Source organism: Anas platyrhynchos, chromosome Z (genome assembly GCF_047663525.1).
Source record: "Anas platyrhynchos isolate ZD024472 breed Pekin duck chromosome Z, IASCAAS_PekinDuck_T2T, whole genome shotgun sequence".
Classification (NCBI taxonomy): Eukaryota; Metazoa; Chordata; class Aves; order Anseriformes; family Anatidae; genus Anas; species Anas platyrhynchos.
The window spans coordinates 14844751-14962415 of record NC_092621.1 but is presented as its reverse complement, the minus strand read 5'-3'; the positions used below and the strand labels follow the sequence as shown (position 1 = coordinate 14962415).

The 117665-nt window shown below is 42.4% G+C and overlaps 1 protein-coding gene across 1 annotated transcript; it reads left to right on the top strand.

Moving 5' to 3' along the window:
• The first annotated feature begins 257 nt into the window (after positions 1-257).
• PLCXD3 (phosphatidylinositol specific phospholipase C X domain containing 3) lies at positions 258-92147 on the top strand. The gene is made up of 3 exons (XM_027446534.3): positions 258-455; positions 54207-54915; positions 85510-92147. The coding sequence occupies exons 1-3, from the start codon at positions 353-355 to the stop codon at positions 85664-85666; spliced, it is 969 nt and encodes a 322-aa protein (XP_027302335.1). The 5' UTR covers positions 258-352; the 3' UTR covers positions 85667-92147.
• The last annotated feature ends 25518 nt before the right edge of the window (positions 92148-117665 follow it).

Genomic DNA, 117665 nt, shown 5'->3' with positions numbered 1-117665 from the left:
GGCTGTCACCGACCCCACTGCTCGCCCTGAGGCAGAGGAGGCAGCCGATCTCCCCCGGAGCCCCCTCCCAGGAGCAGGCCGAGCTCGCAGCGCCCGGGTGGCCCCGGCGGGAAACGGCGGAGCCCGGCAGCCCCTCCGGGGGGCGGCGGCAGCGGGGGGCGAGCGGAGCCCGGCGGGGGGTGAGAGGGCGGCGGCCCCGCGGGGGAGAGGCGGCGAGGAGCGGGGCGGTGCCGGGCGGGCGGAGCCGAGCCGGGCCGGGCCGGGCTGGGCTTGGGCTTGGGCTGGGCTGGGCTGAAACGAGCGAGCGAGCGAGCGGCTGGCGGTGGGAGAGCGGCAGGGGCACGGCGGCGGCATGGCTTCGTCGCAAGGCAAGAACGAGCTGCGTTTCGCCGACTGGATGGCAGCCCTGCCCGACAGCATCCACGGCACGCCGCTCACCAACCTGGCCATCCCAGGTAAGGGCCGCCCCGAGGGTCCCCTGCCCCTCAGCCGCTCCCCGGGCTGGTGGGGCAGATGGATGAGAGACGCGGTGGCCCGCAGGCGGCTGGCCCCTCGCCCGGGACATCGCGGGGTCTGGGCCTCGGAGCCCTGCTAGAGCCGAAAACATCAGGGAAAAAAAAAATTTAAAAAAAGAAAAAAAAAAAAAAAGCATGCGATGTTGCTGTCCGGGCTCCATCCCGGCCGCAGTTCCAGCGGCACCGCGGCGTGCCGGCTGTGAACTCTGTCTCTCTGTCTCTCTCTTTCCCTCCTGGACTTTCGCATCCTTTCCCTGAGGAAGATGAGAGCCGCGGCTGCACCCAGGCAGAGCAATCGTCGCAGTCCAGAGCGCCACGGGGCTGGGGGGCCTGGTGAGGGGCACCCCACCTGCCAAACCTCTTCTCCAGCACCCTGTCCCCTCCACGATCCCCTCAGGAACAGGGCTGCGGGGGTGCTGAGGTGTCTCATAACAACCCCCTTAGGAGAAATGCCCACTTCTTGCAAGTTTTGTGTAGCAGCTGCTTGCGTTTTGTAACGCTGGTCAAAGAGGGTCTTAGTATTTGAAGTCCGTAAAATTGTAGCAGCATTTTTACTAGAGCGTGTCCTCAGTAGTTGCTCTGTTCAAATGCAGGTGTGCTGTTTTAAAACACTTCATGTACCTCGTAGTCCCTCACAGTTTATGCAGGCTATGGGTAGCATTTTTACTTCTACAAGATTTTATTTATTTATTTATTGCTTGATTGTATGTTGAATGTATGGTGTAAAAACCTGCTCCTCCTCAGCATAGGAAACCAGCATCTGTAACTGTAACTTGACATATGTCAAGCCCTGCTGGAGCTATAAAAACCCTTTGGTGTTAATAACTCTTCCACAACCCATAGGCTGTAGGATATTCTTACAGATTACTGGCTGTGATGAGGGGTGAGATGGTTTGCATTCGTTGAGTCTTTACAACTTAAGTATATTGTTTTAGTCTTTTTCTTGGTTTTGAGATCACGATCAAACTTACTTGTGTGAAATTGCTTTAGAAGTGCATCAACTTTAACTGGTTTCCTTCACTGAGACTTTACTGGGGCATCTCTCACCAAGTGCTCGCAGTTACTTTTTCATAGCCTTTTTGCAAAATACAAGGCAGGTTTTCACAGTAGACCTATCTCAGAGCTTTGGTGCAGCTTAGGCAGTAAATTATACAGGCTTTCAGACGTTTTATTAACATGTCTGAAGTGTTTCTTAAAAAATAACCTCCTGCAGACTCTAAGTGCCAGTTAATGCCAGCACACCATTAAGCAGTGGGCAGGTTCTGCATCCTTTAAGTGCAGACAGTGACCCCTCATATTGACAGAAGGGTTTTCTTGTAACAGTGATGTGTGCAATCTTGTCTTTTGTGAAATCAGCTTCAAAACTTCTATTACTTATGTGGCATATGGTGAAGACCTTTGAAGTTTGCCCTTCTGTTGACAGAAATTGACATAAACCTCATTTGTTTGTCCATTTCGCTTTTAAAATGCTATCTTTGGAAAAAAAGAGCTGTCTGGGGAGTGGAGAAGTACAGCTCACAAATTTGTCGGTATCAGAGCATGCAACACAGGCTCTGTGGGTATCAGTGCAGTTGAAGTAGTAGTATCTTCTGAAAGTAGATTTACTACCATGTTCAACATATGATGCATGGAAATACGCAATGTTAGTGCAAAGGCAAACCTGGCATTGATTTAATCAGTCAAGAACAAATAATACTGTAGACATTAATCATGTTTGTTTGCAAGTTTTTTCCCATATGACCTCAGCTGAACATTAATGCTATATGTGTGTTATAGCTACTAACAAAAGTACTGCTACGCAAGTAGGTAATGTAAGGAGTGTGCAGAAGCAGAAATCTATTATGCCAGGTTTATAGTTTTAACATGAATTTTTAACTATTTTTGGAAACTAATTCTTTCAACTTTCCAATTACTGTCTTAACGCAGTCATTAAATTATTGCTATGTCTTGTAAATAGCATTTTCTCTGCATTTATTTTTATTTTCTTTTCCATACTCAAAGAAGTAAGCAGTAATTTTTTTGTTGTTGTTGTTTGTGTTTTTTTTTTTTGAGTAGGATATAAGTTTTACTTGCAGTAGAAGGAATACTGACTTTGAACTTAATCCAGCCAGATAAAATTCAGTTCAGGAGCCTGAGTAACAGTCCAACGCTAATGTCAAGAAAGCCAAGTATTAGCTTGAAAATATTAGAATGAATTTTCCAAATGGATGTATGGATTCCAAATGGATCCAATACGGATGATGTCCCGGTATATTAGGGAAAAATGTTGTTTTATTAAAAGTCATTGGTATATTTCTTATTATTTAGAGGGACTACCTGGAATTGAAGTGATACACTGTGTTTGCACTAGCATGCGTGCTGTTGCAGAAGTGAAACACCAAAAATGTAGCATTTTCTCATGATAGTATTTGAACAATTCTGTTGAAGGTAGTGCTCATATTATGTTTAAAAACATGATAGATAACACATAATCTGTTGTTGTTGTTGTTTTTTTTTAACGGTCAGTTAAGCTTATGCAGGCATAAATATATACTGTTTATCAACACTTAGGCTTATAGTGTTGGATTTTGTCAGTATCCCAGTAAATCCATTCACTCATTTCACTCTCTGCAACTCAGGCCAAGATTTTTTTGTGAGATGAAGAGTCTGATAGAGTATGCAGAGATCCCTAACACCAGCTTTATCTGTCAAACTTTTCCATTTGAGTGAGGATGGTTCCATGTACCATAGTGTTTCCTCTGGTTCTGCTGGCTGTATCTGTGCTCTCTTGTACTGCAAATGGCAGATTTTTCTCAAATGAAGGATACCAGTAACAACTAATGGTATGCGCTATGTAGAAACAACAAAATCTCTTAGCTACCAGGAAATAATACCATGCATATTTAATCTTCTATTGCTATGACAATTAGAACAATGAAGGGATATATTCAGCCTTAGGTGTGTGTCTCCTAGTGCTTGTAAACTCCCTCGTATGTTAAAAGATCTGCTTGGCTGAAGACTAACAGTGTGATTAAGGAAAAGGTGGAGGATTGTGGGTTGCTGCTTGGTTGGCTGCGGGGGTGTTTTATGGTCGTCAGTAAGGTGTAGCATTGTTGAATGCCTGTGTCTATTTGACCAGGGTAAGAAATAGCTTTCTGTAGATAATGCAGGTTTATAGAACTGAAATCTTTAGGCCCCCAAACTGAGGTTAAAAGGCAAAGTATAGAGTCTGCTCTGCTGTAGTAATGCTCACTTCTTAATCCAGGTTGAGGACATGAGCTATGTGCAATGCAGTAAAATAGACGTCAGTAGGCAGCATTTCCTTATGAATTGACCCACTTACTGATCAATTAACTTTATCTTATTGACTGTCTGGAAATATGTATGTAGTTTTATGAATCTGAAGTTTTTATACAAATCATTTCTAATATGTTACCTTTTCCCCTAGTGCTGGTATTCCAAGCTTCCGAGAAAGTCTTTAAGAATAATTTACAGTGGAAAAAAGTGTTTTCCTTCCCCAAGTAGCTATTCCTTCCACCAAAATTGGTGCTTGCCTAAGATCAGCTTTATGAGCAATTCTGATGTGTGCTAGGGATGTGTCTATTGTTCATGTAGTGCAGATAAAATCTTCTGAATGAATTTAAGGTCCAAAATACCTCTTGAGTGCCTCATTTTGAGAGCTGGGACTCTTCAAGCATTTTGTTTCTTATGTTTTTTTTGTGGTGTCTTTGAGTAGATGAAACCTTTGGCCTCAGCATGTGCTCTTTTTGCCTCAGGATTCTCTGTGAGCAATGAAATTCTCAGTGAAAATTATTTTCACAGTGATACCAGCTTGGCAGCAGCATTTTCTCAATGTTACTTCCTTAGGAGGAATGCACAGGATCTGAAGAGCATCTTTTGTTTCTTAGATGGGATTTTTTTTCTATTTTGACCTATAAAGTTCTTTGTTCATCGGCCAGAAAGCAATTACTAGACACAGTAGAGCTAAAATTGGCTCATTTTAAATGAGAAGGAGCTTTTGGCAGGTGGATTTTTTTTTCATGCTACCCAAATTTAGAAAGAGGCTCAGAAACTTGAAATTTGTATTCCCTACGCTCCTACCATCATCATGCTTTGAAAACAAAAAGCGAGACCTTTTTGACAAAGGTCTCAAATATGACAAAGAATCATATTATAAGAAGGGACGATGTCTGTCAGTGTTGAAGATTTTTAGTAAGTGTATTAAGGTATGGGAGATAGTGCCAGGAGACCTGGGAAAAGCATGTATGTTATAACTGCAATATTTTAGCCATTTGTGAATGACAGCACTGCTGAAGTAATATAGCAGCTCTTTTCCTAATGATACTTTAAATTCCTGTCTTTCATTGTAATATCTTGCAGATGTTTGAGTGATTACTTCTTGGGCGGACAATTCTCATTTTCAGCCCCATGGGGAACTTCTTTCATCTTTAAAAGGGCTAAAAATACTTCCTTGTCGGTTACATACATACGCGACATTTTCACTTTTTAAGTGTTACTAGGGAGCTCTGTAATTTTGAGCCCAAAGAGCCAATACATTGGATTACCTTGGAGTCAAGAGTGATGTATTTGGGAAGTATCTGGGACCTGTTTCATCCTTATCTGTCCACTAGTGGTCAACAGAGTACCTATTCTTCGCTTTCCAGGGTCTGTACAAAATTACTTCTGCTTAGAACTGGGAACTAATAATGCAGGTAACCTTCTAAATAAGTTTATAATGCAAGTTGCTCACTTAGCTTTTGGCCTAGACATCAAAGTCTAGAAGAACTCTTTCCAGTGCACCCTCTGTTCTTTTTCAGTGTTCTTCTACCTGAAATAAGTAATTCACACTTTATTTTCTGGTCTGAAAATGAAGATCATCGTAACTGACATTCCTGACTTTTTTCTTTCCCTTTGGTAGCTATTTTCTTGATAATGAGCTTTTTTTCATCACTTACTGTATGATGAAAACCTCTCACTGGCCTTGCACATGCTAATAGGTTATTACCAGTCTGTTCAGAAATATTTCTGTGACACAGTTTCTTGTAGAATTCACCATTAATTCACTCTGCAATGATGTGTTTCTAGTATGCAGAGAATGAGGCTGTATGGTTCCTCTTACTGCCACAGAAAATGGGCAATTCAGGCCCTTAAGTTACCTGCCCATCTAATACAAGAAGTAGTTTGAAACTGCTTTTTCTCAGTTTCCCAGCAGGAGTTTCTTATTTAATAAAGCAGTCTCCTCTGCCTTAGTTCCTGCAGAGCTGGCTTCTTCTCTGACCCTCCTAGCATCCCACTATGTTGGCAGGTGCAGCAGAGGAAAAGGCTGCATTGCCATCTGGAATTATTCCTTTCTTTCCACCTCACTGAATTTCTGTTTCATTTCATCTCTTGGCTGAAAACTTCCTTCCTCTTCTGTCTGTGTATCAGAACTGCACTTCTAAAAAATTTTTAACTCTGCAAATGTTTTATATTTGGTAATTTCTGCATTTCTTACTGCATTACAACTTGTTCTGTATCTTTCATATGAGACGATACGGCTTTGCATATGCTCAGACATACTCAAACATGCAAATAATTAAAAACGTAGGTGCAAAGCAGACCAAGTAATGATAATGTAACTTTAAGTAGAGGGTTTAGCCCCTCTAGTGGGCTTATTGTATTTAAAGAAAAACTGTAATGTCTTCTACTGCTCTGCAGATAGAGATTAACTACGTTACTAAATCCAAAAAGTATTTATTAAAGATCAATATCTATTTCTAATATATCTATAATCAATATCTAACTAAAATGTTAGCAAATAACAGAACTGTTAAACAGCAGACTCTTCAAAGATCAGAACGGGGAGAATAGGGTTTTTACCCATACATACCTATTCAACAAAGCTTTCAGTACTGTAAAGAATCCTTCTGGAGCACATTTCCAGCATACAGATAGACAAATGCATAATGTGATGGGCAAGTGATTAGCTGTTGGGTTGAGCTCACAGGGTTCCAGTAAATGGGGTTACATCAGGCTGGTGGACAGTCATCAGTGGGGTTCCACAGGGCTCCATTTTGGGTCCAGTTCTCTTCAGTGTTTTTATGACTGACTTGGATGCAGGACTTGAAAGTATGCTGAGTGAGTTTGCAGATGATAGTAAATTGGGAGGAGCTGTTGACTCCCTTGAGGGTGCAGAGGCCTTTCAGAGAGATCATGACAAATGAGAGGACTGGGCGATCACCAACAATGTGCAGTTTAACAAGAGCAAGTGCCCGATTCTGCACCTGGAATGTGGCAACCCTGGCTATGTGTACAGAGCGAGGGATGAGAGGCTGGAGAGAAACCCCACAGAAAGGGATCTGATTTTGGTTGATAGCTGAATGTGAACCAGTATTGTGCCCTGGCAGCCAGGAGGGCCAGCCATACCCTGGGGTGATTAAACACAGCACTGCTAGCCAGTCAGTGGAGGCGATTGTCCTTTTGTGCTGGTGCGGCCTCGCCTCCAGCCTCACTGTGTGCAGTTTGGGGCACCACAATATAAGAAGGGCATAAAACTAGTAGTGTCCAGAGGAGGGCTACAAAGATGGTGAAGGGTTGAGAGGGCAAGATGTAGGGGGGAAAGCTGAGGTCCTTTGGTTTGTTCATACCAGAGCAGAGCAGGCTGAGGGGAGGCCTCATGGCGGCCTGCAGCTCCCTCACGAGGGGAGCGGAGGGGCAGGCGCTGAGCTCTGCTCTCTGGGGACAGCGACAGGACCCGAGGGAATGGCATGGAGCTGGGACAGGGGAGGGTCAGGCTGGGGGTTAGGGAAAGGGTCTGCACCCAGAGGGTGGTTGGGCACTGGGACAGGCTCCCCAGGGCAGTGGTCGTTACAGCACCGAGCTGTCGGAGTTCAAGAAGCATTTGGACAATGCTCTCAGATGTATGGTTTTGGTTTTGGTGGTCCTGTGTGTAGCCAGAAGTTGGACTTGGTGATCCTTGTGGGTCCCTTTCCAACTCAGGCTATTCTGTGATTTTTATTTATCTTGTTCCTTCAAAGTAGGTGTAAGTTATAGGTGCTTAGTTTGTGAGCATATCCGCTTGTGTAGTCCTTACAGTCCATGGGACATTGCAAATAATATAGTTTGGGAGAAAGAAGATTCAAAATCTGAAAGTTTGGTTTTTAATTTAAACTTTTACAACTTCAGATTTTTTTTGTTTGACCTACGGTAGCATATGTTGGTTTAATCTTTTTCCATTATTCTCAACAGCTATATATTATCAACTGATAACTGTATGGAAGTACTGAAATGCTAGGGTAGGGATAAATCAATGTAAACAAATGCATTATTTTCCCTTTTCAAGTAGCCTGCCAGAAATTGGAATCACTAGTGGCTTCCTCTAGGGGGATTTCAGTGATGAATAGTTTGTGTGCTTATTTTCATGTATATATGCTTGTGATGGAAAACTGTGCTGCTTATGTTTGCATGGCTAGACCGACTGAGGTCATATTTCACACCTTTGTAGTAAGGGTTCGGTTTCTTTATTCAGTATAGGTAGGTAGCAAAGAGATAGTTTGTGCTGAAAGTGGTTGGGTAATCTGGAGCTCTGAAACAGTGTTATGTGGTTGTGTTTTTTTCTACTCTTGACTGTAAAAATACAGAATTGCAGTTTATAACAATAGTAGCCCCTCCCTAAATTGTCATATATCCAAAATGTATGAAGCAAAGCTGAGGATCTTTTTTCCCTAGGAGATGGATGCCTAGTAGATACCCTGCTGAAAGGTGCTGAGTGCTGCCAGCTCCAATGGGAGCTGAGGGTGCTTGGTCTTTCATCAGCTCAAGCCCAAGTGTTCTGAAAGGATCTTTTTTGTAGTGTTCCTAACGTACCAGAATGTCATATCAACTTAAAAGGTGTTTCTCTTGGGGTGAAATGTAATATATTCTGTTCTCTTCTTTTGGAAGTACAGATTCTGTTTTTTCCTGTCTAGAATAAAACTGTGTCATGGTTTCCACCATGATCTAAAACAAATCACCAAAATGTTTTTCAAATGCTTCACTGCCTTTTAAAATGTCCCTGTTCCTATTAAATAATGTTTGATCTTTTCTTCATCTATTCTTTCATCTGTTTAGCTTGCATACCCAGTGATTAAATGCTTCATCTTAGTGTTTCAACTATGAAACAAAGTATTCCAGAATACCTGGAATAAGAGAAAGGGAGGGAAGGAAACAACAGATGCCCTTAGCTATGGTTCCAGACTTGGCTCCCCTCTGTCTGTGGGACAACACTCGGGTTGTCTCAGCTGATTGGGGATGTATGATGAACTACTGCTACAAAGGTGAAAACCTATCCAGGAAGTTTACTGGATTATAAATTTTGCTAGTGATTTGAAAAAGCCGGGATAAAGGGCATTGAGCTAACCTGACCTTTAAATAACTTCTACAGCTGCTTTTTTTTTTTAACAAAACGAAGCACAGTGAGATGAGTAGTGTACTTTCTGCTTTTCTTTGTTGTGGTGCTATCATCCACAATGTATTAGTGTTTTTTGTTTTCTTTTTTTTTTCCCCTTTAAATCTTATTAAGCATTTGCAACTACTTATAGTTTTGCAGCCATGCAACTTGCTTTTTTAACTACAAAAGGTTATGTTGTGGCTTAACCTGACAGGCAGCTCAGTACCGCAAGGCTACTTACTCACTCTACCTGGGTGCAATTGAAGAGGTAAAAGTGTGAGAACTCATGGGTCAAAACAAGGACAGCTTACCAGGTAAAGCAGAGCAAACCAAGGAACCCACTCGTTGCTTGCCATCAGCAGGAGGTGTTCAGCCCTTCCAGGACAGCAGGGCTCATCATCTGTAATGGTTTCTTGGGCAGACAAATGCCATCACTCCAAATGTCCTCCCTTCCTCCTTCGTTACCCCAGCTGTTATTGCTGAGCTTGGCACCACACGGTGTGGGACATCCCTTTGGGCAGCCCAGGCCACCTGTCCTGGTTCTGTCCCCTCCCAGCTCCTGGTGCACCCCCAGCCCCTCGCTGGCAGGGCAACAAGAGGAGCTGAAACGCCCTAGGCTCTATGCAAACACTGTCAATAACTAACACATCAGTGTGTTAGCACCAGGGTTTTCATGCTAAATCCAAAACATAGCATCATGCAAGCCTCTGTGAAGCAAATTAACTCTATCCCAGCCAAAATCATGACAGATTGCTAAACTGGGACTGAAGTGAGAGCATTTAATATGTGAGTAGTGTAGAGCATTATGCAATCAGGCTGTTGGTTTACTGCCTCAGAATGTTTTAGTTTGTGTTTACTAAGTACTTCTGGAATATACATGTTGAGGAATATTCCTCAATTCATTCCTCAGAAATGAATTGCGAATGTGTATGCATGGTCATGCCGAAGCCAAATGACCTGTTCAGAAGATGTGCTAACCAGAGAATGACTGGAATTGTCTTCTGATGTTTCCCTCTGGTGTCTGCCATTAGAATGTAAAGAAGATATGGAGAAGTTTTAGCTTTTATTATCTGTGAAGGTGCTGTATGATCTTACAAAATCTGTCAAAAATCTCTGCTCTCTTCCAGTGTAGACTAGAGCTATTAATCTCAGGAAGACTACTCATGTTATGCTCCATGGGATGTGGAACAATACACTCCCTCCTAAACAGTTTTATAGGAGAAGGTGGTTGTGTGGTTTTTTTTGTTTTTTTGTTTTTTTGTTTTGTGAATCATTAGTCAGTGTACTGGGGTGAGCTGGGGTTGGATGAGGCTATTCATGATCAGAAATTCCTGTTATCCACAAAAAGGGGGAGGAGGGTGCTGACTGCAAGTTCTCCTGGAGACGAAGATCTGACTTGGACGTTAAATAGCAGATGTGGCATGCATTCATCTCTGTATCCAGCTGCACTGAACAGTGTGTTTGGGGGTTGCATCATTGGATCCCCAAAACCTCCTATCCACAGACGTGCACTGGAGGTGGCTTTGCTCACTGCCTGTGTGTAACAGGCCTCTGAGTACAATGCAGGAGTCAGCAGCATATTTCTCGGTCAAATGAGCGTGCACTTAAATATTATTTAGGCGCCATTTAAGTATGTGAATACAAATCCAGAATTTTCCATTTCAGGAAGTGTTTTCTGGTGTTTTTTTTTTTTTTTTTGTTTGTTTGTTTTTTGTTTTGTTTTTCTTTGTAATAATACAACTTTTTCTCCTATTTGCCTCATCATTTCTAGAGCTGAAATGGAGGCTTTTGCAGTGCCATGGAGATGCTTAGTTTTGATTAACTTTAATCTGTAAAGTATAGCCCAATTGGAGTTCTGGCTTACCCTACTTATGATGCAAAATTGACAGCCTTTACCCTTTCCAGTAGGAGAGGTTGTCTCAAATGAGTCCTGTCTGTGCTGGGAAGAAGAAGTGCATGTATTTTGACCTTCCAGCCCATGCTTCAGAGCTTATCTAATAGTGCAGGCTTTTGCTGCAAGAGGGAGTTGGACTCGTGCCGTCAGCTAAGTGTTATTTAGGACATGTGCCTAGTGAGTGTTTTGAAAAACATATTTTATAAGTTGACAGTAAATAAGTAGAAATCAAGCCAACCTCAGTACTTTTTGGATGTAGCTGTCTTACAGGGGAAACAAGCCAAGGGACACTGTGAAGGACATGAACAGTGCATGTGCAATTGAATGCTGTTGTTTCTAGTGTGTAAGAAGCAGGAAACACTTTGGCAATCACAGTGTATAATATGGAGAATGCTGGGTATTTTTCTAAGGTCAGTTTTAATGAAGCGGCTGTTAGTGATGCAGCCTCTTCTGGATGGAAATAGCATGAGTATGAACTGATAAAAACAGACACTGAACTGTTTGAGAGCTGAGGACGGTGTGGTAGTGGTAATGAGGAGACGTGGTTTGCTTTTGACCCATTCTATATTTGGTCTGGTTGGGTCCCCCTGCTTTGCAGTGACTGGAACAAGTCACTAAAAGACTCGTCTGGTTCGTCCTACGATTGAAGTCCCTAGCTGTTGGGAAGTGTACTGTCTACACCTCGGAATTACTCGTTTGCGTTGAGACTGCATCCTTTACAGAACCAGGAATGATCTCTGGATTTGGAAAGTGTCTTCCAAAGTGTGGCAGGAGTGCCCTGTTGTTATACAGACAAATAGATTTAAGGAGGATTAAACTGAGCTGGGTTTATGTGGCCGTGTGTAAGACAAGGCTAAGAACTGCTCTGCTGAATGAGATCAAATGTGTGGTTGGCTTAGGGTACTGACTTTGCTATCTTCTGTGGCCTGTGTTCATTGCTCTTCTGGCCTGAGCATTTCTTGGAGCAAAAGGTGTCATCCAGATTATTATGTTTTGTAATCCTTGATGGATTTTTTTTTTCCCAAATAGCTTTCAAGGGATTGCCTTATCCATTAGACCATGAGTAAGGTTCAGTCAGTCTTTCCCTATTCCCCTTGGCCATTGGAGAATGCAGGGTTTGCAAGATCATGAGGAGAGGACACAAGGCGTTGTGACACTGCGGATCAGTGATGGGAGAGCTTAGCTAGGACAAGAGGGGATGGAGAGAAGTTTGGTTCCTTGCCTCTGCAATTGCTCAGGTTTTTGACAGTAAATAGATGCTGGAAATAGCAACAGAAGGTGTCCTGGGAGCAGCAGCTACAACCTGAGCTCCTCCTTCACAGCTGAGTGTGGCTGTGTGACAGTGATGGAGGTCTTGTTCGTGGTCTCCTGGAGCCTGTGAACCTCTGACTGCTGCAGACTTGGAGGGGGGAGTCTGGAAATTGTCCTCATCGTTCCACCAATGCTCAGCAGCTTCTGGCTGCTTACAACATTCCCCAGCTTTGGAGGAGGAAAGCATGTTTCTGAATCTCATGCATTGTGCCGCTTACCCTAGAGGGGCTAACATTTGTGGTGGCATTTGTCCAGTCTAGCCTGCTTCTCAAGTCTGCAGGCAACAATAGGCCACCACTGCAATGTTTGGATCTGGATTTTATCTTTCTTTGGCATTGCTTCCCCAGATGTGCCAAGAGATAAGGTTTCTTAATCTTCAAAACACCTTTGTCAGTGTGAAATAGCTTGAATTTTATCAGAGAGAGGTGGTGGTGGTGTTTTGTTGTCATTTTAAGCTTTTAATAATAAGTGCTTTCATATTTTGAATAGCACTCAGAAGTGCTGATAAACAAACAAACTTAGTGCATTGAAAGCAACTTCTGAGTCAAGTGGGAGATAATGCCCTTTCCTTTCAAAATTACTGTTGTCTACAAAAGTATCTGTTCTTGGAACACAGAAGCAGGGAAGGTAAATGCAAACTGTTTTGCATTGAGCTTTCTTTCATCTATTATTTTATTAAGTGTGCGGTATGAACCGAAGCTAACAAACTGATGCTTTGTTAGAGGATATGTAAAGCAAGTGGAAGTATGGAGGCACATATTTCTAATACATAATCCTTTAAAAATAATTGGGGGGGGGGGGGTATCCAGCAATCACGTCTCTCAAACTTGAATAATAAATCGTGAACACTGTGTTAATCTAGGAAGCAAATTAATGCATTTTCAAAGCTTCCACCAATGTATGAGTAAACCAGGAAAGGCTGTCTGGAGGGAGGGAAGCAAATCTTATACTAAGTAAGATTATTGCTGGAGTTCAACCTATTTCATAGGCAAGTTTGTTTTGGTATTGGATATTTGATTGGATAATAGAATTTACCAGCTGCTAGGACAAATTTTGAAATCACTCTGCTGCTGCTGGGCCTGGTTTCCCACTGCCATGCACCATGTGTCGTAAGTTCAGAACTGTCCAAAATGTCACTAAATCAGAGCAATTACTCTGTATTTTTACCTTGCGTGGTATATTTAGCTATGTGGTAGGGAACAGAGTCTCTTTTGGTTAGCTCTTGATGAGCTCTAAGCGGCTTAAGAAAGCAATGCTGATTAGGTGATGGACTTCAATACGACCCTGTTAAAATACCCAATGCAACTTATTTGTCAGAGGGATGAGTACCAGCTTACGTTGCTTCCAGTCTCCAACTGAACCATTATTAAATAGCTACATGAAAGGAAAAATAATCTGTCTTCAAAGTGCTGGAGAATTTCAAAAGCTTTACCACTTAGCCTTATCCCGAAATTCATTGTCTTTCATTATGACCTAAATATAAATTAAGGAAAGACTAGAACAGAAAAGCAGGATTTGGGATCTTACCTACTGCACTGTTAAAGTCAACTGGCAGATGCCCTGCAATGACTAATGGTGCTGGATCAGGCCTTTGGTTTGTTGTTGTAGTGGGTTAAGGAACGTACAGAAGAGAAGGAAGTCACAGGTAATGTAATCCTTGTTTGAGACAATGTGTTGCTGAAATATCACTAACTATGCTTTGGATTTGGTCTGCAACATGAAGTGAAGCCAATTGGCCTTTCACAGACTTGCCCTGTTTTACTGTAAGAAAATACATGAGGCTTTCAAATGCTTCAATGTTTTCTTATAATAACATGTTAACATTTAGGCAGCAGTATTTCAAAACAAGCTAGCTTATTTTCAAAGCCTTCTCAGAGCTTTTCAGGTGTTCATTTATCTAAGTCCAGAGAACTCTTGGGACAGGTCGAGGTTATAACTTCTGGTTTTGTCTCCAGTCCAAATGTAGTGAGTACAGAGGGGTTGAGATACACACAGAAACAGAAAATGTTTTCCAAGAAAGGGCTTTAAAATGTCCTTGGTGTATCTGAGGCAGTATATGGTTGTTTCATGATAGCAGTATCGGTCTGTTTTCTGAAGCCCTGAAACACCAGGATGTTTATTTTTTCTTTTGAACACCTTCCTCCAGAAAATCAATCCTTTTGTTTTGATCTCTGTTTGATCTCTGATCTTGATGGGATTGTTGTGTGATAGCACTTGGTGTGGGATAATTTGAAACTAAGTAGTTTAAATATTTAAGTTTTGGGGTGCAAGGGGAGAAGAACAGCTGTCAGAAACAGCATGTGGATTTGTGTATCGAAGCTAAGGATTTTTAGAATTTGATGTCTAGGCTGGTGCTGAGAAGAGCAGTGGAGATCCTTCAAATGTCACAGTGCAAATTACTGGGCTGGATGGCTTTGATATTAGCACAACCGAAGTGTGCAGCAGACTAAGGCAACATCTCTCTATCAGTGTATAAAAACACAGATACTTGGTGTGGCTCAGCAAGGACCGGTGTCTCACTGCTTGCTTTTACTGATGCTTCCAGAGCAAGGTGTGAGATCAGATTTGGTTAATGGGACTTATGGTCTGACATGTACTTAAAACTTGTCTAAAAGAAACAGAACTTGAACGGTGTGTCTGTCACTTACCCATCTCTGTAGCCTCAGTACTGTAGACAGATTGTGAAGGGTTCATATCCTGTGTTACGGCAGGACTTTTTCTATGCTTCACGGAGACAGAAAGTTAAACGGGTTGTTTAAAGTGGGGAGCTGAAGCAAGATGGGAAGCGAACCCAAATTTCACAGAACTTGATGTAGTGATTTAGCCTTTGAGCTATGCTGTTTCCTGAAGAGTAGTGTAATTCAGAATGGATGTATTCTGCTCTGACAATGAATTACAGAGGACAAAGGGGTATCCAAAGCTTCTCATTACAGACATCACATTAGAAGTTGATGTCTTGTACATGAGACTCGGATGGTTTGTGCTTCATGGAATCGTTAAAGTTGGAGAAGCCCTCCAAGACCATCTGGTCCAACCATTCCCCTACCACCACTGTCACCCACTAAACCATGTCCCTAAGCACCACATCCAACCTTTTCTTGAACACCCCCAGGGACGGTGACTCCACCACTGCGCTGGGCAACCTGTTCCAGTGCCTAACTTCTCTTTCTGAGAAGAAATGTCTCCTATTTCCAACCTGGTGCAACTTGAGGCCATTCCCTCTAGTCCTATCACTAGTTATCTGCGAGAAGAGGCCGACCCCCAGCTCCCCACACCTTCCTTTCAGGCAGTTGTAGAGAGCAATAAGGTGTCTCCTGAGACCTTCATTACATTAGAGAGGAAAGGAAGTGTTTCTTGCAGGAGAGTGTCTCAAGTTCACTGATCATCAAAGGGCATGATGGCACACCGAGCAATAGTTGCACAGCCTTGGGGGTCTCTGAAGAGGAAGAGCAGTCCAAGGCAAGCAATCATAGGGAGGCTAGAAGGGGAACCAACAAAGCCAAGGTTCCTCACCTCGTCTGAAAACCAAAGAAAGCATTACAGTAATGTCAGCTAAATAGCAGGTTTGCGAGGTCTGGAGAGAAGGAGCTGGCCAGTCAGCCATGGTCGTGCCTATTGTCCGTGGGAGTGATGCACCCCCACTACCTGTTCTGCTGAGTGTTTCACAGGGCCATCCAGCAGCACTTCTTTCCTTCTCCCCAGCTGAATCATAACTGGTTTGTTTTATCCACAGTCCTCAGTCCCTCATGCAAAGCTTCTGAGTGTGGGGTTTGTTTTCTGAAATGGAAATAGTTGAGGAAATTGTGCATCACTATAGTCTTTGGTACATGCTATTGCTGAGGAGTGGGAGCACTCAGAAGCCTCCTCTTGCGCTGTCTGAAAGCTTGGAGGAGGCACGAGTAGTTTCACCTGTTCATCCAAAACCATGCAAGAGACAGAAGACAATATAGTAAGTTGAAAGGGGAATAAATATCCTGTGGGCTGGATGGATGAGTACAAGCAATTTAGGTTATTTCAAAATAATGTTTTTGTTACCCCTCAGTCAGCAGAGATGCATCTGGGTGACTTCTTGAGCACTGCAGAAGATGGAATAACCGAGGGAGGTCATTTGCACTCTCCTTGTCCGTCTCACTGATGCTGCGTATGTGGTTGTGTAAGACAACTGTAAATACCTGTTACCATCTCTTACAGATTCACAAAGAGAAGGGGATTATAACAGAGAGAAGGTAGGCTGCTGCTGTGTTCACTTGTTAAATTTGTTGTATCAGCCTAGGGTATCGTCATGCTCTTTCACTGAAGCATGATAAAGAAACTGAATTTCTGAGAATGCTGAGTCCCAATCTGCTCCTAAACCCAGGGGCTTCCACACAGATTAGAAAGTGAATGCTGCCAGATTCATCTCCATCTTTTCAAAGCATTGTTTCAGAAAGCATCTGGAGTGCAACCCAAGAGTAGTTTGCTAACTGATTTTGCTTCTAATACTTGAGCAAAAGCAAAGGAAAACATACCCTCAGAAAGAGGGGGCACAGGCATTACAGTGTTATTAGGAAAATAAGCAAAACTTGCAATAACCAAAATGATACTTTACTGCTAAACAAAGAGGATATACCAGCCACTTCAGCAGATGCTGAGATCATATGTGGGCTCTGAGAAGAATGATTTATTTCTGTCATTCTTAAGTATGTTCTGAAAATACATATTGTTGTGATATCCCTATCCTTTAAATTTTACCCTCAGGATCTCTATTTGGAAAGAACTTCCTGTATACCGTTGCAGCACAGATCCTTCTTGCAAAAATAAATAAATAAAGCAACAATGCTTGCTGTAGAGAAGTTAAAGTAAAATGAGTGTTAAAACATACAGAAATGTGTGCTCCTAGCAGGATGAGGCTCTATTCTGAAGACTTGGCACAGAGACTGAGTTATTCTGCAGTATTCAAATATTCCTTGAGTGCCAAGCTAGGATATTTAAAGTGAAAGATATCGAGGGAAGATGTCTTTATAGCTGCCAAGTTTAAATCAGTATATGGAACTGGTGAGGGCCAAAAATGATGTTTGCCAGTAGGGCTGGTTTTGTTGCCATGTGCATCTTGACAGTGAATTTGTGTTGATTTCAGAGTAAGTTTGAAGTATATTTTGAGGGTGGAACTGTTTGATGGCTTTAGGGGGAAAGAAAACCACCCATAGGTTAAAACCTTTTTACTGTTGTGTTCTGTATCTGTATAGCTTGGTAGCAGTGCTTGTATCCAGTCAGTTTGAAAGGCATTCAGATGAAGACAGCACTAACTTGGTGACATTGAGTTCTGGGCAGGGCTGTTTTTTCACTACTAAAATGGCTGGATCTTGTTTCATTTAATGTTTTTCATTAATGAGCTAGATGAGAACAGGCTCATTACTGAAATACAGGGCTAATAACAGTTGAAAGAGGAAAACATTACCCCATACTGCACCACAGTGAAATGAACTTCACTTGGATAAAAATAAACTAATAGGTTGGAGCTGGACTACAGAATTATTTTAAAGTTACTGGGCAGAAGAGGGACTTATGTAGTAATTCTGGAAGAGATCTGTAGGGGAATGATGGCTGTGATTTTAACACATGAGGCAACAGGGAAGAAATTGCCATTGCAGGTCTCAGCTGCGTACTCTGAAGCGTTGTGTTTATGATGGAGATGCCTGTATGATGCTGCTGCAAATGCAGTATTGTGTTTGTCGTTACTAAAAATAAATGCAGAAATAGAAGCTGAAAGTAAAGTGACAAAACCCTTAACCGTGCCTGAGTGCAAGGAGAGGGAGTGAAGTAACATTGTAAGGATAGTACCCAGATACAACTCTGAAAATAGCACTGAGATGAGTAAGAGGTAATAATGACAGGAAAATACGTTGTTGGTGGATTAACATACTACATTATTCAGAAAAAAAGAAATGAGGTATGATCCCCCTGAACTCCTTTAAACTTGGCTCACAAAGTCTTCCCTGCTATTACACAGGAATTTGCATACTACCAGGTAGGTGCCCTGCCTGACACCAGAAACAGACTTTTCCCATCCTTTACTCATCTTCAGAAAACATGAGTTAAAATATGGTGTTTGCAAACCAAACTCGGTTGAAGTAATGAGCTGTAAATCACAATAATCCATATATAAAAACTAGAGGGCTTCTGCAGTATCAAGCTTACACAATCTTGTTGTGGCTGCAGCTTGGTATGACTTCACCATCACCTCTAGCTATCTTCGTATCTCAGTTCTCTTCCAATAGCTTTGGCTTTCAGGCTTCTTAGAAAAGCTACGCTGCATGGGGGTAATGTCAGATGGACTGCAGCGAGCACTGGGCATCAGCAACACAGTAAGTCTCATTGATTTCTTCCAAACTGAGATCACCTTCTGGCAATATATATATATATATTTTCTGTAAAAGTAATTTAAAGAATAGCAATTTATATTGTTTATTGTTGTTCATCAGGGACAAGACTGGAAGGGGTACTCTACATTCAGAGGGTTACTAGTGCAAACTGCGGGGGAGTTGCTCTAACTGATGCTGTATAAAAATTAATGCTGCTAGTGCCTTGGGAAGGTGTTCTTGCCATGCTGTATAAAAAGCCTGGGTGTGTATTGGAAGATTGAATTCTCTTACATGGCTTGACCTGCTCTCTGAGCTCTGCTCTGCAGGGGGCATCAGACTCTGTCAAAGTGATGCACCTTTTCAGTGAAGTTTTGTGCTGAGTAGTTCTGTCTGGTAAAGAGCCAAGATCTGTGACCTTGGAGCCTCTCTCTAGACGTTTTTGTGTATGGCAGAGCCTAGCCAATTGAATTACAACCTAATAATTATGGAGAAATCACTCCTCATCAAGAAGCAAATTTTGAACTCTTTTGCCACTGAGTTGTGTGTGTGTGTGTTTTTTTTTTTCTTTCTCGTTGTTGTTTGGTTTTTCTTTTTGCTTGAATAAGCTCTCCAGTAGGATGAGAACCATGGAGGATGGAGAACCACAGTTGAGCCTTAACTAGCCATTGCCCATTGCTATAATTCACATGAGAATTAAATCCTTAATGTTCTGCAGGAACCAAGGTGTAGTCTGTCTTAGCAGAATTGAAAACTAGGCAGATGCAAGGAGATGCACCAACAATTAAATGCAGTGCTTCTTTACAAGGTGTAGTAGTACTTGTAGGTTAGCTGTCCCTAAGCCATGAGGAACACCTTACCAAACACTGTACCAGAGTTAATTCCTGACTGTCATACTGCCTGTAGATTGCTTCTCATCATTCTTAACCTAGGCAGTCCAAGGCATTGTTTTTGGCTACTGCCTACACTGCCCTTTACTGCTGTGCCAGCGCTTAAGCCCTAATCACATGGAGAACCCTCTGAGAGATCCAATCCAGGCAGGGAGAAAATGTGATCCCTCCGTGTATGGTTCCAGGGTGCTAGTCATGTTCTGTGATGCAGAATCACTTCCATTAGGTGAAGGCAAACTAGAGGTTAGATGATGTTGGAAGAAACAAGTGGTGTCTTCCTGTCTGAAGTTCGCTTCATATATTAAATCTAACAGGAATTATTTTTAAGTGTGTATGTATAGAGGTGTGTGTGTGTGTGTAGATATATACAAACAGACACTATTTTTTTTTGTTTATTCTTACAGTTCCTAAGTGAGTATATTATAATGGTGTGATGCCTATGATATCAAATTACCCTGTTCTTTTCTGGAGAATGGTACTCATTTCCTGACCAGGTCCTGAATCCTGAATCTCCAAAGAAAAGAAAGAAAGAAACCAAACCCCAGGAGATTACCACTGTATCTCTTCATCTGTCCATACTATCTAAACAGCTCTTCCATCCCTAAATAGTCCCCTTTTTACCTGTGTAAAGACATTATGCTTTTCAAAAAGTAGTTGAGGTTCACATGTGTGGCAGTGCCATTCTCTATGAATAAATGCGTTTCTTACTGTGCTTTGCTTCATAACACAGTGCTGTGGTTGCTTAAGCTGTGTGTCGCTATGTAATCTCTTGCAGTGGAGTTTCAAAGCCTCAAGAAGAGCAAGTGGTGAGGAATTGCTCAGCCACAGGGAGGAGGGAGAAGCTGGTGGTGGAGGAGAGGACCAAATCCTTGCTGCTTCCTTGCATTTCAGCCCTGGTATCCTGAGGGTTCAGTTGAAAATGATGTCCTGTAAATTATTGCATGAGCTGCCCCTTTACAGCTTTTAATGACGTTTTATTATGATATTAGAAATGATGAATTCCAGAGGAGGCCATTTGCTGCATCAAGACCATGAAAAAGATTAGTGTTAGAGACCCTGTGAGATTCATATTTTTGATGGAACTACCTCTTCCTACAGAGTATGAAAATGTTTCTGGGTCTGATTAAAGAATATGAGCAATGTTTTTGCAGGATGGCTCTCCTGTAGGAACATAACTATCACAGCATGCTCTGGGGGTAGTCAAGAAGTGAAATATAAATGTCATTTCTACTCCACATATATTCAGCTTGGAATTAAACAGTGTTCTTTTACCAATGAGGCTGCTAGCACAACTGATGGATTGAGAAATGAAATCTGTTAAAGCAAGATTAGAGTTCTTTCCAGAAAAAAAAAAAAAGTAAGAAAAAAAAAAAAAAGAAAAAAAAAACCTTGAAGTTTCAGGGTTGCTGTAGAGTCTATCAAATGCAATAATTCTGTGTCCTGAACTGATTTCTTGTGTGCTACGTAACAGTGCAACCTGAGTAATCATTATCTATCATGGCCTTAGAAGTCTGTAGAGACCCTGATCTGAAATCCCTGAAGACAAGTTTCATGTTGTCGGGGAAAAAAAAAAAAACAACTTGGGAAGTAAGATACCTTTCTTCATTAACAGTTTATCAGTTGAAAAAAGACAAGAGAAAAGGAATGCTTTATTTAGGGTGGAAAAATATTTATTCTCTGATTTAAAATAAGTTATAGTACAGTTATGAACCAGCTTAACTGCATGAACTCAGTAATGGCCAGATACATCAAACATAAAGAAATATTTCAAACCAAGACATTGTTTACAGCACCATGTAGATGGATGTACTAGCATCTCCTTCTTACCTTGCTGTCCATCAGTGACTGTTTGCAGACTCCTAGGGAAGGGCAAGAACAGAGGCAAGAAGATCTGCTACTTCCCGTGTATATTCTTGCAACTTACAGCTACTTAAAGTAGCACAAGCTTACTTTTATTTCACGGAAATGCTTGTGCATCTTCTAAATCTTGTGGTGGTGCTAGGTCAAGAGGCATGTTTTTTCAAGATAATGAAAAAGTTCAACTAGTTCTGTTCAGAACACCTCTGAGGTTGAAATAACTCTTTATACTGTGACTTTCTCTGGATTCAAGTGTTTTCGAACTTCTGGGTTGCTTTACAAATAGGACATTTCTTATAAAGGACTAATTTGCAGGGAGCTGAATGCCCCTGTACAGAGTACAGTACTCCACTGAAACACTCCAGATTAACCTCCTATTTTAAAGGTGTTTGAAAATGGAACAAATTTTTAGTTGAAAGCTTCCTTTTCTGTGACATATGCAATCAAGATTTAAAAAACAGCGACAACAAAAAACACACTTGTCACACATAGTAGTCTTCTGTGAGTGTGGACCTGGATCAGAATCAGGACTTGCAGAATGGAAACTCTTGAGAGTGCCAAGAGGAGCTGTATGTACCTGAGAACTACATACATTTCTACCACCAGTGTTTTCAGTCCACTTCTCTTCTGTAGCTAGTTGTTGACGGCTGTCTTTGTTGAATAACCTATATTGAATTCTGTTTGGATTTTCTGTGAATCCGCGATTGTGGTCTGTTAATTCCCTCGGATGTTTGTTTTGTGAACCAACTGTGTAAGACTGCTTTCCTCCAAAATAATATACTGTAGGCATTCTTGAACAGTAAGATATGTAAGCTTAGATCAATGGAATCACACACTTAAATCAGAATTACTTACTTATTTTTAAGTAACAGGAAATATTTTATGAAGTGGACAACACATCTCCTTAGTTTAGGATCAGTGATGTTAAAAAATATTCCTTTTTCTGTTATCTTCAAGATATGAAAGTGAGCTAATACCACCACTTGCAGAGAATTATGAGATATCTGTCAGAAACCAAACCATTATCACTTACTGTTATTTATTTATTTATTTTAAAAGCAAAAACAAACAAAAAAGCCTGCAAAAGGCAGAGGATGCTCCTGACAAGTTAATGAAAGAACGTTTCACTGTAATACCACTTCTGCTGTTTCCCCCAGTAGGAATTGTATTCAGTAGGAATTGTACCTGAATGACTAATGAAATGATTTACTTGTATGTGCCCTGAAGAACTGAGTCGTCTTGAGTCTTTAAGGAGAAAAAGTTTGTTTTCTTTTTTTAGAAGCCAGAAACAGGCAGCGATTTCTGAAAATACTCTTCTGAACACTGTGCAGAGAATATGTGGGCTGATGCAGTTTTTTGCTCTCCAGATTGAACAAGGAGTGAGAGTTGTAGCACAGTTAATCAGGGGAGTTTAATCATGGATTCAACATTTTATTACAAACAGATTTTTTCTCACTTTATTGCTTCCTTCATACCCGTTAGACTTACTCAATTGACTCACACAATAGACAGTTAATCCCATTGATTTATAGATTTTTTTTTAATCTTATTGTTTTTCAACATTATTTATGAAAATTTTATCCTCAATCTTTTAAAAATCAAACTAGTATTCTGTGGTGTTTTGGTTAGGTAGTTGCTTTTCTTTTCCTCCTTTTTTTGGGCAGGAAAAAATGTTTGGTAGGGATTTTTCTTTGGATTTATTTTTTTTCCTGCAGTAATTAAGATCTCAAATATGGATAGTTTAGAATTAATTCGTAAACATAGACTGTTTTGGGGTATATTGTGGCTGGATATTTTGGGGCAGACCTAAAAACAATGTGTTTTCCATTGCTTTAACTTACATTTTTAGTTTTTCTGGGTGAAGAATAATCCATCTGGTATCACAGTTGCTTGGGTAGGGCTCTTGCTCTCAAGATGTTTTATAATGCTCAGATTCTAGAAGCTTACTCCTGTGCTCAAAAGACAGAAGGTCAGAATGTGAATAGGGTACAATGTGGCTGTGGTCTTGGTTCAGCAAGATGAAAAAAGATTGGTATATGCTGAATTAAAAATATGAGAAGGTATATCTTGAATGAAGTGACCCAGTGAACTTTCCTGAGCACTCATCTAGCTATTTTTATGAAAAGCAATTATGTGTGTGAAAGTAATATGAAGGAGTTTACTCACCACTGTGTGCTCTAAGGACTGTTCACAGGAGAGCAGATTGATGAATCTGACTGATAAATAGGCTGCAAAATGCAGACAGTATTATTAGTCACAGCCAAATTCACTCTTTCAAAGTAGAATGTGGACTAAGCTACATAATAGGGAGAGTAAGTTAAACTTCTAGGTCTGTTAAGTGTAAGGACTGGAAACATAAGCAGCTGAGCTGCAGAAGGTTGTTAGATGTGCCACACAAAGGCAGTGGACCTTTTTGGCAGGTGATCAGCAAAAAGTGAAGGTAGTATGGATAAAAACATTTTTAATTCCTTGTTTATGACGTGAGTACCAGACTCCCAGGAAACAGATGATACCTGTTTTCAGGCTTCCAGGTGCTTAATGTCAGGTGGTGATTTATAGAAGGCAATATTTTTTTCAGTACGTAACAGTGACAAGTGCATACCTGCCAAACTGGGATTTATTTTTTTTTCCTGACTCTTGCTGAAATATGGTGTATGAGTTCACTTTCATGGGAATTGGTAAAAGCTTAAATAAGGATTTTCAGGTGCACCTGGAATTCACCAAATGTTGCTCTCAAGAAGCTGGACTTAGTCCAGTGATGAGGTGCACGTACATCTTGCCCTAGGCTGACCCATTCAAACCTCTAGCAAACCCATCAGCTCCCTCGAGGGCAGCAAGCATTTCATTTTCTCAAGGCATTTTAAAAGCAGCATCATAGTGTGTCCAAGTTCATGATGCTTGCCCCTTCCCTACTCCAGGCTAGGTTGCTTGTGTGCCTCTGTCTGGGCATCCAGATTTGACCACAAATTCTTCCATTGCTGGAGAGGAATGGGATTAGTATGTAACAACAGCTGCTCGTGAGGATCCATCATGGCCTTGTAAAGGTTGTTCTACGAGTTGCAGGGTAGCTCTTTAGACTGCCATTCAAAAAGTCCTGCACACTTTTGCATATATACATAATTCATGCATCAGTGTTTTTTTCATTCACCTGCTTAGACAGGATTTCAGCTGTGGTGGTCTTCTCAGTTGGTTACCGTCTGTGTCTAGTTCATCAGGGTAAAGATGTAAAAATACAGTACGACTTTTCTACTCAAAAGATCATTGCTACTTGATTTGTACATTGGAGCTGGCAATATTTAGTATCCGTAGCTCTGTGTGGGACACCAGCTGTGCAAGGGATTTGAAAGGTAGTTATTAAAAAAACCCAAAAGACCGAATTCTCCTGATCAGATATTGTAACCAGCTGAACACAGGGCTTTGTAACAAACCTATGGCCTCGAACCTGAGTGAGAGCAGTAGTATCACTCTATCAGCACTTCAAGGCTGCTGGCTGTCCTTTCCTCCAGAGGCACTTTAGCAACCCATGTTCCTTTCTTAAATTCTGGAAATTTGTTCTTTGAAACCCATTGTTAGAAATGGCCTCCCAGGGCAGGTAGGTCCAACGTTTTCCTCTCCCTGCTGTGAATGCTCAAAGGATGGGAAGATTAAAGAGAGCCTGGCCTTGCTCTGCACCGTGCTTGGGCACAGACCTCACATGCTGCAGCGAGGAGTTCAGAGAAACATTATTTTGGAGGCTTGTTGGATTTGTGCGGTTGCATGATGAAAGGCGTACTGGAAGGCAGCACAGTGCTGCTTCTGAGACCCAGAGGCTTGTTAGAACAGCCCTACAGGTAGGGGACATGCGGGTGGCCCTGGAGTAGCTGTGCTTCTCTTTATGCACTGGGAATAACTATGCAAAACCAACATGAGCATGGAAAAGGACTGGAAAAGTGAATTTTCTCCCTGATCATGGTTTCCACCAGTAGTGCTATGCAATGTTGTCCTTTTCCTCCTTTAAGCTCTTTTGTTTGCCCATCTTTTGTCCCTGTTTTAGGTTGTATGATGTCCTGGGCAGAGACTGCGCATGGCTTAGCATCTTTAAGATCTGCACAGGTGATGCATGATGATGTTGCATGGTAAGCTCCTAAATTCTTCAGAAAAAAAGAACAGGGTCGAGGATCACACTTGGTGTTCCCTGGCTCTTTTGATGGGTGATTTGAGAGCCGAGGTGTCCAGAACTGAAAAGCTGTCTTGAGCCAAATCCAGATGGATCTGAAGTCACAGCAAAACTTTTCCTTTTCAGGAAACTATGTTCCCCTTTCAAAGGTTGAAGAACTAGGTTTCAGGTGATGCTAGAAAAATCAGTTGGTTAATGGATACTTTGTATTTGGACATACATTAATCACTGCATTGACTCCAACTAGATACATGGGTACACCTGTTTTTATGCGTGCGCATATATTTTTCTCTTTGGTCATTCAGGGGACAGCTGCCTGTTAAATGTTTTATAAGAGATGAAATTAGAATTTATTTTGCCAGCTTTACAAAGTATGGGATGAATTGAATGATAGAAGAGATGAATGAGCTAGGAGAACCCTTAGGAGAGTCTGTTCTTACAATTTCGCTCAGCTCTTGAGCATTTGCTACTAACGATCCTGTTTTCAGAGGAAATATTGCAACCTTCCCTGATTCTCTGTTCCCGTTTTCCATGTGTTGCACTGTTGAGCACATGGGTGGTGCAGAAGCAGCTGAGCAGCAACACCCATCTTGCTCAGACAAGAACCTGTCTGGAAACTCTCAGAGAAGAACCCATTTAAGTTGCTTCATAGTAATGATTGCTGTGCTGTTTGATGAAGAAAAAAAGTGTATTTGCCAAAACAAGTTGTTTTATCTGCTATGAAGTTCATACCTTCACTGCTTGTAAATGAAGGTACCCAGGAGAAGTTAAGTTCAATTACCAGAGCTTTGCACAGACGTGCTACTGTAATGTCTGGGCATCTCACAGGTATTTATGATATAAATGATAATTATTTCCTTTATCTCAGTTTATTTTTTTCTCTCACATTTGTATATGATCTAGCTGATTTGTCTGGAAGAAAATGCTGGAAGAAAGCAAACTGCAAGTGTGATTTGTGTTTTGGTGCAGGGTGGTTTAATGCCAGAGCTCCCCTTCGTGTGAATGCTGCCGTTCACCCTTTTGTTGCAGGGCAATTGCAGCAGACCCATACTTGGATCTTGTGTCTTTGTAAGATCACTATGGAGCCCAGTAACCCTGTCCTGAGAGCACGTTTCCTGCAGATAACTCTGTGCTGGTACATCCTCTTAGGTTCTGAAATTCAAGGACTTAGGGACATAGGTCAAGTGCCATCTGTCTACCCCAGAGCCTACCTAACTTACGCCTTTCCACAGCTCTGTCTGTGTGTGGACAGCAGCATGGAGTCTCCTCCTTTGAGGCTTACTATTAAGAGCAACTTCGCAAAGCCTCCCTGGAACACACACATTTTGCCTATAGACTAAGCCATGGGTAATCTTGAAGCAAAACAACAAATTCCTAAACCTCCTCTACATTTCTTTGGCTCTGCTGAAAATCTCCTGCACTGCAGGCAAGGTTATTATGACTGTTTCTATTTCTGTCATCTACCACAGCCTTTTCTTCTGTTCTTGTCTGGTCTCTTCTGGTATAGATGATCTGTTTTACTGCATTGTCTCATCCTGCTTGTTTGTTTTTGTTTTTGTTTTTTTCATTTTCTCTTTGAGCTGTGATTTTTGATATTTTCTCTCTGCCCTCCTTTTCCCCCTGCACTCTCTGGCTGCTCAATATTTGTGTTTGATACAGCAGTTAAGAACCATTAGCAAGACAGTCATTTTTGGCCAGGAGTCGTCATTGCCAAGGATCAGTAATGACTTTCTCTGGACAGACAGATTTTTCATCTCCCTTCTCAAGAAGAAGAGTCGTAGTGAGAGTCTGGAGTAAAAGTTAAAAGCAATTCAGAGAGCTGCTGCAATGAGATTGGAATTTGAAGCTGATGTGGTCAGATTAACCACATTACTCAATGCCACAGTTAGTATCCAGTTATAACGTTGTTCTGATGACTTTGAAAGGCTTCAGAAACAGTGATAGCTGTGGAGACAGCAGTCACCAGTCCAGAGGCAATATTATGAAAAATGTGAACTAAGTTATAAGTCCAAAAATGGTAAATTGATTGTGTTTTTCCCTTGCAAGAGCAAGCAGAAATCAGTGTTATCTCTGTAAATGCACATACTGTCAGCTGGACCGAAGGAGAAGTCTTAAAGTTCAATGTGATGCCGCTTTTGAAATAAAGGTTTTAAATCTCTAGGCAGAACAAAATGGTCATGGGGACCTTGTTTGCCAGAGTTCAATAGAAGTAAGAAAACTTTCCGAATTGTGGAATACAAGATGTAGAATTAAACTTGTGGCAGTGAAATGTGCTCTGGCTTTGGAACAGTGTGAGAAAAAGGCTTGAGGTAAACTCTGTCCTTCTACCTTCACCTATAAATGTGTGTCATCCTCCCCAGATCCACTGTGATTGCTCTGTAGGACACTCTTGGATGCATGCTAAGGACGTTCTCTACTGAATGCAACCTGATAGTGCTTTGAAATATTGATGAATAAAAGGTTAATTTTTAATTCCCCATCAATCTGAACTAATTAGAACTCAATGTGTTTTTCTCCCAGAGACTTTCCTACGTTATACGACTTGATACAGCTACCCATTTAAATAGACACAGAGCTACAGAATAGTACTGTACCAGGGGCCAAGATGTTAGGTTTAATAGAAGAAAATGGGTTTGCCTGCTTCTATTTGTGGTGATGCCAGCGGACCAAATTCTGCTTCTACAATTCTTTGACTATCATCATGTGATGCCACTTGCATTAAGCTAATCTTGCCACGAGGTCTTCAAGAACTCATGCAGCAGATCAAATATGAATAAATTAATATTGAGACCATCTGAATAATAATATTCCACATGCATAGACCTAAGTCTTGTTGATGCGTATATATGAGTTGCTTCCTTGTATTGATCACCGACCCACCTTGGCATCAGTCTTGAATGCCTGCATTTGTGCTTATGGCTGGGAAGGCCTGAGCCAGCTAGGGTGATGTTTATCTCGCTTCTGTCCTCATTCATATTTTGATTGTCTGTCTGTTTCACCTAATTGAAATTCATATATTCCTGTTGTATGTCCATATTTAAAAATATAGAAAAGCGGTCACAAGTCCTGATTCTTCATTAATGGGATGGAATTTATTGAAGTATAGTGGAAAAGAAATTTTAATCCCTCTGTGTCTTAGCCAAATGTTGCTTCATTTGAAACAGATTAAATATGAACACCTGATAGCCTCTTTATGCTACCAGAATAAAGGAGCTAATCTCACTCTGAGCAATAGTAGCAAAGAACTGAAGAAGATGAGGAAATATACTTCTGCCCCAGGAAAATGCATTATTCAGTGACTGCCGCTGTGATATGTGCATGACTGAGCCAAAACCTGAAGTAGTTGGTGGTCATATTGTTTCCTTTTGAGTGGGCTGTGTTTGCATAAACAATAGACATGCAGTAGGTACAGCCCCAAGGAGAAATTCCTAATGGTAGGTCATTGAAATACCTATTTAGTTGGTGGTTAGCCAAAAGTTCAGTGCTGTTTGTGTATTTGCTGTTGAAACATTCATGCGAGGCTATCTCTGGCATCAGGAGTTTAGCTGCTCCACTGCCAAAGATAAACTTGGACCCTTTTGCTTTTGCCTTCTTAATGTTTTTTTTTTTGTTGTTGTTTTTTGTTTTTTTCCTGCAAAACTGGGGAAGTGATTGCTGGTGTATGCACAGTAATAAAGCTTGTCAGACACAGCCAGCCAGAATTCTTCTGAATTCACATTTAATTTATTCACAGCACAGCATGCAGTAGAGCTGATGGCTGCAAGTTAATGTGCTGCACTTTAATGAGATAACCATTTACCTCCCAGGTTTTGAGGCGCATGGTAGTTTTATTTGTCAACCTGGCCAAAGCTAGACTTATAAGAAATCTCTACACAGGAGTATTTTATTTACTTAGATGCTTTCGCCGGGAAAGAAATCAGTGAAGTAATTAAGCAGTGCTTCTTCTATTTTAGCACAGGATATTTATTTATTTGTTTATTTAAGTTATTTATTTATGGAGCCTCCAGTTTGCAATATGTCCTTGTCTGTATTCTGGCTCACAAGTGTTAGCTAGATAAAAATGTTCTATTCACAATTTCTTTGTACTTGTGGAATTAAATTTCCACCAGTGTCTGAAAACAGATCGTCTCCTTTCCTTTAGATGCATGTATTTCTGGGGAGGACAGTCAGCGGGAAAAATGCAGGAACGCTGCAGCATGAGATGCAGATACAGAAGTGTCAGTGTGACAGAGCTGCACAGTCTGTCCTTAAACAGTAAACTGTATGGTTCCACTCAGGTCTTGAAATCCAGTTGATGCCCACAGAGTCACAGAGTGGTTTGGGTTGGAAGGGACCTGAAAGATCACCCAGTTCCCACCCCCCTGCTCATGGGCAGGGACACCTCCCACCGGAACAGGTTGCCCAAAGCTCCATCCAGCCTGGCCTTAAACACCTCCAGGGATGGGTGCTGTGATGGACAGCTCAGCACCACACAGCCATTTGCTCACCAGTGAGATGGGGGAGAGAATTGTAGAAAATGGTAAAAGCTCATGGTTTGAGATAAAGATGGTTTAACAGAACAGAAAAGGAAAAAAAAATAACAATGATGATAGTAATGATAATGATATGTACAAAGCAAGCAATACACACCACCCCGTGCCCAACCTGTCCCCAGGCAGCAGTGTCCCCCCCCCCCCCCCCCCACTCCTCCCTGCCAGCCACCTCATATAATTGCTGAGCACAGCACCTCATGGTGTGGGACATCCCTTTGGGCAGCCCAGGCCAGCTGTCTTGCCCCTCCAGCTCTTGGTGCACCCCCAGCCCCTCATTACTGGCAGGGCAGCACGAGGGGCTGAAATGTCCTGGGCTCTTTGTGAGCATTGCTCAACAGCTAACGTGTCGGTGTGCTATCAGCATTGTTCTCATCATAAATACAAACCACAGCACCATGCCAGATACTAGGAAGAAAATTATATCTCTATTCTATCCAAAGCCAGGGCAATGGGGTGTCTGCAGCTTCTCTAGACAACTTTTCCATTGCCTCACCACCCTTGTAAGTGAAGAATTTCCTTTTAACATCTAATTTAAATCTCCCCTCTTTTAGATAAAACCATTCCCACTTCTCCTATCACTATTTGCTTAAGCAAAAACTTGTTCTTCATCTTTTTTATTAACCCCCTTTAAGTATTGAAATGCCACAATGAGGTCTCCCCAGAGCCTTCTCTTCTCCAGTCTGAACACTCCCAGCTCTCTCAGCTTGTCCTCGTAGGAGAGGTGTTCCAGGCTTCTGGTCATTTTCGTGACCTTCCTCTGGACCCTCTCCAACAGCCCCACATCCTTCTTGTGCTGGGGGCCCCCAGCCCAGGATGCAGCACTCCAGGTGGGGCCTCACAAGGCAGAGCAGAGGGGCACAATCCCCTCCCTCCACCTGCTGCCCACCCCTCTGTTGGTGCAGCCCAGGACGCAGTTGGCCTTCTGGGCTGCAGGCACACACTGGTGGCTCGTGTCGAGCTTTTTGTCCACCAGAGCCCCCAAGTCCTTCTCTGCAGGGCTGCTCTCACTGGGTTCTTCTCCCAGTCTGTGCTCATGTCTGGGATTGCCCTGACCCAGGAGCAGCACCTTGCACTTGGACTTGTTGAACCTCATTAGTTTCACGTGGGCCCAATTCTCCAGCTTGTCCAGGTCCCTCTGGGTGCTTTCCCTTTCTGCTGGTGTATCAACTGCACCACTCAGCTTGGTGTTATTGCAAACTTGCTGAGGGTTCACTCAATCCCACTGCGTATGTTATTGATAAGGATATCAACAACAGTTGTTGATAAACAGTACCCGTCCTGAGACCCATCTAGTCCTTGAGTACAACTCAGTCTTTTAACAGTGACAGTTCCTCCTCATAAACAATCATGGCATCCATAACAAAAAGATGACCCTTCCTCAAGAAAAACAAGGCCTTGGTGCACCCCCAGGGAGACCATTCCTGCCAGCCTGTGGGAACTGAGGCCACCCATTCCCTAAGGTGGCTGTCATGAGCCCCTCGTGGTGCTGCTGTCCTGGCTGGAGCCCCTGCTGGGATGGGATGGGATGGGATGGGATGGGATGGGATGGGATGGGATGGGATGGGATGGGATGGGATGGGATGGGATGGACTGTCGCAGGCTCTGCCATGCCACGGTTGGTTTCTAGCCTGATCCAGGAGCACAGCACATGGACACTATGTTCCTCTTTAAAGCTGGCTTCCATCAGACTTGCCGTCTAAGCTGCTGAAATCAATGTGACCATCCTCAGAGAGGCCTGCATTGATTTATCTGAAGCCAGCTAAAATATCATTTTAAGTCTCACTTGTACCCATGCAGAAACATTGTTTCTGTACACAAAAGAGTGTTTGAAAAGGAGTCTTGAAGACAGAGCTAAGGTCTTTTGTGTGTGTTAACCTTTAATGTTTAAAACCTGTCAAAGTGAAGGTCAGATTGACCTTTCACTTCAGCCATTGTACTCTAGCGGTATGTTTTCTGCAAAAACAAAGCCTGTTGGACGTCCCACCATGTGCAGTGGGAGTACAGGCATGCTAAGAAACCGTGTTGTTCTCTGTCAGTTTTGTGCACCATTTGTGACACGAGCTATTGTCCGTTCAAATAAAAATGCACAAATAAGCCATTATTAGGAAATAACTGATAGATTTGTGGGAGAAATGTTATAATAGCCTTCAGCTGACATGTGCCTGGCATTGGTTATAGCCTCCTGTTTTCTTGTTTCTTTGCTGTTAACAGACATTTAGGAGAGGCAGAAGGGGTAGGAAGCACATGTGTAAGAGGGAACGTGCCACTGAGCATAACTGGGGTTGCGAACAGGGAACCCTGTTTGTGTCCAGCCCTTTGCTGACAGACTTCAAAAAAACAAAAGACGTGCAGGCACTATACTTGAAAACATTAAACTACGTTTGACAATAGTCAGGCGATGTAGCCTGCAGAAAGCACCAGATTGAGCCAACCTTTCTTTTATTTATTCAACAAAATTAAAAAAAAAAAAAAATCTTGGTTTCAAGCACCATGCAGGTGGAAAGAAGCACGTAGGCAAAATACAGGCACATTTGCCTGTGCCTAATCCTTTTTGTGTATAAGCATCCTACCTCTCTCTTGGACGATAAGCTGCCTGTTATGTGTGTGTTTTCCCCAGATACGTATAGCACATCAAAAGGAGAAATCAGGAGTCTGGCTTTGCCTTTGTGCAAGTGCCACTTCTATGGCAAGATGGTTAACACAGCTTCTGGGGTGTCTTTATGCTCTTAATGACAGAGCTTTAGATATTGGAACAGTCTGAGGTTAATAGTTATGTACTTGGCTGACGAAAAGGTAAATTACAGCCATGGATTGCCAAATGCAGTTTCCTGTACCATTAGGAGCTGGCAGCCGAGTTTGTTACCTGTTGATCAGAAGTTAATGGGATTAGCTTAATGAAGAGATTTAAGGTTCAGAAAATTATTAAAAAGTTTAAGAGGTCTGAGTTTTTATTAGCCTCCTGCCGTGCAAGAAATAAAGTCCTATTAAGCATTTTGCTACAAATTTGTGTCCAAGGTTGTCCAACCTGATGTTACTGTTATTTTTCTTGATGTTTTCACAGGGTTCCCAGGTCAATTTGTAGCTGGCAGTGGGTGTTTTCATCACGTTAATGAGATTTCATATTTTTCTTGTTTTGTCTGTTACCAAATTATTTTGGCAGCATTTTAGGGTTTGCTCTATGGTGCTTGTTGTTTTTTTGTTTGTTTGTTTGTTTGTTTCTGGGGTGTTTTCTTTTAGTCTGTTGGAATGCATTTCTTGTTTTGGTTGTTTCCTGGTGAGTTGAATAGCTGAGTGCACGAGATGGTTTCTCAGTGCCGTTGCAGTTCTCTACCTAGTTGCACAGTATAGCATAGTAACTAAAAATGAGGAATACTTAAAGGAGTGAGGGTAGTTTTCTTCTAAGGACGGTGTGTTTCTGTGTAAATTTGAGAACTAAATGATAATGTGGCTTCATTCTTCTTCATCTTAAGCAATCTCCATTCAGACGACAAATTCAGCGTCTCCCTATATTTCAGCAGTTTCCTTATGGCTGTGATAGCCTACGAATATCAAGACCTAGGCATGTAGCAAGAGTTATATCTTTTGAGGACCAGTGGCTATAATGAAAAAGATTGCATAAAGTTTCAGGTATAGAAGCCTTTCTCCAAGCCTGGAATGGAAGCAATGGACTTCAATTTAAGTACAAAAATATATCCTGACACTAATCTAATGCTAGTGCCGCCTAAGAATAAACACAGCCCCAGTAGCTCAACCTGTGAAGCATGAAACTGGCACTGCCTGGATATTCAGCAGAGTCTGGCCAGGGTTGGGCTGGGCTGGGACTACCCCAGAGGCTGCTTTTCCTTGGCACTCCAGCAGTTGGTTGTCTGGGCACTGTCCTTATGTAGCAGGCTGGGGGAGAATAACAAGAGTTTTGCTGTTGTAATTGTGACTTTGTCCTGCATGACGGCAGCAGAGGTATGGAGGATACGGAGGAACAATGCTTTAAAAAAATCTGGTGGTTTTGATACTGTGGGAAGGAAGAGAATTGTCAAAAACATTACTTTTCTGTTCAAATGATGGGGTACAGTGCAGGTAGGAAATACCAGAAAGAGGTCAGGAGAATCAAACCTTCAAAATCAGCAAATACTTGAATTAAGGTTGCTCGTGTAGTTTTTTAGTTTGTCTCCACTTTGTGTGACACACTTCGTGTTAGACGCAGAGTATTATGAGATGGTATGCTGTTTCTCACTGCAGGATTCCTGTCCCATAGCTTCTGGTGAGTGCTCTGGTAAGCATCTATTTTGGTTCTCTTTGGGCCGCATAAAGCTTCATACCTTACTGCTTTCATGCACAGACAGAGCAGTTCAATTTCCCACAGATGTTTCTGCAGGAGTAATCTTGCAGGCTCTCCTTTCTCTTGTCTTGTCCAGACCCCCTTGCCTGTCGTATCAAACACAGAGTGCTCATCCTTGGCTTCAGAGTCCCAGCTCGCCTCACCAGACCTGAGTCCTGGCTGCTGTGGAAGGCTGATTGTTGCCATTTTCAGTAGCAGTGGTCCCTTCTCTTGAATGACAGTCAGTGTTTCCCACAAACACCATCACCTTTTCTTTTAGACTTCTCTGTATTTCTGGGATGGGGCGGGACATACTGTTCCAGAATGGGAGTCTAACTCCCATCATTTCCTAAAATTAAGCTCCACCATGATGCAAAATTATCAAGCACTTGGAAAACAATTGATGAGCTGTGACCTTTTTATATGCTGTTCATAATTAGTGATTCTTTCAGCTCTCCTCTTTGGATTGTTATTTTCTAATTCATGCATTTCTTTTTATTCTTAGAGGGTTAGATCCTTGCAGAGATGCAGGCTGCCTGTGAAGTCTCTGAAAAAGTGTCTGTAACAGGTAGCTATAGCAAGGCAGCCATGCCCAGGCATGATGAGGACTTTTTGCAGCTATCCCAGTACAGCTGTTGCTGCTACAATTGTACCTCAACGAGACAGAAAAGAAATGGAGGTATGGCTGAATATGGGAGAGTATGTTTAAAAACAAACAGAAACGTTTCTGGTGCTCAATTTGAAATATTGTGGGCCTGGATTTCCAGACTTCTTATGCTCCCAACAGCTGTCACACCACCACCACCCCCAGCAAGCACACCTCAGGCTGTAACCACAGTTCTTTCTCTGGACTATGTGGCCTGGTGTCTGTACTCATCCCCTTCAGGTCTGTCTTATGTTGTCTTGGATGTGATTTAGAGCAATGACACCTTACGTTTCTGGGCCCAAACAGGGTTTATATGCTTTTTGGGCACTCAGCTTTTCAGCTTTGAGACTGACGTGGTTGTGGGCAACTGTCATGGCTTGGGAAATACCATGGTAAGGAGACTGTGGCACATGAGCAAGGCATACAAAAGGGTTTTCAGAGTCACAGTTTTAGACTTTAAGCTTCAGTTCCACATAGTAGGTCTTTAAATTCTTTTAAAATATGATTTCCACCCTCTCAAGACCATGCCTTGTGCATTAATAATAGAGAGATAATATTTCTCTTCCCTTAGATGCATTCATTAATACCTGAGGTATGTATGCTGGGATTCACCTAACTTTAGCTGCCTGAATTGAGCTGTTTGTTTCATCAAAAGAGGAGAGTAAAGGACCACCTCCACAGGAGAATCACTCTGAAATATATTAGACACGTGAATCTGGACAAGGATGAGCAGCCACCACAGGTCTCCCTCTCTTCCTCTGTCTCTGCAGGAATTTAGATGACCAGCTTAGATTAGAGGATTAATTTTAAGTGGCTACAGTTGAGTTGGGAGGCTGAGGTAATAAACATAGAACAGAAAGTGGATGTTCATCCATGTGATTAAATATCCAAAACATTGCTGTTCCTACAAGCACCATGTGTTCAGTTGGGGACAATTGTACTTCTAGAATCAAGTAGAGATTTCTAACACTTATTTTTTGGTAAGGAGGATTTGAATCCACCAAGATCCTGGGAATCTTCTCTGCCTAAATACCACTTTACAACTTCACTCCTTCAAGTATGTTTCTATCCTTTGGCTTGGTTTCAAATAGGGTGACATCATTTTTATCAAACTGCCTCTATTAGTGCTTTAATTCAGCAAATAGAGATTGCTAAGTAAGGTTCCTTTTCCAGCCAAAGTGTCAATCAGCACTGCATACTCCCCAGAGTACTGTACAAATTAACATTTTAACATCGCTATTGTAGTAATTATTCTGAGCATCTTTCTTTTATGACACTCACAAGAAAAGGGATGACTTTTTGCTGAGTTTCCAGACTCTAATTTTCTCCCTGTGTAAGTGTGCTCTGCCGACATCTCTTTCCCCTCTGGCTGTGCAGTGTTTCTCCACGGCTGGTACCCAGCTGGGAGCTCTCTGGCTTCGTTATTGCACTGCCACAATAGAGGGCAGGAAGGATCCAAACAGCCTTTGTGTCTGTGAACAGGTGGTTTGAATGTTCAGAGGAGCTGATGAATAGACAAACATATGATTTGACTGCTAGGGAGATGATTTGATAGCAAACAAAAGGTCACATACTGGCAAAACTTTTCACTGGTGGCATGAGGGTGGGGACTGCTCTGCTCACTACTCATTTTCCTCCTACACTGAGGGATGGATTCTGCCTCGGTTAAAACTGCTTGCTGCACCAGACAAGAAAGCTTCTTGTGTGACGTACAGCAGATTTACCCTAGCACAACCACTAATGGAGCATGCAGCAGGCTAGGAATGGATTTCAGAGCAGGTTGATTGCTCTGTCTCCTCTTCCTTTTCATGGACGTTTTTGTGCAGTCATATACAAAAATGTGCCTGGCACCTGCCTTCATGCTTGCCTCGTCATCCTTGAGCTGTCATCCATTTGCTGTCCAGAGTGCAATGCCCAAGTGTGCCTCTTTGTGTCTGCTTGACTGCTGAAAGTCAACCAGTGCCGTGAAATCTGGCTCTCTGCATGCAAATAATTGAACTGTCTTGTTTCTGGACTTCTTCAGAGGAGGCTCACTTGTGGAAGAAAAAAGCAGTGTTTCATGTGGATTAATGTGGGTTTTTATCTCTTCACCGAGAGAGATGTGTTAGTGGAATAAGGTAAAAGGTAGAATACATCTTTTGCCTGGGGATTGGGTACAACTCTTTTTCTTTGTTTTTGGTTGTTTTTTTTTTGGATGGCTAGGGACTTGGAGTGAGAAACACCTATGCTTGAAGTGCATTGCAGCAAATAAAATAGCTGTTGTATTTCCAATCTCTTCTCAGACTAAATAGCTTGTAAATTCAAAAGCTTTTCTTCTCAAGGCTTTGTCCTGATTATTCCTTTGGCTTTCATTCACCTGCATCTCCTTTTTTTGTTGTTGCTTTTGTTTGTTGTTTTTTCTTCTTAAGGGAAATTATGTTTCACTCAGTAGACCCAGCAAATTCATAAAAACCTTGCACTTGGTAACTGGGCTGCGTTAAACCTGCCTGGAACAGTGCTAGGAAATATGCTGCTGAAATGAACCGTGGATGCTGAAGAACTGTACAGTAATGAGATCTGAACATTAGCAACACCAACTGCTACCTCACTATTATAAAGGGTGGAGATCTTAAATTTCAATTTCGAACTGCCTCTTCAATAACAATGAAGCACTGCCAAGCTTTTAAAGTGTGCATCTTGCTCAAAAAAGCCTAGATGTCACCAAGTCCCAGCAATAGCCAGAGCCAGAGTTTCAAAGGTTTTGGGGAACAGAAAGGTACAAGTATATGGGTTTTCAAAAGAACTGAAGTGGATTAGTTGAAATATATTTTTTAAAAATACTAGTCACTGTAGCAAAAGAACGATTTCTTCCCCATTTCTTTGTTGTGTTCAGTGAAAAGGGGTTTTAATACTTGTAGCTACCAGGGTGGAAGTGCCTTTCAAAAGCCAGAGGGGAAGAGAGTTCTTAATGGAAAGACAGGGATGTCATGGATCTGAATTCTTGGTAGAGGAAGAGCTCTTTTCTGTTGCATTAGTGACTCTGTAACATTAAAACAACTGTGTGTTGATAAAGATGCAGATCTGCTTCATAACAAGTACGTCACAAATTTTCTAGACAGTGATTATAATGTGTGAATTAGAGCTAATTAAAGTATGTCAGTGACATGATGTACAAAATGGCTGATTGCCAGAAGATGAACAGAATTAGGAACCTCCTGCAGTTTTTAATTTTTAATGAATATGTTTAGATTTCAAAACACACACTCTGTTAAGACATTTATTCTTTGTTTATATGTCAGAGCAGTTGTTAGCAATAGGAGATTATGGACTAGGTGTTTGTCATAGGTGAGAAATAATTTGCCGTGTAATTATTTTAATACTTTCCTCTTAAAATACTAAACATTTTCACTGTACACAAGGGCGAGTGTATTGCAGTTATGATCACAGCACAGTCTACTAGACCCAACCACTGATGAAAGTCTTCTTTTGTGGTAGGTGGGACCTGTCAGCTTGGTGGTGACAAGATACCAGGGTGGAGAGGAGGACGGTGCTGTGGTGGCCGTGCCCAGCCTACAGAGCTGGTGGTGGCACTGTCCTGCTCCCTGGCTGCCAGTGGGTTTGCAGGGTGCAGGGAGGCAGCGTGGCAAGCTGGCCTTTCTCGTGAGTGAGAGGAATATCCCCATGGATGGTGATAAGCATTCATGGTATTGTTCAGCCACTGACTGAATGCCAACTTGATCTAGGCACTGCCTCAACTGAAAATTCAGTGACACCTAGTTTCTATGCAGTATGTTTATTAGGAGAATTTTAATGGAGGAGAGAGTACTAATATCGTCTGTTTTACAGAAAGGAAAGCTGAGTGATGAAGACACTTCCACCAAAGCACTGAATGTGTCTCTCAGGCAGTTCTGAAGCTTTCTGGGTCACAGCTGCATGTTGGAGGGACAGGGGATCACAGGAGCTCTGTCCCCATGTGCTCCCCAGCTTCAGCTTCAGCTGCCCAGCTTCACTCCTTAACAGAGTGGCTGAGGTTCTTAAAAAGCTCTTTAAATAAGGTTAAGTATGAAGATCCAGGTCTCTGCCCAACTTGATCCATTTTTAGATAATTGCAAGTGGCTTGCTGGATATTTTTGTCCATTTTGTTTATGCAGTACAGCTACTCCTGAAAGAAGTAACAAGGATTTTATCTGTTACTCAAAATTCATCAAATTCCTGAATTAATACATGTGTCTATAACTGGGAGAAAGGCAGATATTAAAAACAACAACAACAACAACAAAAACAGTCAGATATAGACTGTGCTTTGACAATCTCCTTGAAAAATGGCAATAATAGCAGTGTGGAACAGCTGCTATTATGTTTGGTTGTGGAGCGGGACTGCAGAACTGAGGTGCTGTCTGCCAGTGCCGATTTATTAAGTAATAATGTAATGGTTTAGAGCAAAAAGGAAAAGGTCTCTTTTCACACAAGCCACTCTTGTCTTTTCAATAAATGGGTTAGAAATGGACCATCTGGAGCAAGTCCTTGCAAACACCCAGAAATAAATATTCAGGATGGCATAAAGCTAGGGAGCGAAGGGAAGTAGGATGTGAAGGCCGTTTGCCATGTGATGCTCATGCTTGAGTAACAAGGGCCATCTTGGCCCAACCACATACCAGTTGCTACAGGAGAGAAGTGTGACACAGAAGTTATGTAAGAATTCAAAGGAAGCATGAAAGAATTTGTGCTGGAATCATCACTGTATTGTAAGTGTCAGCTTTACCAGCATCGTCACCTTTACTAGTATCAACAGCTTTGGGATTATTGCAGATAACAAAGAATGCTTTGACTTCTAAGCTGAGGAATGTCATGTTAAGGCCAAAATGCAGTCACTGGAGTGGACTGTTGTCAAAGCAATGTTCTGAGAAAATGTGATTCTTTTGGGTACGTTCAAGACTGAGAGCATTTGATGTTCTGATGCTTTGAAAGCACCTTGACATACACTTACTAATTCTATAGTATCAACGTTAACTTTTGAACCAGGAGGATGAAAACAGCTGAGATGAGTTAGGAGGGTGAGGATAGACTCCAATTACATGTTAGGAAATTAATATGAAATGTTTTATTTATGTAGTGTTAGTATAAAACAGCTAAACTAATTACTGTTTTTAAAGACATGATATCCAGTGTAAATTAGATGTAATCAGCGCCTGGACAAAGTGCAGATCAGCTGACTGTTCATTCGGTTAATCAATAATGCTGCCTGTGCTTTTTCATTGACTTCTTGATGCTAAATGGTGAACGCTAACAGCCAGATTTGCAGCAGTCTAAATTGGCATAATGGGTCATTAGAGTTATACTGATAAATACCAACTGGGAATCTGGTACGGACTGGAAATTTAGGAAATGGAACAGTTATTTTGTAACTTGCTTCATTCATTTATTATTGTCCACTGTGTTGTATAGTGGCTTGTTTGATTGCTGTATTGAATCAAGTAGGGATACAGTTTGCAACAAATAATGCAAGAAGATCTGAAATTGGATTGCTGGGCATGGCGTGTTTGGCAGCACTCCAGGTTGATTGATTGTGCAGGGCTTTAAATTGCCTGCTCAGTGATGGTAAAAGAGATGAGTAAAAGGCAGGCATTGACAGTTTGATTCCTCTGTATTCTGTGTGTCTTTGCTTTTTGCCATTCTGTTTGCAAAATGAAATTATTAGTCTCTTTATGTCCCTGGACCAGAGTGGATATGCACCGGATGATGTAGCTGATAGACTCATTTTACAGTCCTAGCTAAGACTGCTCCAGCAGTAGCTCTGGGTGATGCTTACCTGTAATACAATGTGATTTTTTTTTTTATTTGATCTACAAGCTGAAATAGCATCAAATTGAGTCCTGTTTCTGGCATATTTGTTGAGATTGAGACCTGACTTTAGGTCTCTGGTGTTTTGCTGCATTTTCTCATTTGTTCTTTTACGATATCTCCTGGTCTGAAAGGACAAAAATGAAATTAGTGGCATGGATAGGGATATTTTTTCAGTCTTGCAGTTAAAAACATGAAAAATTTTGAAACCTCATGTTTTGGGGCTTAACTTTGTTCAAATGCCAGACTGTGAACCTGTGGTGAAGAAGGGGTGGCAGATTATCCCATACACTTGTTGAGAGGTATAGCTTCTGGAAGAGGACACTGCCCTGTCACAGCATGGCTAATTGGACAGTGCTTGCCTTAGCCATGCTCTTACCTTAACCAATCTGAAGTACTGGAATGTGAATGTATTTGCACCCAGCTCAGATAGGATTTGTTTTTAAACCACTCTGGTTGGCTCCAGAAAGGTTTCCTGTCATATCTCATTTTCATATCTGATGGTCAAGGAGTTAAAAAACAGATCACTTTTGTTTGCTATTCTCTTCAGTACTGTGATGGCAGCCAAACCCCACCACAACCACTCCCTCACTCCTCAAAAAAAGAGGGGGGAGAAGAATGGAAAAAAAAAAAAAAGGGTTGAGGTAAGGATAATTTAACTGAAGGGAAAAGGAAGAGGGGAAAAAACAAGCAAAGGCTATGTGGAAGCACAGAGAAGGAAAAGTAAATTCTCTACTTGCCATCAGCAAGTGATGTTTGGCCATGTCCCGTTGAGCAGGGCCTCCATACACGTAGCAGTTGTTTGGGAGGACAGATGTCTTCACAGTGAGATCCCCCCCCCCCCCCCCTCCTTCCCCTTTCTCAGCTCTTATTGCTGAGTGTTACTAGGGCTGTTCTAGCTACAGGTGCAGAGCACAGCACTCTGTGGGCTGCTCTGGTGAGCTCCATCCCAGCTAGACCCAGTACAAGTACTGACCAAATACATTTATTTATTTTTTTTAATGGATTCTCCTTTTCCAATGATGTGCATCTTTCCACTCTTTTCCTCTATAAAGCCTCTTTGCCCACTGTATTCAAGGCTGGGTGTCATCTGATTGCAAATGGGTGTTCTCTTTTATTTGTTCAGTGTTTTACAGGTGTCATGATTGCTTTTCTTCACACACTGTGCAGCCAGACACATTTTTCTTCGTTATCTCCTAGGAAAGATGGTTTACAGTGAGTACATGTGGCTGTGGAGATCTTCCAGGAGAAACCGAACAGTACAAGAAAATGGTGAAATGTAAGAGTAGCATTGGATGCTAAGAGGACATGCAAGATCAGAGTTTATCGGTGTCTGATGGTTCATGACATCTTAGAATGAGTGTATTGTGAAAGTTTTGAACTCTCACATGCAAAGTCTTTGGGTGAGGTTACTTTCCTTGCTCTGCAGTTGGATGTAAAAGTCAGAGACTGGTTATGTGGAAAGAGGAACTTCCTAGAAAGCTTTTTTTTTTTTTTTCCACTGCAGAATTTTCACAGAGAGCAATTTGGTAAAACAGGCTGTAGATACTAAAGCAGAGCTGTCCTGCATTTGCAGACCTCCGACATGGTGTTTCAGAAGGCTGGTGACACCATGGTGTGGTAACTTGGTGGTGTGATGATGTTTGCAGCCAGCGAAGCGAGCCAGCGTGCCTCCTGGTGACACTTCTCCAGCTGCCCATTCTCTTGTGCCCTGTTTAGTTTCAGCAAAGGAAAGTGATGGCAGGAGACACACACATTTGAGAAGGACCACACTTGTACGTGTTTAACAGGTGCCTTAATAAAGCTCTTGGCTCCAAACGCTTAGGACCGTTTTTCTGGAGCTTTGCAGGAAAAAAAAAATGCTTTGGAAAAGATGCAGTGTTTTTCATTCACATTTCAGGCCCAAGGGAAGTATTTAGTTATTTCCCTTCTACTAAACATGAAGCCAAACATTACAGTGGCTTTGCTTATAGTTGAGGAGACCTTGTGTAAGAGAGACTTTCTTTAAGAGCACCCATCCTCAGGAGGTATTTCATGTACAGCACCGTGGCTGTGGGAGCTTTGTTTGCAGCAGTTTGTCAAATGTACCAGGCAATACACAAAAATAGAAGAACCTCTAATGTGAAGATAAGAGGCAAACAAAGGATAAGGAAGTGGGCAGAGCAGGGGGAACAGTCAATATATAACAACTTACGTGCTTCCCTCTTCCTCCCATTCCTTTGCAGTTCTTTGCAACTTTTCATTATGTCTGAGTCATGACATGGTTGGTCAGCTAATATTATATGGACAGCTTGCCAGAAGTGATCTTTAGAAGAGAGGGTTTTTGTGTGAAAGCTTTTGTGAACTGACTCAGAATAGGGAATAATATTTCTCCCACTCGCTTTTCCATCTTTCTCTCACAAGAATCAGATTAACTGCTCAGATTTGTCCCAGCTTTTCAAGCTCAGTGACTGAGAAAATGAAAATGAACCTACCTTGGATTTCTTGCATGGTAATAGAAAACTCTACCAGTACCACCCCTAGGACAGCCCATCCTGGAGTGCTGATGCACTAGCTGGCAGTGCTCTCATTAAAGTGTAGGAGGAATCCTATACTTTGCTTCACAGGTGTCCTTTCAGCAGAGTTCGATGTTTCTAGATACCACGGAAAGATCTTGCCTTTAAAGTTCTTCTGGAGATGCATCTCAGACCGCATTGTATTTATTGTAGAGATCTTTGAAGTCACGGAAAACTTGTTTAAGGCATCATTCTTTCACAAACTTTGCAATGTAATCTCATTTTATCCAGCCACACCTCCCAGTTTTCATTTTCTTGGCCCTAAAATAATGGGTAATGCAGAAGTCACGCATGCCATGCAATAATTTTTGTCAGTTACAGGATTGCTACAGTTGTTCACCAGTGTTATTCAGATTTAATAGAAAATATTGCACTTGTTTAAAAAGGAAAAAATAAAAAATAATAATAATTAAAAAAAAGATCACAATGAAATAGCAACAATAGTGAGGCTAATACATGCTGTCAATGCAGCCATGAGTTAGGAAAGGGCTGTTCTGTATATGCCAGAGGGGACGGAGAAAATTACATCAAAGAAGAGGGGAGAGGCAAGAAATGAGGGAAATGCAAAATCAAGAATCCAAAATGCTCTCTCGTGCTGAAAAGATACAGTAACTGGCAAAAGTCTGTGTAATCAGAAGCAATTATTTCAAGGGATATTTGTCTTCTTACCAAGAGTATTAAAGGCTGTTTTTCATGGAAAGAAATCAAATAAATAAAAGCACAAGAAGCAGAGGTGGTCTGATTTGATCCTATTTTCGGGTGTGAACATTGCATTACTTGTGGCTATACATAATAAGTAGCGCTTTATGCTCCTGTGTGCATGGAGAGGGAGAGATATGAACAGATCAACAGCAGCCTGTTCTCGTTTTATAAGCCTCCTCAGCTGCATGCTGCCCTTAAAGGCTGTCCTGTCAGTGGTAGCATTAGGGTTATGAACAAGAATTACGATCGGAAGGCATTCGCTGTGAGGAGATGCCATTTCACATGCTCAGCAGAGCTGCCTGGGGTCATCACAGCTTCTTGCCAGTCCCAAAGCTACTGGCTTGCAATGCAAGTGTTGCTGATTGCCCCAGGAGATATGACTTGGATGCTGATGACACACTCAGCCAGACTGAGCTGGTGCTGGAATAAAATACGCCCTGAACTATTCCTGGCACATTAATTTTATGCTTAGAATCAGATACACCTTTTGTACTCTGAAATGCTTGCATTCATATGCTATTCCTTGAGTTAAGAGGAAAATAGCTAATAGGGTAATTCTAAGACTAGTGTCTAACGAAAATGTCAGTTGTGATAGAGATCTCAGATGCATCTGTACAACCAGCAGTGAGCTTGCAGAGCAGAAAGAAAAAATATCACTGTAGATTAGTCTGCTCTGTTCCCAAAGAAGCAAAAACTTGAAAGAATCCTCATTTGTGGATCTCATTTGTGTAGCTAGGGCTTTGCCCCCCCCCCCGGGATTTTATTTCCAGGTAATTACATGTAGATAGCTAATCTGTCTTCAGGTTATAGCTGTCCATAATATTCAAGGATGTATGTGATAGTCATTAATTTGATACAAAATATACTATTCAATCTTCATGTATGCAGTTAAATTCATGAATAAAGCCACAGCAGTCCACCTATCACAGTGCTTGACCCACGGCTTACAAGCCATAGAGCTGTGTCTGCTCTGGTGTTGAAATAGTAACTTCCCATCATGGACTATATGTTTTAGGTGCATGGTCAGACTTGATGTAAAGATTCCTTAAAAAGAAAAAAAAAATAAATCAGTGGCTACTCTTGCTGTGCCAGAAAGAGGAGTTGCTTTATGAGCTTTTTTTAAGTTTGAGCCAAAGCTCTTGTTCCATGAATCCTGCTAGGTGTTAGCTTGATAGGTGAAACAAGCCTTCTTCTATTAAAAGAATATGCTCTGTGTCTGCCTGCTAAACACCTTGAAGTCATCCTTACAATTTCATTTGAATAAATAAGAATGGCTTTTCTAGTTTCTTACTGTAGGGCTGATTTTAAAAGTTTAAAGTCATTCCTACACCTTTTAAAATTTTTGGTGCAGTGCACAAAGATGAAACGGTGTTTCTGTGTTTGGCATACATGCAGGCAATATCACTGCCTTCCTCCTCCACCTTTTCTTCTGTGTTCAGCTAAGAGGTTTATAAGATCACATTTGGAAAAAGAGTGGGGAAGGAACACCGACTGATTCTTTCAATCCTCGGTATGATCATTTACATTTCTACATATATAGTACAAAAATGTTCCCTGCGCTGTTTGAATTCAGGTGTCTGCAGGAACTCTGGTAACCTACCTTGCGTTTTGCAGAGCAGCTGGGGACGGCTCTCGGGGCAAGAGAGATGGAAAGAGGCTGTAAGCAGAGCTGCCACAGGCAGCTTGCCATGCTGCCGCTGTGCCGTGGTGCGAGGTGTCCGCTGAGCTGATTAAACCTGAGAGCAAGCCTACTCTGCTCTGCGCTATGGCCTGATCCTGCAGCCCCTTTTCAGGCTTCCTCTGATGTTAATGTTACATTTGTCTGAGGGAACACTAGCTTGTTCAGAACCAATCTGCGATGAAACTAATAATTCCCTTAATGGTGGGCTTTCTGAGTACAGTAATCTGGTGCTCTCAGAAAGCCCCTGGCATTTGAACACTGCTCCATCATTCTGTCTTCTCTGCGTGCTGTCTGCTTGAAGTCCACACTGAAATCCGGCTGGAGGTGGTTCGACTGGGAAGAGGTGGGAGGCTATTTACACTTCAGTGTCTCAGAAAACATTTAAACACCTCCTCCCACACAATTAATTACAGGACAGTAAGGAAGTTACAGAGCAAGAGGGGAAACATGCTCTCAGAAGGGCAGCATGTGCTGATTTTCCATTAAAGAATAGTTTCTTTAGCAGAGCTTTCCTTGTGGTATCCATAGTTGTGACACGTGCTCATACTGTTTGGAGAGCTAGAAATGTAATTACAGGTTGCTTTTTCTCATTTCCTCACTTTTTAACAGCACATTGAGAATTTGTGATGTGATATTAACTGATGTGTTCTAAGGAAAATGGGAGTTGATCCCTGTTTTTACAAGAGGAAGCTGTAGGGGACTGAATGCGGGTACATTTTATATACACCAGACGTACTAGCATGAATTGAGTAATCATTAACCTAACCAGGATTTTAGCCAAAGTTTGCACTTAGTACTGTGATAATTTCCAGTTATCGTTGGCTTTAAAGCAAAGAAGATCCTTCTCCAACTTCTGTGCTCTTTGATCTTAGAAGTTGGATCCTCACTTAGTACTGCCTCTTTCCTAAGAGGAACGCCTTGGCTTAGTCGAGCAATCAGAAACACTTACCCAGGGCAGGCACTGCCACAGACCACAAGCTGTCACGTAAAAAAGCATTCAAATGGTAATGTCTCTCGGAGAGGGTAAAGAGCAGGACTTGGAGATTGCAGGCAGTGTCAACAAAGGCTCCCCTCGGAGGCAATTGTAGCCATGTTCAAAAGCACACAACAAAGCATGAGCTCAGGAGTATTTCATGCTTGATGAAGAGATGCTAGAGGAACAAGAGTAAATAGTTGCTAAGATCATTTCTTGTGCATGAAAATTTGATTTGTGCATAGGGAGAACAGAAGCAGGGAGCCATTCCTGATCTGAAAGTTGGTCAATAGACATGGGATGCTGTCTCTGGACTGAGGGACTAATAGTTCATTATTCTCCCTAGCGAAGAAGCTGATGCAGACAAGTCTTTTTAAGCGGTCTTCAGTGATTTGTAGCTGTCTGTCAAAATATCCTTCTGTGTTTCACTTCCTTCTCTTTAGACACAGGAGAGGGGCAGTTGGACCAGATGAGCTCCAAAGGTCTCTTCCAACCTCAACTATGTTGTGATTCTCTGAAGGATAAAACTCTATTCTGTATTATGTATAAAGTAATTGAATCATAGAAAGGCTTGAGTTGGAAGGGACCTCAAAGATCATCTATTTCCAACCCCCCTGCCACAGGCAGGGACGCCAAAGACATTTGCTCATTTGCTTTGTGCTGGGCTTTAAATGTTTTATACTTTTCCATGTGGAGCTCTAGGCCGTGGCTATGGGTACGGTACCTGCTGTCTGTTGTAGGTGTGCTGTGCTGCTCGATGTGGATTAAAGTGCTCCCTCCATCTGAAATGCGTTCATTGAGCTATGCAGGGCCCACCCATGGCAGTAGTATTAAGTAGTATTGAACCCAAAGGTTGGCAAAATGTGACTTTTCAAGTTTGGTTTTTGTTTGTTTGTTATTTGTGGTTTTTGTTTGTTTGTTTTCATTAGGGTTTTGTGCAGTTTGGGTGAGGGTCCAGGCCTTCTCTGGTTTAAAAGGGAAAATCTACCTTTCTCTCCAGCAGGAGGATGATGGGTGAGGGGAAGGCTACCACTTCCAAGAAGGATGGGAGCAAACTCTTCCTTTCCTTTTCCCACATTATCCATGAGGTCTTCAAGGCAGAAGGGGATATTAGCTTCAAGAGGAGGAAGAGAAGAGTTGCTGGGACTGATAAAGCTGGCACAGAGGACATGGGCAGACTGTGGAGTAGATTTCAGACGGGGAAATTGTGATTGTGCTGTATTTGCAAGAGCATCTAAAATCTTGCGAAGTTAATAGTAATCTAACAAGTGTTGCTTTAACAGCTTCATTCTCTGTCACTCCTGTCACCTTTTTGTTTACATTCTCAAGCATGACCAGAATACATTTTCTCCTTTGTCACTGCATGCCTCTTCTTGCTCCCAGATATTCAAGGACTTCAATTTAGCTGGTGTGACTTGAAACTCCAAAGCAATTTGGAATTCTATTATTCTGAAAGAAGCTGGAGGAAAATGGGGCTCTTTCCTGCAGACATTTGCACTCGTAATTAAAAGCATTCAGATGGCTGAGTGTTCCTAGAATTGGGCTCTGGACTTGGACTTTATCTGTAATCTCCCAGTGAAAACCAAGGTTAATTCATCCCTGTAGTTATACTTTGGAAGAATTAAAATGCTTACTTCACAGGTTGCAACTGTTGGCTTTGGGAGATTTGACTGTCTGTGTATCAGGTTGTTTGTGCTGTGTGACCTGGGGGAAGATTTGATTTTTAAGAAGCGGATTGGTTTTTGTTCATGTTTCCTCATAGACGTTTCAAGTTTAATGGCTTTATTTTTAAAATATCTTCATTTTAGTTTGTCTCACTCAATAGAAACTTTAAGGCTTTATGTACAAAAAATAAAACAGCTCTTCTGTTTTCACCACTTGATGATGGGGCTATTCAGTTTGATTTATGTACGGGCTAGCTCACCACCTGCAAAATGTGGGCTTGTAGAATATTTTTTTCTTATTTTCGGATCAGACAATTCACTTGACTAAACACAATATATTGTTACCTATTAAAAGATACTGTTCTCTTTTAGAGAAAAGTCTGACTTAAGAAGGGATTTCAGTGCTAATACCAAGGTAAAAGAATATGAGGCTCTTTGGCTTACTGGGACTCTGGGAAGAGAGCTGACTGCTTTGACTTTCCCTTAAGTTTTCCTGAACCTTCAGAAAGCCAAAAGCTAGGTGTGATCCTGCTCATGGCTGGTATGGTCATGACCGCGGGCCTAAGTGGGTGAGACCTGAGAGGTGACCAGTTCCACCTCTGCAGGCTTCTTGATGCAGGTACAGAAGAAGACAAAGGTCTGGGGGAAGCTTCCTGGTCCCACTATGGGACGGCACTTGTAGGCTTCTGAGCTATTTTCCAAATCAACTTGCACAGGGCTGTCTGTGCATCTAGTTTTCTTGGAACAGCAGCATGGTGCTTGGAGAGCCCAGTTATTTCTCATGCAGTTTTGACAGGGTTTTTGAGGTTGGGCTGAGGTACCACGGGTAGCAGAGGGCTGACTGCATGCATTCCGTGGTATCCTAATGTGGCCAGTGTAACAGTTCAGCCACTGGGCTTATTTAACCAGAGGAAGCTATATGTGTACTCATGCTCTGACCATGACTTGTCTGTTGCCTGGATTTTTGCATTACATGAGTACTGTAAGCCCCAAGACCTTCTGATGAAGTTATGGGCTCACAACTGTTGATGAACATTGGAAGAAGAGCTGATAAGCCACACAGTTACCTCTGGGGAGGTTGAGCCACTGCACAATATATGGTGTGTTCTTTTTTCCCCCAGTTGCTTTTGTGTTGCTGTCTTAGGCAGTCTTTTTACCAAACTGAGTTTGTGTCACCCAAGCAGTTTAAATACTAAAGGTTTTATGAAGCCTGAGTTCCATTGCCCTTGGCAGCACGTTTTGACTTCCTGAGATGTGCTGTGGCTTTGGCTGGGAGGGTAGTGAGTGCTCAGCTGTCTTAAAAAGAAGCTGAAACACAATATTAAGCTGCAGCAAGTCTAGTGTTCATGCATGAAGACTTTGCTATTCCTTGATCACAATGTTGTTAAGTAAAGATTCAAAGAGCTTTTTGTCCTTGTATGACTGTTTTTTTTAGGACAAACAAGATGACGATAACAGACCAAATGAAATGGGGAGCACATGTGCTTCGGTTGCCTTTGGTACCAGATGTCAGGGAATCTGTCCTTCCTGTCCTCTGCAGCATCTGAGAAATGTTGTGATCTGGTGTCAGTCTCTGTAGAGCCCTCTTGGCAAAGATGTTTTCCAAAAGGTTAGACTGCATCGGCATGTGATGCTTCAGCAATAGTCACCAAGGGATGTCATCTCCTAAATATAGGAAACAACAGCAGGTAAAGCTTCTAATGACACCCAAAGCAACAGTAAAAGGCTGTACTTCTGGCAATCACTGGGTAACTCCCACTGCAGAGGCAGGAGTTTGAAATCTGTGGGAGAAGGTGAGGAGGGCAAAGTGTGCTCTTGTTTGGGGTTTTGCTGTGGCTTGTGCATCTTCAGAACATGATTGCTGCTGTCAGGGGCGCGTTGGGCGGTGCTGTGTGAATCAGTACCTCTATTTTATGTGCCATTTGCCAGGCGGTTGTTAAGAGGGATGGCCAGAGCTCCCAGTGAGGCAAGGGGAGGGAAGAGTGAAGTTCAGCTGTGCCTGCCCTCTTTATGAATGATGTGTTAAGGCTTAGCCACTGAAAATAGTAGCTTTGCTGTGCCTCTCTGTAAATCTCTGGTGGGATTGAAGAAACAATTCTGAACTGAAACACATTCTCCCTGAGGGATTTTTTCAGCACTGAGCCCAATTATTTTTTAAATGGGGGGTTAGCCCTCCAGGGAAGCCATAAATATGTCCATAGCTGAGCAACAGTGGGTTTTATATTCCCAATTGTCCTATTAAGGGAATTCACTAAAGAAAACAGGAGACCATTCTCCATAGTAAGAGTACAAGCAGCTGTTCTCTTGCAGTCTAAGTGATACTGCATATTTTACCCTTGAATGTCTGAGAAGTGTTTAGCTGACGTCTAAATTCAAAAAATCTGTAAGGGGTGTGAAAGGCAACAGGGAGCTCCGGCTGTTAAAGAAAGCTCCAGCAGGAAAAGAAAGCAAGGCAAATGCTGGTCCACTACTGAACAAGGCAGGACCTTGCAACCTCATAATGCAGGACAAGAAAACTTCTGAAGCAAATGAGCAGGGGTTGGAACAGACGACTTCTGGAGCTCCCGTCCAGCCTCAGTTATTCTGTGTCTGCTTATCTCCACACTTCCCAGAGATACAAAGGCTTCATTTCTCATCTCTCAACCTTAGAAACAATTATCAAGAGACACTTAAAATACATGCACCATGATCCAACAAAACTAAACTGGCCAGTTGCAATTACTCAGGCAGTAAATTGAGACAAAGCCAGCTCACCAGGTAAAACAAAGGCCGTGTGTTCAGGCAGAGCAAACCAAGGAACCCTCTCACTGCTTCCCATCAGCAGGGGTGTTCAGCCCCTGCAGGACAGCAGGGCTCATCACCTGTAATGGTTTCTGGGGCAGACAAATGCCATCACTCCAAATGTCCCCCCTTCCGCCCCTCGCTGGCAGAGCAGCAGAAGGGGCTGAAACGTCCTGGGCTGTGTGAGCACTGCTTAACAGCAGCTGAAACATTGGCATGTTGTCACCACTGTTTTCATCACAAAGCACAACATCATACAACATACCAGCCTCTATGAGGACAATTGACTTAATCCCAGCCAAAACAGGACAACCCTGCATCCTTTCTTTATAGGAGCAGAGATCTGGCGATACAGAGAACCAACAAGTCCTCTTCCCAGTGGCAAAATAGTACAAGAGTGTCCCTGTGTATCAAAGCAAGATTGGAAAGAAAGCTGCTTGCTAAAAACAAGTGTATATCCATACAGGATCCTCTCGTTACCAGGAACACAGTGATTTGGGACATGGGAATACAAAAGGTCATACACTAATTTGCTCTGTCAGGATTGTAAGGATTTTGAATTTCCTAGAGTTAGGTGAGCAAGCTGGTTAAGACAGGAGTGCAGGATGAAGGCAGAAGGAATACAGATGAGTGCATGATGAGAATAAATATTTAAATGACCTGATCAAACTACTTAAACATGTGGAAAGAGAAAAACATTTGCTGTTTTTTTTTTTTTAGTCAGGAGGAACCTTTACATACTTTGGAAGAGCTCACGTCAGTTCCTTTTGTTGTAAACCAAGTTTAATTAAGCTTTATTTTCCCTTTTTGAAATTTAGTGGGTCCTTCCCATTCTAGTTACAAAACATGGACTTTCTCAGTGTCCTGTGTCCTCTTCTCCATACCATCCACCCAATGTGAAATTTCACCCAGTTTTTAGATTCATACATGTGCATGAGGCCCTTAATTAAGAAAAAAATTGTAGCCTATCCTGCTTGTAATGGTCAGTAGCTTCTGTCTATGATGTTCCCCTCTGCCCTCCCACCCCATGTTCTGCGTTAGTGATAGCTGGTAGCTGCCAGCTGTCAAGTTTTTCACCTTAGTTTTCTGCCTTGAGAACTGTGCTGCCTCTCTTGACTGCAGTAGATTTAAGTAGCACTTGGCACAGTATACATTGCATATTGGCTGTGGTGGTCAAGCTTAGCTGCCTCTTCTGCAGCTGCAGCTTCCCAGGGACTATAGAACTGACAATAAAGGGCAAATGGTTTAATTAATCTTAGTACCATTTGGGGCCCACTGCTGCAATCAGTTATTCTTGTTTGTACATATATACCTATTCTGACATAAATCCTACTGAAATCAAAGGGACTTCAGTGGACAAAGTAAGAGTTTGCAAGATCCGTCCTTGATAATATCAATAACTACTCTTTGTTTTAAACAGGACTGGATTTACTTTGATTTCTAGATTAGTGCAGGTTACATTGAACAGAATGTTTAATGTATCTCATTGATTTTTCACTGTAACACTGTTGAAACATAAGTCACTGCTCTAATCATTTGTTTTACCATTAAAATTCTGTATGCAGATCTGGCCCTCTGGGATATCAGTGTGTAACGAGATAGTCCATGATCTAATCAGATGCTGTGAAGAATATGGTATTGCTTCAGCACATAGCAGTAGAAATCTTCATCAAAATGAAAAACTTATCTAATATTAGTAAAATGCAGTTCAAAGAGACAACTGTGGAAAGCAGGGGTGTACAAAATTTTAAGACGTTTCTCAGATTAAACAAAGCCAAATTCAAGCCAGAGTTTAAGATGATTTGTCATGACTCCATTTATTGTTAAAGAAGAAAATTTTACAGCTGTCACTTCAGTTTATAGGGTTTGTTCCAGCTCAGTTAAAATAGCATCGCCATCAGAAATGACTGACTAGCAGGATTTCGCTAATGTGATACTTATTTGCCACAGCATGAGTGCCTTGGAAAGTGATTTTGAAAAGCACCTAAAAAAGCATCAATAGCAGAAGACATGACTTGTTCTCCGAACTCATTTTGATGCTTGGAGTTGGGTCTCTGAGTGCTTAGCTCTGCAGTCCATTTTGGAGATGCGAGTCCTGCTGACCCTGGAGGAGTTCTGCAAGTGGTATGGCGCAGGTGGAGGAGCAGACCTCCTCTCCATGCTGCAGTGACTCTGAGCAGCAGCTTTCCCCACCACTGGGACAGGGAGGCTGGTCAGACAGTCTGTACAGGTTGCAGAAAGCTGGTAGTAGACAAGGATGATACCATCTTGTAGGGTGAGCTTATCCCTCCATAAAGCAAGGCAGAGTCCCTTATGGAGAACTGTCATGTTTTTGCAGGTGTCCAAAACATCAGCATTATCAGCTTCATTCATGTAAAGATCTAAAGGCATGTTAAAATAAGTGTGTAGGTTTTTGTTAATGGACATACCTTGATACAAAGAGAATTTTGCAGAGCAAATTGTCTTAGGTATTTTTGTATGCAACTACCTTATGCTGTAGAAAATGGCAACCTCTTTACATAGGTATGTTAAATAGTTGTTCTCTTTTTGTCCAGGGTACACAATGAAGTTCCCCTGTTTTAGCAGAGAAACACAATACCTTCCTTAGTTCTGTTTTATTTATATAACAAGGGAAATCAAAGAATTTTAGAGGTATATTTACGAAGGAAAACAGCATTTAGTAACCTTATGGATGACCAGATGAAACTTGAAATAAAGGTCAGAAAGGTTAGGTGTCCTTGGCATTTTTCAACTCAAATAAAAGTGCATTATTTTCTTTAGTTCTGTAAACTAGACAGTGCATGATTCAGTGTGGAGGGCCAGATTCTCATCTTCTTGTTGGCTCTAGGGATTTGTTACGTGTCTTACTTTGCTGGAATTACATCAGGTTTGTTTTGACGTTCAGAGCCCTCTGAGTTAAGTGGGATAAAAGGCGTTAAGTAAGAGCTAAAAGAGTGAGGGAGAGCCCAGATAAGCTGTAAAGCAGGTGCTGCCTTTCACTCATGTTCCTGTGAAGCTCTGGTGGGTAAATGCTGCCAGACAAAGGTTGTGTATTGAGAAAAAGGACAGGGGAGGAGTTTGTTGTCAAGTGCTGGTACAGGTCACAAAATTACATTCATTAAGAAAGAATCACTAATGCCTTCTAACATGTAAATCCAATATTGATTGTTTTCCTTTGTTGTGTTTTTAGGGTCTCATGACTCCTTTAGCTTCTACATTGATGAAGCCTCTCCGGTTGGGCCTGAACAGCCAGAAACGGTCCAGAATTTTGTGTCTGTTTTTGGGACTGTGGCTAAAAAGCTGATGAGGAAGTGGTTGGCTACACAGACCATGAATTTCACCAGCCAGCTGGGGGCAGGCATACGGTATTTTGATCTTAGGATTTCCACCAAGCCAAGAGACCCAGACAACGAACTCTACTTTGCTCATGGCTTATTCAGTGCCAAAGTCAAGGAGGGCCTGGAAGAGATCAATGCATTTCTTGCTGACCACCCAAAAGAAGTGGTCTTCTTGGACTTCAATCATTTCTATGGGATGCAGAAATATCATCATGAAAAGCTTGTCCAAATGCTCAAGGACACGTATGGAAACAAAATGTGTCCTGCTATATTTGCCCATGAAGTAAGCCTCCAGTACCTGTGGGAAAAGGAACACCAAGTGCTGGTTTTTTATCACAGCCCAGTGGCTCTCGAGGTACCATTTCTTTGGCCAGGCCAGATGATGCCAGCTCCATGGGCAAACACAACAGATCCGGAAAAACTGATTCAGTTCCTGCAGGCATCAATCACTGAAAGAAGAAAGAAGGGCTCCTTTTTTATTTCTCAAGTAGTGCTGACACCAAAGGCTAGTACAGTGGTGAAAGGGGTTGCTAGTGGTCTCAGAGAAACAATCACAGAAAGGTAAGTTCCTGGTGGGTGACGTCTGCTGACTGTGCTGAATGTGTGTCAGAAATGCTGCATTTTCTAATTTCCTTTCAAGAAACTCCAGCAGATCTGTTTTTACAATGCTGCTGTGACTAAGAGTCAGAACTTGGGCATAATCCTAATGTATTTAGTGAAATGTGTTTAAAGAGGAGCTTTTATATCTCAAAAGAAAATCTGGCACTAAATCATTGTGAAATATTATGGATTGGCTTGACGTTTATTTTTTACCTGAATGCAGATGTTTTGTTTTCTTGAATGTGGTTTCTCACCATAGGCACTGATCATCTTCACTCAGATTTTCTCACTGGATGTGGACAAATTTGTCTGAACAGAATAGTTCAGTTGCCAGGGAACTATAAATACCATCTAGTCCCTCTGCCTGACCACTTCAGGGCTAACCAAAAGTTAAAGCATTTTATTTAGGACATTATCCAAATGCCTCTTGAACACGGAGAAGAACTTGAGGGTAATGACCACTTCCTTGGGAAGCCTTTTCCAATATCTGACCACCTTCACAGTAAAGAACTTTCTCCTCATGTCCAGTCTGAACCTCCCCTGGTGCTGCTTTGTGGTATTCCCCTCTGTCCTGTGATCAGTTCCCAGGCAGCAGAGACCGGCACCTCCCTCTGTGCTTCTCCTCCTAAGGAAGCTGCAGAGAGCAATGAGGCCACCTCTGAGCTTCCTGTTCTCCAGACTGGACAACCCAAGTGTCCTCAGCCTCTCCTCACAGGACATGTCTTCCAGCCCTGTTACTAGCTTTATTTCCCTCCTCTGGAGGGCATGCCTTCAAGTATCTTAACGCCCTTTTTATATTGTGGAGCTCAGAACTGAATACAATATTTAAGTTTAGGCTGCACTGAGTTTATTTAAGTCTGTTTTATGTACCAGGCCTCGGGTACTGAGTAAATCATTTTTCTTTCATTTTGGCTTGTCAGCAAAGTCTTGACAGTGCAGAATTTTGCATCCTTTACTATCCTTATACACCTTAAGGATGCATAACTTCTTTCTGCATATGATCATATGCTATATCAGCTGTCAAGACACCATTAGGGTGCATTTGCCTTCTAACAGCCCTTTGATTATCATACAGAATTTCTTCAGGAAAGAAACTCTGGAGACCACTGTAGAGGTTGTGTATTTGGAACGCTGTGTTGGCAGGCCATTGGTTGTTACATTGCAAAACGTCTGTGCAAGACTTGCATTATTTATACTGTTCTGACTTTGATAAATCACAGCCAATTTTCAGCTTAAAGGCATATATGTGCGACTATGTTCTTGACAACTTGCTAGGAAACCTGAAATTTAATGCCAAAGCACAAGAGCTTCTTTTTTTTTCCCTTAACAAAAAAAAAAAAAAAAAAAAAAAAAAAAAAGATACAGAAAGGAAAAATATATAATGGAGATGAATGGCCTGCTAATGTTCTGCTATCTGGTTGGATGTGCCTGTACCAGGAACGTCTACTGGGAGCACGGTTCTCTTTTCTGTGATGAGTGGCGCGGTGTCTATGACACTGTGAAGACACCCTGAGAAGAAAACATGCCTCACTTTTGAGAAGGATTGAACTGTTTTCATGGCAGCTTTCCCAAGTGACTGTTAACTAGGAAAACAGGGACACATGTTACCTGAAAAGACAAAGTGGTGACACAAATGGTTTTATAGGCAGTTGAATATGATTCACAAATGCTTGTGTGACTGTACTTGCAGGTGTTTGTATATACTTCATGAATGCTTTTATAGACTCCTTTGGGTTGTGTGTTTCTCTAACTGGTGAATCTGAAGAGCACTTCTTACAACTGAAATCCCACTTTGCCAGTGGGTTTTACTGTTAAACACTCACCTCATTGTTCAGGGATTTCTTTTCTCTGATAAACATCTTTCCGAGTGTTCTTTAGAACATGAAGTAGCACAACTGAGAAACGACCAGGTTCATCTTAAAACTTGATACATTAATAGAATAGCCAGCTAAAAACCTTTCTTTCCCCTCTGGCTCATAAAGTGTTTCCTTGAAGCTGTTTGAAAAAATAAAAGGTTCAAATGGTTTCTGGATATGTTTGTCTAAGCTCTGAATGATTTGTGTTTGAACTCTCGGTATGCTCTTGTCCACAGCACATTTTGAGATTACAACTAAACCATTTGAAACGTTAGTAAGTAATTGGGCAGAAATACCTGGCAGTGTTGTTTTTTCCAAATTGCAACTGAGATTTTCACTTGAGCCCTAAGTGTGTAATCGTATCTGCTTCATGGATACTTTTTTTCTTCTTTGCATAGCTCTTTTAACCATCACAAAAAAACCAGAGTTTGAAAATCATTTCCAGAGCTGGTATGGAAATTGAAATCCTAGTAGTTATTAAAAAAAAAAAAAATGCATACGATGCGTGAAGGCACAGGCTCGAAATATGTGTTAAACTACACAGAAACAGAGCTTGTGTATTGAGTTAACTTCTTTGAAAGTAAACATCAAGTATACTCAAAACTGCTCCTTAATGTGATGATGATCCTGTTAAAAATAAATACATGAGCAATTAAAGGTGGAATACAATTAGTGGAATTTACAGAATTCTCTCCAATCTGTATTAATGTATCAGTAACTTAAAAGTATGTAATCCATACTAAAGGTGTCAGGGTGTATGTTCCAGCTGCACTGTGTTTACTGCTTTGAACCATCTAATGATTATTTGTGGAAACATTATTCTGTCCTTTTCAGAATGAGTACACATGTCAGATCCCATTATTGTGGCCAGGTAGATCGCCCATGTGCTATCTGGCATTCGCTGCAAACGTATAGATTTTTATGCTACTTTCTGCTTTTTAATAAATGCTGACAAAGAGCTTTGCAGCGTGTTGCTTTTGGACACAGTTTTGTAACTGTACCTGGAGAGGTTTTTTCCCCACATTGAATTTTGGAGCATTGAATTTGCGATGTAAATATGGAATAAGGCTGAATTTTTCATATATATATATATATATATTCATATATATATAAATATATATATAAATATATATATTTATATATATTATATATATATTCATATATATATATATATATATATATATATATATATATATATATATATATAATTGTTTTTTTAACCTAAATGAAATGCAATATTTTAAAAATGTTCCTTTTCAGCATTTTCAGATAAAACCTTTGTTTGTCTATTTTTCCCCCTCATCTTAACAGTGGTCACTATCACTAACTTATCTACTTAATTCTGAGAACAGAACAAAGTTCAGATCCTTGTGGATACAATAAGACATATCAGATTTTCATCTCTGAAATTGTTTGTTACTGATGAGATTATTTAAGATTGCAAGAACAATGGTTTGAGAGGGAGGATGTGGTTTCTGTCAGCTGCAGCATCTGTCAGCTGAGGAAAACTGCAAGCAGATACCGTGCAGCGAACCATGCTCCTTTATGTTGCTTTGCAGCTCATGTCACATGAAGGAGCACGGTGGAATATTCCTCTGTAGCCAACAAACTGGTCAGGTTGGCAGCTCTTCGGTGTGGCTACTTGTGGTGTAGGCCCACCTGCTCTAACTGCAGTGTTGCAGTCTCCTGAGGTGGTGCTGCTCATACCTTTCCAGAACGTTCCTGACCCTGTTCCCTGCTGCACAGTGTTTGAGGTCCTGCATCTTGGCCAGGGCAATCCCAAGCACCAATACAGGCTGGGCAAAGAATGAATTGAGGGCAGCCATGAGGAAAAGGACCTGGGGGTGTTAGTTGATGAGAAGCTTGACATGAGCCAGCAATGTGCACTGGCAGCCCAGAAGGCCAACAGTGTCCTCGGCTGCATTGAAAGCACTGTGCTCAGCAGGGCGAGGGAGGGGATTGTGCCCCTCTGCTCTGATCTTGTGAAGCCCCACCTGGAGTCCTGCACCCTGCTCTGGGGCCCCCAACATGGATGAATTAGAACGAGCCCAGAGGAGGGCCACAAGGATGACCAGAGGGCTGGAGCACCTCTCCTACAAAGACAGGCCAAGGGAGCTGGGGTTGTTCAGCCTGGAGAAGAGAAGGCTCCAGGCACACCTCACAGTGGCCTGCCAATACCTAAAGGGGCCCACAGGAAAGCTGGGGAGGGACTCTTTGTCAGGAAGTGTAGTGATAGGACAAGGGAGAATGGCTTTAAACTTAAAAAGGGTACATTTAGATTAGATATTTGGAAGGAGGAAGTTATTTCCTATGAGGCTGTTGAGGCTCAGGTTTCCCAGAGAATCTGTGGATGCCCCATCCTTGGAAGTGTTTAAGACATTGAGCAACCTCGTCTAGTAGGAGGTGTCCTTGCCCGTGGCAGGGGTGTTAGAATTAGATGGTTGTTAAGCTCCCTTAATCCAAACCTTTTTGTGATTCTGTTTTTTACTGACTACCTTTGCTCATAGGTGTGGCTGTTGTCATAACACTTGATACTTGGTGGGATAATAATTTGAAAAAAAGACAAATGAAAGAGTCATCAAGCTTTCTATCCTGCACCAATACAGGAGAAAAAGCTGTTTCTTGTGAGCTCTCCCCAGGACCACAGATCACCATTACACAGCTTTTATCTCTGTTACTTGAATGAGGAGACTCACTTGCATGCACGTACCTTACGTTCTTGGATTTGATGAAAACTTGGAGGACTAACAATATGTTTTCAGGCTTAACATTCTGTCATGCACAGTTTACGTGCCAAGAAGTACTCTTTGATTAGCAAACAGTATGTACCAAATGAATTACATTCCCTTTGCTTATTGAATTAACTTCACAGTGAGGCAGCTGCCTTTAGTACATCTGAAAGACAGTTGTGAAACAACCTTTTGATGCGTGTAGAGCTGTTCCTTATATTAATGTAGTTTGTTTTCTGATTTGTAGTGAAATTACTAATTTTATCTCTGACTGGTAAATGACACTGGAGACGAGTATTATATTTTCTTTGTTGTCTCTGGTTGAGTGATACTGAAGAATAACAGATCTTGTTTAGAGAACGGAAGAATCTTGAGGTACTTTTAAAGCTTTTGAGGAATGGAAGACAAACACAGCCTATTGTCCCCCTTGATTTCCAAATTAATCTGTAAGGATAATGTTCCCTACAGCTCAAATGTGACTAAATCCTTGCCCACCATGCTAAAGCTTCCCCCTTAGCAACCAAAGCGAAATATATATATATATCCTACAAACGGGAATGTTTGGCACATAAGTGGGGGCAAAGTGTAGGCAGCATTAATAACAGGAGTGGTAAGTAGGGCACAGAAGCTGTCTGGAGAAAAACCATCTCTGGGTGCAGTCATAAACTAAGCAGGGTCACATTTAGCTAGCAAATAGGTAGATATTAAAAGAAAAGTAATCCCTGAAACTGCAAGAAGCGGGATTTGGGGGAAGCTACAGAGAGTACATTCCTCCTCCAAGCCATATCTCATCCAGCTTAAGTTTTGAGGGTTTCTGTGTTGCTGGGAGAGTGAGAGTTTGTTATTTTGGATCCACACTTGGTACTGACTGTTGATGTTTTTAAATTATGTAGAAAAACAAATATTGGAAATGGCAACTGTATTTTGCTAATTGCGTGAGTGCACTTCCTCCATGTAGTCTTGATGTCTGTCGATGTTATGGGCTGCCTGAGAGCAGCAATTTCAAATGAGCTGTTTGGCTTTAGTTCTCAGCAACCCATGGCACAGAGGCTGTGTGAGCTCTTAAACTGCCAGGAAGCAAGAGCAGATCCAGTCCCTCACTAAGGTCTGTAGTGCTAGCATGCTAGGCCATCATTATGTCATTATTTTTGACTTTGGAGGCAACTCTTCCTCTTTTTTTTTTTTTTTTGTTTCACTTTCCAGAAGGCACAAACTATCATTACCATGGATTTTATCAGTTTGGTGTGCAGTGCAGCCAAATCCTTAGTGTTTCTATTCCTCAAATTACTTTTCTAGCCCTTCCTCCGAAAAAGCAGTCTCTAGGTTTGCACACAGACCAGCATGATGAGACCTTGCTGTCAGCTGAAGCATCTTGCTGCCACATCAATGGTCCTCCACAGTAAAATCCATAATTGTCTGTGTGTATTCGTCTGGTTTTACTGACAGATGTTTTAGTGGCATTTCATCACTGGAGCATCTGTGTATGCAAGGATTTTAGTATAATGATCCCTTGGGAGGTGCTGGGTGGTTTTGTCTGATGGGTTTGTCTGGTCACGAACCTGGAACGGTATTAAAATACCACAAAATACAAGAGCATGGGATTTTTAATAACCTTATTACATACTAATATAGATCTGAGTGCATATTAGTAGTCTTTGGGATTTATTCCAGAAAGGAAGGTGACATGGTGGTCACCATCTTGACCACCCACATAATTGGTGGCTTGGCTTTGGGGGTTTGGAGGGTGTTTTTGTTTTTCCCCATAGTCTTTGCCTTGATTTGGCTTGCTTGTAACTTGTTAGGCATCAGAACACCTGTCTGCAGTCCTGGTGTGTGCTGGGTGGCTGCTCATAAAGATATTTTATGTGATACTATCGTCACACTCTCCAAGTACAGTCTGACCCCGTGTATACAGAAAACAGCGAGTGTTTTTCAGCATGTAAAGTAAATGCTCATTCTCCCAGCACTGCTGCTGTGTGCTGTCACTAATATCTACTTGTCTCAAAGACTTCATGCTTCAATCTGCACGGCAGCTCTAGTGAAATTGCAAATGGCTCATTAAGTCAGTTGGGTTTTCTTTGATCTTTCTGACATTACTCAGATAACTATGGAAATTCTACAACTAATAGATGCTAACAAGTACTGACCCTGGGGGAAAATGTGTTTGCTGGTACAGGGTCTGTCCCTGCTTGTCTGCTTTGTACCTCATTGTGAAGGGAACAGTTCCTTGACAGGTTGGTCCTTCCCTTTGTTTGTAGGGTACAAAATGAGCACAGTGATTTACACAAACAAACCTTTCCAGGGTTACTCACAAGGAGGCTTTCAAGCTGATAATGAAATTCTGTAATACAAAGACTCTTAATATGAACTGGGGTGAATAAAAGCTCAGCAGGTATAAAAACACTCATGTCTTTGTGTTGTATTAGCACTTGCATACTTCAAAGCACTGCCTTCAAGATTGTATAAGTAAGTAGAACAATAGGGGCATTGTGGTCACTTCTTAAGCAGAGCACCGGGCAGTTCTGGATGCATTCATGGTATTTTTGGAAGTTTGAGCAGTCCCTTGTATCTGCTATATGTTTCTGGAGTGGTAGGATGTGGAGGGTGAGTTGTCAAAAACTTTCCATCAGCTCTTAAAATCCTATCGCACCATTCAAGATGCATTAAGGCGGCAATTCTCAGCAAGCTCCAAGGCCATAGAGGAGAGTTTTCAAGGGTAATCTAGAGAGAATGCATCCACACACTCACTATAGAAGTCACTTGCCTATCTCCAGCTTCTGTTTCCAGACTTGGGTGGTAGGCTAAGGAACCTTCAGCTGTGGAAACCCCCGGGATCCATTATCTGTCCTACTTTTATGGTCTGTTGTGATAGGGAAGAAAGCAGGGATGGGAGCTAAATGGTCTGAAAGCATGTACTGTCAAGAGAGCAGAGGCGCTGATCTCTGGCAGTAACACTAGCGACAGAAGATACTGGCACTTACTATTAAAATGTCTGAACTGTCTTTGAGGTTAGTAGAGGAAGAATGAAGTGTTTGTCTCACCAGAAAACAGCCATAAATGAGGAATATGAGCCTCCCATCTGTGAAGTATACTGCCAGACTGGTCTAAGTTTTCTTGATGTTACTCCAAGCCTGAAATTAATTTTATTAAATGCTGACCCATGCTTGCAAACAGGTAGCCTTCACACACTGAATGAGTAATTAGACATGCAGGATATAGACGGAGATGTGGCTATATGTGTATTAGCTATATAGCCACATGTGCCACGTATATAGCCATATGTGTTGGCACAAAACATGCAGGGAAGGCAATAAGAGATTGTGGCAATGTGGTGGCGCATTGGTACAAATGAAGTGGCTGGAACAGGGGGAGTGGAAAAGGACTTGGCAAATAGGAAAGCCAGCCAGACAGAAGGTCTTGGTGATATACCAAGATCCAGAACTTGCATAGGCTAAGCTTGAAAATGTTCATCCTCTGTTTATCAAACCTTTTCTCTAAAACTTAGGCAAAACAACAAATTCTCTACAACTCTAGGCAAAAGTTTCGTTTTATTTTTTGTGGCTAAGATACAAAGTTCATGTAATTGGAGATTATAAGAGTATGTCTATAGTTACAATGATAACATTACACATACTGTCCCAGGCCGTACTGTTGCTTCAACAGAGCACAAGCTATTATAGTAAAATGTCTCAGAATTTATCTCAGATGCTAAGGAAAATAATAAAAGACATGTCTTTTAGACACTGAATGATCATGCAGTGGGATCTGACCTTTGGCAAGATTTGGATGTTGTAGCTGTTGATCTGAGAGTTTTTGTAACTAAGCAACTGTCATCCGGAAGGTGTTAGATCATAAAATAGTATCAAGGCATGAAGAAGACTGACTGGTTCAAGTCAGAGCCATGGTGACATGTTGGCACTTTTGCACTGACAGTTTTTGTTTTCTGAGTTGTAGCACAAAGGAGTATTTACCATATCACAGAATCACAGAATTTCTAGGTTGGAAGAGACCTCAAGATCATCGAGTCCAACCTCTGACCTAACGCTAACAGTCCCCACTAAACCATATCCCTAAGCTCTACATCTAAACGTCTTTTAAAGACTTCCAGGGATGGTGACTCCACCACTTCCCTGGGCAGCCTGTTCCAGTGTCTAACAACCCTTTCAGTAAAGAAGTTCTTCCTAAGATCCAACCTAAAACTCCCCTGGCGCAACTTAAGCCCATTCCCCCTCGTCCTGTTACCAGGCAAGTAGGAGAACAGACCAACTCCCACCTTGCTACAGCCTCCTTTGAGGTACCTGTAGAGAGCGATAAGGTCACCCCTGAGCCTCCTCTTCTCCAGGCTGAACAAGCCCAGCTCCTTCAGCCGCTCCTCGTAGGACTTGTTCTCCAGGCCCCTCACCAGCTTCGTCGCCCTTCTCTGGACCCGCTCAAGCACCTCGATGTCCTTCTTGTAGTGAGGGGCCCAAAACTGAACACAGTACTCGAGGTGCGGCCTCACCAGACTCTTTTCATAGTGGGATATTAAAACTTGCTTAGCTTTATCTTTCAAGTAGTGCCATCGTGCTCTCAGTTGTACCAACAAGCACTTTTGTGTTGGAAATCAAGAACTGATCCAGATCTTGGGTGATATAGCTCCTTGATTTTGCTGCTGGTCAGTGACGGGGGACACCCATGGACCTTTATTTCCTCCCTACTTGGATTTACAAACTCTGAAGTCAGAAACTGACTTCTCTCCCCTTTTACAGTGAAAGCAGTTGAAATTAGAGCTCCTAGACAATGCTGTAATACAAAAAAAAGTCATGCAGGTAGTAGTGTACTTCATCGTTCGAGTACCTGGGGAAGGATAATTTTAGTCAGTACATTTGGTGCCTTGTTTGCCAAGGTTTGAGCACTAGCAGGACTTTTTTTCAAGAGTTAATTCATTATGACTTGGCCCTGTGTTCCTGCTTGCCCGAGCTTCTTGGAAGGAACCGAGAACATGGCAACCTGACTCCCCGCTGCCCTTCCCAGAGAGCATGGGGTGAGCATGGCCTGTGGTCACCATCAGCTTTTCGGGGGCACATTGTCCTTTGGCACATTACCCCCTGTGCATCTGCCATCACTCAGGACTGCTGCCATGTCCTCCTGGAGGTGTTTCAGGCAGCCATAGGGTGATGGGGAGGTGGCCCTGCGCGTCATTAAGCTAAATGTGTGTTATTCCGGTGCTGCTTCTTTGAAGAGTATGACTGCATGGCATGGCGAGTGTCTGTGCTTTGTGCAGCCCTTCTGCTGAACATCCTTCTGTGGTAGTGACAGGACGGGACTCACCTGGCAGGGATGGGCAAGGTCATCGCAAAGGCATCAGAAATTAAGTGCCCTGAGAGCTGCTCTCTCGCCCTCGTTTAATGCTGTGCTCAGTAAGTTCTTTTGAGCCTGCTGCTAATCTCGGATCAGAAAGCATTTGGTTGATAATGATCTCTCTCACCTCGTGGTGCTTGCTGCTGGCTCCCTCTCTCCCTCACACAGTTTGTCATGCTATTCATGTCTGGCTGCAATAAAACAGAGAAGATGAAAATGCAACTGGTTAGCTTCTTCTTTCTTGGTGGAAAGCTTCCTTCTTTGAGAGCTACAGTCTGAGGAGCATTTGTGGAAATAGGAAATCATATGATGAGCATCTGGGTGTTTTTCTTGTAAGCTATTTCTCATGAGATTTGCAGGTAGGTTTCTTCTTAGAAAAATATTTTCTATCTCAGGCAGGACTTTCCTTTATTCGATGGTAACTCTGGAAATGCACTGTATGGACTGACCACAGGCTCACTTACAGTAACTCCCTCTCAGTAACCTCTGGGCTTGTCTCCTGCTTGCAGCCATCACCGGCCTTACAGCCAGGGTTGACCATCCCAGCTGTCTGCTCCTGCACTGAGCAGCTCTTCTCAGGGTACACCTCTTCTGAGATGCAGACTCACAGCAGCTGGCAGGGAAATCATTGCTTTATTCATTTATCTGTTTTTGTTGTTGTCATTTGTTTGCATTTTTTGTTTGCCTTTTTTTTTTTTTTTTTAAGTAAGTTGTGTGTGTTTTTCTCCAGGACCATGCTTGTGAGCTCTTGTTGTCCCTTAAATAACATGTCCACTAATGCACAACAAGGTGCCAGCCCGTGGGGACACACGGACAGAGGCTGTGCTGCCCAGAGCTGAGTCAGTGCTGGCTGGAGGGGTGCAGGGCCTGAGGCCAACCAGCAGCATCTGGCCTGGGAGGTATGTAGGAGGAAGGGGACTGCTTTTTGGTACATGTGCAGCTTGATGTGTATTTCACAAGAGGCGCACGAGCCTCCGCAGCGGCTCTCACACTGGTTGTGTGACTGATGTGATGGATCTGTGTGGTCTTCTGCTGATGGAGCAGAGTGATCCAGCATGACTCATGTCCCGAAGGATGAGGGAATGCCCTCTTTGCTGTGGCATATCTCAACTGAAATCTATCCTGGCTTCACCCCAGAAGGATTTTAGTTTATTGTTGATGCCTCCTCTGAAATCCCTTGCTACACTTTTTACAAGCTATATAATGCATTTTTTAGTTTACTTTTTCCCTGGTGGTCTGTGATGTGGCTTGTTTCATTTGTGGTATAGCAACCCTAGTTCATCAGCGTAGAGTATTTGTTAAATAAAATATGAGATCAATTCAGAAGTTACCAGTATTACTGGAAGCATGAGACTTCTCACAATGTCTGACTATTTATAGTGCAGATCAGAACCAGTAAGAGCTCTCCAAATCATCATTTGCACTTGAAAAAAAAACAACACAAAACTTAGTTTTAAAAGCTGAGTTGAGATCACGTCAGTGCTATATTAGTTAATATTTTATTTCCTTTTTTAAAGTTTTGGTCTACAGTTGCTAGATTTGTTAGTCGTGGCAGCAAGTACACGCTTATGTTAAATTGTTTTGATCCAGTGATTACAAAACCATTTGTTCCCATTGGTGCAGCATTTTGTTGAAAACTGCAGATATCTTAGTCTACGCTTTTTTTTCAAGACTGCATCTTTCAGTGTTTTTCTCCAGGGAGAAGTCTACTTTAGCAAAACAGTTTATGTCAAAACATTTCAACTTTGTACTTCTATTAATTCCATCTTGTCTTTAGGTTTATGTTACAGTGCTAATTGCAATATTTAATGCTGTTGCTGTATCCACAGCTTTCACTTTTGTATTCAGAAATAGATTTTGAACTTTATGTGATGGGAAAGGCCAACACTTTGCTTTCTAATCTGAAATAGAATCACATTTTGAAATGCTGGATTTTGTCACAGAGCAGAAATTCTTGGTTTCAAGCCTGATCTATGAAATATCACACAGGATGTCTAGCACTGAAGTGCCTAGCCTTTACCATTCCCTGGATTATCGTTGTTGATCAAGTGACAGTCTGCAGACAATAACATATTTTTTTTCTCATTCCTAATCTCCATTTTAATTTTGCTCACGGCTATTGGAAATTACAGTCTTACCCATTACGTATATGGTGGGTACAACTGGCCAAGCAAAATAGGAGTATTATTAACAACAATAATTCACTCAGTGTGCATGGAAATAGACACAGTAGAAAGACAGAGTTCTTCAGGGGGAGTCTGTCATCTGAGTAATGTTCTGTGTCATATTTCCAGGACCTTTACTTTTTTATTTATTTTTTATTTATTTTTTATTTATTTTTTTTCCAGGAAAAATAAGTCAGAACCTGTTTTTATTTTTTCTATAAGAAAGTTGAGTGAGATGGCCCAGCTGGCACTTTAAAATTTAAAAGAATTTGAAACTGAGGTAGACAGCATGATGTAATCTAGAGTCAGTAATATGCAGTGTGGAAGAGTCTAGTGACGATGTCTTCGCTTTGTGAGAGAACTGAATTTTGGTGCCAATCAAGTGGCAAAAAGCATGGCTTAAGGGTCAGCAAAAATACCTGCCAGACTGACGTAAGTGGATTTGATTCCTTCCAGTGGATTCCGCAGCACAGTGCAGTATATGAACTGTAGCACCACTGCATTAAAAATGGACCCTCTTGAGTTGGCTAAAATAACTGTACTAACAGTAGTTATCTTTATATTAAGTTCTGCTTCATTTATTCAGTGTGGAGCTTGGAAGTTAGATTTTTATCCTGTAGATAATAAATATAATATGAAAATATTTTTTCATATTTTTTTCAATATTGCATATTTTCATATCTAATATAAAATATGTAATACAAAAATGATATGAAAAATAAGACCTGAATGTATTAGCAAGATTTCTGTGCTGAACAATCTATTTCTAGGTGTACACAGACTCTTAGGGATAGACCTCTGTGCAACTGGATAAATTCCTACTCTGTAAGGCCAGAAGCCTGGGAAGATAAAATACATGTAAAAGCCAAACTGCAGCCTGAGATCCCACTGTCTGAACTGTCAGGGTTCCTCTTGCAGTCTTCTTTGTGACCCCAGATAGTGTTGAGGTAGATATTTTTTAAAAACTGTACGAACTGGATACAATCAAGCAAAGAGGAGAGTGGCATAACTGGAATGGCATAATTGCTAAATGCATAAGCATAGCCCATATTAAAACAGATCTATGAAAACAATGGCTTAGAGTGGAGAGCAACAAATGTAAAATTTGCTTACGTTACAATGAAAGGGGGATGGTCTGAGCTCCAACAGGCTCTCAGGAGAAGGTGAGACAGTCGACCTTAACTGGAAAGAAGTGATAATTGAAGTTAAGAGATTAAAGGAAAGTAGGACAGATCTTGATGAGGTTTTGCCATAGGTGGATTGTGTCAAACTGTATTGATTATTTTTTTTAACTAATGTTATGGAAATTTTGCAGAAAAAGTAGATTACTGGATTTCAGTGATGTAGCTGGTAAGGGATATTTGATTGATATAGGATATTATCAACCAAAATAGAATTTAGGCATCAGAAATGGAATTTTAACTGATTGGAAGTACCAGACTGAAGAGGAAGTAATGGTAGCATTCCTTAAAGAGAATGGTAGTCTTTAACGTTTCCATGAAGGACCCTTGGTTCACCCAAAGGAGAGTGCTATTGCAGTTTGCTGTTAACACAAAGAAAGAGGCCAGTATCATACTAGAGGCAGCCTGAGGAGTAACATACAGGAAGAACTGGATCACCTTAAGACCTGCAGAATTTAGAAACAAGCTGGAATTCAGTGGTACAAAATGCAGGGTGATGGCAATGGGAACATGCTCTGGTGAGGTGGGGTCTCATCAGCTGGGGAAGCCAGACACGGTGGCTAGGGGAGTATCACCTGTGGCTGGCTAAAGTGACACCCTCAGTGGAAAGCATCTGGGAAAGAGTGGTACCATCTTGGTACGCACCAGTGCATTTTCAGCGTGCACAGAAGGGCTGCGATGATGTTGCCCAAGGTGCTGTTGGATATCTTTTTGGATACCCTGTGCAATTCCAAGCATCCCTGTTCTGGGGAGGTGGTTAAGCCTGGAACAGGTGCGGAGAGGGACTACTGGGATAATCAGGGAATTCATTGCTGAAGACGTGGAGAGCACTTGTCTTGTTTATCCTAGCACAATGAAGCCAGAGAGACTATGTGATTATTGTCTATAAATATCACAGGGGAATAAATACCAAAGAGGGAAAAGAACAGTTTAGGCTAAAGGCCAGTGTTCTCACAAGAGCAACAACGATAAACTGACTAAATAAATTTAGGCTGGAAGTGAGAGAAGGGCTCCCTGCCACCAGAGCAGTGAAGTTTTACAACCCTCTTGGAAAAATGGGAGGTAAGAAAGCTGGCTGCTTATAAGATGAATTTTATCACCCCTTGAAAGGAGAGAGATAATTAGTTAGCAGATTCCTCCCAACCTGTTTCAGTGGATGAACAAGGTATTTACGGTATTCATTCACAGCCTCACTGGTTATTGGGAAGTCAGAGCCAGACCTGCCTGTGGTAGGGGGACAAGTCTTGCTGAATTGGGAGCATACTGGTAGGAAGAGCCTCATGAGCATGTCTCCCCCAGCTGTGTCCAGAGCAAGAATTTCTTGTTGAAAGAGAAAGTGGCTATTCTGCCCTGTGTCCTGGACACTGTGTGTGGCATAATTATAATTGGTGTAGCACAGGGCTTATTCTGTGATTGTCTGGGGCTTGTTAGTACTGGGTTGCTTGAAAAACAACCAGAAGGAACAAGGATTTGCACAGGGAAATCCTCTCCTGCTAAATGCTTCACAGGAATGCCCAGAATACTATTTAGAGAATATTGCCTCTGGGATCATGATGATTAACAAAGCTGGTTTTGCTATGTGAGGCCAGAAGCCAGAGCAAGAAGCCAGAAAATGTATAAAGGATACTAAGCATCTCAGTCTCCTGCTCTTGTGAGATTAAACAGCTGTTGCAAAGAGAGTTGGTGTTTGAAGATCCTAGACCTGCACAACCTGCGGTCTGGCTGCTGGGCTGGCCTTTGCTCTGACATTTTGTGTTCCTGCTGTGCAGTGACCACTGCTGGGCCCGAGGCTGTTGTGTACCATTCATCACTCTCCAAAAAAGATGAGTTACAGTTGCTAACCCAAATCAGGTGCTTCCCAGACATCAGTGCAATGACATGACCATACCAGAGTGATCATAGCAGCTTGAACCCATAACCAAGACCTAACTAAGAGCTTGATACTGAATGTCAGTTCTTCATTTTTTTTTGATTATGTGAAGTTTTAAAGCATGGTTTAGATGAAAACCTTGGGAACAATGATAGCAATGTACTATGGGTTTGAAAATGTGTATCTGTTTGATGTGGACCTTGCAAACAAAATGATGAAACTAGTTTTGGACATACAGGCTTGGTGGAGGAAAAGGTGGAGGAGCTCCAGTCTACATAAGAGGATGGTTGTTGGTCAAAAGAAATGGCAGCAGGAAGTAGACAAGGTGGTACCTCCGATGAAGGGATGTGTACATTAGGGAGAAATGTTGATGCCAAACAGAAACTTGCTAGAAAAACAGATTTGTAAGAAGCACTGATGCGATTTTTGAAATTTGGTCACACTTGATAAGTAATTGTATTTGATGAAAATATGTAGGAAAACATTTCATCTTGATATTTTCCAGCTTAATGTTTTAGAAATATTGAAGTGCTTTGACAAATTCAAAATAACTTTAAAGACACCTCATTTAAAATGATTTAAATTTTAAAAGAGCAAAAAGCAAGAAAACAAGGTTTAATTGGATATGCTGAACATTAGTTGGACATTTAATTTTTTTAATTAACTGAAAAATTGTGTATGCTCCTATATAATTTTGTCCCCCACCATCTTGCATCCTGATTTTTTTCTTCACAACATCATTCAAATCAGAGCTGTAATTATTCTGAATTTCCATTACTTGAATATGCAAGACTGATGCTCATATTATACTCTCTGGTTCTTCTTGTTGTCCAGACAGCAATAGTGATGAAAAATGCCTGTTTTTCAAAGGCCTTTTTTCAAAGGCAGTGATTTATGTCACAGTTTTCCATTTCAGCATTGTTGGGTGGATTGCTTCGTTGTGATCTACTCAGTGATGTTTCACAAATGAAGCTTATTTCCACCTACTCTGAAGAATTGGGTATTAGCTTCTTGGGAATGCCACAAGCTCTTCACTGGGGCTTTCTCTTGGGACACAACGGAGTCAGAAGGGTTTGAATGTGTTTTTTTTCTCTTAGCATTTTTCAACAGTGAATTCAGTATGAATTATTCTACATTGTATCTATCTCTGAATAATGTATTATGGAATACACCAAACAAGGTACTATGGCAAACAGCTGTGTGCAGTTTTGTGTACTCTGGTTGTCAGCTCTGTTTCTAAAGACTCCTTGTAAATCTACTTGATGAAACAAAAAAACTAGAATCACTTAGAGCAGTTTGATTTGAAAGGAAATGGAAATTGCTTTATTTTGTATTCAGAAGTAAAGTTTCAAATATAGGTGAGATTTAGTTTAATTTTGAAGCATTTCCAGGTAGTTGGGTAAAAAAACATTAGTTTTACAGGCTACTTTATTAGACTGAAAAATCTATATTTTATCTATTTAATTAAGTTGGGTTTATTGTATCTGTTTCAGTGGAAACTCTTCAATGAATAATGTGCAAAGTTCTGTTACAGGTCATACAGCAAAGTGATGGTGCTGGCAGCCAGAAGTTTATTAAACACACCCTGCCTTCCATCTAGCTGCTCTGTTTTCCCTGATGGTGATGCATACCTTTTTGTTCATTTTTCTAGTTACTCAAAAGCAGTTTTTGTTCAAAATCACTTTGCTAATTCACGTGTTTTGCATGCAGGCTGCTGGGCAGGGCTAAACATTAGTAAAAATCCCCTTTTCTTTTCTGATTTGGTAAAGTCTTTCATTGTTCTCCACGTCTAATTTCAGGGTGTTTCTTCTGTGCACAACATTTTTATTTATTTTTTTTAATTTGTTGCCATGTTCTTTATCTTTTATTTCTTGCATCCTTCAAATTTTACGTGTTTAAGAAATTGAGTTTTGTAACAAGGGAGGGGCTAAGCCATCAGCAGCAAGTGAAATCATGAGCTGGGGAGCTCCATACCTGGAGTCCCCTACCAAGTCCCTCAGCAAGAGAGCTCTTTGAAAGGTTCCAGGCAGCGCGTGGTGGCAACTCTCAGAGAAAATGAACCCCCTGGTTAAGGCTGATGGAGGAAACCTTGATCATGAGTAGTCCAGTGCTGGCTACAACTTCGTTGCAGACTAAAATCAGTAATCACCTCCTATCCTTGCTGTAAATCACTGCACAATAAGTTGTTTTCTATGTACTCTCTGCTCCTACATGTGTTGCTAGGACCTCCAAAAGCAGCTCCTGCACTTTTTTGCACTTTAGAGGAAGTCAGTCCCTTAATTCTCTTAATTCTTAATCTTTCTGGGCATGCTGTGGGAGTTGTGCAAGAGCACTTGGAGCCATTAAATATTTGAGTTATTCAACCTGTGTTCCTTACTTCATATCATGGAGTTTAGTAGTGCCATCCCCACAATTTGAGGTTGAAGTCCAGCTGATACTGATACACAAGATAGCTGGCCCTATTTTATATCACTGCCAAAAACTGGTGAAAGGGTTGGTTGTGTGGGCAAGATGTGGGAGGCATAAGCCAACATGAAATGAAAACAGTCTGATGGCAACTGATGTCAAGTTGAGGAGCAAAAAAAGGAGAGGAGATATGGATGACAAAAATTGTAGGTTCCTTTCCCTTACGCAGTGCAGAACCCAATTATGTCTCAGGTTGCTGCACATGGAGCCCTGGTGAGGTGCCTTCATTAAGCTCCTTGGCATACAAGTGGCAGAGGCATCGCTCGGTGTGGTAGGAAGATGGCCAAAGCTAGAAAAATTTGTCCTTTCATCTGTCAGTGAAGCTAATGCTTTTTACATATTTGTGCTTGCATGTACACATGCTTTCTTCCCTCATTTCAAGATGAATTAAACCATTTGTATCTCTTGCTTGTAATTGCTTGTTTATTTGAATATGAATATTGAGTGCAGCTGCACTAACTATAGACGCTTTTATACTGTTCTGTGAAGCTGTCCTTTATGTTAAAGCATAAGAAATCCCTTTGAAGCCAAAATGACATCTATTTTTTTTTCTATTTTGATTATAATATTTAGGATATCAAATTATTAATAAGAACAGCCAAATAAAAAAAAAAAAAAAAAAAAAAAAAGAAATTGTGAGTAGAAATGAACAAGGTATTAAAAATAACTAGTTGAAGTCTTTTCAGTTATCTTATTATTTGTTTTCACTTAGGCTTCCTCTTTTCTGGCTTGTTTCCATAACATCAGAGCATTTATTTTTTTCATTTAGAAAAAAAGGATTGTTACGTACTGTGATTTCCAGGAGATGGGGCTGTAAGAAAAATGCCATCTGTCATGAGACCCATAAGAAAATATGGTAGTTAGCCCCTGATGACAGGTTGGAAAATTGTTGTTAAAACTTTTGAGCTTAGTGCAAAATACATTGCTCCGATTCCGGAAGGGAGCTGTTAGCAAGGGGAGAAGGTAGGGGTTTTTGTACTCTGTCAGACTGTTGCTGGGCACCCAGAAGACACGATTTTTTAAGATTGCAGTTTTGAAACATATACTCACTTTTAGTGAGATTCTTTTTTTTTTTCTTTTTATTTATTATTATTATTATTTTCTAATTTTCAGGCTTTAAAGAGAGAGAAGTTTTGCACTGACCTCTCGAGGTCCGTGTCAGCCCATGACCATGGTATGGGATCCTTTCTCACAATGTTCTGCTCTGTTCTGGCTTCTTGCTCTCAGTTCCACTTGGGTAGTCACGTTCTATACCACCACTGGGTCTCCGAGCATAGCGTGATTCGTCAGAGACGTGTATGGATTCAGATTCCAGTTAGTCCATTATAATTTCAGTAGCTCTAATGTCAGCGTTTGATTTTTTCTAGCTGTCTGGTTGACCCTGGCCATTTTATTCTTGTTCTCAGCTTTCAGCTGAGTGTTCCACCACAGGACTTGCAGAGCATCTTTATGCCTCGCTGTCTGCTGGCAGAAGGCAGAACACATATGTGCTGTGCTTTGGAGAAGAAGAAAAGGATATGTAGTGTACACAAAGCACCTTACAAGCAGGGAGATGGTAGCAGCCTGCAGCTATACCCCTTCAGGCACTTGTCAGATCAGTGCAGTGAGGCTGATCTGCACCATACCTGAAAGCTGCTGTGGATGCCTGGGAGCTGGGGGCTGCCGTGGGCAGTGTGGGTAACATGTTCAGGACACATTTTCAGGAGACTGTGGGTAGCTGGAGTTGCCAGAAGGCAGGAAGGGTGAGCCTGCTGCCTGCCTGGGGCTTCTTCCTTGGTGGTGTTCAAAACATGGCATAAATACAGCATAAAATAACTCAAGCCTTCTTTCTTCAGAAGGTAGGAGATGAATTGTTAAGTGTGATAAAGGCAGGGAAGTTGTAGCCTTTGTAAGTGGCAGAATTTGTAGTAGACATAGTCATGTACTGTAGTTGTAACAGTACTGATGGCTTTATCTTAATTAACTTATTCACCCACAAGTTCCAGGTAGTAAGAAATTATTCCCCAGCCACCATCACTGATGAAGATGTACTTATGAGCATTTTTTGGAAGACACCTCAGAGTCTCCTGGCTCTAGTCATTTGCCTTTACTTCATGTAACAGGACTCCTTCCACTATGTAGAGCTTTGTTAGCTCTAAGTCTGGGCAAGAGACCTGGACTGAAAAAAAAAACAAGTATCAAAAAAACAGCTTAGTGGTGAATAAACACATTTGATGAATAGTGATTTGCCATTGGTGACAATGCTGGTCTGCTTTTTTGTGGGGTATTTATTCACGGAAGTTTCTGTAATGGCATGGTTCCTTGTTTGGATTTGTACAAATAAGGCTTATCGGTATTTTATCAGCTGTATTTCTTGCAGCTTAGAAAGAGTGAAAGGGGCATTGATGATGCAGCACCACTAGGGTTATGTGTTTGTGGCACTCAGAATCAGCTGGCACTGTTTCTGTTCAGTTCTATCAGCTCTGTAGGTGGGTGCTTCAGAACGGTAAAATAGAAATGTTTACGCAATGTGAAAAGGAGATAATTCTGTGTGACAATAGTAATGTGTTTAACTCCTTGCAATGGGAATCATGTAACTCATGTAATTAGAAGGAAAAAAATGAAAAAAGAAAAAAAAAAAAAAAAACACAATACTAGCTTGGCTCAGGAAGTGCTTGACAACTCAGATCATGACATGATAGGGAGCACAGGGACTGACAACAAATGTCAGTGAAAGATCTGGGGACACAAAGCAGAAACAACACTTGACAGATCATTACACACAGGTGACCAAGCTGTCCCCGTTCTGTGGTCAACTGTAACACACAGTTTGAATGGTTTTAATGCGGTGAAACAAGTATAATGAGTTTATAAATAAATTATAACTTTTTTAAAGAACTAGAAGATGAGAGGAAAAAAACAAAAAGCAAATATGTAGCTAATCCCTTGATGGGTGGCAGAACATTTTCTTGTGTAAAACAGAACTTCTGTGTTTCATGGGCAATGGGCTAAGGTCAGTTTTAATTTCTATAGTCTGCTCTTACTGTCATTGCTGTGTTTTTCTTAGCATTTCTTGAACAGCCAGATTTCCATTTGGAATGAAACAACTGCCTAAAGCAGGTGAACTTGATAAATGGGTGTTCAGGCTTCTCTCTCTTTGACCCACAAAAGTGCATCTGGATGCGCGAATGGCATCTGAACAGGTCTCAGATCTCTCAGCTGAAAGGTTGATTAGGAAATGATGGCAATTCTATTCCCCTCTGTTTTCATAGCTTAGGACTTACAGCACTGTTAATGAAAGTTGGAGATGTTCCTCTCCCGTGTGATCTCCAAAGAGACGACAGATTAGAACAGTTGCAGAGCTTGTCTGACTTGATCTGCTCCATCACTGGAAAAGCCAGGTGTCAGGCATCCTCAGGACAGACAGTACTTTTCCAGTTAATCCATGGACTATCATGTACCAGAAGTACATGTGTTACAAGGCCTCATGTCGTAAAAGCTGAATGCCTCAGTTTGTGTGGTAGAAGTTAAAGCTTTTAGATCTGCTTTTTTCCCACTTCAGTTCCTCACCACATAGGCCAGGAGAGTGGCCATAGTTCTAGCATTGCCTCATTAGTGAGATCTCTGAGAATATGGTGTCTGCTGAAGCCTTTACTGGCTGATATGTTCCTAATGCTGTTAGTTAATGCTCAAGGTGCAATGGCTAAAAACATAATGAGGAAAATAGGATGTTGAAAACTAATCACCTCCAGAACCATCGCTTGCTGCTATTAAATATCCCATTACATTTTTATACAAGCATAGAGGTGTAGGTACAACAAATACAGCTGAAATTTCTTTGAAGGGAGGGCAGAAAAGGGCACTTTTGAGCTCGTTTCTGACTCCCCTTTAAAATGAAATCCAGAAGAGCAACAACAGCTCAATAGAAGAGCAAAGACATCTGGTCCCTTGTGACTCTGCAGAGTACAGTGCTATGATCAATTACACTAAAATATTCATCTGGCCCCAGCACAGTAGTCTGTGTCATCTGATTAGATGTGCTTCTAAACTGTATAAAGCAATTGGAGATGACTGAATTATAGATAAACATTTCAGAAGAATAAATTCAGAGCTGTTGGATGTTAACATAGGTTGTACCTGCAACCTGACAGCTTGTGGGCAGTGTAACATGTCCATTCACGATCCTGGAAAAGGAGTTCCCACCTGTGTTTCTCTGAGCCTATGAATAACAAAATTCACTTGTTTCACCCAGTGTTGCCCAAATTTTCTAGTTCTAGTCAATCTAGCCTTGGTAGTGACAATTTTATGACCACACTGCTGCTGCCCAGAGGACATGAGAACTAAAGAAGCAGATTTAAGGAGTTCTGTCCCAGCTGGTCCATGCTTGTACGTGGCTAGTTCATTTGTTCCTTGGTTGTGCCAATTCAACATTTATGAGCTCCTGATATAAATCAATTCTCTTCAGTGGACTGGGGCCATTTGGGACAAGGTAAGACTAAACACAGTTGATTTATTTCTCTTAATCCAGAACACTTCCATGTGCTGTCTTTCCTGTTGTCACTAGAGGTTTATTAACACAACTGAGAGAATGGTAAGTTGTGATCTGGGGACAGAAACAAATGGCTGGCATGAAAAAGAAAAATAAACCTTTTAAAATAGTTCTACCACCAAATAAATAAATAAATAAATGAAAATCACAGTTGAATGATGCACTGTGGAATGGTTTGTGTTTTGCAGGGAAACTTTAGTGATGAACAGTTTCTCATCGGTGGGAACAGTATGTGGACGTGATGAACATTTCTGAATAGCACACCATAGTGCCAGTATTTTTGGTTGCATCTATTTTTGGCTCATCCCATTAAAGCTAGTGAGAATGTGTATGGATATTTATGTAGAAATGCTCTGAATACAGAGGAAGGTTGTAGAATACGTGAAATCACTGGAGGCTTCTAAGAACTGATTAAATTGAACATTTGCCAGGTGTAGTTTGTATAGTTGATCTTCGTGTAGCTGATCCTGCCTCAGGATGGGCTGTATGAACTTCAGTGACTTTTCAAGGTTCTTTCCAGTCATGATTTTTATGATTCAGAGACACACGAGACATCCACTGTTCCCACTGGAGCGATGAATTCTCAGCATCCTTGAAAAGCAAAAGTCAGCATGTGCTGACTTACGGCTCCAGAATTAATCGGTGTTCTTCAAATATGAGTAAAATTGGATGAAAGGGTGAGAAAAGTTAAAGTGTAAGCATTCTAATTCTGGCTCATATGAGCACATGCTCCTGCAGAGGAGAGCTGTTTTTCTCAAATAGTAACACCTATTTGCAAAAGGCTTTGTGGTTCACTGGAGTGGGAGGAAGTGCCCTGAGTATTTAACTTTTGCCCTAAGCAAGTGGACCTGCTTCAGTTCTCTTTGGTGTAGCTGGTAGTGGGCATTTAATGCTAGACAGCTCTGCGCTCTGGAAATTAGACCCATTTCCCTTTCTGGATTAGGTTGTAGTGTCTCTTTACACTCTAAAAGAAAAACTGTTGTCTGCCATTCAGTGCTCAAATTCTCATTAAACAGTGAACACCCCTTCTGTTTTGTGCTTGCAGAGTTACTTCTCTTCCTCCTCCTCCTCCTCCCTTGAAAGCTCTGCAGAGAGGAATGGCTGTTTCACTATGGGAGGTCCTGTTGTGGAACACTGCTGCTGTTAATGTTCTGTCATGTTGTCAGGCTGTGATGACTCAGACATTAAAAAAAAATAATCTCTTTATGAGCTAAAATAGCCTAACAGCAATTTTTTTCAAAAGAGAATTTTAATGCAATTAGTTAGGTCATATCTTCTTTCTGAAAGCGTATAATGCACCTCTCAGCTTTGCTGCTTGAACTGAAGCTACTTGAATGTATTATTATTTTCTAAACAAAGTTTAATTCCATTGGAGCCCACCTGAGATATTTGTCAGATCGAGGAAAATAAAGAAGTCATCCTGAACGTTAAATAGCTTTGAAAAGGGCCAAGCATGTCATGTAGTTTAGGGCAGAGTTTCTTAGGTAAGTTATCTAGCACATCAGAAAATGGTTCCTCAAAGAAGTACAAAACTTAAAAACAAAACAAAACCACAAAAAACACCTGCACACATTTCTGTTTATATGAGCAAGCAAGCAGAACAGGGAAAATAGAGGTAATAAAGTAACTGTCAAAGCTGAGACTAGATTTTACTGAGTTGTAAATAAAAATCACTCTAGCAACAGTATATGAGAAAGTATGTGGCTCCTCAAACAACAACAACAAAAAAAGCCTGAGACAGTGATGTAGGGCATGTTTCCACGGCACTGATGTAAGTCATCTCGATACCGAAGCCATGTCCAAATGATTGATATGTCTGACAGACCCAGTGAAGGTCCATCTAGAGAGAAAAGCTTTGGACTCAGAAGAAATGCAGCCACAAATGTCTCTGTAGGACATGGCATTGCCCAGTGTGTGTATGTCCCTATTACACCCATCTCCTCCACTGTCCCCCTTCCACATGCACCACCCAGCTTATCTGGGTGGCCACAGGAGACTGCTGGGGAGCATGGCAGTGGGGTGGGTCATGCTGGCCATGTGGAGAGGCTAGAGGTGATCACTGCCTGTCCCACCAGGCTTTTACATGTCATGGCTGTCCATGTCACTTCTGTGCCCTGTTCTTCCGCTTCAGCAATGCGAGGGCAGCAGGCTCTGAGTGCAAATAAATAATGTATCCTACGTATTTCCTTAGGAGAGACGATTATTATTTTTTTTTGCAAAGATTGCAGATTGCTGTGCGCAGTCAGAGCTGGGTAAAGTGCCAGTCCCTTCCTCGGAGCAGGCTTCCCACGGTGGCTCAATTCCCCATCCTATGGTTTGCTTCTCCACACTGCTGGTACCACCAGCCCTGCCCCAGTGCCAGGGGACAGGACAAAGGAGTCAACCCCAGGTGCTGGTTGGTGGGGCAGTGATGTGTGGGCCTGCAGGAGTGCCCTGTCTGGCCAGCCCACACAGAGGTTGGTGGATCTGCAGTGCTATGAAAGCATGAGTTACTGCAACAAAAGGTGGATGCTCCTCTCCAAGGCTTTGCCGACCAATGTGCCTTCCTTCCTGTGTGGCTTGAGGCTAAGGCAAGCAGCACCCTTTTGTGTCCATGGTTCAGACTTGTACAGTGGCTTTTGCAACCCTAGAAGTTAGATAGTCTTCCTTCTGAAACTTCTTACTCTGCCATTGAGGGCTGAGTTTCACAGCTGTGGGACAGAAAAGGCTTACATATGTTTTAAAGGGCTGACAGCATTCTGCATGTTCAGGTTTTCCTGCTACCCAGCTCTTAGTTTGTAACATGCTAATGTATGACTTTCCATCCTGTGTGTGCTTTGGAGCGTTTATTCACAGGGCTGAGGTCCCACAACACATGGGTTTATGAAGGGAAGGTCTTGATTAACAAACTTCATTTCTTTTTATGTCAAGGTCATCCATCTGGTTGATCACTATCCATTTGGTTTCAGGTGGAAACAGTTAGAGACCTGCTGCTCCACCTGGACTGTCACAAATCCATGTGGCCAGATGGGATTCACCCAAGGATGATGAGGGTGCTGTTGGATGTGATTGCTGAGCCACTTTTGATCATCTATCAGCTATCATGGTCAACTGGAGAGGTCCCAGATGACTGAAGACTTTTTAATCACAGAATCACAGAATGTCTAGGTTGGAAGAGACCTCAAGATCATTGAGTCCAACCTCTGACCTAACACTAACAAGTCCTCCACTAAACCATATCACTAAGCTCTACATCTAATGTGACACCCATTTATAAGAAGGGTTGTAAGGAGGATTCAGGGACTGCAGGGAAGTCAGCCTGACCTCAGCACCAGGGAAGGTGATGGAACAGGTCATCTTGAATGCAGTCACACAGCATAGGCAAGACAACCAGGGGATGAGGCCCCGTCAGCAAGGGTTCATGAAAGGCAAGTCCTGCCTGACCAACCTCATCTCCTTCTATGGCCGGGGGACTCACCTGGTGGATGAGGGAAAGGCTGTTGGTGTAGTCTACCTAGACTTCTGCAAGGCCTTTGACATGGTCTCCCCCAGTATTCTCCCTGAGAAGCTGACAGCCCGTGGCTTAGACAGGTACACTCTTTGCTGGGTTAAAAATTGGCTGGAACACCAGGCCCAGAGAGTGGTGGTAAATGGAGTGAAATCCAGCTGGCAACTGGTCACTGAGGGACATTGAGGCCCTGGAATGTGCCCAGAGAAGGGCTACGAAGCTGGTGAAGGGCCTGGAATACAAGTCCTGTGAGGAGCAACTGAGAAAACTGTGATTGTTTAGTCTGGAGAAGAGGAGGCTCATGGGAGACCTTATTGCTCTCTCCAGGTACCTGAAGGAAATGTGTTGGGAGCTGGGGCTTGGCCTCTTCTCACAGGTAACTAGTGGGACTAGAGGGAATGGCCTCAAATTGCACCAGGAGAGATTCAGATTGGAAATGAGGAGAGACTCAGAAAGAGCAGTCAGGCATTGGAATGGGTTGCCCAGGGAGGTAGTGGAGTCAGCATTCTTGGGGGTACTTAAGGAAAGATTAGACGTGGTGCCTGGGGACATGGTTTAGCAGGTGATATTGGTGGTAAGGGGACAGTTGGACCAGATGATCTTGAAAGTCTTTCCAACTATGATTCTGTGATTCTGTGACCAAGAGAAGCCAGTTGATGTAATCTTTTTGCATTTCAGCAGTTTTCAATACTGTTTCTCACAGAATCCTGGATAAAATGTCCAGCATACAGCTAGACAAATACATAATGCAGTGGGTGAACAATTGGATGATGGGTTGGACTCACAGGGTTCTGGTAAATGGGGTTACCTCGTGCCAGTGGACAGTCACCAGTAGGGTTCCACGGGGCTCCATTTTGGGTCCAGTTCTCTTCAATGTTTTTATGACCGACTTGGATGCAGGACTTGAAAGTATGCTGAGTGAGTTTGCATATGATACTAAGTTGGGAGGAGCTGTTGACTCCCTTGAGGGTGCAGAGGCCTTTCAGAGAGATCATGACAAATGAGAGGACTGGGCGATCACCAACAATGTGCAGTTTAACAAGAGCAAGTGCCCGATTCTGCACCTGGAATGTGGCAACTCATGTCATGTGTACAGAGCAAGGGATGGGATGTTGGAGAGCATCCCCATGAAAAGGGATCTGTTTTGGTTAACAGCAAGTTGAATGTGAGCCAGTATTGTGCCGTGGCAGCCAGGAGGGCCAACCATACCCTGGGGTGATCAAACACAGCATTGCTAGCCAGTCAAGGGAAGGGATTGTCCTGCTCTACTCTGTGCTGGTGTGGCCTCACCTCCAGCCTCACTGTGTGCAGTTTGGAGCACCACAATATAAGAAGGGCATAAAACTATTAGAAGGTGTCCAAAGGAGGGCTATGGAGAAGGTGAAGGGTCTGAAGGACAAGATGTATGAGGAGAGGCTGAGGCCCCTTGGTTTGTTCATCCCAGAGCAGAGCAGGCTGAGGGGAGGCCTCATGGCGGCCTGCAGCTCCCTCACGAGGGGAGCGGGAGCGGAGGGGCAGGTGCTGAGCTCTGCTCTCTGGAGACAGCGACATGACCCAAGGGAATGGCATGGAGCTGTTATGAGGGGAAGGTCTTGCTTAATAAACTTTATTTCTTTTTATCTCAAGGTCATCCATCTGGTTGATCACCATCCATCTGGTTTCAGGTCAACAGGGGAGGGTCAGGCTGGGAGTGAGGGGAAGGTTCTGCACCCAGAGGGTGGTCGGGCACCCCAGGGCAGTGGTCACAGCACCGAGTTGCTGGAGGTCAAGAAGCATTTGGACAACGCTCTCAGACATATAGTCTGATTTTTTGGTGGTCCTATGTGGAGCCAGGAGTGGGAATCAGTGATCCTTCCAGGTCCCTTCCAACTTGCGTTATTCTGTGATTCTATGATTAACTTCTGAAGCTCACACTGCATCCTTTGCAGCAAAGGCAGCTGAGGTGTGGGAGGGTGAGGAGAATGAGAATTGCCCTGTACTATAAGGAGAGTTGGGGCCTGTCCTCCCTGTAGTTTCAACGTTGACATCACTGGCATTGCTACCAGCATTAACCTGTTTGATTATTACGAGAACTATTTGCACTAGCACAGTGCAGGTGTGGATGTAATTAGAGTGTGCCAAGACCACTGCAGTTAGTGGAATTATTTTTGCCGAGAAGCAGAGATAGCTAACCTTGAGTATCTACAATTGCAGCCCATGCTGATGTGGCTGGACTGTTCCCAGCCTTTACAGGGTCAGGATCAGAACCTTTGTTGAGAGATCCCCAGTGAGACTCTGAAACGCGGACAGCAACAGCCTCCATAAGAATCATAAGAGAGCCAGGTTCTGCTTAACACAGAGTGGTGCTGTCAAGGTTGGTCTGCAGGCTGAGAGGCTTGCATATCCTTATGCACAAAATCATTTTTATCAAGATTGCAAGAATTTCCATTAAGACCATGGTACACACTGGGTTTCTGTGAGTGCAATCATGTAGGTGGCTGCCACGCAGCATGGTTTGTGTTCCTCTTACTAAAACCCTTAATGAGAACAATTACTAGTTTGAGGCATGCAGAGACTGGAAATTACAAGGAAGGGTGAACAAGGTTTGTGCTGCTATCACAAAGACACCCTGAGGAATGTTAAAGCAGGCTTATTCTAATAATTACTGTGAGCATGTATTTGTACTGCAGCTGAGCAACGCGTGGTTTCTTACAGTCAGTGATCTAGATCCACTTTCAAGATGGCACTGTGGGAGGAAGATGGGAAAATGTATGTGTTTTTCTGTGAATTTCTGTCACAAGCAGAGTTGCATAGACAAAATCCTTAAGGTCAGTAAAATCTTTTGTTCAGGTATATGTTTTTTCAGGAAGTGTTCTTTGGCTTTGCTATGCAAATAAGGTTTTTATTGGATAATCTGATTCACTTTTTGACTTACCTTTGAACACTTGTCAGTCTCTTGAACAAAAGATTTCTGTGACTTTATCTAACAAATCATGTATGGACAAAGGGTTGTGCAACTGAGTTTTATTTGAAATATCAGTAAAATGTAAACAACCCATTTTTACAACCAAGCCTATTTGGAGATGAAATGGCAGGGCAAACTGAGTTTAAAATAAAACACTATTTAAAGGAACATGACTGCCTATTAAAGACTGAATTAATAACAACACAGTAGGAAAAATTAAAAAGTATTTCAGGGTATGTGACTGAGTGTGTAGACAGGAAGCGCAACGGTCTCAAGGCCGAATTACATATCAGAACCAGATTCAGAACAAATAAAGGACACCAAAAGAAGGTACTTATGCCTCAAGGAAGACTAATATGTCAAAGGTATCAACATATGCAGAAGTAAAAAAAAAAATCTGTGCCTGCCTGTACTCTCTCAGCTCACCTTTAAACCTGCAATTCTTTGAGCTACAGCAGGCGCATATCAAAGACAAAGGCAACATGCTGCCATCTTAGACGTGCAGCCTCATGTATTCCCTCAGTGTTCAGCAATGTCGTGAAGATGAGGTGGATTTTCAGCTGCTCTGGGTAGCTGTTTCACAGAATCACAGAATGATTGAGGTTGTAAGGTGCCTCTAGAGGTTGTGTGGTCCAGTACCCCAGCTCAAGGCCATCTAGAACAGGTTGTTTTGAAGATCTCCAAGGAGGGAGACTTGATTGGTTTTGTGGTCCCAGTCATTTTACTGAGATCCTAAGTTTCTGATGTCCTGAGTTTTCAAACAGCCCAGCCGCTGCAAAATACATAACACCACACCTGCATCTGTTACTGTCCAGTGAGTGCAACTTTCCAGGATTGCATAAATCTAAAGATACCGATTTTTTTATTATATTTTTTTTTTTACAGTAGAGTGCTTAAGCTCAGTTTTATGGGCTGGTGCATATATATGCCTGTGCTTCAGTTGTAATGAATCAGTGTGTGAAATAAAATGCTTTACTGGTACTAGACACATGTCTTACAATGTATTTAAGCATATGAACAGATGTTTTGCAGAAGCTAAACCTTTATGTTGTGCATTCACCTGCAAAATCATAGGTAATCGTAACCTTTCCTTTTTATTATTATTATTTTTTTAAGACTGATTCTGGCCAGTGACAAGTAAAATCTGTGTCTGTTAATAGTTCCAATGGTCAATTACACTTTTGTTTTGAAAAATCTGTACTGTATTTTGTTTGAACTTGTTAACTTCTGTCTTCTGAACATTGGATCTTGTTTATTGACTTAGGGAGTCCTTTGTTTTCTCATATACATTTCTAGTGATCACCAGTTTATATTTTCATGATATCAGAAAGATTTCTTTATATTTACCAACCCGGTTAGGGAGACATCTTTTATACCCCAGTGTCCCAGCATTAGGGGTCTCACATAATAAAGATATGCTGTTTTTAAAAAGACTGAATATGACTGTAGTGCTTCTTATTTCAGTTATTAATCACTTGTATATGACAAAATATAATTATGACAGGGATACTAGTACTAGGAAAGAAAGAGTATTGAGGATATGCTGTACTTATACTATAAAAATCATGGTTGTTTTGTGTCCCCAAATATAATATTTTCAGTATTTCCTTGAACATGTCAAATGTACTTTGCATGTGTCTTGAGTCCTCTGTTACTTCTTTTTCCATAAAAAATTCCCATGGAGTCATATGGCCGTATGATATTGAAAAGGTGTCCGGTCCATTGCTGTGCCCCTAGGTAAGATCAGTAATCACTGTGAGCCTGTATAACTTTGCATTTATTCTTTTCTACTGAGAAGTTGAATACAATCAACATAATATTTCCACAGAGAATAAAAAGTAGGGTTCCCAAAAAGCCTGAGCAGTAACCCTTGTCCTTTCTCACGTGCTTTGCTTAGAAACAAAGTAAGATCAATGGGAGTCACTGCTAGTAAATCCTATATTTCTCTCACTGCTTTATGAGTAATTATTGTTCCTGTTTTCTCCTTAGGGCTCTCCCCGCAATGATGCAGTGGGTCCGAACTCAGAAACCAGGAGAAAGTGGTGTGAATATTATCACTGCAGATTTTGTAGAACTCGGTGACTTTATCAGCACAGTCATAAAGCTCAACTATGCCCTGGATGAAGGTGAAGATGACACTACCTGATAGTGTTCTAATATGTTTGTTGTTGCATTATTTAAAATTGAAAAGAAAAAGAAAAAAAAAAAAAAAAGATTGCATTTTAAAAGAATTATCTTGTAAAACGCTGATCTTCCTATAACACCCTCTGAGGTGTTTAGGGCTTTAGTGGGTGGGCATAAGGGAAGTGTTTTAATCAATTATGATCATTTTTTACATTTGTGTTTCATGTGAAGAGCAAAGCTAACCATGTTTACAGTGTTTGATAAAAGAAGGCCATTTACATGTTTTCCATGAGGTACCAAATGTGATTCATGTGTCTTCTGTGGTTATGAACAGTGCCAAGAAATGTGCTTTCAGTGCAGTGGGATGTGTGTTTCCCTTTGTCTGCCCACAGCAGGATTCCCGAAGGTGTGAACAATACACCAGAGGACTAAGGACAGTATATCTGTCCCTAAAATTTTAAGCCGCTACACTTCATCTGTTAGGTGATTTAATGGATTCTATTTATCAGTGAGCTACAGATTTAAATGCCTTTGTGAAGTAAATACAAAGTCATGTCTCCAACGCACTCATAGTTAGTGGACAGTAAACATGATGCATTATGTAGCTTGCACAAAGCACAGATTAAATCTTGCTTGCTTTTCATTCTTGAAATGGGGTTTTCCAGTGTTTTTGCCCTAAGTCAGCAGTTACATAGTGCTGGCCTAACTCTGTACTAGGCGCTGCCAGTGTGTATTTTCCATGGCTTTAGCAGAAGCAAAGTTAGGCCAGCGTGGAGCACCGCTCCTTCCCAGGACTAATCTCATGTAGAAGTCTGATACAACATCCACTGAATTTAATAGGGAGATTTCCTGTGTTTATTGTGGAATGTGCATGGGATCAGTAAACTGTGTGTACTATAAGGTGGGCAGGGTTTTGTCCCATAGCCGAAATAGGCTTTCTGTAGGTTTAAATCTACTCTTAGAAAATGTAGGTGCAGTCTGAGCTTCTCTTTAGGGCAGCTGTAAACACAACGCTCCTCTGCTGATTACAAAAAACAAAATCAGTGCCAGTTTCATCAGTGAAAAACTGCTGTACTAAAGAGTGTAGTAGTTCAGTATCTGGCTAAAAACATTATGCTATAGTCCCTACATTGTTTGCAGGAAATAATACAGCATAACACAAAATTGAAAGTCTACTGAATGGCACTGTTCTAGTAGCAGAACCTCTATCACCCTACTTTTAATGAAGCATATAAAACTCAATTATATGGAACATTCAGTGAATTATAGAATAAAAGAAGAGCATTGCAAGTGTATGACACCAAATTGGATACCATCAATCGTATGTCCTAGATCCATCAATGCATATGCACACAACTTTGGAAAGCAAAACATTTTGTTTGTGCAAACCAATAGATGCTTTACAAGGAAAATTCTCTTTGAAATGTTGCTTTATAGGATAAGACTAATGTCAAGTTTCCATTGATAATACCAGAACTTTCCATTGAGTAAGAAGAGAGAATGGCTTCATAGGGTCTTTTGTTATTTTCTGTCAGATGGTAAGGGCTGCAATGTACCATCAGATTTTTTTATTTTTTTTAAATGGTCTCATCAAACAAGTGGGTTATGGGGTGTTTGTTGGTTGGTTATGTTTATGTTTTTATTTTTATTTTTGGTTTTGTTTTAATTTATTTTTAAAAAGTGGAATAAAATGAACACTTGCTGCTATTTTGTACTGAGAGGGTGCCTTGGAAAAAGTGTGTGTGTGTGTATTGTAGAGAAACATTTAAGTGCATCTGTACTATAAAGACACGTTTTAAATGTATGTATATGATACAAAGACATCCATGCACACTTGCACAGTGGTGATCTGGCTTCTGGACAGGAGTGTTACAAATTTGCCTGAAGAAATCTGCAGGTGTTATGAAGTTATGATGCCTCCTTCTGTAGCAGATTTTTCTGTATGGATTATGACTGTAAAACTCATCCTTAGTAAAATCTGTGATCTAAGCCAGTTAGTACTTCTATAGCATTAAAATTTAACCCAAACTGATCCAAAAATTTACCAAGAGCCACAGCCCGTCTTTGCATTGAACAAGGAAGGGGTAGGACTTGGTGCTTTCACCCATGACTAAGCATGATACGGGGGTGGGTAGATGCACTTTGTTTTCAATCTTCACAGGCTTGCCAAACAAAATTAATGTAATGGACACATAAAATGAAACGTGCATGTGTTCTTGAACCCTGTGCAATCTGAAATCTTGTGGATTTTGCACAGTTTGTGAATCAGTACCTTTTCTTCTATGTGGGATGAAAATGTTAGCTAATTTATTGGAGATGTGATGTGAAACGCTCTTTTCATTCTTCTGTTTCACTGGATTATTTGCTTCCAGATTCTTTCTGTTATTCTTTAGCTACTTAAAGTATAGTTGAAGCATTTAAACTATCCTTTTAATATGTTAAAATAATCTGAATCTTTAGGTGGAACAAAAAAGAATAGGTTTCATCTTTTGGATACTGACTCAAATTCTATTAGATTGAGAGCACCAACACTGAGTTCCTCCTGGGACCCCTGGCTCAAACATGCCAGACACACCAGGCTTTTTGCTTACACAAAGGTGTACTCAAAGCAAATGTTCTGCTTATTGAAGAAAAAGTGTGTGTATGTGTGTGTGCGTGCCTGTATATATGAATAAATATAGAGCTATATCACATCTTGAGCTTACTAGCATTGTTATGAAATATTTGCTTAGCATCAGTTGTATTCTAATTGTCATTTGGGTGCTGGAAAATAAAAGCAAAGCAAAAAAAAAAAAAAACAAAAAAACAATCCTCTGACAAGAAGGATAATAGACAAATCACATAGTTTCTCCATTAATGGGGGAAATTGTTAAATTTTGGTCAAAAATTGTTTTCATTTAGCTGTCCATCTCCTTTATATTGGAGAAGCACAGCACTTTATGAAAGGGGACAGGTAAACAAGCTTGCCTTAATTACTAAAATAAAATAAAAAAAGGGGAGCATGCTATCCACACTTTTCTGGTGATTTCATATGTGAGGCACCAAAACTTTATTTGGACTGTCCTGATGGGGATACACTCCCAGTTGATAACAATTTGGGAGATTTCACCAGAAAAGAACAAGCCAGAAAGGACTATGCAACACAACTGGACCACTGTAGAGCCCCGTGTTGCCATTCATATGCAGCTAGAACATTTTGATTTCAACCACAAAATGCTTGCAGAAGGACTGCAGGGTTGGTTCAGACTAATTGTCTGACCTGATTCATTTGGGAGGCTTCTACCCGAACCCGTGCATTCTGGGCACTCCTGCATGGGAAGTCAGATGACTGTAATCAGCCAATCAGAAGAAAAATACCTGTCTACACTATTGATCTTCATGAACATCTGTTTATTCAAACTGTAATGTCATTCTCTGTCAAAACATGTTTCTCTTCCTGTGAACCTTTCTCCTCTCACTACGTTCATGTTGCACACATGAAGCAGTATTGCTTTTCAGCCTTTTCATGGGATTACTCACCCTCATGTTCAGTTTTGCTTAAAAAATTACACCTGCCTTGCACAACACGAGCTGAAAGGAGAGGTTTCTGGTGTAAATCTAGGTGGCTCCTTCTTTCAGTTTGTGGAAGCTGAGGATCTCTTTGTCCAGTGCTGACCCAGCTCATGTTGATGTGAACCTGTATAGCAGCTGGTTCATGAGCCTGAGTCCTGCCTTGTGCAAAGAGATGTAAGGTCAGAACCAGACCAAAGGAGCCTAATTTTAAAATCAGTGGGCTATCCACATTTATTTGATGTTGGTTAACATCAAATGTTACAACAGGTTATGTAACTAGTTTTGTAAGTTCTGCCATTTCAAGCCATTCTTTTAAACATATATATGTGTGTATATATATATGCATATGTGTGTGAGAGAATGTACAATTCTGTATGCTGGGCTAAGTCCTTCTGTCATACTGATACAAACCCAGACCATTTCTAGTAACTTCAAAGCATTTACTAACATTTTACCCTGGGATGAGAGGGAACAGATAGTCAGTGTGTAGTAAGTATATGCTGTGTTGCAAAGGAAATTAAAAATGTGGAGGTCAATTCCACAATATCAAAAAAGTGGAGCGCCCTGAAAACATAGCTCCAGTGCTGTTTATGCTGAATATAGTATATGGAGCACTAGGTATTAGCAGCTGAGTAGACTATTTGGTGATTTCAAGAGTTCAGTTAACACCATTTTAAACTTCTAAACTCCTTTTCAGTGAAGTAAAAGCTAATAGTGTATATGATGTATTTGCCATATCTCAGTGGTAGCTTCTGTGTTACATACAGTCAACATTGTTCTGAATCGTATATGTTTACCCAATGATGAGGTTAAAATATGCTGTATAGTATGTGCAATGTATTGATTACAAGTATGTTGGAGTTCAGTGATCTATTTAGTTCTTACTGTGCTGCTGTTTCGTAGGTATGTGTGTATATGGGAGTATGGATTGTCTACAATGTACAAGGAAATAATTAATCCTAAAGGAAAAGGGCAGTTATGTAACCTGCCTTAATGCATTCACATAATCTTGTTTAAGTCCCATAAGTACAAGTTCTGATTTCAGATGTTAGTGAGGATTGTCTGTAGGGCTGACTCCCTCACTTCTCTGCATTAAGGAGTTAAACTTGAAGTTACCTGGAGCTCACTTACATATTGAGAAATAAAAGAATAGCATGCTTGCACGACCTTGATTGTACATGCTGTCAACGATCTGGTTTCCTATGTGATACAGAGCAAATCACTTCTGTGCACACACAGCTCCTGTTGATGCCAGCAGGAATTGTGTTTAAGCAACTGAAGGGCCTAAAATTCCTCTTCTGGTATACAGTCATGATGCTGAGGTCGTGGTACCCTGGCTCTGTGGAATTGCCTGAATGCTATGCAATACTGCTCATGTCCCGTGTTGAAACGTAGCTCTAAGTTTGCAGTAAGAGTTCTGAACTCTGCTCCAACCCAGGTCGGATTGTATAAGTCCTTACATAAAAAGGATGAATGTCTGAGGCTGAGCAGCCTGGCCTGGCATGCCCACATACAGCATTCTGCTTTCAGGAGCCTTGGCAGCTTAAATTAAGAAGGTTCTAATAATTTCCTGGAGACTGGCAGGACCTACTACTCTTCTTGGGAAGGGGAATATAAATCTGTCCATTGCCCACAGGTATGACTCCCTTACCATTCCCACAGCTAGATCTAGCTCTCCTTTCATGTTTTCGTATGACGCATGCATCTGCTTGATGTTAAGGGTGGTGCTGAAAGACACGCAGAACAGGGAGGGAGTCTGTCTTGTGCTCCACTGGTTGGTCAGGAGAAGGCAGAGTGCTCTTGTTTGGTGTGAAGTCAGCTTCAGAAAGACCCACATACATGGTGACTGAGGGAAGGCAGAAGTCTGGCTGGAGACCCTCTTCTCTTATCTCTGTCTAGCTATAATGCAACATCTTCCCACTTCTCTTTGTCTCAGCTCAGCACTCCTTATGCACTTATGCATCCTCACCCCTGTAACCACCAGCTGTCAGCAGCGCTGTGCACTGAGTGTTACAGGTTTGCCATGCTGACGATGCCATCACATTCACACGTTCTTACAAAGTGTTGAGTGTGGGGTTAAGAGGTGGCAGCATCCCACATCTTGTGGTCTATCTCCGTACTCCAGGTGATGCACACATATCCACTTAGATGGACCTCACCTTGGCTGATAAGTCAGTTGTAAGCTTTCTCTCTCCAAAATAAAAACAGACTAGAAGATAAGCCAATGAGTACCTCCTAAGATGGGGATGCAGTTAGGCTTTTTTTCTGCAGTGGAATGACCAAGACTAGTCTCTTCCCTTGGTTTTGGGTCCTGCCAAAGTCAATTTGATCAGAAGAGATTCCTATAACAGGTGAAATGCTTGGCACTGGCAAAATGCACATCACTTTTGATGTGAAGCTGGGATCCTTAAAGCAGAATCCTGGGCTTTATGTGTAATTATCATTACTGAAAATAAGAATACACTTAAAAATACAACTTTAAAAGAAATAGCTGGGCGTGTCAGGACAGGTTAAGTTTTTTCCTGCCTCAGTCACGAGTATCTTTATGATCATGCAAGGTGATGATTAGGATGTTATTGCCACACTGCCTCCTGACGATGTTCAGGGTCTCTGTACAGAAGCCTTATTATTCCAAATGAGCATTAATGCATTTGAGAGACTTTCTCCATTTCTGTGGGAAGGATGAATGTGTAACACTGAGGACATGGAGCTCCCTGTGTGTTGTGCCCACAAAGGTTCACAGAGCTGCACCTTCTCTTTTTAGGATCTATTTAATGGTACTTTGATAAATGTTGTGTAAAAAATGCCTACAGTTCTGAATAGCAAATGTGAATTTTTATGAGACGAATGTGTATTTAATGTAAAAAATAAAAATAATAAAAAAAAATACTACTATAAAATCCAGTTTCTTTGTATCCTGTGAAACATCTAATAAAGCTCTGGTACCTGTATTCTTGGTTTATGGGTTCTTTGCTCCCTTCAAGATGTTACAAGTTGGAGGCTTCTTAAATGCTGTTTCTAAGGTGGGCTGAAGTCAGACACTGAGCTCGGCCTGTGCAACCATGGCAGAGGTGTGCATGGATGGACTGCCCCATGAGGGCACCACAGTGGGAGGACTGATTTCACCCTGTTCAGGGGTCCCAAACGGGGTCTGGTATGGGTTTGTGCCATGGGGACATGGCAGGCTCTCCAGCATCCTCGTAATGGGGTGTTGAGAGGCAGGAGACCTTTTCTCCATTAACACCAGTGACAGGACCCGCGGGAATGGGGTTAAGCTGAGGCAGGGGAAATTTAGGCTTGACATCAGGAGGGGGTTCTTCACAGAGAGGGTGGTTGCACACTGGAACAGGCTCCCCAGGGAAGTGGTCGCTGCACCAAGCCTGTCTGAATTTAAGAAGAGATTGGACTGTGCACTTAGTCACATGGTCTGAACTTTTGGGTAGACCTGTGCGGTGTCAAGAGTTGGACTTGATGATCCTTAAGGGTCCCTTCCAACTCAGGATATTCTATGAGTCTATGATCTCTCCCACCCAGCAGGGCTCTCCAGTTCAGGTATGCCTCAACCACCAAACCTGCAAATGTTCCTCCCACAGCCCCCTTGGGGAGGGTGCCAGCCACCAAGGCAAGCCCGGACATCCTGGAGGTGCAGGTGGAGCAGGCACTGCCTCATGCCTGGCTGCAGGTCGTTCCTGCCAGCAGGTGAGCTTCCTCCACTTCTCCTCGGTGACCCCTGTGGGGTTTGGGAACCTGCTCCATGGAGGGGGACTCAGGTGGCCCTGCACCAAGAGCTCCCTGTGCCCAGGAGCACAGAGAACGTGGCTGGGCTTTGTGATGTCCTGCTGTGGCGGCACTTTTTGTCCACTGTATTCTGCTGTTGCAATAGCTACTTTACCCCCCAAACAGGGTGTCTCTGTCCTGGCTTGTGCAGTGGTGTGATGGTACACAGAACACAGCCAGCTGAGATGCTGGTGCCTTTAAGGAGGCATTTGCAATGCTAAGTGAAGCAGGTATTTACTAAATGATTCCGATTCCAAAATGTAATTGTGCGTTGTGCCACTGGATGTGGGAAAAAAAATATAGAAAAGAAAAAGAAAAGAAAAATGGGCTACCTGTAGATGTTTTTAACATGATAAGCGAGTTCAATTAAAATGCAACTATTCTCTTGGAAGATCAATTTTAAATAGATTTTATGGAAATAAGCAGTATGTGGGCACAGTGCACAGTGTATGTGAAAAATAGGACCTCCACATTTTTGGCCTAGCTTCTTGCTTCTTAGTGACCTAGCTGCAGTTTCTTGCATTTTTTATTTATTTCTGTTTTTCTCGCAGCAACTTGGAGATTTCTGGGGAAAAAATAATTGCAACATAAGTGTATTGATTGAAATAAAAGTAACTTAAATAACTGGTCTTAACCAAGTGTAAATTTTCAAGTACAGGATACTGATTTGAACAGTGAATTTGTGTCTTGTTTTGCCTTTTTGGTCAATTTTTGATGACTGGTTAATCCTTATGTATAGCCAATAAGACCTGATTTAACAAGTGCAATAACACATTAGACTCAGTATGTCTTTGCTAAACAGGAAGCTAAGCTATGCATGAGTATAGTTAAGCTATGCATGAACAAGTTTCTTTTATACATGAATTTATTTATTTTTGAGGTGTTTTTTTTCATGTAGCCTCCTAATGATGACTACAATGAATTATCATTTATGAAGTCTGTATACCACCAATAAAATAAATAAAACAGTGCTAAATATGTTGGATACCAAGGAAATATGTATCAATACTGATATCTATGAAAAGTAATTAAAAAAAAAAAAAAAAAGATAAGTTTTGTCTATAGTTACTGATTGAAATGTTATTTTTTAATAATTACCAGATTTTTTATTATTATTATTTTATTTTTTTTAGGGCCAAAAAGCCCCCCAAACTTGCATGTACATTTTGTTCATAGATTAGCAGAAAAGGGAAACTTTCTGGCTTTTAAGTCAGTTTAAGAAAGCTAATTATTGAATTAAAGTGAAGAGAAGAATGCTTACTGATTTGTGCTGCAGAGATCCCACAAGACAAAAAGAATTTGTCACTCCAGGAGGCTTTACTCCCAGGCACATAGCTGGGGGGCTCATTCATCTATGTTTCAGTGTTAGCAAAGTGCCAGTCATTTTACATTTACTAACTAGTAAATGTAAGCTTTAACTTGGATCAACATAGATCAGCACTTCTGTAGGTTTTTGTTTTTTAAAACTCTTTTTAAGGTTATCCTTTTTATTTTTAGAAGTCATTTGTGTTAGTGAAACTGGGGTACAACACTCTGTACAAGGCAGATGCATTTTCTTAGATGGGGTGGAATCTTAATGCTGCACAAAGCTTCCATTTCTCCTATAAAATGGTGTAAAGGGAAATCCATTTTTCATATAACCACTAGTAGCTAGCAAACTTGCCCAGGGCACCTGGACTAAAACCTGGAGCTCTTGGGAGACAGGGAGAATTTGGCTCCTGGGGCTGGCAAACCTGCAGAGGAATCCAATCAGCTTGAAGGGACCCCAACACAGGAATGAAGGGTATAGGGTGGTTCCCCATGGGACATCCCAGGGGGCTGTGCTTATAATGAAATGGGTTTTGGGGAAATATATTTTGGGGACAGTCAGTGAGAAGGTGGGAAAAACTAAGAGCAGGGGGAACTGCATCTGTAGGCTTTGCATGGGAAGGGGCTTGGTTTGCCTCTTGGTAAAATGCAACAGTAAATGCTGCAGGTGGTTGGTCTAGCTGGGAAATGCAGATATAAATGTGGTATCTATACATACATATCCTATTTTCTTGTTCCTTTGCAGTTTGAGATGTCACAAAATTGTCTTCCTTATTATCTAAACTATTGTCTGACCAAACCGCTTCCCATTGCTGAGTAGCTGAACTGTCACATTTCTGAAACTTCTAAACAGCTGATAATGAAATCTGTGTAATTTGCAAAGAAGAACTGGAAATCACAAGCCAATGTGCATTTCAGATATGTCCAGCACAAAGAGGCTGAGACAGACAGAATAGGCGTCACCTTGAAGTACTAAAGCCCGTGATGAGCCAGTTATGTGTCCTCTGGCTGTGCTCTTCTTGTAACGTAGGGAAAAAAAAAAAAAAGAAAAAAAAAAAAAAAAAGAAGCCCATCTCTCTGCTCACGTTGAAATCCAGGAGAAAGGTGTGTTGTGTTATATCATCCCAGTGTGGGCTTAGCTGTGGCAAGCTGGGACAGGGGCTGATGGCTCTGGAGGGGCTGAGGTGGGGTCCTGGGCTCATGGGAGGTGTCACTGGGACATGAGCATGTCTGTCCATGTTGTTGGTATATAGAAATAATTGAATAAATAATCTTCACAGTAAAGTGAAGGATGCCCCTGTTATTTAAACACTTCACATAACACAAAATCTAAGCAGACTCCTTTTCCCTTGTCTGTTGGTACCTCACATATCTGCTACCCCATAAAATTCACCTCTGCTCTTCCTCCAGTTACAGCACTCAAATGCAGAAAGTGCAAGAAGTCAGAAAGAAAACAGTGTGATGGTTTCACTCTGCTGGGCAGCTGAACTACACCACAACTGCTCTCACACCCCCCCACCTTGAAGGGAAAGGGGGAGAAAATATGGAAATCATATTTCGGGTAGAGGAAAGGACAGGGAGATCACCCAACAACTATTGTCATGGACAAAACAGACTCTGCACAGGGAGATTAATGTAATTTATTGCCTATTACTAAAAAGATAGAGCAGTAAGAACTAAAAGTAAACCAAAACCACCTTCCTCCCACTCTCTTCCACCCTCCCCTACCTCCTTCCCCCGGGTGGCACAGGGAAACAGGCAATGGGGGCTGTGGTCAGTCTCTGACACTTCGTCTCCACCGCTCCTTCACGGTCACCCTCTGCCCCTGCTCCCCGTGGGGTCCCTCCCACGGGATGCCATCCTTCCCAAACTGAGCCTGCGGGGGCTGCCTACAGGCAGCAGCTCTTCAAGACCTGCCCCACATGGCTCCATACCACTGGGTCCATCCACCAGGAGCAAACTGCTCCAGCATGGGTCCCCCACAGATGGGCGGCAGCTCCCCCCAGACCCCCTGCTCCTGCGTGGGCTCCTCTCCACGGGCTGCAGCTCCGGCCCGGGGCCTGCTCCTGCGGGGGCTCTCCATGGGCCGCAGCCTCCTCCAGGCCACATCCACCTGCTCCAGCGGGGGCTCCTCCACCCATGGGGGGGCTGAAGCGTGGAGATCTGCTCCATGTGGGACCCATGGGCTGCAGGGGGACAGCCTGCTCCACCAGGGGCCTCTCCCTGCACAGGGCACAGAACTGCTGCTGTGTGCCTGGAGCACCTCCTGCCCTCCTGCTGCACTCACTTGGGGGTCTCTTCCAGGCTGGTTCTCACTCCTCACTCTCCCAGCTGCTGTTACACAGCATTTTATTTTTTTTCCCCTCTCTTCGATCTTTTCTCCCTGAGGCCCAACCTGTATCACTCGCTAGCTCAAATCTGGCCAGCAGCGGGTCGCTTAGTGGAGCTGGCTCTGACCTGACATGGGGCAGCTGCTGGGCTCTGCTCACAGAGGCCACCCCTGCAACTCCCCTACTACTGAAACCTTGCCATGTAAACCCAATGCAAGCATACTGGGTATACTTCTGCATGCTCAAGTCTTGTAATCGTAGAATGGCTTGGGTTGGAAGGGACCTTAAAGATCACCCACTTCTAACCTTCATGCCAAAGGCAGAGATGCCACCCACTAGATCAGGTTGGCCAAGGCCCCACCCAGCCTGACCTTGAACACCTCTAGGGATGGGGCAGACACAGCTTCTCTGGGCAGCCTGTGCCAATGCCTTACCAGCCTCCTAACATCTAAACTAAATCTACACTCTTTCAGTGTAAGACCATTCTCCCTCATCTTATCATTATCTACTTGAGTAAAGTCCCTCTCCATCCTTTTTATAAGCCCCATTTAAGTACTGAAAGGCTGCGATGAGGTATCCCTGGAGTCTTCTCTTCTCCAGACTGAAAATCCCCAGCTCTCTCAGCCTGTCTTCACAGGAGAGGTGCTCCAGCCCACTGATCACCTTTGTCGCCCTCCTCTGGGTTCACTCTGACAGCCCCACATCCTTCTTGTGCTGGGGGCTCCAGCCCAGGATGCAGCACTCCAGGGGGGGCCTCACAAGGCAGAGCAGAGGGGCACAATCCCCTCCCTCCACCTGCTGCCCACCCCTCTGTTGGTGCAGCCCAGGACGCAGTTGGCCTTCTGGGCTGCAGGCACACACTGCTGGCTCGTGTCGAGCTTTTTGTCCACCAGAGTCCCCAGGTCCTTCTCTGCAGGGCTGCTCTCAATGGGTTCTTCTCCCAGTCAGTGCTCATGTCTGGGACTACCCTGACCCAGGGGCAGCACCTTGCGCTTGGATTTGTTGAACCTCGTTAGGTTCACATGGGCCCACTTCTTCAACCTGTCCAGGTCCCTTTGGATTGCATCCCTTCATTCTGTTTTATCAACTGCACCACTCAGCTTGGTGTCATCTGCAAACTTGCTGAGGGTGCACTTTATCCCACTGTCTGTGTCATTGATGAAGATACAGAAAAGCACTGGTCCCAAGACATAGTGCAGAGTGACTGGAGTGACAGCAAGCTCCAAACTAGCCAATGAATTTTAATAACTCCATTGCCATTGGCATGTTTGCCAGAATAAATGTCTGGCTTTATATTTGAACTGAAATATTTGCTATAATGCAATTAGCATTGAGGGCAGTGAATGGCTGTAGTTTATTCTCCAGGCTGTTGAGAAACATGTGTTTGTCATCTGTCTACCTTTCAGCCTTCTAATGACTGTTAGCATCAGCACTGAAACAAACTGTAAATAATGGAGCAATAAAATTAATTTACTTAGGTGGTTGAAAAAGAAAATCACAGTAGGGATCATGAGGATACAAATAGGAACAAACTGGAGCACATCATTGTGCACTGTCTTCATGAAAATCTCTCAAAACGGAGTGCTGAGTGCTGTTTGGTTACCCAATTAAGGAGGACGTGGCAGTTCTTCAGAAGACTTGGAGAAAGACAACAAGGATAAGCAAAGTTGTGGCTAGCTTCCGCATTAAGAAAGACTAAATCAGAACACTTCAGACTAGAAAAGAAGCTGATATGAGGACAGCAGAGACCTCTGAATATGGTTTAGTGAAGGGACTCAGTAGGTCAGGGTGACAGTTGGACTTGATAATCCTGAAGGTCTTTTCCAGCCTGGATGATTCTAAGATTCTACTATTCTATGAAACCATGAATGTCATGGAAAGTGCAGATTGCAGCTTGTGACCCAGAAGAAGCAGGAGACATCACTTGAATCTTGCCAAAGTCATGTTCAGAGCAAACAAAAAGAAGTGGGCTCTCACCTTCTGTGTAGTTACACTGTGGAGCTCCTTGCCCCATGCAGCTGGGGTGCTGGGGTGCTTCTGTTTTCACAAGCCCAAAAGGAGACTAGACAAGTTCATGAAAAATATATTGAAAGTTACTAAATACACAGAAACTGGATTCACCTCAGGAAGCCACTAATCTGTAAATGGCTAGGGGCAGGGAGGGTGCTTAGGAGCTGTTGTTTCATAACAGAAAGGAAAGTTATTATTTTTGACTGGTAAAATCAGTGTAATCTTTCACACAAATCAAAATCCAATAGCATCTGTAGTTTGATAAACAGGAAAAAGTTAATTTATGTTATACTAATGTGCAGGTAAACTCTTGCCTGGATAGCTCACCCTTGAGAACCACACTGATTTGTTATCACAAAATGATTCAGGTTCCCCTATTTCCATGTTTAATCCTTCCTAATACCCTTGGCTAGACAGGATGATCAGATGCTAAAAACATTATCTCAGGGGAAAAGATCCTGTTATGCCTTCATACGTCTATTTGATGTACTGATTTTCATAAAGCTGTCTCTGGCTATTCACCCAACATGCATTTGGGTAATAGTATTCTGTGGGCTAAAGATTTCTGCATATGATTTACAGCAGACTGGAGCACCAGGAGTAGTTTATTAGCTGTAGTCACGGCTTGTCACAGGGTCTGGTATCCAACTGGCTTGCATGCCTCATCTCCATAGTCCAATCTAACAAGCTATCGTGTCTTCATGGTGTGTGTTCAATGAAATAAAGACCACAGCAGCCTTTTCCAGATGAAAAGCAAGCTAGCACATTGAATGCTTTGGGATGATTAACTACACAGTTACACAAATAGGTAATCATACCCACAATTCATGGACTAGCACAGAATAGCAGTGCCCCGATTAATCAAACCTTTTAGAGAGGAGTTTGTCATCTGCTTGAATTACTGCATTACTGACGCCCTAATATGGTCAAATCAGGTGCTTTTTTGTAATACGAGGATTATTACTCAGTACATCTGTTTGTGCAGACAACGTACTCTGCAAGAAAATCAGGTAATCTGTATTCTCCTTACTGGAGCAGTAAAATGTGCAAGCTAAACTTGGCTGAACCTTGTTGTCTGTGTGCATAATCAGCCTGCGGGAAAGGGGGCAGGAGGTGGAACGTCTTCAGCAGTTGCTTGCAAAAGCTGGCAGCACCACCACAAGCACAGACTACACAGCCTGAGGGCTGGGATCCTTGCCTGGGTCTGGCAAACTCAAAGTTGAGAGTATGAGTGAAGGGTTGGGGCATTTAGCAGCCTTCTCCTTGAAATACAGCAAGGCAAACCTGGTGTGGCTCAAGGCTGGTGAGAATAGAGTGGGGGGGGGGGGGGGGAGGTGGGATGTTCATATCACACATCTCCATCCAGTGTTGCAAGTGCTTCTGCTTTCTTAGTGACAGCAAAGCCTTAGAATCACAGATGGAAGTCCTGCTGTGCTTCCACAGGATGAGGTAGAAGAGAGAGACATAAGGACACCCCTGAGCCTCCTCTTCTCCAGACTAAACAACCCCAGTTCCCTCAGCTGATCCTCACAGTACTTGTGTTCCAGGCCCTTCACCACCTTTGTAGCCCTTCTCTGGACTCTCTTGAGCACCTCTATGTCCTTCTTGTAGCGAGGGGCCCAAGACTGAACACAGCACTTGAGGTGTGGCCTCACCAGAGCAGAGTACAGGGGGACGATCACCTCCCTGGTCCTGCTGGCTGCACTATTCCTTATACAAGTCAGGATGGCATTGGCTTTCTTGGCCACCTGGGCACACTGCCAGCTCATGTTCAGGTGAGCATTGACCAACACCCCCAGATCATTTTCCTGTGCACAGCTTTCCAGCCACTGTGCCCCAAGCCTGTAGAGCTGCATGGGGTTGTTGTGACCAAAGTGCAGTACCCGGCACTTAGCCATGTTGAGCCTCATCCCACTGGCCTCTGCCCATCAACCCAACCTGTCCAAGTCCCTCTGCAGGGCCTTCCTACCCTCCAGCAGGTCAACACTTCCCCAAAACTTAGTGTCCTCTGCAGATTTACTGAGGGTGCACTCAATTCCCTCACCTAAATCATCAATAAAGGTATTAAAGAGGATGGGCCCCAACACTGACCCCTGGGGAACACCACTGGTGACCAGTTGCCAACTGGATTTCACTCCATTCACCACCACTCTCTGGGTCCAGCCACCCAGCCAATTTTTAAGCCAGCCAAGAGTGTACCTGTTCAAGCCGTGGGCTGCCAGCTTCTCCAGAATAGTGGGGGAGACTGTGTCACAGGCCTTGCTGAAGTCTAGGTGACTACATCAACAGCCTCTCCCTCATCCACCAGGCGGGTCCCCCGGTCATAGAAGGAGATGAGGTTGGTCAGGCAGGACTTGCCTTTCATGAACCCATGGTGACTGTGCTTGATCCCCCGGCTGTCCCGCATATGTTGTGTGTTTGCACTCAAAATGATTTTTTCCATCACCTTCCCTGGCACCAAGGTCAGGCTGAGCGGCTTGCAGGAAGAGAGCACAGACCACCTACACAACCATTATGGAGTACTTAAGATATGGGAAATTCGTGTATTTATTTGTAATAAATCATTAAGAGCTGGTGCCCTGGGCACCCTGCTGCTCTGTCCAAGAACAAGCATGTCAAGTAGGACCTCAGCTTCCTAAGAGCTCAAATAAATATTTTTACCTATGTAAAATTTGGCCATAATTTATCCTGATGTTGACAAATTGTCACTTAAAAACAGGAAAAGTAACAGTTGAAAACAAATGCAGCCCTAGCTTTCCTGGAGCTACACAAGAGTGGTAAGTTTGCTGGTGAAAGGAGCTGTTCCTGCTCTCAAATGTTTGTCATCTTCCCTTGTCGTTCTTTTTAATAATGCTTGAGTCCTAAATTAGAGATTGCTAAAATGACTTGACAAAGAGAAGTGTAAATTAATAATTTATGATGAAGCTGTTTTTCCATCTTTCAGAGCTGCTTTTTCTGAATGCTGAAGTGTCAGTTGTGCAAAGGCTGCAGTTAACAAATACGTGTAAAGTGTGTTAATTTGCCTGTAATCATAATGTTGAACACAATAGAGCTCCGAGGAGCTTTTCCCCTGATGTTCTCTCTCCTCTACTTTCTTTGTGCAGCTATGATTAGATTTTGGATTAAATAAATACGACTTTTAAGGTAAAAAACAAAAAAAAAAAAAACAAAAAAAAAACATTACTCAGTTTAAATGACCAAGTTGCCGATGTGAGAATTTTGGTATGTTATTAAATTAAGTGCTCACTGAACCCCTTGAAATTTTAAGAAAGTAAAAGGAACTTCTGGAAAAAAAAAAAAAAAAAGTTAAATAACTTGGAGAACTGTTGTGCTGTAACTCTTAGTCACCTGGTGTTGTGCAGATGCTAGAGACTTGGATAGGAAAGTCTCGTGTCTCACCTCAAACCTAAGGTGGTCAATGTTTTTTTGGGAGGGAAGGAGGAAGGGGGTGCTTGGGTGGTGTCTGAGGGTGGTTGGCTGGGTTTCGCCTGTGAACTGAAACTGGTGTTATTCAAACGCGGTGTTATCCAAAGCCTGTAGTTTGTGGAAACTGGGACCAGAGTTTAACGCCTGCTCCTACCAGACCATCTCTTCCAGAGACCTGCTGCTGGCATAAGGTGCTCTTTTTTAATTTAATTTAATTTAATTTAATTTTTTTTTTTCCTTAGGCATAGTAGGATGTATTGGGATGGGACGGGGATGGGAACAGGACATAAAGCTGTTAACTACTACTCTTACCCAGTGTTGTTTAATGCCAATGTCCTGCTGCTCCTCTTAAAACCTCCACTGCATCGATCGGATCAGCAAAGCTGAACCTTTGTGGGAGCAGAACATTCGTGTAACTTCTGGTCTTTTGCATCTTGTGGGACCCAGTGCATGCACAGAAATAGTTTGTTAATAAATATAAATGGGATCTGTTTACAGGTCTGCACAGGCTCTCTTTTACTTCAAAGCAAGTGGATTCAAATGCTGTATGTGGTAAATATTGCAGCATTGATGCTGAGTGCTATCCTGATGCGTTGAGAATTTGTAATACTGAGTGCAAAACTCTTGCCAGTCTTTCTGAACGGCCATTTAATTGACCTGGGCCAAACTACATTTGCAAAGATTTGCCAGTAAATCTGAATCTTTTTCTCCTCAAAGAAAAAAAGAAAGAGTGATTGCACCTATTGCACCTTGTAAGATCGTGTGTGTGTGCATGTGTGAGCACTTGCATGTAAGCATGCATTTATGTGGGACAAAGGATGACTTTCAAATAATTGTCCTGTGCTTTCATATTTTACAAGCTTGCCTACTGGTTTTGTTTGTTTGTTTATTTGTTTCCTTTTTGAATAGTTTGCTTCCTGCAAAGTGCTGTTTTGCAGCACATAACTGTTAGTCTCTGCTTTGTTAGCCAAATATTTTGGGCAGGATTTGTAAATCAGCTACGCGTGGTGATGCACAGAGAGCTGGTGTGCAGCTCTTCTGTTCTCTTCTCTTGGAGCCCTTTTACATTGCATTGAGTACTTCAGTACCAATGGATGTGCAAAACAGAGTTTCTTGATTCGAGTCTGTATCCATACCCACCAAAAAACTAGCCAAGATGGAAGGGAATAAAAGGGCTTTGAGACCTTTCTGTCTTTATTTTTATGACTATAAGGAGGGTGGTTAGATTTGAAAGAGTACAGAAGACAAAATGCGTACATCCTGCTGTTCCTCATGTATCTTTTTTCTCAAATTACTGCACAAACCCTGTGTGGGGGGCAGTTCAGAGCACTTTGACCTTACAAATAGAAAGCACTTTTCCTTTCTGAGGAAAAAGTGATGTTAGTTCTCCCTGTCTGTTACATGCATTTCAATCAGTGCAGCTGTTTGTTTGAGGGTCAGGTGCCATCTTTTCACATGGGATTGCCTTGTGCTTTGCCTCTCACAGCACCTCTGGTGTGAGGACGTGTCCAGGTTTTGCTCTGTTGTGCCTGCTCTGAGTTTAATTGCTGCCCTCAGGGCTGGCCTGACATTCATACCTCTGCAAAGAGAGGGTAAAAAAAATATTGGTGCTCTAATCTGCTAGCTTTCACTTGGCAAAAATGTAAAGCTTTGGGGAAGGGAAATTTCTCTGGATTTTGCAGCAGTGGGGGACAGCGGTGGTGGGAGGCTTAGGGTCCAGCACAGACCTGGCTGCCCACAGTAAGGAGATACAGGGGTCCCACATGCTGGGCAAAACAACCTCTGCTACACCAAAGTGAGGTGCAAAAGGATTATTTGTTAACTGCAGTGTGACTGCCAGTTTCTATACCTTCAAGCTATTCTTAAACAGCAGCATTTTCTTTGGCTGGCTGGCACTGGGGATTTTGCTTTTGCATCTAAGCTTTGTCATTCAAAATCACATTAATTGCTTTTTTTTTTTTTTTTTTTTTTTTTTCCCTGAGAAAGAGAAAGGTGGAAATGGCTCTTACATTTCCTTGCTATATATTAAAATTTTCCTTTCAGAGGTGCAGCAGGCTCTGCCATATGGGTAACACCTCCCTTATGATCCCAGGCACAGCAGGACGCAGCCAGGGCTCCCTGAGATGTCCCGGTGCCTCTGTGCTGCAGCTGTGTCTAGACAGCAGGCAGAGCTCTTTTCTGCAAAAACCCATCTGCAAGCTCCACTCATCCTGCTGCTTTCAAGGTGATGAACTGTGCGATGCTGAGCGTGTTTGTGTATTGCTGAAAGAAATTAAGAATTGTCAGTAAAGTCAGGAGAGAGATCTGGCTCTGAAATGAGTTCCTTCAGCCTGAACCTGGGGTTTGGGTCAGTCTCAGCCATCAAAGACCTGTTTCTTGGCTGCTGTAAACCTGTGTGGTCCCATTGCAGTCGCTAAAGCAGCATGTGTACCTGCTTAATGCATGGCTCTCCTCTCTGTTATTGCCTCAGCTGTGTTTAATCACACTGAATCCACCCCTCTGGGAACCAACAGGGGTTCAAAATACTCAAGCTGACCTGCAAGTCAGATACAAAGAGTGTCTCACTGGTGTTGGGGATTTTACAGCAACCTTGCAATGGCTAATTGCCAGCTAGGCTGTCCCAAGCACTTGTCAGTAGTGGTCTGTCTGTTTTCAAACCCGAAAGCCTAGTATGGACTTCCCCAACACCACCACCTTGTTGGGAGGCTAAAAGGAAGCATGACTTTCACAACAATGTATTTTTCCTCTCCTCTCCCCCCTTACATATACATAGGGTGATGAAGCAGCTGCAATTCCCTCATCTGGATACAGATAGAGAGGTTCTGCTGTGACTTAATTAATAAAGATTCAGTTTTCTTGGTTATCCCTGAGGACTGGAAAAAGATCGGTTATTGCTGACATTTGTAAATTCCCAAGTGAATAGTACAATTAGGCTTCAAATAATATTTGAAATATTAGAGCAATGTTTCAGTAGTACCTCTTCAGCATTCCTGCTTGTATCAGGCAGAAAACAGCAAGCCCAGCTACAATGAACACATGTGCATGCACATACGCACCAAGCAGTGCTTTTATTTGATCTGTTGTGATGTCTCTTGGGGGAACACTCAGAACAAGCTCCCTGTTGTACTGCACTGCTTTTCTCCTGCTTCACCTGTAGCTGAATATGCCCCAGTAACCCACAGGGTATAATTTCAGTGCTATTTTGCTTTATTTAATATCATAGCCCTAAAAACTGCCTCTGGATCGCATCATCTTTCATTTCAGTCAGACTGTGAGGATTCTAGAAATTAGAAGTGTTTATGCACAGCAGCTGTAAGATATCAGCTGGGTTAAGTGTAATTAGATGGCACACACTCTGGATAACACTCTGGATAATTATTTTTATTTATTTATTTATTTATTTTGGTAATTGATCCTTCTTTTTCTTCGTTGCTCTAATTCTTCCAGGAGACTTTTACAGTAAAACAATAAAACCAAATTCCTCAAAATAAAGCTGAAACTCACCTCACTTACTTGTAAGAAAAATAAAACTGAGTTAATGTGGTGTCTTCAAAATTATTATTTTTTTAATTCATGTATCTTGTTCAAAATCAAAATTCCTTCATTGGTTTGTTCATACAGATCATGATCCACTTTGCTATCATCTTCTCCAAACTTCCAGCTTTAATCACTGTACTCATCCCTCCCGTGCAAGTTCACCTTCTATTGAACTTGGTGAGACTCCCTGACATTTATTCTGAGAGAAGCTTCTTACCTGACTTGCCCTTAATGATTTTTTTATTAAAAAAAGCTCCCGCCACTATCATCACAAATATCAAAAGAATTTCAAAATGAAGAGTCCTTTGCTGTTCTTCCTAGTGCTCTGTTTGTGACCTTGCTTTTAAGTTTGACCTTTTCTTAATTTTTGTCTGAAGGAATGGCCTGATTATGCCTAGAGATGGAGCTATCCGTGGCTGCAGCAGCATAATTGCACTGTGCTGTTTCTACACAGATTAGAAAATTCATGTCACTGGCCATTTTCTCACCTCTGCAGAGCAGAATTAACACCACAGTGTCAGCCGGACATTAATGACTTAAATTGCCTTTAATGAAATGAAAGGTGTTTTGCATGACCTTCTTGTCTGGGGTGAATAGGAGAAAAAAAAAGAAGGCAAATCTCTGATATATGTTGCTTAATTTGTTTCCACAGATTCCTTTGGGCTAATTACTGCAGCGGTACACTCAGCTTTCTTCTCAATGCCCACCATCATCAGCAGTGCTGAAAGACTTCTTTAGGACTTCTTTACATGGTGAAGCTGGTGTTAGGCAAATGTTACAAGTAGGGTACAGTGGGTTTGTTGATTGCAATACGCACTCTTAAACTCCTTCCAGGTTCTTCCAACAAGTCTGACTCAAAACCATGTCCTGGGGTGCATCAAGCACGACATCGCTAGTAGGTCAAGGGAGGTGATTGTCCCGCTCTACTCTGTGCTGGTGCGGCCTCACCTCGAGTACTGTGTGCAGTTCTGGGCACCACAGTATAAAAAGGACATGAAACTGTTGGAGAGTGTCCAGAGGAGGGCTACGAAGATGGTGAAAGGCCTGGAGGGGAAGACGTACGAGGAACGGCTGAGGGCACTGGGCCTGTTCAGCTTGGAGAAGAGGAGGCTGAGGGGAGACCTCATCGCAGTCTACAACTTCCTCGTAAGGGGGTGTCGAGAGGCAGGAGACCTTTTCTCCGTTAACACCAGCGACAGGACCCGCGGGAATGGGGTTAAGCTGAGGCAGGGGAAATTTAGGCTTGACATCAGGAGGGGGTTCTTCACAGAGAGAGTGGTTGCACACTGGAACAGGCTCCCCAGGGAAGTGGTCACTGCACCGAGCCTGTCTGAATTTAAGAAGAGATTGGACTGTGCACTTAGTCACATGGTCTGAACTTTTGGGTAGACCTGTGCGGTGTCAAGAGTTGGACTTGATGATCCTTAAGGGTCCCTTCCAACTCAGGATATTCTATGATTCTATGATTCTATGAAAACATCCAGGTGGGAAATTATATAGCCAAAAAGATGAGCCTGGGATATCTCTTTCTTGGACACTGACTGTGCTTGTGCAGCTTGTGCTGCCTGAGGGCAGAGGGATGCTGTTGTACACTGTAGCATCCTCTGGAGGAGAAACCATGACCAGGGCATCCTGAAGTGCTGCCAGGCTTAGAGGAAGAGAGGGTAGGTGGATGGGGGGAATGGGACCCATGGTGAACAGCAGCAACACCAGGTCGTAGCTACACTGCAAATGGGACAAGCAAAAATGCGAGTCACAGCTGGGCTGGTTACGCACTGTAAATGTACACAGAAGCTGCGAGCCAAGGGCTGGGAATAGGAGGGCTTAGTGGGGAAAGTGTGGGCAGGAAAGCAAGCCTGCCAAGAGCAGTTTTGACATGCCAGAGGCCCATGTGTGGTGAGTTAGTCATGAGACCTCCATCCTGTGGAGTTAAGTCCTGGAGGCAGCGTGAGCTTGCATCTTCACCAGCTTCCTCCATCAGCTTCCTCCACCAGCATTCTGCCTCCTTGCTCACAGGCGCAGAACAAAACCCACCTTGCTTAGCTCCTCCCTCCTGTTTAGAGCTGAAAAACTCTTTTTTTTTTTTTTTTTTTTCAAAGTAGGTGAAACCACGGAGTACAGAAATAGATGATGAAAAAAGCCAGAAAAGTAAGCAACTTGGCAAAATCCACAGAAGAGAAGTCATGGGACTGGGTGTTGTAATTTCTAGTTCCCAACCTTCTGTTTGGTTGTCTGGGTTACACCTCCCTCTGGTGCCCTATCTTGAATTTCATTAATTTAATTACTTCAATGGGAGAAGGAGCAAGACCTTAGGCTAGGATTTTCAAGGACAGTTGAGGGAGTCAGAGACTCACTGCTGTGTTCTAGAGGGGTTTTGTTGTCTTTGAAACCTATTCAAAACCCAAGATCTTTTAAATTGTTGCCTAGGGAATGTGGAGTTTTCCCCTCATTCTTTCTGCAGATCAGGAGTTCAGAAGAATTATGTGGACCCTGGCAGAGCTAACAGTTAATTGCTGTATTTGTTGGCTATTGCATGTGGCCATTGGCTTTCCTGACAGGTAGGTATACAGGCATGCTTTGTACTGCAAGTGTTTAAGAAAATTTCCAAGGAAATGTAAAACTAAGGGTGGTGTGACAGATGGTCTTGCAACAACAAAATTACAGCATGATGCTCTGGACCCACCTCTCAGATGCCTCCATGATATATTAATACACATGTTTTGGTGGAAAGGCTGAAGATCATAAACTCCTCCAAAAAGGGTGTTTTTCTCTGTCTAAATCATTGAATTTTACGGCTCTCACTGTCAAAGTGTCTCTGTCTCTGAAATACCAGTGACCCTGCTCTTGGCAGCAGTGCCGGCTGTGGGGAGAGACGTGAAGGGATGTTATTTCACAGAGCAGCTTCGACTTGCTGAGGGCCTGGAGCAGGGTCTGGGACTGCCTGGGACTGCATGGACATCCAGGGTGGGGAGCATGGGAGCAGTGGGTTCCTCTCATCAACAGTGTCTGTGTGGGTTTCCGGCCACCTCTGCTGCAAAGGACCAAGCAGCGTGAGTAGGTCGTGCAGCCATCACAGAGATCCCCCTGCACTTCCCTGGGTCTGCCAGGATTTACCATGCAGCTCAGGAGCTGCAGCCACACTGGGAGTGGGGTCAGTTGGAGCAGCCCCAAATCTGTGGGAAGGGTGAGGAGGAGGGTGTGTGGCAGCATGACTGCCTGAGCTGTATTGCACATCTCACCTTCATGCAGATGCTCCAGGAGTCACGCACACACCATTATCCTTGGATGCAGAGGCACACGCATTACATTTGCACAGCCAGTGGTGCTCTGCATGCAGATCACATGCCGGTAAATGCACATGCAGCGTGTCTGGCATGCGACTCTCCTTCACATGCACAAATGTCAAGGTAAGGTGTGAGAAATAGGGACCCACAGCCAAACTCCCAGCCATTAGCATGCAGAGCAGCTTTGGTACCATCCGAGTCCCCTGTGCTCTGCCTTACCATACATGGGTGATGAATAAAACACTCTGAGTCATGGAGAAGAGCACAGTTCTCATAATTGCAGGTGAGGGATGTAGAGATGGCATGGCAACACCAACAACTCCATCCCACTGTGGGACATGGGGAGTGACAGAGAAATAGTTATCTCGGTTCCCTCACCAGGACCATCTCTGGTGCCTGCCACAGGCATGCGTGCACCTGCAAAGCATCATTTTATATATATACATATACATATACATATATATATATATATATATATATATACACTGCCACATCTCCTCTCAGTGTCTGTCCCAAGGCTTGGTAGAGAGCTGAGATCATGCCTTTCTGATGCAGCTCCTCCATTGATTTTTGTCCAAACAATTTCACTAGTAAATGCTGTCTAGCATCAGGACTGCATCACCACAAAAAGACATGAAGGTAAATGTTCGTTCCTGTTTGCAGAACTGTAACTAAAAGGGGTTTATAGCTGCGTTTGAGAAAAAAAAAATCCTTTCAGGATGTGTGAAAAGCTGTGATACTGCACCACCCATGGCAAGGAAGTTACCATCCAGCAGGAGCTGTGGTACACCCTGATGTCTCTGAAGCTTTTCCGTGGGGTTAGGAGCACTAACGGCATAAGACAGAGGTGATGTTTAGTGACACAGGGAAAGGAAAGCAAAGCACTGTTTCCAGACTTGCCCTTTTTCTGGGAACACTTTGTGCAGGGTTCTCCATGTGAAGAAGGACCAGCTACTTGTTCCTCCACTGCTGTGGTGGTGACCTGTGAAACCAGCACACCGATGCGCACACACACGCCTGCCTTTCCAGCTGCAACTTTGATTACAAAGATCTAACCATGTACTTATTCAAGTTACTTTCTAAATCCATCGTGATGGGTGGCATGTCATGTTTCTTGGAAGCAGCCTGTTTCGGGTCACAGAGTGTAATTAAAGGCAATTAATGCAATTGCTCACAACTGCGCTGCTGATAATGCTCCAGATGCCATTGCGGCACCACACTTCTGCCACCGGCCTTGCAGGCTGTGCCTTTATGTTCCCCTAATGCCGTCCTTGTGGTTGAACCAGGGGGCTGGAAATGGGAGAAAAGTATGTTTTATTGTTCTCAACTCCCCTTAGCCTGGCAGGCTTGAGATTTCCAGACTGACCCTAAATTCATTTTTCTATTCTTTTGTCTGTTTACTGACTGGCGGAGAATAAGGAGGAGACAGGGAGGAGACATGGGGTGACGAGTGCCCTGGAAAATGGTCATAGCTAGAATCCGATACAGCACTTATATATAAAAAAGTGTATTTTACGGTAGTCTGTTCTACAATTAAGTATGTAGTAAATGTGCCAATATTCACTAATGAGTTTTATAATTATGGGCTAACTATTCAAAGGGACTATAACTTGAGGCACTAAAATCTGAAAGACTTGAATTAGCCGTGAACTTCAAACTTTTCCTTTGGCATCCAGCCCTGTCTTTCCCTTCTTTGTCAGCCACTGCCAAGTAATTTACAGTTCAAGAAAGGCTAATGGAGCCATAAACAAAGCACAGATGCCTCTCACATTTCCCTTATTGGGCTGTGGTATGAAAATAGCCACTGCTTGCAGAGGAGGCAACAGGAGTAATTACAGAAGTTCCTCAAGTCTCCTGTTTATCTGCAGTTCAGGTAGACCATAAATCTTCTTTTGTCTTCAGTGGGCCGGCCTTAAGGGGCTAAAACCTACTTTGTTTCACTTTCTGTCCTCCAGATTTATTTTTGTAAAGTGAGCATTGGCCTACTGGGATGATTGTTAAACTCATTGAGTTTCTGAAGAAGGACTGACTACAGCAAGCTTGGTTTTAAGAGCTGTCTTAGGCAGATAGTGGGATATCTTCAGATCACCTCGCGAGCCTGTCAATCACTGCACACACATTAAAGTTCAGCATTTCCCACTTGCATCAGCATTAATCAAAAATAACTCCGCTGAACTGAATGGTGTTAAAACCCTTCCATAGCGATGCAGTCGTGACTGAGTTCATTAGTACCAGGACAAGGCTGCCTCACGCCCTCTCTTGCCTTTCCAGAAATGCAGCTTCTGCAGTGCTGCAGCCCATGCAGATGTCAGCATTGTGCTGCAGCTGGTGTCCCCTTGTAGGGACATCTCTGAGCACCGTGTGCCACCAGGACCAACTCCTGCTCCTGCTCCAGCAGGGAGGGCTGAGCCCATCTCCCTGCTTCCCGTGGGAGTGGTTGCAGGAAAGGGGAGTCTGTGTCCTCAGAAAGATCAGGCTTGATTTTTGGGTCTGCACAGAAATACCACTGCTCAAAGCACAGCAGTGGCAGCATGGACCTCTGGGTCACTCACAGCTCAGCTCTTCCACTGACCACATGGCTTGCAGACTGTTTTGGAGAGCCAACGTTTAGATGAGTGGTATGACTACAAGGGGAGGACAGAAACAGGGTCTCTGAGCTATCGTATTTAGAATAGTTGTTCTGATACTAAAGGGAAAGCAGCTTCTACCTGTATAAAATATAAAGTATTATTTCTGTACTACATTGTACAGCCCATGCAATGCCCCTGAAAGCTTTTGCCCTCTGTATGACTTCTCTTATCCAGTGTTGTGGAGCACACCAAGCATATCTCAAGTATCTCCTGCTTGTCTGAGCTGCCCCACTTCTGCTTCCATCCCCATTGGACTCAAACACACAGTGCCAGGGTATGCCACAGAAGTTGTCCCTCTGCACGTGGTCAGGAATGTCATCTTCATTGCCAGGGCAATGCACAGGTGAGCAGGAGCTTTCCTGCTTAATTCAGTTGCACCTTTTCTTCATATTTACAGCACATTACTGCAGTAATATGATTACTGGCAAAAACAAGATGTGAGGTGACACACCATTGGTTGGGGAGGGCTTAATCCAACTGGAACCAGATCACCACGGTTTAATTTCCATACAATAACCAAAAGGCTATTCTTAAGACATTATGAAAGTCTTATGAAATATATACCACCATCCACTGAATCAGTCTGTAGAGCTATGCGTCTTGTTTCTTTTGATGGCTAGTGCACATGGATGTTTGCTTTGAGAACTTTCCTGCAGCAGCACCTCCACCCATGGAGGAGCTCTGTGAGCCAGGGTCTCCAGTTAAAACTCCTCTGCGTTGTGAGGATCACCGTGAGGTATGCAAGGACTGTTTTTTTGGAATGGGTTGCCTGGGGAAGTGGTGGAGTCACCATCACTGAGGGTGTTTAAGGAAAGGTTGGACCTGGTGCTTAGGGACATGGTTTAGTGGGTGACATTGGTGGTAGGGGAATGGTTGGACCAGATTTTAGAGGTCTTTTCCAAACTTAATGATTCTATGACTGCCTTCCATCATATGGCACTATAAAGCCGTCATGAGTGCATGTCCTATTCATGGGGGAAAATGAAGGATGGGAAGAGCAGAGAGTTGAGTTGCTTCCTGCTTCACTGGGTAATCAAGGCTAATCCCATTTTCTAGTGTTAGGAGCGGAAGATGAGATGTGAAATCTTACATTAATGATCAGTTTGTTATAAATGCTGCTCTGTACCCACAAAGCCATTTAGGAGCCGAGGCTGTATTGACTTGAGCCTCATTCCAAAGCCTTGAGGCGTCTGAACATCCATGTGGAGCCTGGCTGGTGATGTACAGCTAAAACCAGGATGATCAGAGAGTTTCACAGCACAGCCTGACACTGCCATTAACATCTCTGTGCACAGATGTGACAGCAATGCAGGTGTTTTGTCTCCACTTTGGGCAGAAGGAGGAAGAAGAACTGAAGGTGTATGGGGCAAAGGGTTAGCAGCCATGCCTGGTCAGACAGTCCTGCAGTATAGACCAACGTCTGAGCTGCAGCTCTGAATGTTACCTGTCTGTCTCTGAGTCACTGCCAAGTGCTGTCAGGAGCATCTGATCCTGATTTGCTAAAGAAAAACAAGCTGTTTGTTCTCCCAGCTCTGCAATGTACTTCAAATTTGACCTAGCAGTTTCGTAGCTGATGGAGAAAGACTCGTTCAGCACCTGTCATTTGTCTCTTTTTGTTGTGATAAAGATACCAATCATACAGAAACTGGGGAAAAATAGCCACCAGTTGCAGAGATGAATCAGCAGGGAGCTTGATGGGTATCAACTTACCGACCTTGACCAGTGGTCAAATAAATTAAAATATCTTGCCCCATTACTCCTGATTTATCTATTTTCTTAATGGGCAGTTAAAAAAATAAAAGAGTTTTAAAATGTTTATTGTCAGTGTCAGTGTTAAATGCAATCTGTATTTTATGGTTGTAGTGAAAAGCTCTAAAATACTTTGTCTGCTGGTGCTCCCTGCTGGTGAGGTTTGCCTGCAGTAAAACTGCAGAAATTTTGCTAATGATCATGCAATTCCACATCTTAATTGCTTTAAATAAAAGTCCTGCAAAAAGCCTGTTTGGGGTTGCAAGGTCATTCATGCATACAGTGCTTGAAGGACTGAGCATTTATGCAGCACAGTGCTGCATAAAAATTGGAAAAATGCTCACACCAGCTAGGAAAATCTTTTTTCCTTCCAAACCTTTGTTCCTTTCTATCCTTAGTAGTGACATGACCCAGAAAGCTTTCCCAATGAGATAAGAGACTCTTGTTTCTTTCCCTTTTCTGTATCAGACAAAAGCCAGGTGCTAACACAGCCGGACAGACTCACAAGCATGGAGGCACAAGGAGTATTTCTGCTCTTAAAACACCCCCTGGGTCGGACCCCTGCAGCAATGGGAGGAGTTGCCAATGGGGAGGTCACTCCTGCGGTAGGCTTGGTGACTCCTGGCTCATTAACATGCCAGGCTGGAGACAAGCCATTGCCCAAAAGGACCTTGATGCCTTTCTCTTGGGGTGAACTATCCCAAAATGAGAAATGCCTGAGAGAGGAGAGACAACAGCCACAAGTCTACTCCTGCCTTTAAAACACCCATGTGCAGCCCAGCATTACAGGTCCTAAGTGCAGATATACACATGTAGCTGGAGCCAAACATGAACACACTGCCCCTGAGCAAGAGATGTTAAGCCAAAAAAGAGTTTCTTCTGCCCTCATCCACTGCCAGCTGTGCTGCAGGAATTGCTCTGACCCTGAGCCCATGGACAAAGCCTAGCTGAACTGGTAAATCCACACCATCTACATCTCCTCCAGCATGAAAACCCTAAAGCCTTTGGGTTTCCCCAGCACACGCTGGGATTTACACCCACACAAAGCAATGAAACAATGAAAGAGGAAATTTTTGCAATCTGTAAATCAAGATTTCGTAACTTTTTAAATAGATGTACATTAAATATATATATAAAGACATACATACGTTTTAAATTACACCAAATGGCACTACTCTCAAACACTGAAGCACAGTGCAATGGTATTGGCTATGGTCCATTAATCTCCCTTTTTGCAAAAGGCTGATAGCACCCCTGTTATCCTAGAAACTGATGCGCCACAAGAAGCCCTCCTGTCCCAGATTGACTTCTGGGTTTGTGGGCGATGCTGACCTGTCAGCACGGCCTCATGCCTGAGCACAAGTAGGCACATAGGTCTGATAGTGCAGTATTACTTAAGCCAAGCTGCGTTTCTGAGCCTCTTTGGAAGGATCCTGTTTTCTGCTGTGACTCCTTCATCTATCCACAGATGCAGACCAAGCTTCCCAGGAATGCCTCAGCTCTATTCTGGAACACACAGCAATCTAGCAAATTAGCTCTCAGCCTGCAGGACAGACACTAGGGCAGATGTACTTCTGTTGTAAAGCTGATGTGACTCTTTAGATTGTAGTTTTCTTGTTGTTCAGACAGGGCTGGAATGGAAAGCTATCTCTTAGAAGCTCAGTATTGCTGCTGCTCAGCTGTGGGTAACACCACAGCAGTTTCCATGTCATGCTGCCTTCCAGAGACATTTCCTGGTCTTAAAACTGCAGAGACACCTGTACCATTGCTCCCAACTAATGCAGCTACACCAGTTCTGAAGCTGCCTAAGAAAAGAAAGGTTGCATTAAACATGATAGCAGATAAAAGTTCTGCTTGGGAATGCTTGGCAAAAGTAATGAAGATTTATCAAAGGGAGATTCATAAGAATCACTTTTAATTAACTGTACTGTAACTAATTTATTTATAATATAATTTAAAGTAATCTCAGCCATATTCTCTCTCTGCTCTCCTGCCTTTCCAGGCAGGATGGCTTTCTCTCCTGCAGCACTCCATATTTCCTGTCCAAATTGATAGAATAATAGGCCAGCAGTTGAGTTCCTTCTTTTGCCTCATTTCAAGTGAAACTCAATTTATGATACGGTAAGCACAAAAACATATTTCTATCCCATCAATTGCTGCAAAAGCCCACAAACATTTCTCTGCCCATGTAATCACATTGCATTTAGACTTCTTGATAGTGCAGCTCTGTACTGACTTGTCTTGCAGCGCTCAAGCTAGAAAATTTTATTACTGGATCTTAACTATATAGGAGCTCAGCTGAAATCAAATCAAAACTCAGCACACAAATGACCTGCCTGCATCTCAAATGCATAGCACATGTGTAGAGTGCTTTCAAGTGAAGCACATGCACACGTCATGCCGTCAGCATTATAAGCTGTGAAATGCTCACCAGCCCCTGGTGCTCCCACTGCAGTGCACCATGTCTGCGGGGAAGTGCCGCTCTCTTTCACACATACTGCTGAGTTTTCCTCTAAAGAAATAAAATTCACCTTCTTTTCATTACTGTGAAGTGATGGTATCAGAGGATAGAGGCAGCACCAGAGATGAAAGACAGGCTTGTACTGTGAGAGCACCCTGCCAGTCACTGTGACTGCCAGGCTGAAAGGAGCTTTGTGGTGGGCGTTGTTCACAGACAGCTTCTGTGGAAACACTGCTGGAGGAAAGGCACTGAACGGGTGGGGGATGTTCCGCAGCCTCCACATTACCACCAGTGCCAGGGGGCTGGCCCTCCTGTTTCTCAGGAAGGAAGAAAGGTGGCGGTTCAAACATCACTCCCACCACATCAAGCACCTTGTGAGACAGAAGCCCTGCCACTGACCCTGTGAGCAGCTGAACTTTTCCTAGTGCTGACCATATTTTAATCTTTTCTTGCCATATTCTTTGGTGGAATCAGTGCCAGGCCCCTCACATCCTCCACCTTATTCTGTCCTTATTCTGTGTTTCAGAGGTGATGGACGACTGCATGTTAAAATTTCTAAAAAGAAAGAAAACAAAACAAAACAAAACAAAAACAAAACCAGCAAGACATCTGGAAGGCAAGTTTAATTTTTGCAGCTCTGACTCTCAACATCTAAATCTGCCCAGAGTTTCTGGTCATGCAGGGAGGCCCTACTGGGGTTCGCTTCCTACAACTACCTCAAAGGAGGTTGTTGTAGTGGGTTGGGGGTCATCTCTTCCAAGTGACAAGTGATAGGACAGGAGGCAATGGTCTCAAGTTGCACCAGGGGAGGTTTAGGTTGGATATTAGTAAAAATGTCTTCAGTGAAAGGGTTGTGAGACATTGAAACAGGCTGGCCAGGGAAGTGCTTGAGCCACCATCCCTGGAGGTACTCAAAAGACATATAGGGGCATAGGTGCTTAGGAACATGGTTTAGTGGTAGACTTGGTAGTGCCAGGTTAATGGTTGGTCTTGATCTTAGAGGTCTTTTCCAACCTAAATGATGTCATGATTCTATTATGAGCTTTTGTCTGAGGGTAAACATCTGTGTCTGGGGCTCCAGAGAAGAGAGAAATGTGGTGCTTCACTTCATGGCAGATGAGCTAGAAGCACAAGGAAGCCATGGAAAAGACTTCTGGTTTATTTGGAAAGCAAGTCAATGAAGAAGTCGGAATTTACTGGTGACAGATCTGGAAAGTTTCTGGCCACCTCTATTTAGACTAGAAATAATGCAAAGGGAAGAGTGGAGGATGGGCATGAGAGTGAACCAGCTTGGCTTGTGCAAAACAGAGGGAACTGTGCCATTTCTTCTCAATTTGAAGTACCTGGTTAAAAAAAAAAAAAAAAAAAAAAAAAAAAAGTTTAATTTTGGCGTAGAAACAAATGGAACCAAGGAAACCAAGACTCATGGAGATGCAGGGAGCTACCTTCTGAGTGTTTAACCACACTTGGCAGAACTTCTCTGGTTAAATAAGGGTGTACCAAGGCAAAGCTGTGGGGCTGTCATTCCAGTGTCTATGTTGGAGTGGATTCCTGGTGAAGGAGAGCACAAGCGACGGGTGCCCATCCACTGGCGATGCCGCATGCCGCGCCATGCCGCAGGGAATGCCACACTTGTCATCGGGAGGCCGGCAACGGACAGAATAAATGAGATATTTTACAGTTCACTTTCCTTATTGCCAGAGGATCTGTCAAAACAGCTCAGTATTGAAGCTGTTCAGATGGCCTTTTCTGCTTAAAGGTACCTTCATTTTTCTGTTTGTTTCTTTCAGTGTCCCTTCTCATGGGGGACATACAGGGTGATAAAAGTTTAAAGAGGAGGAAAAATACCTACCTGAATTATTGAATGAACTACTAGGTGCGTTTTTGTCCAAATCCAGACAGATATTAATCTTTAATTTGCCACATAGGGATGAGAGATTTCTTTTGTTTTTCATTT

Coding starts and splice junctions, on each gene's coding strand:
- PLCXD3 (XM_027446534.3), top strand. CDS start 353: ATGGCTTCGTCGCAAGGCAAGAACGAGCTGCGTTTCGCCGACTGGATG. Junction 456..54,206: donor CACCAACCTGGCCATCCCAG/GTAAGGGCCGCC, acceptor TTGTGTTTTTAG/GGTCTCATGACTCCTTTAGC. Junction 54,916..85,509: donor AGAGAAACAATCACAGAAAG/GTAAGTTCCTGG, acceptor TTTTCTCCTTAG/GGCTCTCCCCGCAATGATGC.